Here is a 144,179-nt window from a genome sequence, read left to right as displayed (position 1 = left end):
TTGGGTAATCAAAAAAGAGATAGGACCTAAAATAGCCAAATTTCATACGATTTCACTTGTCCACCATCTTGGATGCAAGGTGAAAACATTTCAGCGCGTTTGAAGCCACTGAGAATGCCCCCTGCAGAGTTGGACGAACATTCTGCGGTGGCGCGGCTGAGTTGACCAGAGGCTATCAGCAGTATTTCCTGTCCAGGTTATTTAGGTTAGTTGTGTGTGTGTGTGTGTGTGTGTGTGTGTGTGTGTGTGTGTGTGTGTGTGCGTGCGTGCGTGCGTGTGCGCGTGTGTGTGTGTGCGCGTGTGTGTGTGCGTGTGTGCGTGTGTGCGTGCGTGCGTGTGGGGGGTGGGGGCGGGTGAGATTAGGGGGATAGATGACAGATTTAGCAACAAGTAAGGTCATCTTGAGTGGGAAGGTATTCGCAGATGGATTAGCATATGAACTATGATTCTCTTTAGGCAGAAAATGAGGATCCACGATGTTCGACCTGGTAGAAGTGTGTTATCAAACCTCACAGCATTGGTTTTTTGACTGACTGTAGCGTCAAAATAAACTCATTCATTTACTTCAACTGAATGTTCATCTTAATTGCTATGGATAGTCACGGAGCCATGATCCAGAGAACAGGGTGTCATTAGATAGAAATAAACTAAGTAATAATAGGATTACTAGAAAAACGGGGTTTAACACACAAGCCAATAAACTTCGCTCATTAACACCAGGGTAAGTCAGTACAAGATTGAAAACTGCCCCATAATTATGTATGACATGCTTGTCGGGTATTGCTACATATATATGTGAAAACAAAGTTATTAAAATGAAGAGCAAAACTGATGAAAGTTTAACAATAAACGTGTATACGTGTTATATCGTCACTGCAAAAATAATGATTGTTTGTCTTTAGTATTAACATTCAAATACGTTATATCTGTATTAGCGATATTGTCTTTGTTCCACCGGTGAGTCAGCGTTAGCCGTACTATCTCGTAGTATAATTGAATTTCTGAAGACATCACGATACAGTTTTTGCGATGCATCACGTCTGCACTAGCGCTTGATAACAGCCTTGTGTTACTCTTGATATTGTTGATTAAACTTTGATACTATGAACAATATAATGTTATGTGAGAGGTTGACTTCAGAACGGTAACATACTAATAGTATATAGGATGACATAAACAGAGCAATGAGAAGTTCGTCCAGATTAGTGTATAGGCAACATTTAATAATTAAAATAATTACATTCAACAACTCCCCTTTTAAGTCCATTTTCCTGACTTATAAGTAAACGCCAGAACAATCGGCCGGAATACAATGTATAGTTCTTGTCCACTTCCATGTGACTATATAGCATACAATAAGCTATCGGGTCCCGTTTAGATCGGTTTGGGTGGCAGCCTAGACAGCCAAAGAATAGTTTCATCTTAGAATCTCCCATATCACTGGGAATCCTCTTCAATTTAAATGGAGTTACTCGTTACGATTCCGAACCTTCACGTGACTGTGTTTATGAACCATTGTCAATAGTGGTGACATTAAATCTAAGAAACAATACGCGAAATCGCCCATGCACAGAACGGAAAATTTGGTCAAGACATTAAGTAATCCGCATGCGCAGAACGATTGATTTCAGTACTTCCGCTAAGCGCTTCGAGTGCAGCGTCAAACGCGGGCCTGTAATCTAACACGCGGGGACTGACCAATGAAATCTGAGAAGTAGAAATACCGGTAGACGCTGTTGCTTGATTGACAATGTCAATCAAGAAAGGGAGGAGCTTAAAGCTATCGTTCTCTCCCAGTAAATTCCGATGTCAAATAACGACGTTATTTGGACGGAAAAACGATGGTTTGAAAACGTCCAAATAACGTCGTTTTTCCGTCCAATGACCATATACGGAAAAAAACGACGTTTTCGTGTTTGCAGTGTCTGAGGCTGTGTAAATCATTTTACAGTCCTCTGCCGCTACTCGACAGCATTTCTCCTCATCCCTGTCATCGGGCAGCGCTATTTCGGGACAATGTGTGTTCCGTTCCTTTGCCATTGCAAACACTCCACTGACGGCTATAACGTATGAAGTATTGCATGATGGTATGAGGAAGTCATCTTGAGTATTTCCATAACACCCGGTCGCAGTCTCTAGAGGCCATGGAATGCCATCTGAAAATATAATATGTTCACAAATTGTTATTAACTGTTTCCTCAATCTATTGAATGAATGGAGGGGTTAAAATTGGCCTTCACTAATCTATGCGTGTTGCAAGTAGCGACTTACTTGATCAGGTGGTCAGGCTCGCTGAATTGGTTGATGCGTGTCAACGTATTGTCTGGTCCAACCTCTCTTACAGACCACCGTCATATAGCTGTAATATTGCTGGGATAATAAATGTCAGATTCGGGTTTAAATGACCTTGAGGCCTGAATACCAACACTCCCAAACCAACGATTCAATATTAAGATGCGCCCATGACGATACTGAACTATCTGGTCAGGTACAATAATAAAAGGAGCCGTCACTATTGGCACCGGCACAAAGTCTAACAATCAGACGAAGGATCCAACCATGATATCTATGACATAGTTTCATGTCTTATGATTTTTACACAGCCATAATTCACCTACCACAATGTGTCCGATATATGTCAATAACGAAACAACAAACTTTCAGTAGAATTACAGCGACATAATCTCATGCAAAGCATGCTTAGTGACACATTAAGAGGAAACTGCCACGACACAAATGATAAACAGCACTGTCGGAAATGTCAACTATCTCTAAAAACGATAGTGTTGTAGCTGTTCAAGAACGTTGAATAAATATTATTTCACGTGAAACCAGTTATCTAAAATTACCATTTGCCCTCTTTTATGTTGAGTAAAGTATTTATAATGTAAAATAAATAAGAGTGTATAACAGGTAATTAACCAGTTTTCTCATTTAAGATCATTCTAACCTGTAGCTGTATTCCACATAGTACAGGAATCTTACGTATTTGTTTGTGTGGATATAACGCATATACCACAAACGTGTCTGTTATTGAATTCACTTATTCTCAACACATTGCATTTAAAGTACGCGACGGTGTATGTATGATAATAGTACGTACATGAAAGAATCCAATGTGAATTCAACTTACCCACATTCTGTACGTATAGAAGAATCACAATCACACCGTAGAACATGTCTGACGAGATTGTAGAGGCTACAGTTGCCAATGCATGACAAGTTGATATGATTATCAAGAAACGAGGTTGTAATGAGTGCCTTGTTCCAGTGGGTGATTGGAGTACCCTTTGTACAGTACATATATCTGGCTGGCACGTCACGAACGTCTCGCTCATAGGTAAGTAATCGTATCGAGGACGTGTAATAAATTTGTCATTATGATACAGTTTACTTGAACAATGACGACTTTGGTCCGAGTGCAACTGACAGTTCAAGGTTAAGCTTTACAACATCGTAAATACGTGTTGCGTTCCACGACTAGTTACATGCATAAAACATAGAACAAACATGGCTGGGCAAGGGACTGAAATAGTTGGTGGTTTGTTTTCACAATTGCAGTGGAAAACGTTGCAGAAAAGGGGCTTTACACCATACGCCATCCATGAAGATTCTAGGGAATTCACAGACACTTTCTAGGCCACCAAAACAAGTTGGGCAGCAGGGTGACAGAGAGGAGCTTGAAGACGAGCCCCGTCCTTGAAGGGCTGTCACATCATCACCAGGAATGATCCAGAGAATCCACGGTATGTTGATGGCCGACGGGCGCATGACTCGGCGTCATATTGCTAGTTCATTAAACATTTCCAAGGAGAGAGACCATTCCGTTATCACAGACACTTTAGTAAAGAAGAAAGAATCAGTTCGTTAGGTTCCAATCTGAAAGCTTGTGACATATGATAAAAAGATCAGGCGCAGTAGGCACAACATGTCAACATTTGGATAATCTGGCTCTGTTTGAAACTGATCCAGAAAGTTCGAGCATCGGTTTGTGAACATTGTCGGAACCCAAGGTCACCACGGCCAGCAAAAGAACAATCAAAATAGTAGAAGCATTTGACATGATCACCATCAAAGAAGGCAACGTCTGTCTCATCTGCTGGAAAGGTTATGGGATGCCATGGGTGTCATCGTGGTGAACAATCTTTCAAAAACCCAGACAATACACGGCGCATAGTAAGCTGCACTTTTGGGGCAATTGTGGAATGAAATTAAGACTATGAGGCGTGAAACGAGAAATGGTCGCTGCAACCTACGAGTGTGGTTTTTAAGTACTTCAGAATCCACCTTATCTGACTTTAATCTTTTCCCAGACATTAAGAAAGCTCCAGACGGAAACCATTTCGACTCGAACGAAGACGTCATAGCGGCTATGGAAAATGTTTTGGACAGCCAAAAGAACGACTAAATTTCCTTCAACACCGTTGGCAAAAGTGTATTTATGTGGAAGTGCATTATGATATATCATTTTAATGTTTCTATGTGATGAACATGCTCTCATCCCACGTACATAGAGTATTTCAATTTTCGTTTTGAACAAAAATGACTTAGCAATGGCCTGAATTACTTTTTGCGGAATTGCTGCCATGACGGCCATATTGACAATCTGATCGACCGAACAGAGTCAGCAACACTTCATCTGTATCTAGGTGACCTGTTAACGATTGAGTTGTGCCTAGGCAAACCAGGTTGATAGTTTGACCCACAATAATTCATTAAACGCCTCTATCATGGTGTGCAGGGGTCCTGTTGTTTCATAAGTTTTCACATAGAATATGTTCGTAATTCTAATATGTGAATCCTATTATCTAAACGCATATTGTCATTGACCGGAACGGAACCGGATGTTTCCAACATCGAAAAGAGGACAAGGGTCACCCATCTAATAACTGTGCAAAACTGCTCCCCTTAGTCACGCAAGGATTCGCTGACCGGGGATTTGTATCAAATATCGAGCATCATATCTGTGATCGTAGGATTTTCCTTATTGAGGACAGTGCTGTCAACGGTGTAAACCCAAATTCACTCATTCACCCACTATTCAAAAATGTTAATGTTACTTTACAATAATCAATAAAAGTCAGTCACAGAAAAGAGAGCATGGTTATCCTACAATACTGCATATATTATCTCTTTTCGGGTATTCCCGATGTGTCTCTTTTATATCGGATTTGTGTTGAGGATCTACGAGGATGAATTCGGTACATCACTTTCAGAGGCTAATGATATGGACACTATATTGTGTATAGCTTGACCCAATTCGTTATAATGGTCATTGTGTTTTAGCACCCTCAGACAAATGTATACCCTCAGTTGTAAGGGTGTATTAGCTGTATGACGTGACGTGCTAACGCAATGAGCTAAGCAGGTAAAACAGGCAATACCAGACATTGTGCCTCCTAGGTTGGTGTCAGTTACACAGGTTACTACTTTATTAGTTTCAGCAATTAGGTCAATATGCCTATGAAGTACATTAATAACAAGATTTGAAGATGCAGGATGTACATTTCAGAATACTAAATGGCAAACGAATATATCGGATTTTCAAATACAAAACGTTCTCTGAATGGTGGCTATAGTGGCATATAGAAAAACTACTTTACATCCTAGATTTGGGGTATGTGACCATGTTGCTTTGCCCAATTGCTTTGCTAGACGTAAACAGTTCACCTTGGCCTGGTCCTTGTCCTTCTGCGTGCTTGTGTACCATGTTTATAATTCAGACAAATACCTTACAATATGAAATACAAACCAGTAGTACTCTGAATGTAGTGACATTTCCAATCAAGACATAAGAATTATTCCAATCGGGTCACGACTCATTGTATGTTTCTATAAAAATATTAATCGGTTTGTAACGTTTCCACCACAAAAAATATGTTTGACTGCCGCGAACCTTGAATTACTTATTATGCAGTTGTTGCGGTTGAGACAATTTCCCAGGTGACAATTGACAATACATATAATCATGTCGTTTCCAGTGAAATCGTTTGGATAATCATATGTCAAGATAGACCGATCATGGTTGTCTCACTGTACAGGTGTCGCTTGACTGAGGCGAAGTCCAGATGGAGGGACCACCCCTTTCCAGTTTGATGGCTTACGTATGTTAAATGGTTTATTCCCTCGGGGTTTTAGTTACATTCTAGGCGGTAACTCAAAACCCACTTCGGCCGTTATTGTATAAAAGATATGTGCACCTTATCATGGTGGTATTGTTATTACTCACGTTTGTGTAAATGCTAGTCTCTAACCTAAAGTAAACGAACACCCTTAATAGAGGCGGTTTCCTACTCTGACGTCCGTTCCTTGTCGCATCACAGTTGTAAAAGGTTGATGTGACATATACTCTGAATTCCCAAAATTGAGGTTCGTATATTATTCATAAGTGATGTGAAATGGGGTTTAAGGTCGCGTCCAAGATCATTGCACTTATATAGAGACGTACATGCACTTGTGTGGTTGTTTGTGTGTGGCTGCTTGTACTAGTTCGAACTGATGCCGATTTATAGTGCTAGCTCACTGAGATACCATGCCGCACTTTAACATGAATACCCCAATCAGGTACGGTATACTGACTCCGAGCCGACCAGTCCTTGTTTTAGCCCCATAATGCAGAGCGCCAGACAGGGTAACAACAAGTACCATCTTTGAAGTTATTTTGGTATGATACAGCTGGGGATCGAACACCGGATGTTCCGCTCTCCGGGTAGACGCTTTACCACCAGGCCACGGAGGCGGTCGATCAACAGTCGTTGTCAAGGTGTGAAGACAGAGGTCGTTGCCTACAAGGGGATTTGAACCGATGTCCGTTACTTAGACTGGCATCCTGGCGAGATATTCTGCATTGAGGCCCCTCTGCGCATTTCGATCAGGTCAGTTGTATATTTAGCGCTGACTAGTTTACTACCAATGAGCTAAGCTCTGACTTTTCGTGTCCAGTGTCAATAAATCCTTAAAATTCAATTTGCTTTATCTTTGCCTATGCGCCTCAATGCAATCGGTCTGTCTGATTGCGTTTTTGCTCAATATCAAGACTGCGTACGCTATAAAGCCACCATTTGTCAACAGCGTCGGCTAATCTGTAGGTGCTGTGTTACTCTTGTGTTACCAGTTAAGCACCGTGGCAGTGTCCTAGTTCGCCTCAGTCGAGATTCTCTGAAATATGCTCCTCACCTGACCGACACTCCATGAAAATCGTGTTCAATATCAAGAAATATAATAGATTTGTAGTTATCATAAGAACAGATCTGCTATGAAGAGTCTATAAAATACATCTCTAACGGTTCCGTATCAGGCATTGTTTGAATACCATACATAATCTCCTGCGGCTTATCTGTAACAGGTTAAGATAGCCATGATCTTATGAAGATCTACGTGTGTATACTGGGCGGAGCCAATAGTAATATAATTACACAAACAATTGGTTATCTCGACATGACTTTGGAAACCACAATTGGATAAAATACTGACTTCGACCTGTGAAACACAAAAATGTATTTTATGTCTGTTCCTTCAGCTGGCAATTTGATGGCTTCAGTTTTCTTGGATTCCAAAGAAATCGTACCAGTGGACTTCTTCCCGATAGGGCAGACCATTAATAGCCAATAGTAAGCTAATCTGCTCATGACTGCATGACAATATCAATGCTAAACGTTGTGGAAAACACACTTTAAGGTGGGTTGCCATTGTTCCACCAGGGCATTGCCCCTGTGCACAATTATGTTGTAGTCACGGCGGCAATGCGTCTTTTTACTGTGGTTCATTTAACACCATCCCCATATACCAGAGTGTGATAGGGGCTACGCAGGTCCTTAGTGCAAGAACGCTCGGCTTCAGCCAACTGACCATTGCCAACTACTTCAGCAATACAACAAGACAGGCCACGAAACGGTAGACCATTTGTAACTGAACCCGTCAACATCGGCGAAATAGACTATTTTTATACATTTGAACCCTCGCGCTAATAGGCTCGACTCCGAATGAAAATGAGTTATCTGATCTACAGTTAGACTACTCAAAATGACAAAACACAGGTTTCCATTCCACCATTATTGTTCCGCTTAGAGGGTGTCGCAAGTCCATGACATTCAAAAAGAGTTTATATTTTCGACTGTTTTAATCGTACTTGTTGATTTAAATTTCAGGCTTAACCTTCTGATAATCGCCAAAAGACAAGTGATTGTATAAATTCATGTAGCCTCTAACTTTGGTTGCTGGCGATCCTTGGCCCGTCTTTTAAGCTTTGTTGTTATGTATAGTGCCAATTTGTTTAAGGTTACATGCTTGATTAAAATACAAGAATACTCTTGTGATCATCTAGTTATTTTACTGTCCTTTGTCGACAGGTTTTATATATTCTAAACGTATTCATTTTAGTAAATAACATGTTTTAAGCACTGTCACCGGGTCGAAAAAACTAGTCGCGGTCCAGTGACCGCACAGCTATCTCGTCCTTGTTAGAGAATTTGTGGCCTGTATGTTTCATACTCTAGTGATGTAATAGCATACTTACATTATGTGTGGATTTGATAAATTAATGTTATCTCATATAAGTTTTCTACCTTATTCATGTGTTAAAAAAATGGTTTTGTGATTATGATGTTCACGTTATAACGGGATTATCTCGTACTTGTAGATAGGTAGTGATTGTGTTTTTTAAGCCACCACAACAGCTGTACATATCTACTTGCACATCTGTAGTCTTACCATTGGATAAGCTTATGTTCCGCGCTTTATTTTGGTACTTTCATCTTGCGCATTGGTTTAGTAGTTAGTTTGCTATTCGGGTTTTTCTTTTGTTAAGAAACACTTGGATGTAACTTTAAGTTTTAGCTCACTCACTCCATCCTACCATGACGACAAGAACGCTTTAAAATCGGTACTGGGTAGTGAAAACTCATACTCTCATCAGATTGGGCTCAGAGTTTTCAAGGTGAGGCGAGGGGAAGCTTGGGGAAATATCATTCTTCTGACATGGTCGTGTGGACTTCCTGTTGTGTTTGTTTCAAATATCATTATCTGAGAAAACAAAGTGTCTGAGTAGCTAGTTGGCAGAGGATCAATACCGTCACCTACCAGCAAGCGCTATCTTGCATGTACGTCGCTATATAAGAGTAATAATCTTGGACGCGACCTTAAACCCCATTTCACCTCGCCTCCTATATCCCCGCACCACTTCGTGGTGGGTGGTAAAAAGCCTAAGCTGTGTGTCTCTCCTCAGCGGTAGTCAAGCTTGTGTTTGTCGAAACGCTCATCCACATTAGCTCGGTTCAAGCATGTCGTGACTAATCCCCCTTACAACTACAGTCACTTAGTCAACTAAACGATTAGTATTGAACGCATTTTAATCAATATGTCTGGACGCTTACAGAAGCCACTTACATATAGCTAATGGCAGATAGAATTTGAACTGCCCCTCCATTTACTGGTCAAACAAGTTCAGGATTTTGACATTTGACATTCATAGTAATTATTAAGCATGTATGGCTGCAACAAGGAACTAAATAGGCAAAATTGACTTGCACAAAGTTGACTAGGCCTCTCCATCATGCTGAAGGCGAGGCAGAACTTTTTATGACCGACCCATGGAAACGCTATTCCCCTATTAAATATGATGTCATTAGTGCCATGATATCTATTACTCACCCGTGGGAAGCGTTATTAAACATCACGTGCAGACAGACGGGACTATTTGGCGCATCAGCTGGTCATTCGATTGGTGGCATCCTGCACCCTGCAACGACTACTCTACTCCTAGATGGATATCTACTCCCGCCCTGTACTACTACTGTTCACTTAACGCCAGACGCACAGACACACTGCGCATGCATCTCAAAACTGTTATTTCCAATGTAAACCAATGCAAGCTCATGCATATGTCGCGAATCTGTCGTGCTCCGACATTGAACGGGTATGGTAGCTAACAGTAATTATAACCAGTGTCATAACAGGTGAATCAAATGCTGACTTGTTGAGTCGACCGTTTCGCGGGCTCCCTTCACATACACGAGAGGCCATATGCCGATATATCGGTGTATGGTCTCTGCCTACACTTAACAGAGTTTGTAGCTTCATTTTCAGTTGGACCGCTTCCGTGGTCTAGTGGTAGAGCATCCGCCCGGAGAGCGGAAGGTCCGAGGTTCGATCCCCAGCCGTGTCATACCAAAAGACGTTAAAAGATGGTACTTGTTGTTACTGCGTCTGGCGCTCGGCATCAAGGGGCTGAAACAAGGACTGGTCGGAGTCAGTATACTGTGTCTGAGTGGGGTATTCATGTTAAATTGGGGCATGGTATATCAGTGGGCTAGCACTATCGGCATCAATCCGAACTAGTACAAGCAGCCACACACACGCACAGGTGCATGAACGTCGCTATATAAGTGCAATAATCTTAGACGCGACGTTAAACCCAATTTCACCTCACCTCACCTTATTTTCAGTTGATGAAGCTGTTTTGAAATTGGTGATGTTTTTGTAGAGAATGCTATAATGAACATGATTTTAGAATCGGTATTATTTCGTTTCTCATATTGGTTCACGAGGACAGATGATGACTTTATTTCCAGGTTGCACCTTGAGAGAACAGCCCATAGTTGAATCATCAACTACGAATGTTGTTTTCATGCGCCACCCTTCTACCAACAATAGTGTATGTTAATTGCTACGCTCGTCTCCTCTAGACGGGAGTTAACTGAGTATAAAAGTGCAGTTTCCATCCTTGCCGAACTATGCTGGAAGTTCATGGCTAGATCGAATATGATATCATTTGCATTTGAAGGCACACGCAATGTAAGACCTATATATATACATATGGTTCACGGACCCCTGCTTATTAATTATAACATTCACCTTAGCAATGTAAAATGTCAATCAAAATCCTCATCATTATATTCCTGTCAGTGAGCTCAATGTACAAGTACAAGAACATATAAAATATATTTACAAAACATTCATGGGAGACAAGTGTGTTGTCAATTTATGAAGTATGGACTACAGCTTCGTACAGTTCAACAAACACACAAGCGCCTAAGAGTTGACTCCCTTTGGCTAATAGGCTTCCTTTGACTAAATATGATAAAAACAACTTAACATATGTGCATTTACTTAAGGACATGACAAATCTATCATGACATAGAATTATTAACAGTTTCGGCTTCATAAGAACATCCTCCAGAAGCAAGGGACTGTTATAGACTAGTTCCCAGCCTTGGTCATCTTGGCTGTAATTTCGTGACTCCATTGTTAGTGGGTGAGTGAGTGGGTATGGTTTTACACCGCCATTAACAATATTCCAGCAATATCACGGAGGTGGCACCAGAAATGGGCTTCTTACACAGTAAGCATGTGAGGAATCGACCCGGGTCTGATCGATAATCAAAATCTATGTTGTATAACGGGTCTTACCTCGCAAAGCGCATCAGATCACGTTTATCAAAAATACACATGTACACATGTTTTGCAAATCCTGCAATCGACCGAAATCTGTACCACAGTCCCAATGTTGTTTAAGAACTGGATGTTGATTCCGTAACGAGAATTTGATTGGACTATTCAGATTCGTTGGTCCAGCCAAATTGTAACTCTGAAATCCGAGTCTAGTTAAGCAAGAATGGAAGCTGGACAGGAAAGGGTCCAGTCCTTTGTTTTAAATGATTGAAAGTGTGGGCAGAACCACATGTTATCCATTTGCAAGAAAAAAAGCACCTGACGTCGACATCCAGCTATAATGAAGGTAAAATATAAAAGAACACCATTTGCTTATTAGGGTCACATTGTCAATGTTTGTTTCAGCGCTATGTCAGATTCATGTCAATTGTCCAGTACTATGAGCAGAAACAGTGTCATTCCATTTTATCAGATTCAGAAACACATTATATGTACATATCATTATATGAAAGCAATTATGCTGAATTTATAAAGGAAAATCGTCAACCCAAACTTGTGCATTTAAGCATGCTGGTAATGGTTTGTGCTGACGAAAATGCAAAGCGTTGTATGCTATATATTGTACGTTGCGGTTTGGTCCCCAGTAGTGGGAATATTTGACATGGCTCGGAAGTTGTTCCATTCAACATGAGACACCAGTCTGCCCAGTGATGGTTGTGGGCAACATTGGCATGCAGGAAGTGCATAAGAGTGTGCTCACAGAATTCTCGACGATAGTGTTCAGTGTTCGTCTTTTCCTTTGTACCTTTGAAATTAACATTACATCTCACCAAAAAGATGTCGTGCTTGTTGTTACCCTGCCTGTCGCTCCCTGTTGAAGCCCCGTGATACCGAGCATTAGACAAGGTAACAACAAATACAATCTTGTAACGTCTTTTTAATGACACGGCCGGGGATCGAACGCCCGATCTTTCGCTCTCCGGACGGACGCTCTACCTACTAGACCACGGAGGTGGTCACCTGATGATGATGAAAAAGAAGAAGAAGATTTTATTATAGTGTCACCCGCTGTACATATAAGGTGAGGTGAGGTGAAATAGGGTTTAACGTCGCGTCCAAGACTATTGCACTTATAAATCGACGTGCATGTACGTGTGTGTGTTTGTGTGGCTGCTTGTACTAGTCCGGACTGATGCTGATTTATAGTGCTAGCTCACTGAGATACCAGGCCGTAGTTTAACATGAATACCCCACTCAGACACAGTATACTGACTCCGAGCCGACCAGTCCTTGTTTTAGCCCCTTAATGCCGAGCGCCAGACAGGGTAACAACAAGTACCATCTTTTAACGTCTTTTGGTATGACGCGGGCGGGGATCGAACCTCGGACCTTCCGCTCTCCGGACGGATGCTCTACCACTAAACCACGGAGTTGGTCACCTGATGATGATGATGATGAAAAAGAAGAATAATATTTTATTGTAGTGTCACCCGCTGTACATATAAAATGAGTGACAATGGCCTATGAGACACTAAAAGACTCATAAAAACAATGTCTTATATATACTCTTCAAAAAAAGAAATTTGACACTGACTTTCGAAATGTAATATAATGCGATTGTTTCAAGATAGGACACAGAAACCATAATTGAAACACTGTTTGAAGATCAATGTACACAATATTCAAAACATTAATCGTGTCACCTAGACAGACACACGAACACGATACAGTTAATGTCACAGGGGTAAAAAAATGTCAGTATCGTTTGTGCCCACCACATGCATCAATCACCGCTTGAAACCGACGACCCATAGATGCAATCAAGTTGTCAATAACACGCTGTTAGATGTGATGCCATTCATTCTGAAGTGCATCAAGAAGCGCCGGAAGTGTTTTTGGCGGTGGATTCCTTCAGCGAACGTGTCGATCCAACTCGTCCCACAGATGCTGAAACGGGGACAAAACTGGTGACAGGGCTGGCCAAGGTAAAGTCTTGATGTTGTTGTGCTGTAAGAAGTCCTGACAAACACGTGCAATATGCGGTCGAGCGTTGTCCTGCTGAAACTGTCCGCCATGAACGTTGAAGTGAGGAAGAACGTAAGGCTGTAGGATCAAGTCTCTGTAACGCACACCTGTCAATGCACCTGCCACATGCACGAGAGGCGTCCTACCACCGTGATGAATTCCGGCCCATACCATGACACTCCCGCCGCCAAATGGGAAAACCTGCTGCACACAATTGGGGGCGTACCGTTCACCCCGACGTCTGTAGATACGTGCGCGCCCATCAGCACGTGTGAGTAGGAAAGGGGACTCGTCAGTAAACAGTACATTTCTCCACCTTGCACGTGCCCATGTAAGCCTCTGTTGGCACCAAAGCAGACAGTCCGCCAGATGACATGGGGTCAATACATGACGTCGAACAGGTCTTCTTGCAAAAAGTCCAGCCTCCCTCAGTCTGTTGCGTACTGTTTGATCTGATATTCTGCGTACTCCAGGGATGTGTGTGGTTGTAGACGTGGCTGTGGTAGTGCGGTATCGGATGTGTCGCAGCCGGATGTATCGATCTTGTGCTTGGGTTGTCACCCTTGGTCTTCCTGACCTTGGTCTGTCGTCAACTCTGTTGGTGTTGTTGTATCGGGTCCACAGTGCGATGATTGTCTGTCTGGATACGCCAAAGTGCCTGGCCACTTCTTGTTGAGTTGCTCCAGCTTATAATCTCCCAATGGCGTTGTTCCGTTGAGCTGCATTCAGTCTTGGCATTCTGCCACCGCCTCTACTGTCGTTATAAGGACTGTATGAACAGCCGTTGATGTGGATTTGTATACCCATTCAGCAGGATCTTGTGCTGCACGTTTTTTTACAGGCGGTTGCGTTTGGATGAAGCTGTAAAATTGATCCCCAAACGTTACGTTTATGTGCTTTGCATGTGTTTTCGCGAATTACAGACACATCATCTTTCTCTTTGACTTATTTGGTTCTCATTTAATGTAATTATTTTAGATATTTGGCAAAAAGTGGTTTTTACAGCTATGTCCAGTTTCTTTTTTTTAAGAGTTAATATACACACCACATTTGATAATTATTATGAAAATAACATTCACAATAACCCCCGTAAAAGCATCCTATTTACACACAGCCACGTCCATTCCCACATCCAGTCCTTCGATCGGAGCAGCTTACACAAATCACTCAAACGCACTCTCTCGTGATCATTCAAACACATTCAAACCCTCATTGACAACCGCTCAATCACATCCGAAAACTCACCACACCGTCACACAGTACCCTCACCCACACCCTATTTCTCAAACGTACCCACACATGTACCAATTCACGCATCCATACCAACTCCCTTATCTGCATTATCAACCACGCCCTCCTTCGCAACCACGTACAAAGACACTAACAAAGAAACGTTAACACTCCAATGTCGCATATACACACTCCCAATTAAACAGCACACATACACATGATACCTTTAAACCCAACAATACGAAACAAACATAACCACAATCTTACAGGCCAGTCACTCATCACAACTCGCAGCACCCCCATACAACAAACCATACAACACAGCAAAACAACAGTGAAAATGATAGGAATTATCACATGTATACAACGCCCAATTTATGTTTTTATATTATGTTTTCTTCTCTGAAACATTGAGAAGATTAATGCAGCAAGTGGTTTAACCAGATCGTCACACTGCAGTAAGAAAATACGGTTTGGTCTGCAGGAGACATGGTAATAAACGAGGGGTTTAGGGAATACTTTCTGCCAAAGATAAAGTCTTAGATCTCTATAACAGTCACACGTTACCACAAAGTGAACTTCATCGTCAACAGTTTGGCCATTACATGATTTACAGACGCGTTCAGTAACAGGGGTTTTCGGGGGTCTAATTCTAAAGGTAAAGTTCCACAGCGAAGATTAGCTAAAGTGCTTCGTCGTGATTTATCCAGAATATGACATACAATGAAGGATTCAGTGTATTTTTAAACAACCTAAACGTTCTAAGTTTATTACCTGTAGTATAGCCAGTGTCATTCCAAAGCTCACGAACCCAGTTTTCCCTATTAAGTTCTATCAATTTAGTGTTCCGCTTACTATGGAATCCATTCTGCTCTTCGGCCAAAATATAATTACGTTCAAGCCACTTTGTGAACCGTGTGTTTAAAATATCAGAATAAACTTTACAGGGTACTGATTAAGGAGATCCAACTGTATCCCAGTGGGTCCCAGGGATCGGCATTTGGTTTCAGGATTGGTGAAATAATAATATGGCGCCAAACATCAGGACAGATATTATATTCAAAACAAAAATTAAAAAGCCTCAGCAAACTATCCACACGGGAACTATTTTTGAGCGCCTCCGCAGGTATAAGATCGGATCCCGCCGCTTTGCCGCATTTAACACGGGCGAGTGCATTTACAACCTCTTCATATACAAGCTGGTGCATTGAAACAACTCACAAGAGATGACATTTTGATCACATTATAAAAGCGTTAAAGCAAGGTAAATTTTCATGTGTTGTTACAATATAATCTACCACTTAGGTAGACTTATAAAAATGTCAAGAAACAGATCAGCATAACTATTTTCTTTAACGTCAATAACCGTCCGCCCACAAACCTCATCGACTCCTTCGATAATTTGTCTTGGTTCCAGTTCTTGAATAATTATTAAGGTCTTCACATATGCACATTAATCCTTCATTTTGGAAAGTACCCACTTACTCCAACACAGTCTCGGAAAATTGTTCTGCGTCGTGTTGTCTACTCGACCCAGGGTGAGGTAAAAGTGAAGTAAGCGTATACTCCGAAACGCTGTGTTCCTCATAAGTAAAGAAGTTCACATCCTTAAATTCTCTTTCCTGTGTGTATCACTTCTAAATACCATTCACAGTGGCAGATGTGTGGAATGAACTGTGAGACTACAATTACAGTTTTCTTTGACATTATTTGAATGAGGTCGAATTACCCCTGAATGTTGTCAACTTTTGTTGAAATAAACTTCCTGTGTTGTGAAAATATAAACCTCTTATACCCTTATAATTTAAATATACCCATCAATTATGCCGACGTCATCCTTCAATGCCTTCCTTAATGGTAGCCTGAGCGCGGCATTTACTTCGTCCCCGTTTACTTGAACCAGGAGTGAAGTCGTAGAGTGTGGTAGATCATGAATAAACGATAGTTGCTATCTATTGAAAGATTGTATATGTTTAGAATAAACTAAACCGCCGGGAACCGGGTTATAATTAGAATAAATTTGACGAGACTCAGTGGTGTTCTCCTGCCAGAACCTGCACCACGTTTAGTTGACACACAAGGGTGTGCATGTTCCCTCTCTCCTGCCAGACCCTGAACCATGTGTAGCTGACACACAAGGGTTTGCATGTTCCCTCTCTCCTGCCAGAACCTGCACCATGTGTAGCTGACACACAAGGTTGTGCATGTTCCCTCTCTCCTGCCAGAACGTGCACCATGTGTAGCTGACACACACGGGTATGCATGTTCTCTCTGACCTGCCAGAACCTGCACCAGACTTAGCTGACACACAAAGGTGTGCATTTTCCCTCTCTCCTCCCAGAACCTAAACCATGTCTAGCTGATACACAAGGGTGTGCATATTCCCGTCTCTCCTGCCAGAACCTGCACCATGTGTGGCTGACATACAAGGGTGTGCATGTTCCCTCTCTCCTGCCAGAACCTAAACCATGTCTAGCTGATACACAAGGGTGTGCATATTCCCGTCTCTCCTGCCAGAACCTGCACCATGTGTAGCTGACACATGAGGATGACGTAGATACCTGTGGCCATTGCGTCGCTGTCGAATCCCGGTGGAGTTTTATACAAGATGTGTGACAAAATATTGTGATACAAAAAGTGGCAGTTTCAGGCACCTAAGCACTGGACGTCCGAACGGTCACCATCAGCTGCACCAAGAACGACAGGTAACACGTCGACACTGGCAGTCTGGTCCACCGTCAATTAGCAAACCCCGAATGATGGGAAATGCTGTTGCTCAAAACCCATTGATAATGCCAGTGGTTCGTTCACAGACACCAAGGTCTCTATACAACAGGGAACCCTACGCCAACCGTTAGCCGGTAGGAAGCCAGCTCACGTCAGCACGTCTATGTTTCATTGTTTTATTCAGAAAACAAACATGTCATTCTACATACTGTATGTGTTCCAATACACGTAGAGATAATTGCAATAATCCTTCGATGGGAATGGACATTTTACGCTAAGTATGGAATGATGACAATGAATAAGTTCTCAGTTCTCAGTTCTCAGTAGGTATTACAGAAATCTATGCTGCACGCATTTCTCACAGTGTCTGGTTGCTTCCCTTATAATTAGGAAGAAGCACACGATTGCTTTGATATACAGAAAAAGAAACCTAACACCCATCGAATCTCTGGCACGTACGTTTGTATCAACTGCCCTTTATATAATAGCAGTGATTTGATGTGACAGCACATTACAAACAAACAAATGGCCTGAAATAATGTTTTGTACTTTTGAAATCGCTTTATTACATTTGTAAAGAAGATCTATTTTTAACTGAGGGAATTGGTCCTTAGAAGGAAATTCACTGACATTGATGACGAAATCAATTTCACCAATTAAAGCAACCGTGTTCATCGTTTATAGATACAAACGAAAATGCTTGAACAATAGCCGCTGAAAAATAGTCACATACCACTACCAGATTATCAGTTCTCTTTTCCCTCAGACAAGGCGTTCATGTCTGCTGATTATAAGCTAGGATGTTTCCATCACACGACGGTCATGTGCTAGCGAGTTCAAGGAGTGAAATTTATTCCCCGAAGATATTGTTAGGAACGTGTGGGTGTTCAGGGTTCCGCTTCGCTTCAGGAAGAAAAGGGAAACCGGTACTTGTTGGTGCTTTTGAATCACCGCCATTCTTTTGTGGGGCTGGCGCTACAGTTTTCCTGAAAGTCAAAGTTAAACAGGGAAGATATTGGTTGCAACTACAACCGTTAAAATATATACTAGTAGTATTATATTTATCATAAACATAAATTTACTCATACCTGAATCACGAGGCTGAAATAACTTAAATACATAGCATCAAAACTAAATTAATTTAATGTAGCCGAAGATGATCTATTGAATTTTCAAATAAAACATTAGTGTGGACTTATTATCGTTGTGTCAGTTGTGTAAAAATCATAGTGTTAATTAATGTTTACACTGTCGAGGTTATAGGGTGGCAAGGCCATAGGGTGAAGACAAAGATGGTTGTTGAAGGGAATTCGTTACCTCCGGGCCACCAGAATCATCGGCACTACTGGAGGTGGGTCCAACTTTTGCCTGATGATTGAAGGAATGAAAATAAGTGCGATTTAACTTTTAGCTATGCAACACTCTAATCATACATTTACTCACACACGCAACTAAACAATCTGTTTGTACCAATCACATATGTCGTACAGTTGTATCATACTCTTATCTTGCAAATGTAAAGGACACAAATAGGTTACATATTTAGGGAAATAAATATGGCATCTCATGAGGAATGATTGGAAACAGTTCCTATGTTGGTCACATTTATTTATTCATGGTTAAAAGTACCTATACGCGATGTAATAGCGGAAAATGTCTCCAGAAGACTGTTAGCATAATTTTGTTAAAATGCATCGCCGTGCTACGCAAACGAATGATGGGAAATAATAATCACGGAGAGGTAATACATGACCGTAGCGCACAAATGGCAAACAGCAGTCAGGGAGGTTTAAGCTTCCATCGAATTGTTAGTAACGATGTCAACACATAAGTCGGTGTGATTTCAATGTTCTTGAATTTGCATATAAGCAACCCAACAGATAGCTCCAAGACAGGCAGATGATTCGGAGGCTCACAGTCTTAACGGTTCACAAGATCAACAAAGATGAACACCGTGTTTAGGGCATGGCGTCATAGCACCAGGTTGTTGCGTCACTGACGGCAATGTTCCCGATGAAACAAAGTCACTGCAAAGTTACATATGTCGGAGTCCCAGATGAGTTGATACAAGCGATGTTCCATTACATAGAATGTCCGATATGGTGGTGACTGGCGTTACCAATAGTTTTTAAGATAAACATCATTTATATATTATCTGGAAATACAGTGGTGTTGATTTCTATAAGGTCTTTTGAATATTTCTATATTTTATATAAGATTACAGAAATATTGTGTTGACTTCAAAGGACTAATGCTAAATAAGTTTCCATACCTTTAAGGCAGCATATTTTCTGTAGAATATGATGAAGCACACACCCATAATGATAGAAACTATACCGAGGATAGAACCCAGACCAATTGTAGCACTCCTATATATGTCTGAAAAACAATTATATAGAATTTAAGATTCATAAAGGAAATCGAATATAAACGTCTGTAATAAATGTGTGTTTCTTTAAGTATGAAATGCTCATGCTATAGTTTGTAACACGACGAAATCTCACATTCTTGTAAAAATCAATGAATCCGTTTGAGAAACCGATTGATAGAATATGCATGCGAGCACGAATATGATGTTCATAATAAATTACTTACATGTAGTTCACAGTTCAAGGTATGATGGCTTTATTGTCAAAGAATCCGGACAGTCCTTTCTCGGACAGGTATCCTTACACGCGAAACACCCTCTCTTCATCTTTTACAATGAGCAAATTGTCTGACTCACATGATTGTGACAAGACGGGATCCCCAGTCACACCAGCAGGTCTGTTAGAGTGATTTGGGTTATCTGCACATTTATCTACAGTTGGTGGGGCAGATGCTGCGTCATTTCCACACGTCATTGTAACAGTTGCAACATTTGTTTCAGCTGAAATGAATAAAGAAAATATCATATATTCATATCAGTCAATGCAGTCCTACGTTAATTTGGGGCCGCAATGTGGCTGAAGTAAATCCGATGCGACGTTACATTTTAACTCACTCACTCATTCACATGTATTACAATGCGTCGCCTCGCACTTTGTTCTCACAACGGAACCTTGATATTTCGATGCAGTACTATAACTCATGAACTGTCCGTTACATGGAACATTACTGTCTTGTTTTAATGCCATCATGTAGATACATCACATCGGCCTTTCATCCCACCTCAAGTAATGTTCAAAAGCGGCGTTAAACTAAACTCACTCACTTAGTTGCATCACGAAAGGCACAACAACAAAAACATGCATACCCTTTATTTCGAACCAATAGCGTCCATTATTGCCACTGTTGTTATTCAAGAAGCTGATTAGCAGAGAATGGGTTTTACTTGTCAAGGCCTCGGTTATCTTAAAGTTGTCTCCGTTGTTGCTAATGCAGACAAATTCCACTGCTGTCACTGTAAAGATCCACATGTATTGCTGTAATGACGAGAGGCGTGTCGCAGGAGGCGACAATGGAGCAGCTTATCTCAGTGCCAGCTGGGATACCACTAGGATAATCCTTGCTTTTGCCTGAGACACTAGCATCTTCCACTCCCTCCAAAGTCAGAGATCCTACAAAAGTGACATGATTTTATATTTGATATCGAATCCATCTGAAAGAAGAGATGGGTACGTGTAGACGATACCGACACACGCAGAAAACGCATACTCAACTTTAACTCGAAATAAAAAAAGATGAGTGTTGTTTTTTTTATCTACGCTAGAAAATAATATTAAACTTAAAATTACAATCCAAAAGTGTAAACGTCAACCGTCTTTTATTCGCCAATGAGAGACAGATTTAGTAAACCCAAACACCAATTCAGTACAACGCTTGTGTTCGTGGGTTTCACCAAAGTGGTAAACGTCTGAGACCTGCATCACTTCGGGCATTTCTCCCACATTAAGCTGACACGCCGTGATATAACTGAAATACTGTCCAAAGCGGCGTGAAGTCCAACTCACTCACTCACTCACTATTGTCACACCGCGAGAGTACACAATATGAAAGTATTTGGCTGACGTAGCTATAATAAGTTAGAGCCTAAGGCGATAGATACTCTCATTCTTTCTTAAAAGTCTTGGAAACAATAATCATTCAGCAAGCTGTCGAAAAAAAGTAGAAATTGTCTGCCACAAAAATTACATAATTTGTCTTTTAGAACAAAATATTTAGGCTCACAGTTTGAATTAAAACATATCTAGTTTTGCAGCTCTTGCCACCAAACATAATGGTTTGGTTTACGTGGCTACATGTATATATTTGATACGAAATACTACATCCAGTTAGTTGGTCGGTTGTGAATATTATGAAGGCTTTTTGGGCATTACGGTAGAAGATCGAGCTTTGGGTGGTACATACTTGGTATACAGTAGTACTCCATCATCATGTAGTTGGATCTCAAGAGGTAGCCAACATCGTTACAACCCTGGGTCAGTTGTGTGGACACCTTCGTGTTACACGTGTAAACCCCCGTGCAATCCTCATAGAAGGACATTTCTGAAGCCAGATACAACAGTTTACAGTCTCTGGTGTTGTAGGTACAACATTTTTCTTCATCTCTGTCTGCGTCTGTGGCAACTTCGGGACAGCCGGTGTCCTCCTTCTTAACCATAGCATAAACACCAGATGCAGCAATAATACTCTGGTTCGCACAAGCAGGGGTAAGGAAATCCCCATGTGTGTTTCCATGGCAACCTGTGCTGACTTGAACTGGAGCCGATAATTCTGCTGGAATGAAGTTATAGATCAATCATTTATACATAATATTATTATGATTAAGATCATCAAAAATTCAAAGGGACAGACAATGTGTTTGATGGCATTTATACCTTCTTTGGGGATATTAATCGACTCACCGAAATGCCATAAACTTTATGCGTTATTCAGTTGGTGAAACTAAAAGGAGATTAAACAAAAACAAATAAAACATATTTATTTGATATTTGTACACTTACGGGTTTTAGCTGAAATGTGCGGTAGAAATGATACTTAAAGCCATAGTGCATATTGACACATTAAAACATGCATTGTTACATGTCCACTCCTTCCAGTATATAGTCTCACGATGTTGTGTTATGTTACGCTAAATTAACGTACCCAATACCCAACACTTCCTTATTGAACACAGCCAATAAGTTGACCAGTCACGATCGTTTTCTACGAAATCTCACAGCCAACAGCCCTTACCAAGAATTGAATGAATTGGCACTGTTGTCATGCGTTCCATGAACCGGGGACAAAACAGAAGCCTTAATCCGTACCAGAACATTGAAACAACGAACAATAGGCTACATGTAACTAATACAATATTAATATTGCCCAAATAAAATTGTCTCTGTGACATCAAATCACAGCGGATATGTGTGAACACGCATACAGAAATTTCTTAACCCCTAAGTGTAGGCCGTCAAAAGCTGTGGTGTGATGGAATAACATTGGGCAACCTTTATTCCTGATGTCCGGGTTTAAATAATGACATGCTGATTTTAGAACATTTGGACAATTTTCTCAATGTTCTTTGTAGTGTATTATTGAAAAGTACGTTCATCTTACACATATTGATTCGATTGTAATAAATCTGCGTGAAAGCAATTTTCTTTCGTCTTCTAAAGATGGACAGGTACAAAAATAATAGAACTCACTGCTAATGTCAGATAGTTAGCATTAGACACACTTGTCGGTTAAAGCTATTTTCTCCATATCCAAGTTTCTAAAGGTAAGTTATGGTTACAAGTTCTAAACTTAAGTAAGACTCGCCAAACGTTTACCTGCATTACGTTCAAGCAATCTTCAAAATTTCGACCAGTAATGTCATTTATTTTTTCATGGACTAAATGGAAGCCAGGGGTTAAATTAGCACTGATTGGTAATACGCAATGAATAAATGGAAATCCATTCCATCTTACTACTTTTATTGTTTTGACATGCACATGCATATGCTCTCTACATCCTAGCATTCATTCACCTGATGAAGATGAGGTGAGTTGATGAAATGGGGTTTAACGTCGCGTCCAAGGTTATTGCACTTTTATAGAGACTCGAAAACACATGTTTGTGCGTGTTTGGCTGCTTGTGCTTGTCCGGACTAATGACTATTTTACAATGTTAGCCTCCTGAGATACCATGCAAAATACCCCACTCAGACACGGTATACTGACTCCGAGCCGACCAGTCCTTGTTTTAGCCCCTTAATGCCGAGCGTCAGACAGGGTAACAACAAGTACCATCTTTTAACGTATTTTGGTATGACGCAGGCGGGGATCGAACCCCGGACATTCCGCTCTCCGTGAAAATGTAAACTTCTAATACCCTTATAATTTATATCATCCCATCAATTATGCCGACGTCATCCTATCAATGCCTTCTTAATGGTAGCCTGACGTTAATGTCGTATTATGAGCGCGGCATTTACTTCGTCCCAGTTTACTTGAACCTTGGGGTGAAGTCGTACAGGGTGGTAGATCATGAATAAACGAGACTTGCTATCCACTGAAAGATTAGTATAAGCATGTACCGCAGGGACCCGGGTTAGAATAGATCCCCAACACTTTATTTCTGGCTGGAAGAGGCGATTAAATTTGACACAGCTCAGTGACTGGGTTGATTACATGGCATTACCCCCTAAGCGTGGTGTGGCTCCATGATTAACCACTGGACTGACTGGTCAAGATTTGACTTTATACAGAATATGATGATATAACTGTAATTTTGCAAACTTCAGCGTAACAACAATCCCTGAGTACGGATAGCCTGCCTGTCCTGGTTGTAGTAGTATCCTTCTCATCTCGATGGCGTGATTGGCACTCATTTGGACGCGGGGATTACAGTTAAAACTTTATCCTATCTTTTATCTATACAATGGCGTCACCGACACTAACATATCAGCACAATATGACAATCATGTGCCACTGTAGGTGCAGTTAAATATTTTACGCTACATGCAGGAAAACGGATTATCATGTTGATAATAACACTACTGATGTTTGATGTCTTGTAACCAGATTGAAGTATTATTTAAATGAACATTATGTTGATTGTAAACTTTTACGGTGTCTTAATTTCTGCATGTTATATGCACTCATTTTTACACAATACTGAGTGAGTGAGTATGGTTTTACGCCGCTTTTAGCAATATTCCAACAATATAACGGCGGGGGACACCAGAAATGGGCCTCACACATTGTACCCATGTCGGGAATCAAACCCGGGTCTTCGGCGTGACGAGCGAACGCTTTAACCACTAGGCTACCCGACCGCCCCTACACAATACTGCATATTTAAACATGTGTTCATTTTCTAAATGGCAGTCCTACCCTTATTTTATTAAATAATCTACAAACATCAGGCCACCAGACGTGCATGTCTTAACAACCCGTCTGTGACGGTCGGGCAGGCGGGTACTTAAACGCTGGTTATACATTATCGAATAACATACTTGGGGTAATTCCGAGAGTAAAAGGTGAAATGTTTTTTTTCCAAATTTGTATTGAGCCTTTTCGTGTCCAAAGTACATATTGAGTGTAGCACATAGAGTTCGAAACGGTTAATAATCGTCATCCTCGAAAAGATTTAGCACTCACGAAACTACTCAATTCAAAATTACGATTGCTAATTGTACATAATGAAGAGTTCTCACTGAAATTGTAAAAGCTGTAATGATATATAACGGCGACATGAATGCAGAAACGAACACCCATAGTAGATAAATAAGTATGTTTAGAATAATAACAGCGTGTGGACTCCACGAGTTCCAGCAGGTATTCAAACGTCTCACTTATATTCTGCATTAATCCGCCTGGAGATGTCGTGTGCATGTTCTTTCTCTCCTGCCAGAAACTGCACCATGTCCAGATGACACACAAGGATGTGCATGTTCCTTCTCTCCTGCCAGAACCTGCATCACGTGTGGCTGACACACAAGGATGTGCATGTTCCTTCTCTCCTGCCAGAACCTGCACCGCGTGCAGCTGACACACAAGGATGTACTTGTTTCCTCTCTCCTGCCAGAACCTGCACCACGTGCAGCTGACACACAAGGATGTGCATGTTCCCTCTCTCCTGCCAGAACCTGCACCACGTAGGGCTGATACACAAGGCCGTGCATGTTCCTTCTTTCCTGCCAGAACGTGAACCACGTGTGGCTGACACACAAGGATGTGCATGTTCCTTCTCTCCTGCCAGAACCTGCACCACGTGTAGCTGATACACAAGGGTGTGCATGTTCCTTCTCTCCTGCCAGAACCTGCTCTATGTTCAGCTGACACACAAAGGTTGTGCATTTTCCCTCTCTCCTGTCAGAACCTGCACCATATGTGGCTGACATATGAGGATGACGTAGAAACCTATGACCATTGACCATCGGAGGAGTTGTTTAGTTCAAGATGTATGACAACATATTGTGGTACAAAAAGAGGCAGTTTCAGGCACCTAAGCAATTGCAATGGACATCTGAACGGTCGTCATTAGATGCACCAAGAAGAAGAGGTAACATGTCGACACTGGATGTGTGGTCAATTAGCAAAACACGAATGATAGGAAATGCTGTTACTCAAAACCCATTGATAATACGAGTGGTTCGTTCACAGACACCCAGGTCTCTATAAAACAGGGAACCCTACACCAGCTCATAGCCAGTAGGAAGCCAGCTCACGTCAGCACTGTCAGTCGAACCACCTGTCAGTAAGCAATGGCCTAGTTTAGAAATGCAATAAGCAAGGCCGTGTTAAACAGTTATAAAGGGACATTCAGTGCCGAATGGTTTTCTTGTACAATTTTACCAAAGCTGGCGTTATCAGGTGAACAGATTAGACTTACAACTTACAACTTAAGAAAAATAGTGTTTCTTTGTTTTATTCAGAAAACAAACATATCATTCTACAAACAGAACGTGTTCCAATACACGTGGACATATGTGCAATAATGCTTCGATTGGAATGGAAATTTACGCTAAGTATAAAACCAAATAGGACTCGAAATGATGACAATGAATAAGTTCTCAGTTTCTCAGCAGTTTCGTCCCCTATATTTTTAGATTATGTATTTAACAATTTGTGGTAGGTATTACATAAATCCATACTGCACACATTTCGCTCAGTGTATGGTTGCTTCCCTTATAATTAGGAAGAAGAACACAATTGCTTTGATATACAGAAAAAGAAACCTAACACCCATCGAATCTCTGGCACGTACGTTTGTATCAACTGCCCTTTATATAATAGCAGTTCATCGTTAAAAGATACAAACGAAAATGCTTGAACAATAGCCGCTGGTCACATACCACTACCAGATTATCAGTTCTCTTTTCCCTCAGACAAGGCGTTCATGTCTGCTGATTATAAGCTAGGATGTTTCCATCACACGACGGTCATGTGCTAGCGAGTTCAAGGAGTGAAATTTATTCCCCGAATAAATTGTTAGGAACGTGTGGGTGTTCAGTGTTCCGCTTCGCTTCAGGAAGAGAAGGGAAACCGGTACTTGTCGGTGCTTTTGAATTACCGCCATTCTTTTCTTGGGTAGCGCTACAGTTTTCCTGAAAGTCAAAGTAACACAGGGAAGATATTGGTTGCAACTACAACCGTTAAAATATATACTAGTTGTATTATATTTATCATAAACATAAATTTACTCATACCTGAATCATGAGGCTGAAATAACTTAAATACATAGCATCAAACCTAAATTAATTTAATGTAGCCGAAGATGATCTATTGAATTTTCAAATAAAACATTAGTGTGGACTTATTATCGTTGTATCAGTTGTGTAAAAATCATAGTGTTAATTAATGTTTACACTGTCGAGGTTATAGGGTGGCAAGGCCATAGGGTGAAGACAAAGATGGTTGTTGCAGAGAATTCGTTACCTCCGGGCCACCAGAATCATCGGCACTACTGGAGGTGGGTCCAACTTTTGCCTGATGATTGAAGGAATGAAAATAAGTGCGATTTAACTTTTAGCTTTGCAACACTCTAATCATACATTTATTCACATACGCAACTAAATCAACGCAGCTAAAAAGACTGTCAATAGTTGCTACTACGTCCACCACGTTCATACACAGTTGGAGCCCGTTCGACAACATTTTCACGAAAGTATTGAGAACTAGTTTGGTGTGATGGGACATTTGTGGTATGTGTAAATGCGTTAAGGTGCGGCAAGGGATCCTACAACAGTTACCGTTCCGTGTCGTCATGGTCACTGTAAGCCATGACTCTACAATCCGCATAGTTTGGAGAGCTGCACTAAGTCAAGGAGTGAGGGGTCTAACGACCGTTGCTCCGAATTAAATACAAAAGCAGTTATGTACCGGCGCCCCCACATTCAAGTATGAGAACAACACAAGGTTTGATAATCACAGTAAACTTCAGTCCATATCTCACTACACAACCAGGGCAGGACAGAGTGGGTGAATGGTAAGATCTAGACTCGACTTGATCGACCGGTTGTAAAACCCGCACGCCCTCCTAACACAAAGAACCTTCTTTTTAAAGTGTTCGACTCTGACCCGCTTTTGTCACGTGTCCTAATACATCATTCATTTAGACAACATGCCAGACCCTGAACACGCAATTGTATCGTGATGGCCACTTACTGAGACTTACTTACCGGTGACTAACCGTTTACTGATTCCCCCAATGATCTTATGAAATCTTTACCGCATTGCTTCTGTCTTCTGTACTTCATAAGTCCTCCTAAAATATATATTCTGTGTATACTGATATATTAACACGCAACCACAGCACCACAGCAAGCCCACAGTAATGTGTTCTGTCTTCCTGTTGATTTATTAAATGGCAGTGATGGCATAAAAGCAATCAAAACACGTCATTCAATTGTTAAATATGCCTAATGTGACATGACAAGGAACAGTTTTCAGTGTCTTTGTACAACGACAACACGTGACTATCGAGCTCTAAAATGTCATAGTTGTATCTATGATATTAAATTAAATATATCGACTTTATTAGGTACAATTAAGTTGCTAAAATTCAACCTGTGCGTTTCTTTCTTTGAAGAGTGTATATATAAGCCGTGTTTATCTCTGCGTCTCTGTCGTTGATGCAGAGTATAAAATGAATCACTGAGCTACGTCCAGAATTTTATTACTTTTTAAATGATTACATAAGGCTAGGTTCTCACTCGGTGCAAGTCAGTTATTGACCAGACAAATTTTAAAGTTAACGTAATGAGAATTTTATGTTTTGCTAACACAGTGACGCATTGGCATTTGGCTCTTTTTCTGTTCTTTATTTGTGTTTAGGACTGTATTAAAGGGTTGTTAGTTTTTGTGAAATTAGATACAAATATATTTTTCTAAAGTCTAATATCAAAGTTAAGTACGCAACTAATCATTGAAAAGTTGACAAAGAAAGTGATTTACTTGAGAAACCTAGATTTGGCGAGAAAACCGGTACATGCAATCCAATCTCTCCCTGTCCTTTTATGTTGATATGTTGTCTATTTAAAGATTAGCGAACTAATGCTTTAAAACTCGAGCTTCGGCATGGGACTTTTAGCATTATCACTTCCTTCCGAGTTGCAAGTAGGTTATTCTAAATAGTACTCATTTGACAAAGAAAAATATAGACATTGTTGATTTACTGATAAAATATTCTAGCTCGGTGAGTCTATTGCTTGAATGACGTCAGATAACAATCCACTCTTGAATCATGGATAATGGATGTTTTCATGTTCAGTTATTTCCACCAAGGGCCTCGTACGAGGGCAAGTTATAAAGAGCAGCAGCACCTGACAATACTGGCTCATTCGTCGTGAACGAGCCAGTAGGCATGCAGCGAACCTTGTACTTTCGGCAACACTTTGCCTGAAATATGTACCACTGTGGAACATTTTAATTTCTCTTGAACGTTACAGACACTATCCCACTGTCACAATCGTGTGTAATAATGTTTTCACGTATCTAGGTTACTCTCTCTACCTCCAATCTACGCTTTTTAAAAGGTTTATGACCTCATCCACAGAAACGCTGCCAAGATGTCCACCTTCTCTGATCATAGCCTTTTTTCTGTCAATACTTGAACCATTAAAGACAAAAACGGTATAAATTTAATACGATCTCTGTATATCGTTTGTAGTGTCTTCAAAGTTGTTCTTAGTATATTATACTGCCCATGCGTTCTAATATTTCGTTTCAGTATGACATAATTACTGCAAACAAAATTACACCTGAACTCTGTCCCGATGGGAGGCTCAATGCAGGTGGGAGTAGTAAGTCATGTTATCAGATACATATCACTTGAATATCACTATGTGTCAGCTGGATATATATGTATTAGTCATAAAAACAGTCCTGGACATTGATTATCAATTGTGCTATCATCCAGGAAGAAGATTCGCTGTTACCAACGACGAGATATACACTGTTACTAGCGAGGACATTTCCCAGAGGTCAGCACCACAATCTCAGTGACATCCGACCTTGAATCACGACATATAACTGACATTTTCCATGTTCTGCCCTCTACAGATATAACGATATGAATGCTTTAGGAATGACTCCAGTGTTCGTGTTGTCAACGGCCAACGTCAAACTCACAACTGTTTAGTGAAGGGTGAATGATGAACAATTTATTTTGTTCATTATTTATAGCAAGTTGATATCGAAAATCCATATCATATTTTTTTTCATAATATAATATTGAACGTTATTCAGATGGCTGCTATTATGTATATAGTGCCCATTGAACGTATCTTTTGAACCTGTGTTTCGAAAACCAATATTTATTCCATCAGATAACCGCAGGTCCAAAATATGAAGGTATTCTCATCGTGTAGTATTGTACATGTATGCGTCTTATATTGCCATATATAATAGATGTCACTATACATGCAACGAAGCTATCCCAATGCGTGAGCTTTACTACGCTGTATGCCAATTCTACCAGCATCACAGCGGGGTATACTAACAAATGCAATAGGCTTCAGTGTTTTTATCCATTTGGTTAACATATGCCATAACCAACCCTCCTTTAGGTTCAATATTGGTTTCTCAAATATATATAGTATCCAGGAGCATAGAACAGTGAACATGAAATCCTTGTAAACAGTAACCGTTAAATACTGTATTTGTGATTTCTTCATAACAGATTACGTGACTTGAGACATGCATCTGTTGTCAAGCTGTCCCACTGCCTGCCCTAACGCTCACCTTCACACGTGGCAATCTTAAGTAGACACTCAATCATTGTTTCAAAAGCCTTGATACTCAAAATTAGATTAACCACTGCATACGAGTATTGATAAAACACTGATACCCCATTTTCGTATCCTTTTAGCTTTAATCAAAGTGTAACTAAACACTTTGCAGTGGCAGCCTGGCTTCTGTAGATACCCTTGCTGTCATGTACCGGCCAAATACCATACCCAGTCTTTAACAAACAAATTAAATTCACAAAGATGTTTGCCTATTACTTCGAGGAGCAGTTCACTTTCACACTTCGAGGTGGCGAGGAAATAACGCAAATGAGTGCTATTAACACCTATGAGACAAGATGAATGGTGATCGTCGTGATCGTGTGTGTTGTTTAATGTTGATGTCAGCAGTATTACCCTATGTCACGGTTGAATGTAAACCAATAGCTCGATACGATAACATGTAATCAGCAAGATATTCGCCCACTCAGAGAACCTATAAGAAACAGCTTCGTAGATGTCTCTGTAAAATGATTCGTTTTAAGCAAAATCACACAACCGTTAGATACTCTGAATATGTTAGCGAATTGGCGTTAAACGTCGTTTTATATGTCATTTTAGTCTTGGCACTGTCAGTTTCTAAAGTCTCGTTTGGAATTCAGGCATTATCACAAGTAAAAGAGTATAGAAACACTGAGGATCATAATCAACTAAAATTCGAAACCAAAACAATGTTCACGTTTTCTCATTCTTTATTTTTTCCAAATTTGAAAATACATGCTTAGCAAGAACATATAACACGGGATATCGGCAGGTAAATTGCTATACACTATTTGTATTACAATGATATTAACACTTTTTCTAGTTTTCGAATATGCTCAATTACAACTGAGTTCACGGGTCCATTTGATCGGAACAGTGTTCACAAGGTGCTAGGGATGTTATACATGATGGTGTACCAGAAAAAAAAAACGCAAGAAGAATGTGTTCGGCTTCTTGAGAAAAGGTAATTCAAAAACGTTCTTGACAAGGAGAATAGAATACATTTCTTGGTTTCCTGGAAAGAAATAATGACCCGTTAAGTATAATAGTAATATAGACTGCCATCTATATATCTAACTTTAACTGTCAGAATACTACAATGTAATTAAATGTGCAGTTGCCATGACCAGAAATAGTGATAGATTTTACAAGATCTGGTCAGCATGTCATATGCTTTTCATGTAATTATAAGAATGATCTACATGCAAAACAAATGCACAGAAATAATGTGTTAGTGAGTTGGGTTTAACACTTCCTTGAACGATTCTTCTCGTTATTTCCAATGTACGTTAGTTTAATGAGTGAGAAAAACCCCAAGTGCCGTAAAGTATAAATGTTGTCACTTTGACACCATGAGTATGGCGCTGACAATGCAAGGCAATGAAATCATATTGAATCTGGGATATGTGGGATCCTGTCACTGAATGGGGCGTAACTCTGCTCAGTAAGTTGTGACGCCTCTCCTGGACCCCCGTGCCTAAATACAGAAATTGATACCTTACAAAAAATAGTGATTACATGAAATACCGTATAAAATCTGGAGACACATTCCAAACATTCCAATTCGATTTTTCAGAGCAGCATTGTAAAGTGCATGATATAACTAAACGTAAACCACATCTAAGGATTGTTGCAGGGGTGTTGTTGAAAAAACGGAAGTGGATAGCAAGCTGTAGGAAATCACTTATACAATATTCTTCGATTGGGTATAAATAAACTCGATCCTCTTTAACCATTTGGATATAAACAAAATATAAACAACCAATATAAACTATGTCAATTATATGCTTGCATGGAAGAATATGATGGACGTTCGCCCCTGTTCGCCCAGTGTAATTACATACTGATCAAGTGAGGATGTCATTATATGAAAACATTCAGGATATCATGCTTATATTTATATTGACAATCTGTTACTGATAGCCTTCGCTGCATGTCCATGCATGTACCTCTATAGTATATATCGATGTAAATGGCTGAAGATGCATGTAGGTGTAGCGATTATTTAAAGGTAATGGGAACTAATTAAAAAGCGATAAGGTTATAGTCAGAGTAGGGTCCCAGTTTATCACGTCCATGACAATTTCCTTTCTACAAGAGCCATTAACTTCCACTTAAAACGTATAATTTTCATCTTTTGATTCCATTTCTGTCAATGTTTTTTTAAGCATTTCCAGATCAAAACCACCCAGGATAATCTTGATGTCAGTATCGCCATCAACATCAGTGTCATAATGGCACATTGTACCATCTTTAGCCAGGTCACGTACTACCTTCTCTGACTCAGGTTGAGTTTTGAGCTTTTCAGCAAGCTTGTTGATGATATCATCCTTCGACTGTACATCCTCGTCCTTTGTTTGTATTCTGCCAACATCTGATTGAATGTTCTCATAAGGAACATCATACGGATTATATGGATCAGACACTCGCCGCGGGACACCTTGATTAGCTCCTCTCCGACGGGCTGCTTGCTGGTTTCTATTGACATTATTCGCCCTGCGAGCTTTCGCTGCACCCACCTGAGAGGCAGAGTCATATGGCTCAATGCTGTAGACATTCCTGTTGTCGTTGTTCAAATAGTTCTTTTTACGGGCAGGCAAAGGAAACTGGTCAGCGGTCGAGACCTTCCTCATTTCTAGAAGTTTTGTTTTTTTTGCTTTTTTTGCTTTTTTTGCTTTTTTATGTCTGCAACATAAAACACAGACAATTACATTTCGACAAAGGTGTTGTGTTTTACTTATTGTGTCAATGGGGATTTTCTCGATAGCTGTTTGTTCATATATCTGATCTATGGACGGCGCTGAGAAGGCTACATTGAACTCTTTGTGTTGTTACATAGGCGTATCGATTAAGATTTTTTCTAATGATGGTTACACATATCGTGTATTTCTGCGGTATGGCTTGGCAATTTAGATCTAGATTATTCTGGGTAGGTGTACAGTGTAATACGTTACTTGTATAGATATGTCAATGAACTCATAAAGTAACTGTTACTCTTGAAATAGGTGATACCATTTGTCGAGTCATTGTAACTTACTTCAGGTAGATGATATGCTTTATCTATTGCCACTAACCTGTGATACATGGTATACGTGCACCAGCATATTGCAGTGAAGACAATGCCCCCCAGCGCAGATGCTGCCAGCTCAATGTCTGAAACATTTGGGTTAACCTGCTATTACATTGTACAGTTCTGTTATATATTTCCATTCTTTTTACGGCATATTTTGAAACGTCATCGGATCAGCGTGAATTGAAATTATGTTTTTAATCTCGTAACACCCCACACAACCCGCTTCTGACAAATGTAAATATCAATTGTCAATGCAATGATTATACAGTTATCATTACATGTTACAAAGACATATTTTCGGTGAATTACGAGCGTATGCCTGTGTTACAATGAGTTCTGGAAAGCGCCATGTCACTTACATGTTAACTACATGATGTTAGTTGATAGCATATTTCCACGATCTAAAGCATGATGCATTCCGAGTCACCAGAGTACTATTCATTACTTGGTAAGTTGCTCATATCCCTGAGGAATATACAAAAGGAATCAGAGAGGGGGCTTACCATACATTATCAATTTTGACGTGGCAAGACTCAGTGACTTGTGTGTATTTTACAAGGCGGTTACTGTACTGTGGCCAATCAGATATGTTTTCTTGTTACCACTTGCTTGTGACGATGATATTGCTTTCATTTATCCCCCATCACAATCAATATCCCCAAATGATGATTCGGAATCCTTATTTTTCTACTTTTCTGTAAAACCACAGTAGAACATATCATCAGAATTTGTCAATTTTAAGACTGTAACCAGCGTTTTAAGCGCAATCTCATTAAAATCATATCCAAGTTCTCGCTGCCGCTAAACAAAAAGCGATAGCGAGAACTAAGATCTGATTTTAATGAGATTGTATAAAGCATAAATATATATGTTACACACAATCTGTTAAACTGCCCACTGCATGTATTGGGCCAGCCGTTTGCACAATGCGTGCACTGTATCCCTTTTATCATCCCCGAAGCATTAGTAAAGGCAATGTGACAACTAGTTATGTTTTTTCATATTATTACAAACATTCTTGTCGTATATTATTTTTCTAATGTTAAACTTGTGCAAATGCGGCACAAATAGTTTTATCTTTGATGTGAGAGAACATTACGTTAATACTATACACTCAAATTGAGAGAGTGTGTTAAAACATATGGCGATGCTTGTTAAAACTAGCATAATAAGTTAAGTATAAGTTCACATGCCGTTATGGATGGCCATGTTGATGACTGAACTGAGCGGTGATGTGATTCAGGGACTCTTTATATGCAGATGACACTGCTTGACATGTGTTTTATTTGGCCTGGGGAATGGCCTGCCATATCCTCCTCAAATCCTGTGCCAAGTCACGGACGTTATCTGGAGGATGTGGAAGACGACGGAGACGGCGCTCCATTTCATCCAACACATGCTCTATTGGGGAGAGATCTGGAGAATTTGCAGGCCATGGCAGTAACATGACATTGTTATGGTGAAGGAAATCCATTGCGACCCTAGCCGCGTGAGGACGAGCGTTCTCCTGTTGAAATGTCAATCCCGGGCCATGACGTTGCAGGAAAGGAATGACCACAGGCCTCAGAATCTGATCTCTGTAGCCAACACCGGTGAGATTGCCCTGAACAACCACCAAAGGGGTTCGGTGCCGTGCTGTTATCCCACCACAAATCATCACAGAGCCACCTCCAAAACGATTCCTCTCCACAATACAGTCGCGTGCATAACGTTCTCCCAAACGCCGGTAGACACGTTGGCGCCCGTCACTGTGGGAAATGTTGAACCTCGATTCATCTGTAAAGACAACATTTCTCCACCATATTCGAGGTTGGCGAACATGATTTCGACACCATCTTAGACTCGATGACGGTGTGTCAGGATGGGACTTATGGCAGGGCGTCGTGGTCGAATCCCGTACTGACGTAAACGATTCCTGACAGTGTTGGGATGGATACGGCGCAGTCCAGGAATTGTCTGGGACGTCGTTACTGCCGTTTGGAACCTGTGTCGGAGATGTGTAACTCGAATCCATCTGTCCTGTCTTGGCGTCGCTACTCGGGGACGTCCTGAACGTGGATGGTCGGCAACGTCATTTGTGTTCTGATAACGCCTCACCAATGCCGATATCGTGTTACGATGGCATTGGAAATGTGTTGCCACCTGTTATTGCCTCATTCCCGCTCGGTTCATTCCAATGGCTTCATGACGCTGTGCAGCTGTCAATCTTGGCATGATTTGCTTGTGATATGCTTGTGTCTGCGCCTGAGAAGTTTTGAATTTTTGAATGACCACAGATCATGCTTTCCAAAGTGACAGCGAATTTTGATTTGCACATGCTGTTTATAGCTGCACAGGATGCACGTGCAGTAACACATTGCACGCCCATAGGCCCCCATCAATGACGTCATATCGCATGGCACGTGCATGAGCGTTTGAATGTCTCCAATAATTGCTGTGTTCAAACCTATATTTCATATATGGACGGTGTGCCCTTATATCTATATTTTCTCCGTGCACAGTTTCTTTATGTGGCTAGTATATGTATGCAGGCGATACAAGAACAATGGTGACGAGAGTCAACTCTTAACCTGCTATCTATCTATACAGGAGATTCAAGCAGAATGGTGACGGGAATCAACTCTAAACCTGCTATCTATGTATGAAGGAGATACAAACACAATGGTGAGCGGAATAAACACTTAACCTGCTATCTATGTATACAGGCGATACAAGCATAATGGTGACGGGAATCAACTCTTTACCTGTTATCTATGTATGCAGGCGATACAAGCACAATGGTGACGAGAGTCAACTCTTAACCTGCTATCTATCTATACAGGAGATTCAAGCAGAATGGTGACGTGAATCAACTCTTAACCTGCTATCTATGTATGTAGGAGATACAAGCACAATGTTGACGGGAATCGACTCTTAACCTGCAATGTATGTATGCAGGAGATACAAGCACAATGCTGACGGGAATCAACTCTTTACCTGTTATCTATGTATGCAGGCGATACAAGCACAATGGTGACGAGAGTCAACTCTTAACCTGCTATCTATCTATACAGGAGATACAAGCACAATGGTGACAAGAATCAACTCTTAACCTGCCATCTATGTATACAGGAGATACAACCACAATGGTGACGAGAATCAATTCTGAACCTGCTGTCTATGTGAAAAGGAACAATGGTGACGGGAATCAACTTTTAACCTGCTATTTATGTATACAGGAGATACAACCACAATGGTGACGAGAATCAACTCTGAACCTGCTGTCTATGTGAAAAGGAACAATGGTGACGGGAATCAACTCTTAACCTGATATCTATGTATACAGGAGATACAAGCACAATGTTGACGGGAATCAACTCTTTACCTGCTATCTGTGTATGCTGGCGTTACAAGCACAATGGTGACGGGAATCAACTCTTAACCTGCTATCTATGTATGAAGGAGATACAAACACAATGTTGACGGGAATCAACTCTTAACCTGCTATCTATGTATGCAGGAGATACAAGCACAATGTTGACGGGAATCGACTCTTAACCTGCAATGTATGTATGCAGGAGATACAAGCACAATGCTGACGGGAATCAACTCTTTACCTGTTATCTATGTATGCAGGCGATACAAGCACAATGGTGACGAGAGTCAACTCTTAACCTGCTATCTATCTATACAGGAGATACAAGCACAATGGTGACAAGAATCAACTCTTAACCTGCCATCTATGTATACAGGAGATACAACCACAATGGTGACGAGAATCAATTCTGAACCTGCTGTCTATGTGAAAAGGAACAATGGTGACGGGAATCAACTCTTAACCTGCTATCTATGTATACAGGAGATACAAACACAATGGTGACGGGAATCAACTCTTAACCTGCTATGTATGTATACAGGCGATACAAGCAAGATGGTGACGGGAATCAACTCTAAACCTGCTATCTATGTATTCAGGAGATACAAACACAATGGTGACGGGAATCAACTCTTAACCTGCTATGTACGTATACAGGCGATACAAGCAAGATGGTGACTGGAATCAACTCTAAACCTGCTGTCTATATAAAAAGGAACAATGGTGACGGGAATCAACTCTTAACCTGTTATCTATGTATACAGGAGATACAAACACAATGTTGACGGGAATCAACTCTGAACCTGCTATCTATGTATACAGGCGATACAAACACAATGGTGACGGGAATCAACTCTGAACCTGCTATCTGTGTATACAAGCGATACAAACACAATGGTGACGGGAATCATCTCTGAACCTGCTATCTGTGTATACAAGCGATACAAACACAATGGTGACGGGAATCAACTCTGAACCTGCTATCTATGTATACAAGCGATACAAACACAATGGTGACGGGAATCAACTCTGAACCTGCTATCTGTGTATACAAGCGATACAAACACAATGGTGACGGGAATCAACTCTGAACCTGCTATCTGTGTATACAAGCGATACAAACACAATGGTGACGGGAATCAACTCTGAACCTGCTATCTGTGTATACAAGCGATACAAACACAATGGTGACGGGAATCAACTCTAAACCTGCTATCTATGTATACAAGCGATACAAACACAATGGTGACGGGAATCAACTCTGAACTTGCTACTTATGTATGCAGGCGATAGAAGCACAATGGTGACGGGAATCAACTCTGAACTTGCTACTTATGTATGCAGGCGATGCAAGCAAATAAACAAATATGGCAAAGTAGATATGAATAGAATACTTACAAAATATCTTCCTGGATAGAGTTGTTTCAGTTCCACAGTTACACAGCTTATCGTTGTTAGACTCCACATTGTTCTTGGTTTTCCCTGGAGTACCCAAAATATATCACAGATCATTATACACCGAACTCTCTTTGGCCGTAGCAGTTCCATAACTTTCCAGCACATTATTAGTTATAATCATAAGCCTTAAGTAAGTTATTTAGTATTGACTTTGTCATGGGCTGTCAATGGTCACAGTTGAAATGTGTACTGAACAACCGGGAAAGTAACTGTTTCACGCCCTGTTCAAAATCAACGAATCAACGTGAAAGTATATATGTAAATGACGAAATGCGAAGAAATTGACGACATTGAATGACCCTTGGAATTATTTTGGAAAAGAATATTTGTTCCAGTTTGTATACTGTAACAAATACTTATCCTCATGTTTCACAAAAGAAAAGTATAGCGTGTTTTGAGGAAAAAATATCCAGATTAACAACAGCGACAGCACAATTCTAGCAATATAAGGGCTGACATAGGGCTGATCCTCGTCAATCCAGTCGCGGTGTCTTGTGAGACTGCCTTTCCGCATCTCTTCATACACTGAGTTGCTGTACTATATATTGATTTTACCAGTAATTGTGGATTGCTGTTTTGTAGCAGCCGTTGTCGTGGTAGCAGGTGTTGTTGTAGGCGTTGTGGAAGAAGTTGGTTTAGGCGGTGTGGTCGGTGTGGTCGGTGCAGTTGTGGTGGTGGTAGTGGTGGTGGTGGTGGTAGTGGTGGTGGTGGTGGTGGTGGGTGTAGTAAAAGTCGTCTCACCATTACAAGTTAAGGTCATATCGGAACCTGAAACATTTAAACGCTTTATCAACAGCACGCCACGAGAGGCGTGTTCAGTGTAACTGCAAAATTTGTAATGCTCTGAACTCTGACGTATATAGCTATAACTTGACAACATTACCTTCTGCATACAGATACAACCACAAATATAAAGCATCTTTGGAATCCACATCTGTAAGTTTCATCGTCACTTGACCAGTTTCTGAAGCGTTGGAATAGATTTCCTTCAGTCCAACAATACCTCCCACGACTGAGTCAAATAAGGTAGGGTCCTTTGTGTTAGTGACACTTATGACCTTGGTGTCACCTATGTTGAGAGAACGCCCACATCCACCAATGCCAGAACAAAGTCGTAGATCAATCACTGCAACTTGCAGTACTTTATTGGCCGGAAACGTAAGCTTGCAGGAGCAGTTAAAGCCTGTAGGTTCAGGAAAGTAGTCTGGATAATGTTTTGATGCAAGAAACAGTCCTTTACCATTTTTTGTCCCTTTCTCACACATTCTTTGAATTGAATGATCTGCATATAAGAAAAAAACATATGGTAAAAACCTATGTCCTGAATAATTTTGGCTTTCCTTCCAACTTAAGTGAGTGAGTGAGTGAGTATGGTTTTACGCCGCTTTTAGCAATATTCCAGCAATATCACGGCAGGGGACACCAGAAATGGGCTTCACACATTGTACCCATGTCGGGAATCGAGGCCGGATCTTCGACGTGACGATCGAAAGCTTTAACCACAAGGCCCTTTCAATTTAAGCTGTCATGGTGTGATATTTCTGTAAGTTAACAACAATTACAAAATGCAAATACAAACAGCATCTGATTATACAACTCAGTGCCATACAATGTCTGATTCGTATTTCAACTTCCGGAATCCGACCAATGAAATCCTCGTTTGAAAAATGGAAGGGAAACTCAGCTATTTCCTCGCTAATTGACAATTGTTACTGTACATCCTAATAGATAATTGTCAAATTTCATTCTTAAGCAAAGAAATGGTGCTGCTATTTTATATATAGCACACTGTCATGAATACATACGAGATCTGTCGAAGTATCTTTGGAGCTCAAAAAGAGGTGACTCGAAAGTAGGTTTTTGTACAAGGCAACATGGTGTGTATGAACAATTATGAACATAACATTAAATAATTTTGAATTAAGGTTACGGCCATAACAAAATGTATGCATTTACAAAATGTCATGTAGATGTATGCGTGTCAGTGGTCAGCGGTTTAACTATTGAATATTTCTTATACAGACTTACATGGTACACACATGTACTCTGTCGTCACATACTGTGTTGTCAGCACTGTTGTCAGTCCTTGTTGATATGGACAGTTTATATTGGGTTTATAGGCATACACAGGGTGCCACGGTGCTCTCTGACCCGTGCAATGGGTCTTCCCCGAACACACATCTCTTATCTTGTCAAAGTCCTTAACACTGGTAAAACTGCAGTCAGTGGGATTCACATCACAACAAACTTTGGGGTATGCATTCTGGCCTGTGCAATTGTTAGCTGATGAAAACGCAGGGTTTTTAAGGGAAAATGTGTTTCTAATTGGTGCAAACCAATCCTTGTCGCACTGCACGTCATAGGTGTCTTGATAACACAGGGTTTCCTTGCAGACTTGGATAGCTGACCCATTCATGTGCACCAGCTTCAACTCTGAAACAAATGTACAAGATATTTTTCAGGAGCTTTGAAGATGGAGGCAAATACCCACCTATAACTTGATGGTTGATGAACCAGGTACTATACAAACATGCTGTTGACAGCATGTGAACATTAATGACAAACACATTCAACATTTTGTCTTTGACAAACATTTTTGCCGTTTGTTTCATTCGTAACAGAAACATAGACAACCATATGTACATAGGAAAAGATCTGGGAGACATCAATACCCCCTTTTATTACGGTAGGGACATGAAGGTTCAGTTCAGCCTGACAGTTCAGGTCACAGATCAGCTTGTTTTGCACACACATTCAATTACATAAATGTTTTAGGCACAATATCAGAAAGAAAATGTGCGCGAGGATGTACCTTGTCAAGTGCTAGTCTGTATCCCAAACCAATATTGACAAAACACGTCGTTGAGTATCAATTACGATATGGGGGCTGCATCACCTGGAACGGGTGTTGGCTCTTTGTGGCTGATCATGTTGGGAGGTAGCCCTTATGGTAAAATATGATTTATCTGATAAACAATACTGCGTCCAAGATGACAACGCGTCTGTGCATCGGACCCGTCTCGCGATCGCGGAGACATTCAGATATGGCCAGCTGAGCAACCCGTTTTGACTCTTATAAAACATACGTGGGCTAAACATTGAAAAAATAAATCTCGGAAAACACATGCCAGGCCTCAACATGTACCCAAAATGAACTTTTTCAGGACGTTCACGATGTACAGACTGAATCTAGGGTAGAAGTTGTTACGTAAGTACATACACAACTGAGTACAGAGGAATTCTTAGCAAGCGTCGACTGACAACATATTGAGGCAGCAGCTGGCGTTTCAATGCCCGAATGAGGAGTTTGAATATGTACACGCCCCTTGATCACCTCCGCCATTTTGAAAAATATAAAATACTTAAATTACCAGTTTAGCATGTCGTGCCGTAGAATGATCGGTTGGTAATCAGCGTGTTTCGTAATGAAGCCAGTATTAAAGGATGTTAGCATAAACTGGCATGCAAGAACTTTAAATAATGCTTGCCCAACCCGAGAAAGATAGGGCTTACCTGAAGATGCTGGCGGCACAAGTGGGACCAGAATCACTGTGAAGAGCAGTGAAACTATCCTCATCTTGATGTATCAAATACAGACTGAAGGTGTTGGCACAATACTACATGTAAAGCGAAGTCAGACAGAAAATATTTAATTTCACCAGACAACCTTTGGAAGACTGTCTCGCTATCTGTTGTGTCATGATAGCATTATATATATCACACACAGTAATTTGTAATCTTGTGCCGCTTGATATGTTATCTAAGGGGTCAAATATTCACAAAATGATTATGCATGAGCATTGCATTTCTAGCAAGGATAAAATATAATATCTCATGGTCATATGCATGTAATGTTGTTATGTGCCAATTATTTACAGCTTCATTGGGTCATAGTTTATACATATATGTAGAATAAGTGGTCACCATGTGTTTGGGGATACATTGTTATCAGTGATATTTATACCAAGCCTGTGATGTGTGTAAAGACTGTTTCGATACACGCCGTGTACGTCCTCGTTCTGCATTTGTACCACTTGTCGGCATGTTTTACGCTGAGGATTGTGTCACGTTTATTATCGCTCTGTTGAATTACAGACATTAGGCAAGGCAAAGAACTAAGGGCATTTGATAAGATAAGGTCACTTGCACATTAGCTTCGGGGTTAAGTTTGATTGTGTGAAAAAAAGTAAATTACTCATCGAATGGCATACTAATGCAGATAGTTTGTTGGAAAGTTAGGTATAATTCGTTAATATAGAAAACATTGTTTAACATTCCTTTCGTGAGTGAGTATTGTTTTACGTCGAAATGACGAGCGGACACTTTAACCACTGGGCTACCCGCTCGCTCCTTTCCGACTTTCAGTTTGTAGCTAAGTATGCCACACCAATCTCTGCAATTCACCACTCAGAAAGACATCGAGTACAACAATGTGGCTCTTATACGCAGTTGGTGATTTCATATCACATTGATGTATGCATTTATCTCGGTATTTAGCTAATGGGGTGTCACTGATAAGCTTATTCTCGTGTCATCGTATCCCTATCCCATGGATCGTAGCACATAATGTCAATCATCAATTTTCATCAGACCGCCATCATATATCTGGAATGAGATATTGCCGAGTGCGGCGTCAAACAACAAATAAACTATGACAATGACATCATCCGTTATCTCTTCACTGACAACATAGCACATTTATTTATTTGTAATTATATTGTCATGTGTGAGCGTCAGTGTCTAATAATTGTAAAAACGTATATATTTGTTTCATGTATATGTTTCTGTTTCGAATTAAAAGCCAGATATAATACAGGTCAAAGACGTTTCACATTTGTAAAATCCTACGAGCATGGGTATGATGCTGACCAATCAAGTATCAGTGGCATGAACCAATTGTCAGCGAATCCTGACACGAAGAGGGGAGGCAATAGTTTGTCAGTCAGTTATATTCAAGCTAAATAACGGCAGTCTGTATACCTCCAATGCCACTTTGTCTTGTAAGGGTCTTCCTTTCCCGGAGTAAGCGCATGTACATGTCCCGGCGCCCTGGATATTCTTTTGTTATATATCCCTGCAGTTAGGGACAGTGTATAGAATGTCTGGAGCACTCATGCTACAGTTAAACTTTATTCACCACATTATTTTTCTAACTTTTTGTGAACTCAAAACATTTCCAAACTTCCATTTTGGAATTGATCGTGACATTGAAAAGTGTCTTGTGGCTTGAGTTTGTCTTCCTTGTTTTTTTAATCTGTTGTCACTGTGGCCTCGGTTCCTGTCACCCCACAAGCAGATGCCTGTACGTGAGATATGGCGACTTTCTGTACGTCGGACATCGGCCTCACTCTGCACTGTAAAACAATAGTCTACAAACTCATACAGTTTCCCATTAAAGTAAAATTAATAAAGTAATACCCGATGTTATAACAATTGCACATATTGGATTACATGCGGTGAGAAATGGATTGAGTTAGCAAAGAGCAACAACAGTCAATGATCATGTCGATTATCGGTTAATGTCTCGGGTTAAAAGATGCACGTTCCCTTTCCTATCTTTGGGCTTGGCTCGCGGAGTAAGCCAGTCTTCTGTCCATCGTTGCCGCAAAATAATTAGATTCGGTATTCAACAGGCAAGAGATATTCGATCGGTGTCTGTCATAAAGTTTACCCTTTTTTCTTAACTTGGATAATATCGAATCGGTTATAGGAGATTCAAAAGTTGATATGGTAGTTAAAGAAAATATTTGGTATTCCATAATAACTAAGCCTCTGATTTACATAAACATCCAGATAGTTTAACATCATTGTTTGATATGTGTTAAGATATTTCGTTAAGCTTGTACATATTACCACATTAGGCCTAAATATCGTATCGCAATATGAATAGTTATAAATTATACTTTGTGTCTCTAAATATGATACTAACTATAAAAACCTGTACTTGTCAAAGGTTTCCCATCATATCGGACCTGCATTTCGAGGTCTTAATGTTCACAAAATATCAGGTAATTCCTCCGGAATAGTCAAGCTGTCGTTAATAGCCCTCTGACAATCCTCTCCTCTTGTCATTTGATATTTGCTCTGTTGTTCCGTGGTACTATAATACGCCTTTTCTTTCGGGTTACGTTCTCTCAAAATACAGTAGGGTAAACTATGAGTGAATTACAAAGGAGTACAGAGGAGTGAGTGAGTATGGTTTTACGCCGCTTTTAGCAATATTCCAGCAAAATAACTGCGGGGGACACCAGAAATGGGTTCACATATTGTACCCATATCGGGAATCGAACACGGGTCTTCGGCATGACGAGCGAACGTTTTAACCACAAGGCTACCCGACCGCCCCAAGAACAGGGAAGGACTATTAACAGAACATGTTGGCGGTATTTTGTAAGGATGCAAAGAACCAAGAAAGACGACAAGGGTGTGTGGTCAACTATAATTAATGATGGATCATGCCCCGACGATTGATCAAACATTAGTATATACGTGTGTCATGGTCCGAATTAATCTCCAAATGGCAATTTGATTTAAACAATATTTATTTCCAAGAAAAAGGAATGGGATTGGTGAACAGGTTCAACCTATTTAAACACCTCTCCCTACAAAGAACATTTAACAATTAATAAGAGTAAGCTGTACATAAAATAATAAATTTAGATTGATTGTGCCTACTGTTGCAATTTTGCAATGATCAAATGGACAGATTGTACAATAGTAAGGTTAGTATCAGTAGATGTTGTAGCATTTCCATATAATACTGAATGCATGTCATATCCCTTTATATAGTAGTACATATTGTTCCGAAGATTGCAGTAGTTGCGACATGAAAGGAAGTAATGTGTAGGATCCTCATAATGATATCCACAGGAGCAGGTAGTAGACTCATGAATATGTCTATGATATGTGTGTGCATTTAAATCACTGCTTCCTTATCTGAGGGGGCAATGGATAATTTGACAATGACAATTTGAGGGAGTCCTTCCGACTCCTCTAGCAACGCATGGCCCATTTGGGCTTACGTAGCGGATAGCCTTTGATTTCTGGGTGCTGTTCTCCCGATCATAGCCCAGATGTGCTAAATGGGAAAAGTTTTCATTGCTGTTCATTTAAGTCTGATGACGTTATGCTACTGGAGATAGTTACGATACATGCACGGTGAGCACGAGCGCTATCGTACATATCGTTCAGACCCACCCCTAAATTCGTCGTGTTGTCTTGCGTTGATGTTGACGTTCCAGACACGTCCATGCCTATACAGAAAGGTCAGAGTGAATCTGGACTCAACTGAAAACATTACACGAGATCATCGGCGATTCGCTTTCGTCAGTACGTTCACTTTCCCCGTGTGATCATGCGACTTTTGTCTTATTGATTTCCGAATATATATATAAAAATGATTTGAACATACACCCCAAGTAGGCGAGCTAATTTGCCCGGACCATGGAAAAACCGTTCTTGTTTGGTCCTGGTGCTAGGGATGTGCGAAAGGTGCAATGTCAAAATCCGAAGACCTTGCATACTATACGTTATTGTTTTATATTTACTTGGCGTGTTTTAGTTCGCCACTTGCTCCCCAGTGATCTTCTCTGGTTTAAGACCGACAGTGCTGTTAAAAAAACACATGTTCGGTTCTGGGTGGGAGGAGAGGCATTTGAAGATGGGATGGAAACTGTAAGATTGTATTCAGATATTCTACATCACAGCCGATACTCCAAAGAATCAAAGGATCGATCCCACGAACACTTTCGTATACGTATTACATTCTTCAGTACTATTGTTGTTATAACATAATGTTTGAAATTATCATGATAACGCCTTCATAAAACCCAATTACAATAACAGGTGAGAGAGCGCGTATGGTTTTACGCAGCTTTTAGCCTTCTGCAAGCAATAGCATGTAAGAACAGATGCAATGATGGCTAGTCTGGGCATTTCCTGGTCATTTCTATTTTTCTGATTTGACCACAATTTGTTACATGTGAGCATAAAAATGAAATCAAACATCATCACTTTTCTGGGTACATGAATACTTATGTGTCTCTTACAATTGATCGTCTAAAGTGTTGGATGTACATCTTTGCCGGAGGTTGTATAGTTTCCCTTTGTTCCATCGCGTACCGGTAAAACATGTTATTTTGATTACAGAAAGACACTGAATGACACACTGCACAAGTATATAATCAACATGCACGTTGGCTATTATCGTGATCTAACAAGCTCGCACAGTCGCATGGAGAACAAATAGAAACCATCACGATAAAACATTTTCTATCACAGCTTGGAAAATACAGGTACTCAGGTTTCAAATCGAAATAACAACTTCTGAATGAAGCAGCTAATTTCTCAGTCATTGGCGGTTGTCATTTTGAATAAGTATGTACTAGTACAGGTGACACATTGCAAAGTTGCAATTACTACAATATTCAAAGCATATTCAGCAGAAAACAATGGAATGGGAGAGTGTATGTCAATTTTGAGCAACAACAGAACTTAAATTTGGCGCTTTGCAATATCCGACGGCGAGGTCTTACATTCTACATCACAATGAACAGTGTGACTTAATGATAGTTACATGCGGGGCAAGTTTATACGTTCCAGACATTTTTAGTTTTCTTCTTTGGGTTTACGAAAAGTGGTGATGTCTGATAACTGATATATCTCCCAAGACAGCGTTTATTTCTGTTAGGCAACACTACAAGCTGACTACACATGCGGGAGGTTAGATAAATTGTCATATGAACTGAACAGCCACGTCAGCGCAACGCTGAAATGGAATCATATCCAGATTCTAATGATACAACAGAGTTTCTCTTTAATTCCAATGCAGATACGTTGGTTCCTGACAGTTTATTCCTTTTTCGAGAATTCCGTTGCAGCTCGTGCATCCTGCAACAGTACAAGGCATTGATATTAAACTCAAAATGAGTTGACCTGTCTAACTGATTCTTATACAGTCAAGTCCCGTTTATCCGACATGGTTGATGCATACGATTATGTCGGATTCACGAGTATGTCGGATAAACGAATTTAAGTAGTATCGACGTTCGTGATAGAAAATCGAACAACTACACGATAGATAACGATACAAACACGTAATAAAAAATAAAAATGAAATGTTCATATTGTTATGTTACATTGTTAGTGGAATATGTTTTCTAATCATGCAACCTCTAAAGCTCGACACAACTGTTACGGACTGTATGACTTATTCAAAATACTTTAAAAAGCATAGTCTGGAATGGCAGTCGCAAGTTTGATACTGGAACCGCAAAGCTTAGGAGAGCTGCTTTCTAAGTGGCTAACGTTGACTTCCTGTTGGTCATTTCATTGGCAGGTCATAGTTAGCGAAAAGCTGTAATGGGATATCCTCGGCGACAGCGAGAACTTGTATCTGATTTCAATGAGATTGAGGTAATCCAAGCATGTGATTAATACTGTTTTCTTTATTTAAAGCATTAATTGTTTATTGTTAAGCAAGTTTATCTCTGGAGCCGTTGTTATATGAGAGATTTTGGTAATTCGTTGCAAATTAAGTGTGTCGGAGTCGGAGTGCGACACTGTCGGATTAGTGGGTCTAAATAGCACTGATTTAATCGGTTCCCATCATTAGTGTCGGATAAAGCCGATTGTCGGATTAACGAGTGTCGGATTAACGAGGCTTGACTGTACTTACGGTCTAACGATAAACCGGACATAATGGAATTTTAGAGTGCAAGTCTCTTGGGTATATACAACTTTTGCAGGTATGGATAGATCGTAACATTGTTAATGTTAATGTCGTATTCAAAACATCGAGGCGCGTAAATAAGGTTTATTTGTCCTTTTATCCTGTCTATCACTTTAAAATCCTGACACGAAAATACAGCGGAGGCGGAGCCTTTGTATACAGAGGCTCCATATAAGGTCTTGTTGGAGGAAATTACTTCCAAAATTGATCCCCACAACAGATATGTGACAAAGGCAATTCATATCACAAACTGAGTTCAATATTCGGTGAGAAAACGATTTGCGAAACTTGCTATTTCTTTAAATGCGTTTATTCTTCGCGTTACGGTACTCATCTCATTTGTTTTGTTTTGGAACCCGCGCCCCTAAAATTGCAAAGTAAATATTTTACGTGAAAATTATAATTCACGTTAAACCAAGGTTACTTGACACGCCACCACTAGCCATACTCTTGACATATGTGAAATCCATTCAATTATTATATTATATACTCTTAAAAAAAGAAACTATACATCAGGATTGCAACTGGGTTTATTTTTCGAGTTTAGATTTCATAAATAGTGTAACTAGTGGTACTTATAGGTTAATTGTTGCTGTACAATATGCATGTAACAAATACAGGCGCAAAGACGTCCGGGGTAGGTGGAAAGTAACGATTATGGCTTCCTCGAGCTGCTATCACCTCTTGGCAGCGAAGTCCGAATAACACTCCGGGGGATGTTCTGCCAATCCTGCTCAAGCGCCACAAACAATTCCTGAAGTGTCTGTGGCGGTGGTTGACGTTGACGGACCCAACGATCCAGCATGTCCCATAAATGTTCAATAAGGGACAAGTCTGGCGAGCGGACAGGCCAGGGTAGCGCAGGCACGTTGTTCTGACGCAGAAACTCTGTGACAGTTTCGAACAGTCTGATCCGATATTAGACGTAGTCTGGGTACTTGTGAGGCTGCTGACAGGTATTGTCACGACAGTTCAGAAATTTGCATGATGCAGTTTTATGGCATTGCAGCTGCGTTTTGGCGAATTGCTCCGTTGCGACGTCACAACATTACGTTTCGGCAATCTGCATGCTTACTCGAAAATTTAATGAAATTTAACGATTACTTAAGAAAACAAATTCTGCCATGCAAAAGCGATCAGGTCCAGGATCATCAAAGTTATGCATGTATAGTTTCTTTTTTTTGGAAGAGTATATATATCCCAACGACTAATGAAACGAATAGGTATATTCTGTACCCGGCTGGTGGTTATACCCAATTAACCTGCAGGCTAAGTAAACCACGCCTCCTTTTGTATGGAATCCAAGAAGGGACACTGTCGCGTTGTCGCATTGTTGCCTTTACATAAACAAGTAAAAAGTGTCAAAATTAACAAAAGAGCGACAGTGCGACAACGCGACATTTTGACCATTTTTCGAGTTGAATAATATTATTTTTATTTTACCAAAGAGCGACAATGCGACATATTTTGACCTTGAAAAATGTCACATTGTCGCATTGTCGCCCTTTTGTTAAGTAAAAACAATATGATTCAAAGCGCGACAATGTGTCAACGCGACATTGCGACAAATGGCCAACATGTCGCAGTGCTGCATTGGTTTTGTTTTGACACTTTATACTTGCTGTTGTAAGGGCAATTATTCCATAGTTTGGGTTCTTACAAATAGAGACCACACAAATCGTATTTTAAATTACGCGCAACAGCGGTAACTTGATGTTTTTACACTTTGTTCCTAGGCAATCGTATTGTACATTATACTGCCTACATAATGGTGTACGAAAAATCTATTGCTGTTTTTCATGATACGTTCACTTTAACGCTGCAACTAACGTGTCAGACAGAACTGCTATTCTATGGCTGCACGACTCTCAGCTTGGTACGCTGTGATTTCAGCATGGTTATCAGAGATGTAAGTAGGATAATGCATCGCATTAACGTATATGTTTGTAAACCTTATTAAAGTCGCATTCAATGTACAAGCAACAGACATATTTTATAATTCTTAATGCTGTTGAAATCATTTGTTACTCTCGTACAAGGAAATGGACCTACACACAATTCGTAAATTAATATTGCAGCTCATTATTGATTGAGGATCCACGATCTTACAATGGGCAATAAATACTCTCTCACAAGATATATAATACCTTTTGTTGTAGCACAAGCACATTGCTGTAGTGATCACCATCAGAAGGAGGAGGGCTGCTCCCGTCAAGCTTGTGATTACCTCCAGTACTGGAACGGAAGGAATTGTCTTAGGCGTTTAGCTCCCATGTAGTTTACTATATTCATCCCCGTCAACACATGAAACACAACTGCCGATAACATTCAATATTCTTTGTAAGTATACTTACTAAAGGCAACCTTGTCATCAGTGTTGTCTGATTTACCTGGAAGGAAACGGCAAATGATTTACTATGTATGTTCTTATGTTTGATGATACTATTCAGTATGATTCAGCAATACAAACCTTGCACATTATCTTTGCGATAGGGAAATGATACAAAGTTAATTATAATTCATGCAATAAGTGTTTGGGGTAAACATATATTAATGACACTGAAGACGAAATACATGTGTTGTACAATGGTACGTTCTATAGTCAGTACGAATCTGTCATTCCAAAAACTATACAATCATTATAATTATTTTTTTCGATACAGTATGAACGGTCTTCCCACAAATGTCAAAATCATTCTTCATTCATTCTCTGGGATGTTAAACAAGGGCATAATAGCAAGCACAACGGCAATCCAATCTTTGTTTCATTTTCCCATCATATGTTATGTATATTACCTACTTGTATCCGGTGTTGTTTCATCAACAGGTGGTGGCTTGGATGTCACTGTAGTTGACGACAATCTTTGCCAAGATTTTGTTGAGGTTGATGCACCGAACATTAAAGCTGTTAGCATGTGTTGGCTTGCTGAAGTGTGAGTAGAGATGTTGGAGGGCTTGCCGTTGTCAGTGAAGGAAGATGAAGATGTGGTTGTCGAGTGCTGTATTCCACCCTGTGTTGATAGCATAGGCGTTGTTGCGGATGGGGATGTTTCCTGTCCGGTTTCCGAGGAAACGGATGTGGCTTTGGAGGACTGCATCCTTCCAATCGTTGACACAGTTGGGGAAGATGAGCCTTTTCCTTCTGTGTCTACTGGTGAGAATGATATGATGTTTGTAGACCTTAATCTTCCACTCGTTGTCGTTGTCGATATCTGGGCAGTTTCAGGGCCTCCCGCGATCGACACTGTCAGTGGATGTAAAGATGGTTTTGTTGTTTTTATGAGACGAAATAGTGTAACGTTTGCAGACGATTGGGGATACTATTCAGTATGATTCAGCAATATATACCTTGCACATTATCTTTGCGATAGGGAAATGATACAAAGTTAATTATAATACATGCAATAAGTGTTTGGGGTTAACATATATTAATGACACTGAAGACGAAATACATGTGTTGTGCAATGGTACGTTCTATAGTCAGTACGAATCTGTCATTCCAAAAACTATACAATCATTATAATTATTTTTTTCGATACAGTATGAACGGTCTCCCCACAAATGTCAAAATCATTCTTCATTCATTCTCTGGGATGTTAAACAAGGGCATAATAGCAAGCACAACGGCAATCCAATCTTTGTTTCATTTTCCCATCATATGTTATGTATATTACCTACTTGTATCCGGTGTTGTTTCATCAACAGGTGGTGGCTTGGATGTCACTGTAGTTGACGACAATCTTTGCCAAGATTTTGTTGAGGTTGATGCACCGAACATTAAAGCTGTTAGCATGTGTTGGCTTGCTGAAGTGTGAGTAGAGATGTTGGAGGGCTTGCCGTTGTCAGTGAAGGAAGATGAAGATGTGGTTGTCGAGTGCTGTATTCCACCCTGTGTTGATAGCATAGGCGTTGTTGCGGATGGGGATGTTTCCTGTCCGGTTTCCGAGGAAACGGATGTGGCTTTGGAGGACTGCATCCTTCCAATCGTTGACACAGTTGGGGAAGATGAGCCTTTTCCTTCTGTGTCTACTGGTGAGAATGATATGATGTTTGTAGACCTTAATCTTCCACTCGTTGTCGTTGTCGATATCTGGGCAGTTTCAGGGCCTCCCGCGATCGACACTGTCAGTGGATGTAAAGATGGTTTTGTTGTTTTTATGAGACGAAATAGTGTAACGTTTGCAGACGATTGGGGATACTATTCAGTATGATTCAGCAATATATACCTTGCACATTATCTTTGCGATAGGGAAATGATACAAAGTTAATTATAATACATGCAATAAGTGTTTGGGGTTAACATATATTAATGACACTGAAGACGAAATACATGTGTTGTGCAATGGTACGTTCTATAGTCAGTACGAATCTGTCATTCCAAAAACTATACAATCATTATAATTATTTTTTTCGATACAGTATGAACGGTCTTCCCACAAATGTCAAAATCATTCTTCATTCATTCTCTGGGATGTTAAACAAGGGCATAATAGCAAGCACAACGGCAATCCAATCTTTGTTTCATTTTCCCATCGTATGTTATGTATATTACCTACTTGTATCCGGTGTTGTTTCATCAACAGGTGGTGGCTTGGATGTCACTGTAGTTGACGACAATCTTTGCCAAGATTTTGTTGAGGTTGATGCACCGAACATTAAAGCTGTTAGCATGTGTTGGCTTGCTGAAGTGTGAGTAGAGATGTTGGAGGGCTTGCCGTTGTCAGTGAAGGAAGATGAAGATGTGGTTGTCGAGTGCTGTATTCCACCCTGTGTTGATGGCATAGGCGTTGTTGCGGATGGGGATGTTTCCTGTCCGGTTTCCGAGGAAACGGATGTGGCTTTGGAGGACTGCATCCTTCCAATCGTTGACACAGTTGGGGAAGATGAGCCTTTTCCTTCTGTGTCTACTGGTGAGAATGATATGATGTTTGTAGACCTTAATCTTCCACTCGTTGTCGTTGTCGATATCTGGGCAGTTTCAGGGCCTCCCGCGATCGACACTGTCAGTGGATGTAAAGATGGTTTTGTTGTTTTTATGAGACGAAATAGTGTAACGTTTGCAGACGATTGGGGATACTATTCAGTATGATTCAGCAATATATACCTTGCACATTATCTTTGCGATAGGGAAATGATACAAAGTTAATTATAATACATGCAATAAGTGTTTGGGGTTAACATATATTAATGACACTGAAGACGAAATACATGTGTTGTGCAATGGTACGTTCTATAGTCAGTACGAATCTGTCATTCCAAAAACTATACAATCATTATAATTATTTTTTTCGATACAGTATGAACGGTCTCCCCACAAATGTCAAAATCATTCTTCATTCATTCTCTGGGATGTTAAACAAGGGCATAATAGCAAGCACAACGGCAATCCAATCTTTGTTTCATTTTCCCATCATATGTTATGTATATTACCTACTTGTATCCGGTGTTGTTTCATCAACAGGTGGTGGCTTGGATGTCACTGTAGTTGACGACAATCTTTGCCAAGATTTTGTTGAGGTTGATGCACCGAACATTAAAGCTGTTAACATGGGTTGGGTTGCTGAAGTGTGAGTAGAGATGTTGGAGGGCTTGCCGTTGTCAGTGATGGAAGATGAAGATGTGGTTGTCGAGTGCCGTATTCCACCCTGTGTTGATGGCATAGGCGTTGTTGCGGATGGGGATGTTTCCTGTCCGGTTTCCGAGGAAACGGATGTGGCTTTGGAGGACTGCATCCTTCCAATCGTTGACACAGTTGGGGAAGATGAGCCTTTTCCTTCTATGTCTACTGGTGAGAATGATGTGATGTTTGTAAACCTTAATCTTCCACTCGTTGACGTTGTCGATGTATGGGCAGTTTCAGGGCCTCCCGCGATCGACACTGTCAGTGGATGTTAAGATGGTTTTGTTGTTTTTATGAGACGAAATAGTGTAACGTTTGCAGACGATTGGTGATACTTTTCAGTATGATTCAGCAATATATACCTTGCACATTATCTTTGCGATAGGGAAATGATACAAAGTTAATTATAATACATGCAATAAGTGTTTGGGGTAAACATATATTAATGACACTGAAGACGAAATACATGTGTTGTGCAATGGTACGTTCTATAGTCAGTACGAATCTGTCATTCCAAAAACTATACAATCATTATAATTATTTTTTTCGATACAGTATGAACGGTCTTCCCACAAATGTCAAAATCATTCTTCATTCATTCTCTGGGATGTTAAACAAGGGCATAATAGCAAGCACAACGGCAATCCAATCTTTGTTTTATTTTCCCATCATATGTTATGTATATTACCTACTTGTATCCGGTGTTGTTTCATCAACAGGTGGTGGCTTGGATGTCACTGTAGTTGACGACAATCTTTGCCAAGATTTTGTTGAGGTTGATGCACCGAACATTAAAGCTGTTAACATGGGTTGGGTTGCTGAAGTGTGAGTAGAGATGTTGGAGGGCTTGCCGTTGTCAGTGAAGGAAGATGAAGATGTGGTTGTCGAGTGCCGTATTCCACCCTGTGTTGATGGCATAGGCGTTGTTGCGGATGGGGATGTTTCCTGTCCGGTTTCCGAGGAAACGGATGTGGCTTTGGAGGACTGCATCCTTCCAATCGTTGACACAGTTGGGGAAGATGAGCCTTTTCCTTCTATGTCTACTGGTGAGAATGATGTGATGTTTGTAAACCTTAATCTTCCACTCGTTGACGTTGTCGATATCTGGGCAGTTTCAGGGCCTCCCGCGATCGACACTGTCAGTGGATGTAAAGATGGTTTTGTTGTTTTTATGAGACGAAATAGTGTAACGTTTGCAGACGATTGGGGATACTATTCAGTATGATTCAGCAATATATACCTTGCACATTATCTTTGCGATAGGGAAATGATACAAAGTTAATTATAATACATGCAATAAGTGTTTGGGGTTAACATATATTAATGACACTGAAGACGAAATACATGTGTTGTGCAATGGTACGTTCTATAGTCAGTACGAATCTGTCATTCCAAAAACTATACAATCATTATAATTATTTTTTTCGATACAGTATGAACGGTCTTCCCACAAATGTCAAAATCATTCTTCATTCATTCTCTGGGATGTTAAACAAGGGCATAATAGCAAGCACAACGGCAATCCAATCTTTGTTTCATTTTCCCATCATATGTTATGTATATTACCTACTTGTATCCGGTGTTGTTTCATCAACAGGTGGTGGCTTGGATGTCACTGTAGTTGACGACAATCTTTGCCAAGATTTTGTTGAGGTTGATGCACCGAACATTAAAGCTGTTAGCATGTGTTGGCTTGCTGAAGTGTGAGTAGAGATGTTGGAGGGCTTGCCGTTGTCAGTGAAGGAAGATGAAGATGTGGTTGTCGAGTGCTGTATTCCACCCTGTGTTGATGGCATAGGCGTTGTTGCGGATGGGGATGTTTCCTGTCCGGTTTCCGAGGAAACGGATGTGGCTTTGGAGGACTGCATCCTTCCAATCGTTGACACAGTTGGGGAAGATGAGCCTTTTCCTTCTGTGTCTACTGGTGAGAATGATATGATGTTTGTAGACCTTAATCTTCCACTCGTTGTCGTTGTCGATATCTGGGCAGTTTCAGGGCCTCCCGCGATCGACACTGTCAGTGGATGTAAAGATGGTTTTGTTGTTTTTATGAGACGAAATAGTGTAACGTTTGCAGACGATTGGGGATACTATTCAGTATGATTCAGCAATATATACCTTGCACATTATCTTTGCGATAGGGAAATGATACAAAGTTAATTATAATACATGCAATAAGTGTTTGGGGTTAACATATATTAATGACACTGAAGACGAAATACATGTGTTGTGCAATGGTACGTTCTATAGTCAGTACGAATCTGTCATTCCAAAAACTATACAATCATTATAATTATTTTTTTCGATACAGTATGAACGGTCTCCCCACAAATGTCAAAATCATTCTTCATTCATTCTCTGGGATGTTAAACAAGGGCATAATAGCAAGCACAACGGCAATCCAATCTTTGTTTCATTTTCCCATCATATGTTATGTATATTACCTACTTGTATCCGGTGTTGTTTCATCAACAGGTGGTGGCTTGGATGTCACTGTAGTTGACGACAATCTTTGCCAAGATTTTGTTGAGGTTGATGCACCGAACATTAAAGCTGTTAACATGGGTTGGGTTGCTGAAGTGTGAGTAGAGATGTTGGAGGGCTTGCCGTTGTCAGTGATGGAAGATGATGTGGTTGTCGAGTGCCGTATTCCACCCTGTGTTGATGGCATAGGCGTTGTTGCGGATGGGGATGTTTCCTGTCCGGTTTCCGAGGAAACGGATGTGGCTTTGGAGGACTGCATCCTTCCAATCGTTGACACAGTTGGGGAAGATGAGCCTTTTCCTTCTATGTCTACTGGTGAGAATGATGTGATGTTTGTAAACCTTAATCTTCCACTCGTTGACGTTGTCGATGTATGGGCAGTTTCAGGGCCTCCCGCGATCGACACTGTCAGTGGATGTTAAGATGGTTTTGTTGTTTTTATGAGACGAAATAGTGTAACGTTTGCAGACGATTGGTGATACTGTTCAGTATGATTCAGCAATATATACCTTGCACATTATCTTTGCGATAGGGAAATGATACAAAGTTAATTATAATACATGCAATAAGTGTTTGGGGTAAACATATATTAATGACACTGAAGACGAAATACATGTGTTGTGCAATGGTACGTTCTATAGTCAGTACGAATCTGTCATTCCAAAAACTATACAATCATTATAACTATTTTTTTCGATACAGTATGAACGGTCTTCCCACAAATGTCAAAATCATTCTTCATTCATTCTCTGGGATGTTAAACAAGGGCATAATAGCAAGCACAACGGCAATCCAATCTTTGTTTTATTTTCCCATAATATGTTATGTATATTACCTACTTGTATCCGGTGTTGTTTCATCAACAGGTGGTGGCTTGGATGTCACTGTAGTTGACGACAATCTTTGCCAAGATTTTGTTGAGGTTGATGCACCGAACATTAAAGCTGTTAACATGGGTTGGGTTGCTGAAGTGTGAGTAGAGATGTTGGAGGGCTTGCCGTTGTCAGTGAAGGAAGATGAAGATGTGGTTGTCGAGTGCCGTATTCCACCCTGTGTTGATGGCATAGGCGTTGTTGCGGATGGGGATGTTTCCTGTCCGGTTTCCGAGGAAACGGATGTGGCTTTGGAGGACTGCATCCTTCCAATCGTTGACACAGTTGGGGAAGATGAGCCTTTTCCTTCTATGTCTACTGGTGAGAATGATGTGATGTTTGTAAACCTTAATCTTCCACTCGTTGACGTTGTCGATATCTGGGCAGTTTCAGGGCCTCCCGCGATCGACACTGTCAGTGGATGTAAAGATGGTTTTGTTGTTTTTATGAGACGAAATAGTGTAACGTTTGCAGACGATTGGTGATACTATTCAGTATGATTCAGCAATATATACCTTGCACATTATCTTTGCGATAGGGAAATGATACAAAGTTAATTATAATTCATGCAATAAGTGTTTGGGGTAAACATATATTAATGACACTGAAGACGAAATACATGTGTTGTGCAATGGTACGTTCTATAGTCAGTACGAATCTGTCATTCCAAAAACTATACAATCATTATAACTATTTTTTTCGATACAGTATGAACGGTCTTCCCACAAATGTCAAAATCATTCTTCATTCATTCTCTGGGATGTTAAACAAGGGCATAATAGCAAGCACAACGGCAATCCAATCTTTGTTTCATTTTCCCATCATATGTTATGTATATTACCTACTTGTATCCGGTGTTGTTTCATCAACAGGTGGTGGCTTGGATGTCACTGTAGTTGACGACAATCTTTGCCAAGATTTTGTTGAGGTTGATGCACCGAACATTAAAGCTGTTAGCATGTGTTGGCTTGCTGAAGTGTGAGTAGAGATGTTGGAGGGCTTGCCGTTGTCAGTGATGGAAGATGAAGATGTGGTTGTCGAGTGCTGTATTCCACCCTGTGTTGATGGCATAGGCGTTGTTGCGGATGGGGATGTTTCCTGTCCGGTTTCCGAGGAAACGGATGTGGCTTTGGAGGACTGCATCCTTCCAATCGTTGACACAGTTGGGGAAGATGAGCCTTTTCCTTCTATGTCTACTGGTGAGAATGATATGATGTTTGTAGACCTTAATCTTCCACTCGTTGACGTTGTCGATATCTGGGCAGTTTCAGGGCCTCCCGCGATCGACACTGTCAGTGGATGTAAAGATGGTTTTGTTGTTTTTATGAGACGAAATAGTGTAATGTTTGAAGACGATAACGCTTTAAACGAAGATAAAGATTGCCCTTGAGTGGGACGAGTCGAGTATGATGTGTGTCTGGAAGACTGTAGTCGTCCTCCTGTGGTCGAATGTGTCAGGGAAGGGGAAACTGTTTCTGTTGTTGAATGTGATTGCGAAGACGTTGGTGGAAGTGAAGATGGCATGTTTGTAGATAATGAGGTTGATGTTGTACTTGAAGCCTGTATTCTACCAAACGTTGTGAGTAAAGGTGAGGAAGACCTGGTCAATTTAAAGCCAGTAGATGAATGAGACATGGAGTTGGTTTTGCTCAAATGTATTTTCGTGCTTCCTCCAGACCCTGAGATTGAATGTGGAATCGTTAACCCAGTAGCTATAGCGGAGATGGACACAGTCGATGATTTTGAAATCCCACTGCTATTTGTTGCCCTGATAGTAGCAGGATAATCTGATGTCGATTTTGAGTAAGACGTAGTCGTGTAATTAGGTGAACTCTTTTGAGTCGTCAGGCGGCTTCTTGTGGACTGTGTTGCTGAGGCTGTTGTGTAATCATCTGGTGGTATCTTCTTCCCACAAGCAACTGTCAGGTTACCTCCATCAGAAGCTACAAAAGACGCAGGTGAGGGATCATGCCTCTGACTTATATTTCATGAATGTAGTTGAGAAGAAAAAAAGATTTGTCAGGTTTTGGTAGTCAAACTAAATGTAAAACCTACGGTAAACCTTATCAACATAAACAATAACAGTTGGTTTACATGTGAATAAAAACAATTTCATATTGAGAATTCATAACAATAAGATTAATCATGCCTACCTGTAACAACCATCCACAAAAACTGGCGATCACTGCCGTCAGCAATAACTGTCATGGTCAGATTAATATCTACCCTGCTGGTGTTGCTGCTATACAGCACGTTATTGCAACCATTCACAATCTCTGTTTTGGCACAATTAATATTTGTACTCCCAGACATTGAACTAGCGAAGGAGACGGTACACGCTCCCGAGGAAACAATGTTGTCTACGAGAGTGACGATGATGGATGACCGGGGATTTGTTTTGTAGGCAGCACAGTTAGCATCTCGGACACTTCCATCCTTCTGATCGCTTATCAGGTAAACCTTTCTTCCATTAAGCACCTCATCGGAATTGAAATGGATTTCTTCTTTTACTGAAAAAGAAGAAAGAATGAAATAAATAGTGATGAAAAGGTTGTTAATGAAACATGCAGTAGTCCGGCGCCAAGGAAATATTCTCACAGTTCAATTGCCCACACCTGCACTTTAAAAAAACCGACAGTGACACAAATGCACAGGACTGCTCTATGCCATGGCTGTGTTCAGGCTAACCATATAAATCACGGATGTTCAGCGCAGGAGCTGCTGTCCCATGCAAACCAAACGGTTTTTCTTTCTTAAGAAGCAGCAGAATATCTGTTTGTGTGCAGCAGATTTAAAATTAACGTAGATTTTGGCTTCACAATATCAGTGGATGTGCTATCGTAATACTGGTCCATGGATTACTTGATTGTCTTGTTTGTTCACGGGAGTACTGCTGTGTGACGTCACGCAACAAACACTTACTTTGTTATGAAACTCATTGTGAGTGGCGGTGCTACCGGAAGGGCAGGGCATGCTTTCTCTATTCGCTAACACTTGGTGTCATCGCTGATTTTCCGTGATCAATTCATATAATTTTCAGTTATTTTACGCCTAATGGATTGTGGTTCGGCGGATAATCGGAACTGGTTATTATCAGGCTCTGGTGTTTTTTTATCGATGTGATAATGTGCACAATAATGTTCCTAACAAAGACAAACACATTTATTTGTAAAAGAGCGACGACGCACAGTTCAATTTTCACAGTACATTTTCTTTCAATTTGTCGCGTACCATAGATACGTGCGTTTCATAAGAAATATTACTTAATTTCTACTTGCCATGTACACAGTCATATTCCAGAGACACATAGTCCCCTGAATGCAGTTCCTTGCTCGTCAACCGCTTCCCGGAATCACAGCGATGTCCACGACTACAGTACCTTGCCATGTGAGACAGGGGACTTGACAACCGCATTTTCTGTCCTGGAATACACACCTCCTCGATGACGGTATCCCCGCCGTGGAACTTGCAACAGTCACGGACAATATGATAGTCCCGTTGTCCGCTTAGTCTTGTGCGACATGTGCTATTTGGGGACAATTGTCCAAGCAGGAACTTCTTCGGTGCAAGATTCCCACTATTTCCACAAAGAGGGGAATCAATGATTAACTCGGAATTGTAGCAGGCCGTATGGTTTAGTCCGTGTAGAAGATATAAACCTGTAAGACAAAGACGATGGTGATTGCTGACTGTGTTCCATACACATGCTTATGACATGGTGGGAATCGTACACTGGACTCTGCTTGTAGCAGAACTTTCTAATGATTATGACAAGGGTTTTGTCACTTTGCACCAATACTTATATATTAGCGAGTAATTATTACATCAAAATAGTTTTATCCGGCCGATTCTGTGGGAGAAAAGACCCCCAATAACCCGTTCTTATACAGTATTTACTGAAACCAAAACGCGTAAAACGTGTCCAGATCAAGGAGTACAATTGTACCTGATGGCGTGGATCGCTGTTCAAGCTATCATCCACTGTAGTTTTTCGATTTGTTCAGATGACCTGATATTGATACTAACGGGGAAGATGGGGGACACGGGTGGCCCTGTCGTCTAAGGCGTCGCGATTCGATGTGCAGAGTTGCGTCTCTTGGGCACGCCAGAAACCTATGATTGTTGGTTTGAATCCCGGTTCGCCCCGATTATCTTTCTAGGTTTGTTAGCACCATACCCGTGCTCGTGGGTTTCACCGAAGTGGTAAACGTCTGAGACCTGCATCATATCACTTCGGGCTTTCCTCCCACATTAAACTGACACGCCACGATAAAACTGGAATACTGTTAAAAGCGACGTGAAAAACCCAACTCACTCGCTCACTCAGATTTTATGGATCAAGTTCTCATGTTGCAGTTTAATGGCTTGTGTCGGCTCACTATGGATAACAAAATGGAAAATATCTCACTTACATTGTAATAATGACAAAATGAAGAATAATGGAGACATGTCCCGGGTTGATAATGGCGCCTGTAGACAAGATAAAGTAAAATTAATTCATTGCATACTCTGATGTCAATATAAGTTAAAATAAGGCTGAAAAAGCATAGACTTGTTAACAGAAAGACTGCTTCAGTGGGAGTAGATATGAACATGAATATACGTGTCAGTTTGTTGACATTCCACGTATCTATTTATAACCGTATAGCCCGGTTCATGGTGTAAGATATCGGTGACTTATAAACGTGTTAAATGCTCGTATAAGCTAACCTCCACTTTCCCCCGATGTATATGTCTATATAATTATTCTTGAAAGAGTAGACTAGTATCAGATATTAATGAATTTCATTATATTGTGTTTCTCACCTTCACACACATGCAGATTGCTTGCTTGCAGGACTAATGCAGCAGTTGAAATACATCACAGCAGCTGCTTCATCCCACCCACGCCTGATAGCTTATCGAAGGTGTGATAAAAACATATTCAAGTGACAAGCTATGTATTATTCATAGAAATAGAGTAACAATTATCATGTTTGAAGCGAACACATGGCACATCTAAAAATGAGCAGAAATGTTTGTTTCATATGATTTTTACAAGATTTAATATCCGATTGCTAGGCTAATGGTTACTTGTATCTGTTGGTGATATGGTAGCGTCTACAAGGGCATAAGGGGAGGACTCTATTCTATGCGTACAATTTGAGTCGTCCATGCTTCTTCCCTCTTTCCTTCACTCTCACTCGCTCAGTCACTCTCACTCGTAGATATTGTCAATATTCCAAATAATTCAAATACCATCGAAGGTAAAACCGTTCATAAACGTTCAATTGAAATAAGTTGAAAAATGCTTACATAGTATGTGTAGAAAGTTACCTTGACGCATATGTTCCGCAAGACTCCGTAACTCTGCATAATACCAATCTATCGGTTATATATACCGAACCGCAAAAGAAACGTCACCCAAAGTAACATTGCATGAAAAGTTGTCATTTAAATATCTGGGTAATGTTCGTCAAAATTTCTAAAATTTAACATTACCTTGTCCGGAAAAATGAAATTGGATGATAAAAAAACAAAGGAGATGACAATAAAACCGATTGCCCAAACGCAACACGGCAACGGCCATGCTAACCCGATGCACGTGGGTTCCTTGGAAATTGAAATGCACATGTTTTCCCTCATTTCTTGCCCTATAAAAATCCATCCAGATCGGATAACATTCATTCGTTTATGTGCCAAGATTGACAAGAAATCAGCGACACCAAGCACTTGGACGATTGCAAGCAGGACAAACCGTCCGGCAAGTAGCCAATGCATTTCAAGTCCACGTAAGGACCATATACAGGCTACCAGGTACCAGACCACCATCACTACTGATGAGCGTATTGAGCGTATACCACGTATTGGAAGACCAAAGGTCACCACCCGACGTCAGGATCGTCAGATAGTGCAACAGCATCTTCAAGATCGCTTTGTTACTGCTGCAGGAACTGCTCGACAGACCATTGGGACACACCCGCGACACATCAGTGCGTTCACCGTGCGTCGACGATTGACTCCACTGTCACAGGCCCCATTGACACCACACTATCGCCGGGACCGTCTACAGTGGGCAACACAGCACCAACATTGGCGGCACCAGCAGTCAGACAAGAGCCGTTACTGCATCTCAACAGCAGATTGCAGAGACGCCATGGGGAACGTTTTTCGGATGCTTGTGTTGTTGAGGGAGACTCGTGGGGTGGTCCGAGCATCATGGTGTGGGGTGGTATTGGTCTTGCACAGAGGAACGTCCCTGTGTTCTTCCAGAACATCGGTCCAGGGAGAGGCAATGGTGTCACAGCAGCTCGGTACATTGATCAAGTCTGGAGACCATACGCCATACCTCATTTTGCACGTCGCCGCAACCACGAGTTTCAGCATGATAACGTCCACACTGCGTGTGGGCTCGGGCGTTATCCTGAACCGTCTCATCCATTCCATGTATCGACGTTGCACGGCAGTCATCACTGCACATGGCGGACACACGGAATACTGGCTTGTGACGCCATTTTCTCAGAGACTAGTGTTGCGTTTCACTTTAAAACTATTTGACACTTTAATTTCAACCTTGATGATCAGTTTTGCTAAGTTTCATCCTTTTAATATGTCTCAAAGTATGTTTACAGTGTTTGGACAAATAAGGTTTCTCACATATCTTTCCATGGTAATGTTTCTTTTACGGTTCAGTATACAGTTGTCGTTTATGGAAACCGTTTATGCTTTAGAGACCCTAGAACCTGTCTGTTGCTTTCCTCCGGGTTTGAGGACGTCAATCATCATAATAATACCCACGATCATCTCCCCTCCGTCACTCTATTGCCTAAAATAGTCATATCAGTTTACAACGTCATCACAATGTTCCCACAGTGCGCATCGATTCCCTTTCATCTTAAGTTTTCCACACCGTCATCTTTTTTGTCATTTTTTCTGCTATGCGTCAAATTAAATTTAAACAAGCGATTGAACGAACGAGGTGAGTATTTGTAACTGAAATGCTGCGTAAACGGCGTTAGATACACCTCACACGTTAATGAGGATTTTCCACAAAGATGACTCACACCTGTACTTTCAAAAACTACTGTACACAAGATAGTAATTAAGTAATAAATATCCCCATGACATCACAAGAATAAACAAGTTCATATCTACAAACCAACCTTGACTTCAGGAATATTTCCGTTGGATGTATTGTATTCTGTAATCATTGTGTATATATGAAGATAGGGGTTGATGTAAACCAATTGTAGTACTTGCCAATGCCAGCATATGATATGGGGGGAGATGTCTTCGAAAACACATATTTTTAATGTTTCTAAAGTGCCGTGAACAATTGATTACAACCCACTATACAGAGTCTGCCAAGTCATACATAGTTTCATGATATGCTGAGCCCATGTAATAAAATACCCGTCTCTGTACTTTCAGTTTGCACGTGCAGTCGTGTCATGAATATGAAACCCTTGAGGCTTTGACTTTTATCGCGACCTATCAGACATACAGATGGCCTCATATCTATCAACAACGCCAACATGAAAACCCATCTTTACTTCATCTGCCCACCAGAGATGGAAATGAAAGATAAAACTGAGAAACCATTTTCAGTGTCCCATCTACATAGAAACTTAAAAAGATAGAACCCTCATTCTGTATGAAGCTGTATGACAAAAGTGATGGTTTCGATTTTCAAATTGTGCGAGCAGAATACCATCGGCTACTGCTGATGGCGTCTACATTTCTCAATTGCTGAGGTACTTGAGAGGAAGTACATTACATTCAAATTTCAAGGACAGATTAATTTTACTTACTATTCTTTTTAATCAAGATTTAATGATAGACATTCAGAAAACTTTACTATTCATAACATGTCGCTTGTCAACTCTGTTTGTTTTAAAACTTTCTATTTATGTGGCATTTTCATTTCACTGCTGTGTACATTACCCACAAATTATTATACTTTAAGAGAGGAGTAAATAGCAGCTTGGCCAGTACCTTGAATTCTTTTGTCAAATATGGGTTTTTCCAGCACCAAAATTATGGAGATTACGGTATAATTGTTTTGAAAAGTATACTCGAGTGAAAGGTTTTCTTTTGAAAAATGAATTTTTGTTTTCCTTTTATTGAGAAGCCAGTTTGCGATAATGGACCAGATAAGGAAAAATCTTATCTGTGAAAGCCAAGTCAACAGCCACGTCAACAGCCACGTCAACATCCAATCCAAGTTTTACGTGTAGCTGGCGCTTATGACAAACATAGGGAACTAGGGGCAAAGTCTGCCCATGTACCTCCACGGGGAACTATTGAAACACCTATATGTTTTCAATGACCAATGGATATTTTCAAATAACCAGACCAAGATGCACGTTTGACGATTGGTCAGGAGTGGGAACGAGAATTTGCTCAGTTGTCATTATCTGTGAAGTTTAACTAATGGTCACGTCTGTCTTACCAGACATCACCGCTATCTAACTTTTTAACACTGCAGCACTAGTACGTGCCAGAAAGATTGTACATTTTTTTGATACCGTATCTAAGTACTCAGAAAAACAAACTTCTGAACACCTGCTGTGTATCTGTGGAGAGTGGGGGCCTAGGTTTGTCCTAACAATGATTATTTAAATATCGAAGGTCGATGTGATGTGTACCAATTTAAATAATTTAAGGAATTGTAATATATTGAACACATTTGTGCACACGTACAACAAGCTCATGACCTCTGGCCATATTAATTCCGACAGGCAGTGTAAGTATGTGCATTGACCGAGAGGAAGTCGCATAATTAATGACTACCATCGTTCTCGTTAACGTTCTTTTTCAAGGATGGGGTAGCCTAGTGGTTAAAGCGTTCGCACGTCATGCCGAAGACCTGGGTCCAATTGTACATGGGTACAATATGTGAAGACCATTTCTTGTGACCCCTGCCATGATAGTGCTGGAATATTGCTGAAAGCGGCGTAAAACCATACTCAGTCAGTCTAGTTCAAGGGACGCTAAAATGGCGTTCACCATAACAGCAATAATTTCAAAGTGTATCTAAACAACGTTCTAGATAACCAAAGAGCTATAAAAGGCATCCGCGTTAATGAGTTTAATAAATGCTTCACCTTTCGTGTGGACAAAGATGTAGATAGATAATCTTTATGAACATGTCGAGTGGGTCATGTGGTCGCCGTGCCCCACCAGTACGTGCACCGCTGTACGCTGGGAGGGGACTTTGGCCTGCTGCTATCATCAGGTGTCGGGCCACCTGGCAGAAGGAATGCTCTCGCCTCCCGCGCACCTGATGTGTACACTTTGTAGATATTTTTTTCTGTTCCCATATCTGTATGATAGCGCACCCTTAGGTCTGGTATCAAGTGTTCTAAAATATCCAGCGACTTTCCGGGAAACCGGCGTTCTCCTCACACTGATATTCTGTGTTGATGGTATGTGTTCAAATACATTAGTTCAAAAGTCCGTTGTCTAGTGGTAGAGCGTCCGCTCACAGGGTGGAAGGTCCGTGGTTCGATCACAGGCCGCGTGATACCAATAGACGTGAAAAGATGGTACTTGATGTACACTGTTGTCCGAGTGGGCTATTCGTGTTAAACTGCGGCATGGTGTCTCAGTGGGCTAGCACTATAAATCGGCATCAGTTCAGAGGGTTAGGGGTGCAGAATCGAAACACACACGTCTGTAGGTCAGTATTGTGGGGTGGGGTGCAGTCCCCTTGTCCCGTGTCACCACGGGTACTGATTCAGAATCTTAACGAGAGACAAATCAAACGACAAAAGTAAAAACAAATAACCTGAGCATATGCATATAGAACTAAACTGATTAAAATATCGGTTGTGCAGAAAATACTCTGTATAAAAGTAGGGGTTGGCCTGTGGGTGGAGGGGATAAAAGGAATTGTGTGTGTGTTTAGTTTCATGTGTTTTGGGCACATGGTGAATAAAATTGGTGTTCGACCTTATCAGTGCTTTCAAGATAAGAATGAATATGTCACGTATGAAGTATTTTCCACATGCGTGAATCCCCAAATTTCCTCTGACAACGTGTGCTTCCCTTGGGATTGTATGGGAGTACGTTAGACTAACGCTTGATCTCTGACTATATAACATTTTGATAGAAACCAGCAATTACTAATATGGCTCGTGGACTGTGAGACAGACGCATGTGCATGTATGTATGTACACTGGCAATCTTCATTAGTTTTACAGGACGTGTGTTTAGATATTGATGTGCTTGTGATAAGGTTATATAGGAACGGTAGTATTTTTTTTTATAATTCAGTAGCAACTATTATGCATCCAAAACGAATATCTATACATCAACTATCTAATACCTGATTTGTTTTTTTTCAGATTCAATTTAAAGATTGCTCGGACGCTGAGGGAATAATATCTGATCCCATTTACAGTATATAACCGTTACAAAATATGTAGAATAAAAGAGGGTTTGTATTTAATAAAAGTATACACGAAATATTTAGTGGGTTGCTATCGTCCTCAAGATATTATTGTAATTGAAAATATTCATGCAAAGTAAACATCATTCTGTTTAGACTAACATTTAGTCTATGAAATGTTACATTACACAATACCCTTCTCGACTCTAAAAAAATAATTTCCCCTAGCCTTGCTTTTGTATACGTTTTTCGATTGTTTTATTTTCATAAAATAAATATATTCCACAGTCGTGGTGCAGGACTAACATATGTTATGTAAGTCTATGTACCTGCACGGATGTATGGGGAGTCCAAACTGTATTTGAACTCTATTGATTGAATGCTGGTTCCCCGCACCCTCCCCATCAGCGGTCGGCCCTGCCGTGATATTGCTGGAATATTGCTAGAAGTGTCCTTGTAACCAACTGCTCCAGGAACCGCTGTCAAAAGATTTCAAGTATTTATAAATTTTCTAATCTAAGGGAAATAACTCGTATTATTCTATTTTGAATGAACCACCCCTTCAATTATGCATTACGTAGTGGGATTGGTGTTAATTGCTACTAATTCATTCCCGTAGATGGGGTATTGCGTCCAAGAAGACAACAACTGATATTAAGTAATGTGAACAGTAGGGACATGCTATCTCACGGAGGATCCCACGATATTGCTGAGTTACCCGCACGGTGGAGGGCATTCAACGCCTGATGATTCAAGGTTGAATGGGCATTCAACGTGTGCGCACTGGCCTGATGATTCAAAGGTTAAATGGTCAGTTAGGCTGGAATCAATGATTTGTGTTTAGTGTAATCAATCGTGCTGTGTAGCTTTTGAGTGAGTTGGTGAGTGAGTGAGTATAGTTTAACGCCGCGTTGAACAGTATGTGAGGACATCCCTAATTAATCCAGATCTTAGACATTTACCACTTTGTCGAAATCCCTGAAGTTCCGAATTGATTCTGACAACCCAAGGGTCATAATCAGGGCAAATCCTGGGTTATAAATTTTAAAGGAATATTGACAAAATAAATAATAGATTAAAATTTCACATGTTAGTGTGGTGTTTTCGTTTGTCGGTTTTGTTTGAAATGTATATATATTATGCAGTTTCCTACGATAAAACTTCCTTTCTAGGTACATGACGAGTTTTGAGGGCACCATACCGAATATTCCAGACGCTTATCAGTAAGACAAGGTATATCTGATCTTGGTCACTCGTTCTCTCTGCCAACCAAGATGTCGCCTATAACCGCAGTCTTAGCAGTTTGCTTGGTCTTTCCATCAGGTAAATAAATTCTCAACACATATTTTAAATGTTGAAAGGGATCCAAAGTTTCTCCACAAGCTATCCAACACAAACTAATAATTTATCTTGACAGCCGTTACACGTAAAAAAAACTGTGGTGAAATGTGTTTCCTCGCGTATTTCAGTAGCGGCCGACTGTCTGAATGGCTGGACACGGTTTGACAACTCATGCTACAGAGTGTACCGAAACGGTACCGAATGGCCGCTGGCAGTGGTATGTCCGTGATACATGGATGAGACGGAGTAGGAGGGGGGGGGGGGGGGGGGGGGGGGGAGAGAGAGAGTTGAATGAGGTTACGTAACCTTCAGGGGTGAGAAAATATATCAAATGTGTGTGTGACAATGACACTACCAAGGGCCGCGATAACGGGAAGCCGATGTTAGCGTGTCTGTTTGATTAGAAACCCGAATTGTAGGTATTCTGAGCGCGTATATATAAGATAAAACATATAAATTTTACAGAATATTTGTGAGTGGTATATGTTTCTTTTAGTTGCTCATGATAACTTTTCGTGAAGGAACGAGATAGAATGACCTCAGTGTCATATGTCATCTAAACAGAGCCAGCAAATCTTATTTTATATAACGTACATGCATAAATTATGAACAGAGTAATAAAGTAGTTAAGTAGACACAACTTATGGATAACAACTTCTTTAATACTGTAAATGCGACGTTTCGGTATAGATCAAGCTTGACAACGGTATAAGGAGCTCTACCGAAACGTCGCCTTTACAGTATTGTGTCTACTTTGTCATCCGTCAACTTCTAAGTAATGCCTATCAAACAATTCAGTGAAATAGTATGTTATGTATGTATATTGGAACTGTATAAAAGTTAATGGGATTGAGAGTACTTTAACATTATTCAAAGACTAATCTAACAAATCAGCAAGACTCAAACAATAAACATAAATCTTGTGTTCTACTTTAGTCATACGTAGTTCCCAACATTGTGGTCACACTTGTACAACTGGCCGAGGCGACATTGTGGTCACACTTGTACAACTGGCCGAGGCGACATTGTGGTCACACTTGTACAACTGGCCGAGGCGACATTGTGGTCACACTTGTACAACTGGCCGAGGCGACATTGTGGTCACACTTGTACAACTGGCCGAGGCGACATTGTGGTCACACTTGTACAACTGGCCGAGGCGACATTGTGGTCACACTTGTACAACTGGCCGAGGCAACATTGTGGTCACACTTGTACAACTGGCCGAGGCGACATTGTGGTCACACTTGTACAACTGGCCGAGGCGATTGATGTCGAGAGGTGTGTTGGTAGAAGTGTAGAATGTGTATATATGTCGACGCGTGGAACAAAGTACAATGTTACATATGTATATTAGGTTTTGATCGTTTTTTACCTAGTTTGACTGTGAGAAGAAGAGTGGCTACCTCGCGCAGTTTGACACTGCAAGCAAGATACAAAACGCCCATGCACTGATGAGAGAACTCAATGGCAAAGGTCAGTTGCTGGAATAAATGCACAAATGCCGTCTATGTATCCCTGAAAGTAACATGTACATATCTTATGCGACAATAAATGTGGGTCTGCCTCATGTATCTTTTGGAATCAAGATGTCAAAACAAAGTCGTGCTGACGTAGACCAAAACATCCAAGTGATTTTGATTATATTTATCTACATTAATGCAGGTTAGGCCTGAAGAGTTGGTGTTTGAACAGTATTCCAGTTATTTCACGGCGTGTGGGAGAAAAGCCACTTTGGTGAAACCCATGAACACGGGTACGGTGATGACAAATCTCGAAACATAATCGGGACCCGAACCCACGACCAAAGGTTTCTGGCGTGCCCAAGGGACGTAACTCTGCGTGGCGAGGTGCGGCGCCTTTGACGACAGGGACACCTGTGTCCCTTTATGTAGAAAGACATTGCATCGGAATGTAATCGCATCATATGTGTGTTTCAGTGGATGATAAAATATGGATCGGAGCGTCGGACGTTCGACACGAGAATGTTTGGGTCTGGGAGAACAGTCGGCAGAACGTGACTATATTTGACTGGGGTGGAAAGGAACCCAACCAGGGCAGCAGCTCAACCCAGCAAGATTGTGTGATGATGTATGGCAAATATGACTTCAAATGGGCTGATGATATCTGCACGTCTCATTTCCAGTATCTCTGCGAGAGACCGTAAGTAACAATGACGTAACGTTTGATTACTTCTTTCAACGCCATATCAAGAATGTTATGAATATTTTGAATATTGCGACATCTGTAAATAAATAAACACAAAGTGTGGCAATACGTAATTGCTGCTGGGAGTTGCACATACGTTCTCCAAAACAGAAAGAATTGATCGATCTGATGTGTGCAAACATGTGTGACGTCACTCCAATGTATGCTGTCCCGTTATTATTTTCTAGTTTAAACATATTATGATTTCATGAAAAGCATATTGAAAAAAAGGTATGTTTAAACTATCGCCCGTTATCTCAACCATAGAGATCATGGAGGTATGGTAATTCCAACACCCCAGTACCAAGGCCTCAGTCCCTTAAAGACTTACTGTATTACATTTATAGGTGTCGCTCCAATCCAACTCAATTTCTCCGTTTCAGACTTTCTGCAAGTCTCTGATCGTGAAACTCTGGATGCAAATAGGTTAATAAAGAATCAAACATAAATTATTGCCTGTTGTTAATCAAGAGAAATATACAAGTTTGTTTTGAAATAGTGTATTGATGATGACCAACGGAGTTAAACAACTGATTAGAACCCTTGGGTTGGCAGCTACATGGAAAATAGGAGGCATGTGATTTGGTGAGTTATCTCCCTTGCCCACTTGAGGCATGTAAGCATAAGATCATATGTAACATGACGTCAGGACGTTGCTGTGGAATTAGAGCTATCCCGCAGAGAGGCAAGCAACACGTGACTCATCAAGACGACGCCGGTCTTACTCCAGATCAGGGTCCACATATCAGGAACTTCCACCAATTGTTTGTTTCTACTGACGAGTTAGAACACCACAAGGGACCCCAAACGGACACAGTGTGAAGCAGTCGTTTACATTCACAAATTGAGACTCATTAAAAGGAAAATTGCTTTAACAATCGACAACATTTTGTGTGCTGCATCTCTGGTTGTATTTGGTGGGTTTTGATAACGCTGCTATTTGATTCTAAACATGCTTTTATTATATGTATGTCGGCAACATGTATATCTGATAGAAAGACAAGGAGCATGTTATTGTAGTGTACTACGTATTGTCTTTTCCCAATATTTTTTTTATACAAGTTGGGAAAATATATAATTTTAAGATCAAATCGGTTATCGTAACAAACTATCCGACAGAGATAAACGTCTATATAACGTTCGTTCTGTCTTATTACTAATCAAGGATATAAGTCTTTATTATTGCTTTCATCCGATACTTATGAAAACTTTGGTAACTACTGCCACGGCGTCCACGGCGTTCACAGTGTCTAAGTTAGATAATACCCATGGCATTTTTGTTTTATTATCCTAACACGTGCCGAGGCAAAGGTAGCGAGTTACCAGTATACCCCGGCTCTGTTCAATGCGCTGAATGACGGACAGTCTGCAAACTGACACCACACTGTCATGGGCATTATCTAACACGTGCCGAGGCAAAGGTAGCGAGTTACCAGTATATCCCGGCTCTGTTCAATGCGCTGAATGACAGACAGTCTGCAAACTGACACCACACTGTCATGGGAATGCGTGCCTCACAGGAATCACGGACACACGCACTGGGTTTAGTCTCAACCTGTAATGAAACATAATAACTCGGCGGTCCTTTATGTTTGTAGCACAAATGTCCCATATCATTTCAATCTTGCACTACTAGCAACTGTTGAATTCCTACACGCATAAACATAGCTGTTGAGCGCTTTCTGCAATGGCGACTCGAGTGTGAAAACCTACAGAGGTAACCATCTAGTATATAATGTCTTTTCACAGCTGACACGTATTCGCAGGTTCTGAAAATCAGGAAGTCTTGACATTCCTCCTCAAGCCCCACCGGCTATCTGACCCATGGTCCGTACGGCATACTTCTGAAAATGAACGGACGTACCGCCACATTTCTGGCCATGTTCATCTTCTTTCAGGGTAAGTATACATAGGCCTGTATAATACCGTTCCTCAAAATGTGACACGAATACAAGCAAAATCTTGTGTAAATACAGTAACTGCAGGATGTTGCGAGCTCGAGGGATATATGCAGAGTGGCTGAAAAGTCATGGGCCTGAATACGAATGGTATATAGTATTTCTTCATCAGTGTGCATGTCTAAGTACAATAATTACGCAACTAACATGCTGCATTTGAACCAAATACATCACCAGACTGAATATCTCTGCAGTCATAAAAAGGACTAGGTATTCTATGTTGAACAAAACTGAGAAGGGAAGATGGGAAGTGAAGGGCCAGGAAGACATCATCTTCCCGAGGCAAGGGAGTTGACTGACTAGAAAAGTCAAGTTTCCACACTTGCCGAACTAGGCCGGAATATCTGGGTTCGATAGTAGCGTCATCAGTGGCTATTACGAGTTATGTCCCTTATATGTCCCTCCTATTGACCAGTTAGATTCCACCTCCCATATCATTTGGTTTTGTTTCAAACGAAATGACGATCCATCCGATACATAATCAAGATTTATTTTGTAATAAAACGGGCCTTACTTAGCAAAGTGCATCAAATCACGTGACCACCTTGATTAAAAACATGAGAAGATTTGGAAAATATCTGACGACGCTCAGTTGGCGAAGCACATGCTTTACAAATCCTGCAGTCGACCGAAATCTGCACGGCAGTTTACCAACCGGATGTGGATTTCGTTGCGCGATTTCGACTGGACTATGCATCGACTCGTTAGTCCAGCCAAAATATAACTCCATAATTGCAGCCTAGTTCGGCAAGGGTGGAAACTGGACTTTAAAACTCAGTTAACTCCCTTGCGTCGGGAAGATGGGAAGACATTCACCTGCCACCATTAACGAAAATGTTGCTAAAATACGTGATATGATTATGAATGACAGTTGACTCACGATAAGTCTGTTCCATCAGCTGACAAAGTTATGGCTTCTTTTTATCTGGGCTCTCAAAGGAATCCTACCTCCCTAAAGGTCAGATCATTAATGGCAAATATCCTGTTAAGCTGCTTTTCCAACTGCGGGAGAATATCAAGGCTTGAAGAAATGAATATCTGACAAGCAACATGCAAATAATCATGACGTATTTTCAGCTGTGGATGACGTTTTACACCACCAAGAGTAGGTCGTCATACCAGTTGGATCCAGGCATTTATCAGTGTCGTTGGCAGACCTCGGATGGGATTATAAAGAATAATATATATATATTGTGATCTGACATAATTAGCAAGCAACTCTATCAACACAGTCCATCACAGATAGGCTCAGAAATGTTCAGCTACCTCTCGTCATCATGCTGACCCTCATTGGTATTACCGAAATACTGTTCAAAGCGACGTTAAACCAGACGCTATGCGTTTAACACCGCACCCAGTAATGATCATCCAATGATTGATGTTGCGTGCATCGACTCACATCATCGGGTCACCTAACGTGACCACCTGATCCATTAAACTGCCTGGTACGTCCAGTATAGCTATAGAATGCTGTGGACCAACTCTATTCCACTGCCAAACTTATTTACTTGACAGAGTATGTTGCTGTTTATGTACTCTGTGGAAGTGTCTATTGATCCAGTGTATTACTCCACAACTATAGGCGGTAACAGTATTGTATGTTTAGTTTAGTTGACAAACTGATAAGTACTATTGATAACATGTGCAAAACTGATATGTTCTCATATCAATCGGGTTTGGGTAATTTATACGTATTTCGTTTTACCCAGATCGTGTAATATACCTTAAACACGCTCATTCAGTGATAACTAAAGTAAAATATATTTTTTTATTTTTTTAATTTTCAGAATCCTTCACAAATGAATTAGTGGGTTGCTATGGTGATGGGTCAGATGAATTGGATTTCTTTACACCTTCATGCGATAGTCCTAAAGTTATTGTAATCGAAAATATTTACGCATTTGCAAAGAAAGCAAATCTTGGGTGTGCCTTGGCAGCATTTGGAGCTGATTATGATCGTGGGAAGTGTTGCACGTACGATGCAAACGACTACAAGTCTCTTTATAAGGGAATATCTCTCTCTGAATACCTATCTGCGTGTGTAGGGAAGTCAAGGTGCATGAGGCCAGTGACTCGCCAGCGAGTAAACATGACGTATGTGGACGCTGGTTACATGGCCTTCACGACATACATGATCATGGATTTCTCCTGTGTCCTGGGTAAGACTACTCATAACGTAAATTTTACTTTGTTTCATGATTTAGTCTGTCATTGCTGATACATCTGTCATTGCTGGAATTCGCTAACTGTGCCACGAATAATCCACGATTATTAGGAGCCATATGGTGATGCTAACACCTTACATGCAGCGTGTGCAGTATGCATGTGCCAAATAAGGAATAACAAAAGTAGCTTAGCACTCGCAATTTTCTGAAGTTTGGATGGAATGTGTAGTAGTACAGACGTAAACTAAAGACGAAATCACATGTTAATAACATGGATTATTTTTACTAATTTCCGACTGTTTTTCAGAAACGTATATACTGGATCCTACGTCTAACCAGACAGCAAGTTATACGACAGTATTTATTCAAAGCGAAGAGAACACGACTTCCAGTAACAATGTTTCATGTAGAGTAGCAGCACCCTGTGACACATCAATCATCATAGAAACAATCCATATCTATTCCAACGGGTCACACACCAATCTGGAAATAACTGATGGGGACAACTCTCAGACATTGCTATGTCCCGGGAATAACTTCACTGGAGTCACCTACACCAGCGAGACGTCCTCCGTCCAGATAACACTATCTAACATGACTAAGGGAACATGGTTATGGGCACAAATCAAAGGTGATTTCAGTCATAGCGTCAAGGCATGTAATATATTTTTCTACTTCAGTCAACTGTAATTTTGTTGTATCACCTGGGGCAATATGTTGGTGGGTTTTTTTTCATTATTGTCTGGAACAGATTTTCTCCATTAAAACCTACCTGCCCCAAAACATTTTTTTACACCACCCTCCCTAGAATATCTTCCTTCTATATTTAGAAATAGCTATTATACACGAAATACCCATGTATACCTGTGAAGTACACAATGATTCGTCATAGATCTCTAATATTAATTATTTAATTAATTCTCTTTTTATTGTATTCAAGGTTCAAACGGTGACGTGATCAATATGAGTTGCAATTCCGAAGAAGCTTCGTCTGGTGAAGCATGCCCAGCTGGCACTACTCGCTCTGGTTCCTATGAGGAAGACGTTGCTGGTTCCATCTATTCTAATAATGTTAACTCTGTCTGTGAAAACGATAAACGAGTAACCACCGTCGACCCCAGGTCCACAGGGACATCAGCAGAACCACCCCAGGGTACAAGCACTCCTGGTTCTACAGGATCAAATACCCCCACAGAACCACCCCAGGGCACAAGCACTCCTGGATCTACAGGATCAAATACCCCCACCGAACCACTCCAGGGTACAAGCACTCCTTGACCTACAGGACTATCCCCAGATATATCAACAAAACACCCTAACGACATGCAATTTCTGGGTTATACAGAAATATTAAATTCAAATACAGGAGTCCCTGAGATAAAAAGGTCGACCCTGACTAATGGTACTCATGTTTGGTAATATTCTATTATTTTCGTCTTATTGAAAAACAATAATGACATGTACATTCAAAACGATCCTACATTTCTTCTTCAGATTCTTGGCAGATACCAGTGGCAGTAGTACTGGTCGTATTGGTTCTTGCTGTCATAGCTGGATACGTTATTAAGAGGAAGTTCAGAAAAACACAGGTATTTCCTAGACTATTTGGGACCATACTGCGTTTCATGAATATTTATGAATGGTATATGATACTTTTCAACAATGTTTCAACAAACATTTAGAGACGCCCTTTGCATTTTGTAAAATACCTAAGCATCCTTTTGTTTACTTAATGTGTCGCTTATTCCGAGATTATTGACATGTGTTGCAGGTGGAGGTTCTTCCCCTGATGAGTACAGAAGTACCCCCAGTAGCCCCTGCAACAACTGCACTAGTCCGTCGCCCCAGGCGCCTTGAGCCGCTGGATGATTACCCTTCTCATGACTCTCCGGCGGCTCCTTCTGTGGACACAGTACCTAAAATGTGGCACACTGTCCGTTCAGCATACACTGTTAACAAAGCAGCGACGCAGTTGTCCAAAAAAGGCGCAGTAAAGACAGACGTTTGGTATCTCGAACCTCGAGGGAAATAGTGTAACTCTGCAGTGACGACAAAGGAAAGACAATCATGAAGGCAACATGCCTGCAAGCATTTGTCGTGTGACAGCGCTACGTGTACATATGGACTTATTGGTGTCAGGGCAACTGTTGTTTGGTGCTGGTTTCCGCCTACAGATGTTCCGGTTCAACCCTATCTATGGTCATTACTTGATGGAATATGTTTCTCGTTTATCTGTCCCTGGCGGTTCAGGATCGTGAGTGCAGTGACATTTATTACAGGACTAGTTATTAACTGCTGCTGCCACGTATGTGACCCACTGTTTTGTCTTTTCTGAATGTAAACCTAAAACTGTGTGTTTGTTAACTATTCATGTGTGTAGTTAATTACTGATTAGACAATTTAGCTGTTAAAGAACCGATTTCTGGGTTAACCGATGCGTTTCAATTTAGAAAAGACCTTGTAACATACAATCATGAGCTACAAACAAATCGTGTTTTTAGAAAGTTAACCTTTCTGACGAGTTATCTTCTAATAGCATCAAGTGCAGAGTGAGTTGTTACAATGGATGTATTTCAAACAACATGAAGTATCATGATGACTTTTGCACTGGGTTAAGGAATCCGTTTCTCGTTGAGAAACATTGGCTTTCGCTCTAATCACAATAACACCCCATTCATCCGATCAGAAGATCAAAGAAATAGTAGGATCTGTATTTCATATTAAACCAATGACACTCTCTATAAAAATCAACTGTTACAACGCATCGTTTATGGAATCATCTACTAGCTCAACGACACATATTAGAGTTCCAATTTGCTATTCCGTAATGGTGAAGAGTTTTGGCAATGTACGTGCAGCTGCGAATTGGTCCTCGAATATTTCACATTTTCTGATTTACTTCCCAGCACCTTAAACTATGTTGCTTCCAAATAATATCTGATGCAAGGCAGGAATTCTTTGATGTGGTTAATACAACATGGTAAAACATGTCTTTTCTTGATGTCTTTTTGGCGCCAAGATGTAGTCATGAAAGGACCCCAGCTACATGCTTCGGTTTGATTTGACACGGGTCTGTACAACTAATGCAATACTCAAATATGAAGATTATTCTAAGATAAATTTGGAAAATACTTTTATTTGGTCGACCAGAAGCATCAAATCGCAATAAACCCCTTCTGATTGAAACAGCCGATTTTGACGGCCGCATCACCGTGAAAGTAATATTTTTAGAATAGTACTTATGTCATTGTCGGTAGTGGTTGACGGAAGAGGGCGTGCAGGTGATTTGAAGCGATTTAATGTTGATAAACGGTGGGCACCTTGCTTTCACATAAATGTGCGCGCCGCTGCCCCCTTTACAGCAAACAGTTTATTGTCCAAATATCAACTCCCCATTCACACGTCTGACGTGTGATCACGATACCCACGAATGTGAACAATGAGTATATGACGTTTTATGTGGCTGTAACCAATATCCTTATTGCACCTCGAAAATATCGCACTCATCAACATTCTATTTACTGTAAAGTGGAGGTACCACCAGACCGGGACTTCAAAACTAGATTTATCACATACTTTCATCACACAAATAGATATTGTATCCGAACCCCTTTTTCACGAGACGATTAGGACAACACTTGACCGGGGGAGAGAAAAATAGAAGTCCCACACCGATAGTCGCACTGTTCCGACCAGTAGTTGTTTTTCACATGCTGCAGTTCATAAAAACCTGGATTGTCAACAACACTATGTGAACACCACAAATATACTATATAAGCGTACAAAGTAGACACAATATTTAATTAATGGCTAGGAACTTCTTTAGTTACTGTAAACGCGACTTTTCAATGTAGATCCTTATACTGTTGTTAAGTACGCCCTGCTTGACAATGGTCTAAGGATCTATACCCAAACGTCGCTTTACAGTAATGAAAGAAGTTGCCATACATTAAATTGTGTCCATTTTGTCATCCGCCTACTTCTAAGTAATGCCTATCAAACAATATATAAATGTTAACAGAAAACACACACACACACACACACACACACACACACACACACACACACACACACACACACACATTTAATCGATTTTTACATGTGGTCACTGGCAGTGAAAAGACCATCAAACATCTACCAAAGTGCTCTATCAATAAACTTGAGGAAATATACTCGGGTGACTGCCAAAGTAACAGTTTGTTTGGACATTATGTCACAGGTTTGTTTTGAACGGATTCAATCACTGACTTCCAGACAGCCGTCATACAGCTGGACTATTGTGTTAAACAAAAAACAAACAAAATCCTATTGACTGTATTGCTTTTCATTCGTCATGAGTTTGGAGCTGATACTCAATCTAATAATATTCAGCAATATTTCAGCCATATCGTGACGAGAGAAAAATTATACATTAATAATGCATAAATATAGACTATATAAAACATGTCGACAAAGGACAGTTACATAACTTGACTATCACAGACATAGATTTAAAACTAGTACGTAACCATATATATTACCTTTGGAAAAATACACAATGCCATATTATTTGAATGACACCTCAATGGTTGCGATAAACTTTAAAATTATTTTCGTTCCAATTACCAATGAAATTATCAATAATCCGAGTCTGATAGAACTGTGTATGCTGCGTCACTCGCCAACGGAACACCATTGAAGTATTGCAGGGAAGTGTTCAATAAAGTAACTAACTTTTTGTGAGGAAAACATCGATATTCGTTTTCCCAGCTATCAGAAACTCATTATACACTAATAGTTAAGGGTATTGCTAAAACGATTGATTGCTGACTAATATGACTTTAATATTTCTGGACTAATAATTGTATACATCTCGAAAGAGACCCCATTACACACAGTATATCAATAAGCACATACGTACTGGACTGATGCTGACAGGTGCATACTCATGCGTGTCATCCGATACCGTGTGCGCCCTGATTAAGATTCTAAGTGTCCGTGGTTTTTACCAAGTGGTGAACGTCTGACATCTGGAAAACACTTCCATATTAAGCTGCCTAACATACGGTTAAAAGAGGTGTTCATCATATCTCACTCACTCACTCACACGCATCATCTCTGTAGGGTCCAGGAAAGAAAAGGGGTTATATTCCACATTATAGAACTGATTATGAGGCGAACAAACATATCTCTGTCCGAGACACTAATGTCACTATAGGAGAGGCCATTGCTTACAAATGAACATGTCTCAGATTATGTGTGATCGAGTGAATGTATTGCCTTTTAACAATACTTCATAGCGTGTGGGCTTGGTTCGGGTTGAAAGCCCAATGTGATCACGGATATGGCACACATTTAGAGACACAATCATGGTGAACCGACCTTCAAACGTGTACCTATACCTGTAAAACAACCTAATAAATACATTCAATTCTAACCCAACGGCAGAACATAATATCTGCTTCTGAGCTCTGAGGTTCTGGGAGTCAGATTAAAATTAATGATAACCATGCTTGTAAATTCAAGACAAGTCTGCAAACAAAGAGAGAGTTTATAATCAACACGCGATGTCGTGCCACAGACACCCAGTCAGGCTGGAGACAGGGAGACACCAAAGCAATCTTCGGGCTGTTTTGGGACAGGGTCTTCAGATTTTGATTTTCTGGAACCGGATTGCCAACCAGGGGAGATAATTGCTCTTAAAGATTTCTATGCTGGCTCTAAAAATAAATCTATCAACTGCCCCAGCGAATCAACAGACTTAAACAGGAACCACACAAAGTGTTGCACACACGCAAAAGACGACTGTCAGTTTGAATTGGACGGACAAGGAAAAGGCCTGGGGTTTTACACCAACTGTACTGGAAAGAACTGACTGTATGCTTAGAGTTGACAGGGTCACTGCAGGGTGGCCATGTGACTTCCTTGCTCGCTTGACACCAACTAATTACATGCTTGTGAACTACTACTGCATACCTGGTGAGTTGATAATAGACACAAACAGTGTTACCTTTTGATCACCTTTTCAAACGCCTTGCACATGTCTCTGTTTGTAACTGGGGTACAATTCAACTGTTGTCGTGGTCGGCCTATGGTAAGATACGTAGGGTTGAATTGAAAAGGTAAAGTTAATAAATTTAATCTCATCAAGAACACTATACTGAAAATATGGGATACTGATTCAGTGGGTTTAGTGGGGAGTATCTCCGTTATATCACGGCGTGTCAGCTTTATGCAGGAGGACAATCCAAAGACGTTGTCAATAGAAACCCATGAGCACAGGTATGGTGCCGACAAACCAGGAACCATTATCAGGCCGAATCTTGTATTCGAAGACCCCGTCATAGGAATCAAACCACTTAGGCGACAGGGGCACCTGTGACCACAACATTAAGAGAAAGCCATTGTCAAAAGGTCGAAAAGCAATGGTCAATGTAGACTGCATATGGTCAACGTACACAAAGTTCTACTGAAGTATAAGTTAATCCAGCGCTTAGCACATGGGTCACATTGTCTTAAAACTTTAATCATTTGGTAAAAATATGTTCGAGAATGAAGGACGCGTATTACTTGTCAACCGATATAGTCATGCATGTTTATGTTGCATGGAGTTGCCCTGTGTATTTGGTTTTAAATAACGTAATGTCAACCAATGCCAATATAGTAATACATATTCTTTATGGACATAATTTAAAATATAATTTGACTTATTCTACTGAATTTTTGTTTGCGACAGAAAGTATCCACCAGAGTATTTCCGACAGCATTGTCTTCCAAGGCTCTACATTGTATCTATACAACGATAACTACCCGGACGCAGTTCAGTTGGAGGGCAACAATACCTGCAGTGTGTCAGCGCCTTGTGGGTCAGAGGTCACAGTAACTGCCCTTGACATTCGTTTCCAGTACAATGCTGATGGTTCCTGTGCCCAATATCTCTTCTGGAGGATGGGAATGCAACAAAAGTCATTGATTGTACTTTCAATAACGACTTTGTTGTCAAATCCATATTTTCATCCAAGGGAAGCTTTCTTAAATTAACTTTTATTAACAACTTACATGTACGAGGAGGTCATTTCTTGAGTCAGCTTAACTGTGAGCATATATGGGCGTTTGCATTTTCCGTTCTTAAACTGATGTTAGTCCACGGTTGTTTCATATTGTCACGATATGGCTGAAATACTGCCGATGTGACTGTAAATTTTAACTCACTCACTCACTCACTGTTTCATATTGGACAGGCATGTACACACACAATTAAGCTATGTCCTGCATAAGCTGCTACATTTACCATGTAAGTCCTACATATATTTCTAAACACAATTCATAATTTGAGTAAAAGCATATATACTAACTTTGTATTCTGTCAGGATTAATACGTTATACCACAATGCTATGAATTGGAAGAACGATGTCAACACTGGTACGTAACCATATGCCCTCATTCTTACAGTTAATTATATTGGTGGGAGCACGGATGTCCCGGTCGTCTAAGGCACAGCAATTCGTTGTGCAGGAGTTGCGTCCCTTGGGCACGCCCGAAACCTTTGATCGTGGGTTCGAACCCCGATTTGTCCCGATTATGTTTCTAGGTTTATCAGCAGCATACCCGTGCTCACGGGTTTCACAAAATTTGTAAACGTCAGAGTCCTGCATCGCTATGGGCTTTCCTCTCACACCAAGGTGACACGCCGTGATGTAACTGGAATACTGTTCAATGTTCAGCTCATCCAACCTACGTTATCCAACAGCTACAAGCCCCGGAGTTGACGTCGAAGTGTCCTGTGGTGCATCGGCTGCATCGCTACCGCAGACCGTATGCGTGTCCAACCACGACAACGCAGGCAACTCCAACAACAACGGGTTACATGTTGATATCTAGGTCACTGATGCCCTCAGCATCAGCTTATGCATCAAGAAACACTCAAAGAGGTATTTACTCTTTAATGTGTAGTTTGTGCAGACAAAACATATATAATTTTGATAATCGGTTAATTTCATTTTAGTGCAGCTATTACGCCACGAGTTGCTTCGCTGGCTTATGTACATAGCCCTTGTTAGTTAGCCTAGAAACGGGTTGCTGGTGAATTTGTCGTCAAGATGTTTAAACGTTGCACAAAATATAACAAAAATTATGTTTTGATTCTATTTCGATGACATTTGGGCAGAGACAAGTTCAGAGAATGAAGAACGTTGGACCATTATTTATTCACAACAGTTTGTAACGGGCGTTGCACGTCATTGAGGACAGTTATCGCTAGACAGATGTATAAATGAATGTGTTGAAAGCATCTCCCTATTCCAGCAGTGATCACACACAATCTAGGTAAGCCTCCTGTGTAACTATGAAGCTATTTAGTACACATATGCATGAAGCTTTTGTACTTAAGACTCAAGTATGCAGCCCGACACGATTGCTGTGATTGCTGTTGTGGGAATTTGCTTCCTTGGGATAATCTTCTTGGTTGTTCTCTACTGCGTCAAAAAGAAAAAGCTGACGAAGGTAACTTAGAACCTTCACAGATGTGTTGACAGCTATGATGAGTTACATTCAGTGTCCTTTGTCCTGACTAACTCTTGTTCGACAAAGAATGGCCTTCATCTACGGCACATATTTGTTGATCGAAATCTATATTCACGTACAGTGACAAAGTCCAGTGATTAATAGCTTGCTCGTCAGGTTAATCCCATGCTACCATGCGAAGTCGATCTTGTAGTATTTCTTAAAAAAGGAAACATTTGACAAGATCATATTCACTTATATAACAATTTATCAAACACTGAAATCAGTGATGCCATAGCCTCACGAACGCTCTCCAGACATTTGCGTTTCCTGAAATAACACTGATGCTTGATTTGTATCAGAAAACGTCGCTGTTTATTTTGTTGTTGTTTGAAATGTGATACCTGTTCCTTTTCTTGTGAGATTCGTCTGTGAATACCAACGGAATAAACATTTTTGTTATACTGTATACAATTTTTACATTGCAGTTTGTATTTCTTAAAGGAGCAACGTCCCTGTGGTTCGTCAGAGATACGTCAGAACCCAAACCAACCTGCAGTATTTCGGACTATTGTGTGTTTCTGCTCAGACAGAACCACAAGCACAACATGGGCCACCCGAACCCGAGATCCTTCTCAGATATCCAGAGATGAAGCACAGCATGATGCTTCTAAAACTGCTGGTCCTGTCAATCATGTGAACTTCGACGCAATGGTTGTTCCACAACGGAGGTCGGAATTACCTCCCCTTCGTGAGATTGCAAACATCCCCCCAGTTCGCGTGTCTGAGAACAGGATAACACCCAGGTTTGATGCCCTCCTGGGAAGTCAGATTTCCCCTGACACAAGGACGTCGGCTGCTCCACCGAAGCTTCCCCAAATTATACCCAGAGCTTCCTGGTGATGGAGGCTCAAGCTGCCAGACTGAATTGACAGAGGGTACAGTCCAATACACGTCTTCTTTATCACGACCGTTTGTTTTAAACTGAAGTGCAGTAACTGGATTTCTGTGTTTTGCAAAATATGACACCAACAGTCATCATTAGTATGCCGATTCCCGATGAGGCAAACTCATATAGCCCACTTTGATTAAATGTTAACGCAGTTTAACGAATACATTTGCTCTGTTCTCTGTGCTAGTATATAACATTTCATCCATGGCGAGAGAGATTCTTTATTTCTTCCAGATGTTATTCCGAAGATTACAATGAAAATATATTCAATAACACGCGGCTATGACAATACAGAAAGGCATAGCATCTTTACAATTCCGCACAGCTTATGAAATTCAAATGTCAATACGAAGACAGATATCCACTTAAAGATATATATCAAGAGATGCTTTAACCCTGTACATTGTGAGACCATTCTCCGTTTTGTTTAAACACGTTATTGAAAAATCATGTCACAGGTTTCATATTGACAATATTTACGCTACAAACATGTAATGTTTGTCATGCATGTGAGTGTACAAATGCAATCACAGCCATTAGTGCTACGCTGTGATTGTTTCATAGTTTGATACCTACATGTATGTCAGAAACGTTTGCGTTCTTTGAGGCAAATCAAAGACATAAATAAAATAGGGTTATAAAATTGCTGAATTGCACGCACGTACGCAAGCACACGTGTACACAGATACACTAATGATTCCACTCATTTCTTATAAACAGCTAGTTATGCACTAATTAGTTATTTACTAACTTCTGTCCTCAACCCTTAACAGAACAATTAATGATCAAAATGGTTATTCAAGTTGTGATTCTAGTAAAGTAGATAGGCGAAAAGTGTAGGTATCTTGTTGTGAGCGATATTGGTGTTTACATGATATCAGCTGTGGCTTCACACTATTACCGTGCAATGCCTGCAATGGTATGACAAGGAATACCATACTATCAACTGACACAGGGACAACCTACTGATTAAGACGTTCGTGAGAATTTCAGAGCACGGGTAGTTTTATCAAAGCTAATCGGTGAGTCTAAATATATCAGGGTCAATCTTCCATTTAATCTTATTCACAAAACATGACATCTGACGCAGAAGGCTTAGTAATCGCCTTGGTTTGGGTATAGGTACTTACGTACTTAGATTCATGTGTCATAAACAAATTTAGTTGCCAAAAACTGCTGCTTTTGGATCGAATAATCCTTTGAGTAGGTAGTAATGAGTTTTGTCTGTGTCGCAACAATATCACAGCTATACCGCGATAGCGTGTGAATATTCGAAACTGTAGCAGACGAACCAGTGATTGAACCAGCATGACGATCACTGTCATCGTCGTACGACATAATAAACGTTTTAAAACGTTTAATCCCACCTCTCTAAGTAATATTTTTAAAATTCTGATATAAAATCTGTCTGGTTAACGTATCAGTGCCCTTTACTACGTCATAGTCCAGCTGGACACGCTTTGGTTGCTAAAGGCTGTACCGAAATGGTAGGATTTTAACTCCACGTACACTCAGACAGTATAATGACAGTAGACTTCAAGACTTCAAAAAGGGGAACACAAGTGGTGCCCACGTGGATGCCTACTTCTTGCTTCAATGTCTTACCCCCATTTTTTCTTCAGAAGAGATTTGTGTCAAAAGAAAAAGTTTGGAAGGAGCCATGTTAATCCATTTCACGATGTCACTGCTTTCTTCCATTATTAACGTGTCAACTCCCAATAAGCTCAATTGTAAAATAAAACGTGTATAAACTAATCATTTTCCCCTCGCCTGTGTTGGTTGAGAGAGAAATTCCAAGAGCATTTGCAATACAGTCACATGACCACCTGATCAGGTAATGACCGCACCACCTGTGTTCTCACAACCCCCAGGTGTCACCTCTGTGTGTCAGGCAGCTATGGCGTCCATTGTGTTATCATTCATCTGTGTTTCAGTCGTTATAGGACCTGGTAAGTTGTATGTAGCTAATTCACAATAAGGTAATATAAACAAAGGAAACGTTACAAATGTAATCGCAGATATTGTGTTACGCTGCACACATATGGAACACCTTAATTCCTTTAACGTCGATATGAGGCTCGCAAAATATGTTAAAGGTCTGAAAGTTATAAGATTAATGTATCCTCCCAGTTTGATAATCTTGCTAACATTTACATACAAATTCTGAAAAAAAACATTAATTCAATAAAACAAAACTAATCTTCAAATTCTGTGTATTGGTTTGCATCAACACATCTTTATGTGACTCTGTGCTAACTTTCAATAGCTTGATTTGCCGCTGATGTGTGCATTAAATGCAAGTATGTCCCATCATGCTTAATTCAACACATCAGTTTGGTCCGAGTGTATCAATGGCTGGACACGGTATGATGACTCTTGCTACAGACTCTTTAGAGATTCCAAAAAGATTTGGCCGGAAGCAGTGGTATGTACAACCATTATCAGCCTGAAATACAATGTGCATCTGTTGAAGTGTGTATTATGATTTTGCATTTAAAGTGAAGTCTCATTTATGGCTCGTACAATCATGTGGACAAAGACAAACTGTATACATAAAATTGCAATTTATATATCATTGTTTGCGGTTTTATAATTATAAATCCATACATTAATGAAATGCACACGCCATTCCATGTACAAACATTTATTTCTGTTGCACGAAAGTTTGCATGTGAAAAAGAGGACGCTTATCTGGCGTCAATAGAGACACAGCGTGAAAGCACAAACGTCCATGCACTGGTTGCGGAGCTGAACCTCGCAGGTAGAGTTAGTCCATCGTTACTTGTATATCTAACTATCTGACAGTTGCAAGTAGCTTATTTACATGTCCTCCATATGCAGGGCTTCAACGGAGAGAAACAATCAAGTGTATTTTTCTCAAAAGCTGCCATCGGAACATTTAGATATGTATTTTTTACTAAAACTTCATAATTTGGATTTTTACGTCTTTTTAAACTCGGATTCAGTATGTTTGAATGTAATATAGACAATTCATTATTTCATAATTTGGATTCTTACTTCTTTTTAAACACGGATTCAGTATGTTTGAATGTAATATAGACAATTCATTACTTCATAATGTGGATTTTTACGTCTTTTTAAACTCGGATTCAGTATGTTTGAATGTAATATAGACAATTCATTATTTCATAATTTGGATTCTTACTTCTTTTTAAACACGGATTCAGTATGTTTGAATGTAATATAGACAATTCATTACTTCATAATTTGGATTCTTACGTCTGTTTAAAATCAGAGTCATTATGTTTGAATACCCTATAGATACCGACAACGTGTGGATCGGCCTGTCAGATGTCCGAGAGGAGAATGTGTGGGTTTGGGAGGTTGACAGGAAGAACGCCACGTTCTTCAACTGGGGGCGAACTGAACCTAACCAAACAGGAACAACTCAACAAGACTGTGTCATTCTGTACGGGAAACGCGGACATACATGGGCCGATGATAGATGTGAAATTAAGTACTACTACCTGTGTGAAAGACCGTACGTATCATCATCATTAGTAAGAACGTACCATGCGGTACAAGGCAAGTGTAAGAGCTCCTGATTACCTGAAATATGAGATTAGTGAATGAATAAAACTTAAGGGATTAGGTCCAAAACCCAAAAAAAACCATTTCAACAAGTACTGAATTAAAGTTTATATTATGAAATTACAATTATGATATTCGTCTCAATATCACTCATGTTCACTTTACGTTTCAGATTACAAGCAAGTGTGTCGGGATAATGTTTGAATTCCGTCACCAGCGACACCCGTGTATAATATCATGCATTGTTACAAGTCGTTCAGGAAATAAACTTTGACTGACACCAACATGTTGTTTTACTTGTCTAGTTGCGGGAGAAACTCCGTACCACACAATTGATATGTCTAAGTTTATTGCATTGGACACTTATATAGTGAAACATTTGGGGCATGTATGTTCATACACGTTTATCCTCCAACTCTCATGTGTGCATGAAATTACACTTAAAGCGTAAATAATCCCACTCCATACACGTGATTGAATAAAAACACAAAAAACAGTTTATGGAATAAAAACCTATCCTTGAGCCTGTGAAAAACATTTCTCAATATGTCCATGAAATCTGTATGGACTCGGACAAGTGCATTGTATATAACCAGATCAATAAACTATTTTATATCCACGATTGAGTAAATATTGGAAGATCAACGAGCAAAAACAACATACAAGGACTTAAAACGTAAGGCGTGTGTACTAAAGAAATAGAAAGATTCTGACAAATATTACATTTGGTGAATTAAATTTAGAACGCAATGTTGCAACTGAACACAAAATGAAATGTAACCCTTCAATGTTTAGTTCCCTTATTCTTGTCATCACTAGGAGTTGCGACTTATCTACAATACGAACAACACTCATCGTCATCATAACCCCTTTACATCACGATCAATGGTCAAGCCAATAGCCAAACGGGTGAATGAGACAAGCTGGTCGTCTCCTTTGGATACCGTTTTATTACGAGTGTATTTCAGACCTATCAAACTCGCGAGATACGTTTCTGAATACACTCGTTGTAACAAAACAGTATATGACGGGGACAACATTGAAAGAAGACCTTGTTCGTATAAGGAGGGCATGTGATTACAACATTCGGAGTTGATTTTATATTTCGACCATATATATTTAATCTACGCAAAAATCAATCTTCAAACTCGGTTCAGCGTAGGTGAGGGGGGCTCGCGAGATGATCGACTCCCCCGAGTCAGCAGATGGTGTATCTTCAATGGAACTGGTTGTAATCACCATCACCGTCTGTTCACTCGCGGAGCACGAACGGTTCACTACACGAGATTGCATCGGTTGAGACGACATATCTAACAACTGTAAACTTGGTACAACACGAAGTTCAAGTTCGTAAGTGGACGCAACGATGAATATTGTGATGATCGTTATAACCCCATGACGCTTGCTGGGTACAAGACTTTTTGGCTAGAAGCAGGCATCCCCATTGGCACCAACTGTGATCCCTTTCTTGCTGATTTGTTTCTTCAAGAATATTTCAAACCTATTTGTTGTGTCTAGTTGTGTCTATCGGGACAGAGTAGTCATTGCAAAGATAAGTTGGACAGTGCTACCGACGACCCATTCAAATGACCAACCGAATAGAGGCGGAGATGGACATACTGCGTATACACTTCCGAAATTGCTTCATACCTGGTAAAGGATGTATCAAAGCACTGTACGTTCAGAAAACAACACGCCAATGAACGATGTTAAGGACTGAGGACAGTTTGTGCGCCTCGGGTCCAATTTGAAAAGGCACCAGATGTTTTAGCAATGGCATGCAGTCACTTTGATGGAAGTGTGATTATTCCATCTAGAGGCTGGTACACATGTGATGGCCTTGATATGTACCACCAATATAGGTCAGGGGTGAGGGGTGAAATACATCACGCCCTCAACCAGGTCACAAAACATTTTATGTTCATCGTGAAAATGAATAGAATGTTTGATGGTGTTCATGATCAGTAAATAAATAGTTTGTTGGATATAGCTGGGGCAAAAATAGATTTTTCTCAAAATACACCACCACCCTCCCTACATATTAAGATGATGTTCCCGCAGGTGTTTTTTAAAACAAATATTTGACTCTAATGCATCTAAATGCTTTATACAAATATATGTAGTTGCAATTAGGTTAAATGTACAACGTCATCAAACTCATCGACCTCCACACCATGCGATACAGCTAGGAAAGAGCATGTTCACTAGTTTCACACCATGCGATACAGCTAGGAAAGAGCATATTCACTAGTTTCACACCATGCGATACAGCTAGGAAAGAGCATGTTCACTAGTTTCAGACCATGCGATACAGCTAGGAAAGAGCATGTTCACTAGTTTCACACCATGCGATACAGCTAGTTTCACGAACATGAGGTATCATACACCTCGTGCGATGTCTTTTTTTCTTTCCTACGAGATATGATTGAGTCTGAAAATATACATATGGTTTTGGCCTATTAATTGTCACTCAACAACCCTTTCCAGGTTAGAGATATGGTGATAGTAGTGCCTTAAGGGTGTTACTATCTCTTACTGCATGAGTCTTAAAGTTGGTAGCCGGAGATATAATTCTGGAAGAAGCCAATTATTATAATTTATAATCAATTTAACATCACAATTATTCAAAAAAGGCCAATGTTTAAGTTAAGACTATGAATACTTTACTCTGGTGAACTATAAATAAAATTTATTGATGTAGATGCCAGTCCAGTAGCTTATGCAAAACGGTGGAATAAATCAATCGGAATCTTTTTGGGAAATGTACCTCTGGAAACAGGCGGCGAGATAGTCGGTCACGTGAAAATATAGGCCCGGCTCATTCACATAAATCTGATTATATCGTTGTTGGGGACATTATTCCAACGGAAGAGCAGATATGAGTGTCCTTGTTTCAGCACTTTGTGTGATTATAATATCTGTAACAGGTAGGTTACACTGGCAAATGTGCATGGAACTGTATTATTTGTGTCGTAGTGAAGCATTTATCTTTATTTGATCTTTATATATTTAATGTAATATTGTCCAACAGTATCTGGCGAATGTCCAAATGGTTGGGTGAGGTATGACAACTCCTGCTACCGACTGTTCCGAAAACACCCTCAAGCATGGCCAGAGGCTGTGGTACGTACATGACATAAGTACATATGTTAATTGAATATACTTCTGACCTATACTTGTGTATTAATTCGTCACCTTCCTCAGTAAATGTGTAGTGTCCACGCCACTAAATGTTATTGCATATGACATTAACGTATGCTTTACAACCAAGAGTAGGCGCTTCCTTATAATCATGACTTACAATGTCGAAGTACATGTTTTCATGATTAAGCTGTCACCCTCTCTACCAGTGCTCAGTCTGTTCCATGGTCACTCTTCCGTTTTTAGTTTATGTGCGAAGAACAAGGAGGATATCTTGCGTCTATTGAGACAAAACGTGAAAATGGCTATCTGCAAGAACTGATCACCGAATTTAATGTTTTAAGTAAGTATCTAAAACAAGACAAAGTTTCACCGATATTTATGTTTGAGCTCCACTTCTCTATTACAGCTTTAAGTGTATAAATTGGAATGCGCAATGTACAATTTTCGACCTTTAATTTAATTTCCTGTAAATGTACATGTACTTTCTTCTAATGGATTTACTAATTATGTACGCTAGTGTAGCTTCGTGTGCTTGACTTCCTAACTTAGTAGTTCTTCATTAACTATCAAACGAAACACAAGGAAAATGTATGTGTATGTCTTCATACGTTTCCTCATCATTATTATCTGGCTTACGTACAAACTTAGATCACAGTCGTGTATGGCAACAAAGATACATTGATGAATGATATAATTCAAACTTTTAATGCTACACCTCCGTTGTTTCAAGCCACTGAAGACGTGTGGATCGGACTTGCTGACGTGAGGCATGAGGGTGTGTTTGTGTGGGAGTCCACCCGAGAAAATGCCACTTTCCTTGACTGGGCTCATGGTGAGCCTAACCAACCGCAGACGAGACAAGAGGACTGTGTCAAGTTGTATGGCAAGGGAGCACACAAGTATGCCGACGCTGAATGTTCACTGAAATATCACTATCTGTGTGAAAGACCGTACGTAATTTATACGCTTTTTGCTTATTGCATATCATCGTTGATGATATCAAGAGTAAAACTATCACATTCGTTTTCAACTCATCTTCCTGAGGCAAGGGTGTTAAGGTACTATAAAAGTCCAATTTCCAACCTTACCGAACTAGGCTTGAATTCCGGAGTTACATCTTGACAAGGGTGGCAAGGGTGGAAAGTGGACTTTTACAGTGAGTTAACTCCCTTGCCTCGGGAAGATGTTTTCAACCCTGCTAGTAAAATTATGTGAAAACATGTAAACATGTAATATCATAAGTATAACCGATAACCTATCGAGAACATCAAACAGTTTTTCCGGTGTACTTTTGTTCCACTGAGGCATCAGTTGTACATTAGTTAATCATGTATGTATTGAATGTTATATTCACACAGAGACATTTACTGCGTCATTTTCAACGTTGCAGAGTCAGTGAAGACAAAGTTGACATTTCTTTATTTTTGCAATGCGGTTTTTCGGGGCAGGTGCTAGAACTTCGCATTGAACGAATACAGAAAACTAAATTCATAAGATCCTTACTGTACTTCATTAGTGTGATGATTTATTTGCAATACGAAATTTATAACTTAACACAGACAAATCCTTAAAGGCTGAGATATTTTTTTATAAGTTATAATGCTCTCGTTTAATTTGTTTGTTTTTTCAGATTGAATGAAAATCTACCAGTCATCGGGTGAAAATATCCTCAAAATCGAAACATCATTTCGTTATGTAAATACAGAAGGTTAATAAACATATTTGATCATAATCATTTCCAACTGGATCAGGTATCTTACGGTGATATAATATTTATATGTATATATGTTACATTATTCTGTCCTATTAACACATAAGGTGCGAAAATGAAGCACTTATAGTGAGCAATGATCATACACAAGTAACCAATAGCAAATGCTACGGGTATAAAATAAGGGAACTGATGAAATTAGAGTGACTATATCCTGCCGATAAATGTCTGTGAAATGTTAGTTTCGAGCGTGTAGATCTTTACCGGGTGTGTCCACCATGTTGGGCGATACATGCATGACACCTCGATGGCACACTGTGATTAACTTGCGTATGGTTGCCCTTGGTATTGCCCGCCATTCCGCCTGAGTAGCTACCCCAACCTGGGCCACGTGGCTGAGTCCCCAAAGAAGCTTTATTTGAGGACATCTCAGTGGGCCAGTCCAATGTCCGGGTGCCTTATCGTCGGAGATAATCGATGACGACCTGAGAACGATGTGAAAAGACATTGCCATCCTGCAGTTCAAAATTTCTGCCGATAATTCCAGCGAATGGAACAACGACAGGACGAAAACTTTCAACATATCGCCGGCCAGTCAAATGTTCATTCTCAGTAACCGCATACGTTCGCCTGTCATGTGTGATGCCGCCCTATAACCATGACTCTACCCCCTTAAATCCGATCAAGATCAGGAATTATTGTCCCGGCATACAGTTCGCCGCTTGGTCGCCAACAACATTTTCTGCCATCTTTGCATCGGAAACAAAACCTTGATTCTACTGTAAAATGATGTACCGCCGTTGGCGCACAGCCCGTCCCTTGTGGTGCCTAGCAACCCCAATCTTTGTCGCCTCTGGTAAGCTAGGAGGGTCAAACCCTTGACAGGCCGGCAGCATAGAGCCGGATTTAACGGTAGATTTAAATTTGCCTTCCCGTAATTGTACGTAATTCTCAGTTGATACCAGGAACAGATTTGAGTCTATTACGTAGTGCAATTAAGGTACTCAGAAGATCTCGGGCAATTTGGGACATTATACGTTCCGTTTCAAGAGTGTATTTAGTGTAAGGGCGAATACGGACCTAAACGGATTGCACTCTTTTCTAAGGATAAACACAGTATGTCTGCGTGGCAGTTTACATTTATCTTGACCTCGACAGCCTTCCATTTGTCTATGACTTTTACTGTCATTACGAAACCATGCATTTGCGGTTTCTGTAAGAATGTTCCTTCGTGCTGACTCGTCAGAAATATAACACATTCCTACAATACATACATACTCATAGTTCTGTTCCTTGGAAGTAATTATCGCAACTGTAATCGGTTTGCATATATATTGAAATGGATCGACGCAGTGCACCGAAACCGGTTTGTTTCTCACTTACGTCAGTCTCGGTGACTTGGCTCATTGCGTGTCATCGTTTATTTACAGGCTGTTGTGATACAGCTGAAATATGAATGACTGCTGCGTAAAACAACAAACAGTTTATAGATAATTACCTATTACCAATGAGTGATAAGTTAAGTGATGGCGTCCATTTGTCCATTGCTAATCACTTTTCAGCGACAATTGTCTGTTTGCTTCTGCTGTTAAGTTTCCACTTTTGTTACCTTATTACCTTTTTTGGTCTTACAGGTACACATATATGTTCTCTGCCTCATATCATTGATTCACCTGATGAAGGAGTAAGTATATAGCCGAAATGTTGTGTTCCTCATATTGAAGAAGTCGACATCAATATATTCTCTTCCTTTTGAGTATCACTTCTAAAAGCCGTTCAAAGACTTAACAAACAGTTGTGATCGCTATTCTCCCGAGTGTTAGTGAAAGATCACCATCCGTGCACCAGTAAAGTGTGTATGCTATTACAGATACCTGTTGTGTATTACGTGATCAAATATATCATATGTGAGTCAGTATTACACACCGGTAAAACTTCTCTGAACTCCTTTCAGTCTTCTACGCTGATATTTGACACTGTGGTTTTGAGACTAACACCACTATGAAAATATATAATAAATAAAACATTTGGCTTGTCTCCTGAACAAAAATATGTCATGACCTGAAAAAGAGTTGTACTAATCATGAACATGTACGTGTGTGTGAATTATGTCAGGTCACATATTGGAAAATCTTAGAACATTTACTTAACCAAAGAAATATACCCGCCACATAGACACAGCGTGTTATAGGAACAAAGCAGCCGGGTGAAAATAATCCATGATTCGTCAATCTGAAAATTATAAAATGACTCTAGTTCACACGTTTCTATGCATTGACATAACAGAAAGTGGACATTAAAATATTAAAATATAAAGCAAGATACTCCGACATTTTATGCCTGCATGTACACAGTGCCATAATAAAGGGTTTTGTATATATGCAGTAATTATGCTGACATCAACAGACGTCTGAAAGGTCGGGTTAGAAGGTAATTTCATCAAGGGCGGAACTCTAAGTGTCTAATTTTGTAAGCATATCGAGATAATACGCAAATCTGATACGTATGACGGTCACCTATCGACCTCTGAAACCTTTGACTGAAGGACTTCAACCTTTGCGAAGGTGGCACTGCTTTATCAGCGGGGCAGTCCAGAGAAAGACACCATGGTATCGTCACATGGCAAGATCGTGAACTGTCACTTCTATATGACAGCACTGGCTTTTTGTGTCTCGCGTATTGTGTTAATGCAACAGGTCCCAAATGATGTCAATGCATGATTAGTCAGAACCCAGCTGCATCACTTGGGAGAGAATTTTATCGTGAGCTTAAAGATGGTGGAATGTTATATGGGTTACCTTGCCCTTGGCCTTCTTGAGTGTGGTTTGTGTAATGAACATGGAGGTTTTATTTCACTGCCATACGTGTTTGCAATCTTAGAGGGGCACTTCATGATTTGCTGCCCATTTCCAGTCTACGTCTTGACGCTATAATTACTGCTTCTGTTTAATGAGGACACTCATTAATTGCTTCATGGATGTACATAATAAGGTTTAAGCGAGCGCACACAAAGTGACGTTTGAGGGTCGCGAATGGAGTGTACTGGGACTGAAAATGTCCCGAATCTGGCTCCGGCTAAATCCCACAAAAACAGGTTCAACATTTCATCGTTATGATTTATTAAAATTGTCCTTCACTGGGATGGCCTAATTACTACATATACGTTACGAAAACATGTTTAAAGGTCATATTACAAATCATAACAACCTCGTAAACTCATTAGGGGTATAAGTAAGTCATCGAACCTGGGAATTGTACTCTCAGTAACAGGAGGCGACGAGAGATATTTGGTCACGTGGATGGTAGAGACCTGGCCTATTCATATAAATTGGATTGCATCTTCATTGGGTTTAATATGCCAACGAAAAGGGCAGTTGTGAATATGATTGCCCTAACGTTATTCCTGACTGTGATTATCTCACTTACCACAGGTAGGTTATCTTTGAGTATGCATGACATCGAAAAGCGTGACTGTGCACATCATTTAGAAGATACATGTTCAAATTCCGGGTGATACTATTTTTACTATTAACTGTTGTAATAACGAGCAGGAAAAAACACAATCTTACTTAACATTGCAATACCTTTCCTAAAATATAAGCAACACTGGCAGCGACGTGTATTATGATGTCGTTTTAAACATTGGCTTATGTTTAACAGTATCAGGCGAATGTCCAAATGGTTGGATTAGATTTGACAAATCTTGCTATCGGCTGTTCAGACAAAGTCCTCAGTCATGGCCAGAGGCAGTGGTAAGTTTCCTCCCACCCATTTGAAGCGGTTGATCGATGTAATTAAAAACTGACAGCATATTGTTTTAAGAATCAACATTTTGTCGTTTTCCAAAACAATCGTTTCATTGTTTGTTTCTTTGTTTAACGCCGCACGCAGCAATATGCCAGCTATATGACGGCATTCTTAATATATTCGAGTCTGGACCAGACAATCCAGCGATTTACATCATGAGCTTATATCGACGCAATTTGGATACGGTGACATGCATCAACCAGGTCAGCGAGCCTGACCATCCGATCCCGTTAATCACCTATTATGACAAGCATGGGTTGCTGAAGACCTTCACGGGTCTCTCAGTCACTGTAATGTAACGGGGAGATGATGGTGGATGTAACGGTAACTGCATATTTATCCCCAGTGGTATCAAAATGTATTGAAATTCATGTGATGGCTGCTGTTCATCCAACATGTCAATTGTTTCGTCCATATGTCACTTACAACATGTCATAATTATTCTGTTGACCTGACTGATGTTATTGTCTTCAGTTTGCGTGCGAACAACATGATGCGTATCTGGCTTCAATTGAGACCAAAGTTGAAAATGGCCATCTACAGGAATTGATAGCAGAATCCAATGTTCTTAGTAAGTATTATAACACTGACCACAAATGAATTCTACCAGTTTGTGTGTGTGTGTGTGTGTGTGTGTGTGTGTGTGTGTGTGTGTGTGTGTGTGTGTGTGTGTGTGTGTGTGTGTGTGTGTGTGTGTGTGTGTGGTTTGAATGAAGTATTGTAGTTACTGTAAATCCATATGTGTGCTATTTGTAAATAATACACCATACATTGGAAAGTATACGCCCTTTGTTACCAGAGACTGACAACGTGTGGATCGGACTCTCTGATGTGCGAGAAGAAGGAGTGTTTGTGTGGGAATCAACCCGACAAACTGCCACTTTCCTCCCCTGGGGTAAACACGAGCCAAACCAACCAGCAGATTTACAAGAAGATTGTGTCATGTTGTTTGGCAGGCAAGAACACACGTTTGCCGATGCTGCCTGTGAAATAAAGTACTCCTATCTGTGTGAAAGACCGTACGTAACCTCCACTGTAAACTCTCTCATTATTATTTAGGGATCTGGGGCAGGAACTATAAAACAATGATAGAAAGTCTTTATATTAAACGGGCCTTCATATTCACGCGTGGTTTCTACCAGTTTGTTTTGTTTTCTTGTTCTCTTAGCAAATCTGAATAGCCCTACGACACTGACATTTGCAAGATTCGTCAAGCAGTTGTGCTTTCAAAATGTTCTTTTTAACACTGCAACACCCTTAAGCTTAGAAAGATATTGACCGAGGGTTCTGATAAAACTAATAAAAACATTTCCAATCATGCTTGATACTTAATCATATAGTTTCATGTTTATATATGGTTAATCCTTATTTTAGAAATGTAGTATCGTCTCAAATGATCAAACACCAACCATTGCAGTTAGATTTACATTATATGTATCTTAAATCCATCTTGTAGGAATATATTCCCTCTGTCGTTTTGTTTTGCAGTTTGAATGGGGTTTTACCTGTTGTCGGATGAAGACTCTTTCGATTGAAACAACATGTCATTGTGTATATGATCATGAAAACGGCAATTAAACTCGTATATTTTCATGTGTTCGCTCTTAATGGATTGGAAGACACGTGACTTAAACAATATCAACATGTTCGTCCATGTGTCCCTTGTGTTCCACAGTGTACGTGACGATATATTGTGGTACAGTCGGCAAAAATAATAGAATTTTTTTTTTTTCAAACATATCTTTTATTCATTGATTTGAAATGTCTTAAGTGTCGTACATGTATAGTCTCCCAAGTGCTTTAGTCTCCCAGGTGCTTTAGTCTACCAGGGTGCTTTAGTCTCCCAGGGGGCTTTAGTCTCCCAGGTGCTTTAGTCTCCCAGGTGCTTTAGTCTCCCAGGGTGCTTTAGTCTTCCAGGGTGCTTTAGTCTCCCAGGGTGCTTTAGTCTCCCAGGTGCTTTAGTCTCCCAGGTGCTTTATGATCAGCAGAATCTTCCTCGGCTTGACTTTACTATTTTGTTCTTGAAACGACAGTAAAACATTTGGTCCATCCAATATAAAACCTAAAAGGTCAAATACACGTAAGCTAGTGCATTGAAAGGGGCGGGGTGAGTGTACATGGGGCAACATTGACGGGAAAACAAGTTTTCCTGTTATTATGGTTTGCAAAGAAATCTAAATGTTCCCAACGAATTAAGCATTAACTGGTGATTACATGTTAATTAAGATAACACAGAAATCTTAGGTTTTCGGAATCGTGGAAAACTTACAAGCCCTGAAAATAGATAATTGGGAATAAAAACATGTAAACATATCGACGTAATATAATTATCAAGGGTTGCTGTTTACAAATAGGTTGTGTTGGTGTGAGGGAATTAATATTCTTGTTGATAAAGCTACTAAAACTTTAGTTTCTGTAAAACAGGTACACTACACGTTAAAGAAAATTTCTGTTATATTTAAAATAGTTGATGCGCCTATTAAACCAATATTACTGTATACGTGTGGAGTGTGTGGGACATTAAATATATCGAGCGGTTTATACAGTTATACAGTTGTGAAAGTATACAAAATGCCTGGGTTATCATGAGTCAAATGTTGCTGTTCTTGGATGTGGCAGTTGCGGTTTATTTGTTGACTGTCACAAATGATTTCTGAGATATTGCGTGAAAGTGTTATCAGCATCTAATAACATATGTCCAAAGTGTTATATGGTAGGATATATTGTTAAACACTATTTCTGATGATTGTTAATGGCAGGATGTAGTTAGCTATTGTGACTAAGCTAAGATTTTATTTTGTGACATGCCTATGCTTTTGTCATAGTTTTTTTTTAATACTAGCTTAATGTTTTAATATTCGACAGGCAATGGTTGTGGCCATAGCAGAGACCATGTTTTCGGAACACGGATGTTGATTTTGTTAAACGTTCTGTGATTGAAATCGCAAGGGAGGAAACTAAACTTTGCCACAGTGGACACTCTTGCCTCGGGTAGAAGTCATTAATGATAAACTTCGGAAGAAGATATGGTATTGCTCTTTGTAATCAAGTACATTACGTGTGCTTGGAATACTTGAAGATGAGTATGGTATGCCCAGAGATCATTGCCTTAAGATCACAATATATACCCTCCTGTCACAATAAAATGAAAAGGATATTGAATATGTTGTGAATAAAGCATCCAGCACGATGTTTACAGCATGTAATATAGGAGGAAGATATGTGGATTTTCCAGAACTAATACGAATTAATATGAGTCTAATGTCAACGTCACACGCAGAAGTTCATGTGTTCATGTGTGCAGGACGTTCATTGGTGAGTTGAGGTGAAATGGGGTTTAACGTCGCGTTCAAAATGTTTGCACTTATATAGTGAGGTGTATGCACGTGTGTGTGTTTGCTTGTACTAGTTCGTACTGATGCCGATTATATAGTGTCAGATCACTGCGATAGCCTAGCACCAGGCACCTGAACAACAATTACCATCTATGATGTCTTTCGGAATAATGCGAACGGGGATCGAACCCTCGACCTTCCACTCTCCGGGCTGATGCTCTATCCACTACACCACGAATGCGGTCGACAAACTGACAGTGTCACCTGAGATGTCATGAACATGGCTCCGTCCATTGCACAGTATGGTACATGTCATATCCAATTTTGTCCAGTAATTGATCTGCGTTGTTTACGCGTATTAGATCAGATATGGTCATCCTGGCATCAAATGGTTCATAGTGTGATGAAACACGGGCAAAGGACAAGTCAAATGTCTCGGAAAGCGTAGTGTGATTATGAAATGGATAACTGAGAGGGGGTTTCAAATTTCTTAATCAAATTAGCGTTGTTTGCATCTATTACACAAGGCTAAGGGCATGTGCTATGTGTGGTATGAGTGTACTAATGCAGGAATACAAAGATTTACAGTTCATAACTACCCTTATGTAATATGTTGAATAGGTTTAGATGTGGTATATAAAGATTAAAACTAAACGAAGGCAGTTGTTTGGTTATTGGTGTATCACAACGTTAATGCCCATTTTGTAGACGTGATACAGAAGATGAATACCATTTCTAGATTTACATCTTAATTGTGTGATATAAAGATTGGAAAAGTGACCACATGTATTTTACCCAAAGCCAAATATCTACAAAATTATATATCGCATGTCTACAACAAACAATATACTGAGACATTTCGGTAAATATATACTAGTATATGGCCGTATGCAAATGAACATGAGAACCTTTTGTAAAACATGATATTCTTAACCACTTTGTATAGTAATGCAATATTTTTAATGTATATAAGATTGTATATGACAAGTGGCCAACATCTTGTATAAAACACCTGACTTGACTTGGCATGATGAAATCATCCACTTTTCTTTTTTTTAAGTTCTTCAAACTGAAACAAACATCAGCGAACAATCTCACAAGTTGTCAACTCATATGTACTATACCAAGGTTAACGTTGCAATAATTCACTATATATTTAGATACTACCATTATGTTGTATGTGGGATAGGAGGAATAAAACCTCAACAAAAGATCCTAATGTTTAATACATGCTGATCAGTCTCCTGTCCCAATGGCTAGCAGTCTTTATTCAAGTTTGGATATTCTTTTGTTAAATCTCCAGAATGACAGCCTACTTTTGTTGCATGTCCTAGGTCCACTGCTCATCGTTAACTCATATAACCATACCGGGAAAAGAGTTCTTGCACATACACCATATGAGTTTGGTGCACATGTAAGGGTAAAATAGACAACTGAAAAGTCCAGTTTTGTCATGACCCAATGACCCCTGACGGATAAAAGAACTGTTTTTTCGGTCCCGGACATTTGCTGTATATGTATTATATGAAATTGACTGACATAACGAACACGCCAAGAACGAAGTAATGGATATAGAGAAATCGCGGCTGTTTACAAGTGATTAACTGGATTAAGTTCCGACACTACTCAATTAGCAATAGTAAAACAATGATTTCTATAGCCGTTGAAAAGGATATATTCTGCCTGTAAAATGTGACGACTAGAGTGAGAAAATTCCGCATGTCAGACAGTCGAAACTGCTTAAAACAAACTACGGTTATAACAAACTAAAATTAGTGGAGTTCGTTGTAACCGTTTACTGTATAATTCTTACATATATTTATCTAATCTTTACCTCCTATACTTAAGATTTGTAAATCGTGATATATACTTTCACATGACTATGCTTGTGTTTATCAAACGACCGATGGTGTGATTTTGCCTCTGAGGGAGTCACACAATAGTATTGGATAACAAAGGCATGACAAAGATCATAAGGATTTATTTTGTAACATTTATTTATATGATTTATATATTATGCCCGGCTGTTACAATATAAGATTACAATGACAACATAATACTCCTTCTGTCACACTTGTCCTTTGTGTCGGATCCACGTCATGTCTGTGTCTTATCTATGAAGACGCGACACACCTTTTCTACTAAAAACATTCTCCTAAGAGAACGGGGTCGAGCAAGAAGTAGCTTCTCGAAATGATCTTGAATTTTTTCTTGTCATTAAGTATAATTTCCTCTTTTACATTCGCAGGTGAGAACTTGTCGCTGTCATGCTGTCTCGTTATCCCATTCTCATTATTATTATGGGTGTCATTGCCTTTGTAATGCGTTTGGATATTGCATTTGGGAGATAAGTGTTTTTAGGTTTCTTTATATTTTTGTTATTGAATTCCATTTACTGTAGATTAATCGTTTAGTTGTGAACAAAACTGAAGTTATTTTGCAGTGTGTCCAGACGGATGGACGAAATACGACCAGTCATGCTATACTCTGTACCAGGGTTATACGTCGTGGTTGCACGCCGGGGTGAGTTAAGATGCATGTCAGCGTAAAAGACAATTAGTGAGATAATATATTGTGTTGTAAAATTTAAAATTCAGTTTTATATGTTGACACAAACATCTACAAATGTTACGTATTCATCAAATATGTCAAGCTTTACACTATTCATGGGTCCAATGCCGCCATTCACTGTTAAGAGTTGCGTCAAATAGGCGTGTCGGATCGTGCGCTCAGATCCGACATTGGCTCTGATTGTGATTCTTTTTGGCGTTGTTGTTATATTTTTGTACAGGATGCACAGCAGTCAACCATCACCCCATCTCCACTTAAGATGTCCCGATTACCGAGGAACCCGATTACCTTTAAATCTGAAACCTTGAAACATATCTGTCTGACATATTCGTCTAAAGATATTCAAACAAGCACAAATTACATTTCAGAGTTTCTGTCGTGAATTCGGTGGTCATCTTGCAACGTTAAACACAACTAGCAAAGCGTCTAATGTCCAAGCCTTCTTAACGTATGTTAACCGTGAGTATTTCGCCGATTGAACCTTACCTGTATATAGATAGATAGATAGATAGATAGATAGATAGATAGATAGATAGATAGATAGATAGATAGATAGATAGATAGATATGTTCATCTACCCATGCGTCATTGATATAGAAAACAATCTAAATGAAAAGATACAAACAACGCTACAATGTCTTTCCAGATAACGCCACGGTGTGGGTCGGTGCTAGCGACCTCAGGTCAGAGGGCTTGTGGGTGTGGGACATTGACCAGGCCAGTTTCACCAACACAAACTGGGCACCCGGCGAACCAAACCAAGGAGTGGGCGGTGTCACTACTGATCAAGACTGCCTTGCACTCGTGGCCCGCGACAACTATAAGTGGCATGATATTCCATGCGAAAGAAAATATGACTACTTGTGCGAGAGGAGGTATGACTAAGGGCATTACATATATTCATAGTACTTGGACTTTTCAAATGTATCGCGTATTCGATTGATGTCCTTTCCATAACTGTCCAGAACATATTAGGGGGTATAGAGTTAGCTAACATGCCCGAGCTCCATTTCCTTTAAATACAATGCTTTGATTGGATAACCGTGACCTCGCTCATGAAAGTTCACATACGTAAGGTCACACTGGAATCTTTTTTCATTCATAAAACATAGCGTAACCTCTTCGCGGTTAACAATTTCATTAACCAAACAATCACATCATAGGCTTTGTAGTCTAGATTAGTTACACATGCACGCACGCACGCACGCACGCACGCACGCACGCACGCACGCATGCACCAAACTTCACACATTACACAATCGAGTTATGTCCATTTCCCATGTACCTACACATCACATGTCAAATGCGCCCGGGTCTGATTCCTACTAGCCTGTTGTATTCTCTATGACTTGTATATATCGAATAGATTAGGATCGCGGTTACACGTACAATAGTTTAAAGATACATTAGTATTTGATAAACAAATGCGATTCAGTATCATTTACTTTCACTTCTTCCAGATCTACAGCGACACTCTGATCAAAACGACTATAAACTGAACTGTAAACTTTTACTAATAAAAGAATAAATGATATGTAGTTTCTTCATTTTGTATTATGTTCATAAGAACTTCGTAGGACGTATTTGGAGTTTTCTATACGTATGTAATTCTCCCGCATTTTGTGTGCATTTTACGCAATAACAATGATGTCTTTTGCTACTCGTTTATTGAACAACTTTAAGCCGAAATTCAGTGATTCGTAATACAACATTGATTTTCGCTGTGACAGCTTGTTCCGTATTCGAAAAGCAGCGATGTTAAGCAGTGATGTCATGCTCATGGGTATCGGCGTTTATTAACTATCACGGTGTTCACTGCCCTGACGAAATGCATACACTCTACTTCCATGAAGGTACTTCCGAAATGTTACAGAGGTTCAAAACAATTGTTTCTGGGCATCCCCGACACGCATGATGTAACACGCGAACCGGTATCAGTTCCGCAGCGAAAGTCACGCTGTGACATAAATAAGAATCTATGTTCAAGATTAATGTTTGTTTGGGTTTTTGTTTTGTTGTTTTTCGTTGTTTGACACGTCACAGGGGTACGCTGACACGCCACAGGGATACGGTGATACGCCGTTGCGGTACGCTGACACGTCGTAGTGATACGCTAACAGTCATACAATGACACGTCGTAGGGGTACGATGACACTCCGTGGTGGTACGGTGAAACGCCGTAGGGGTACCATAACACGTCGTGGGGTAAGGTGACACGTCGTAGTGGTACGGTGATACGCCGTAGGGGTACGATAACACGTCTTAGGGGTACGGTGACACGTCGTAGTGGTACGGTGACACGCTGTAGGGGTTGAAAGACACGTTGTAGGAGTACGTTGACACGTCGAAGGAGTACAGTGACACGCCGTAAGGGTACGGTAACACGTCGTAGGGGTACGTGGACACGTCGAAGGAGTACAGTGACACGCCGTAAGGGTACGGTAACACGTCGAAGGGGTACGTGGACACGTCGAAGGAGTACAGTGACATGCCGTAAGGGTACGGTAACACGTCGTAGGGGTACGTGGACACGTCGAAGGGGTACGTGGACACGTCGAAAGGGTACCGTAACACGTCGTAGGGGTACGTGGACACGTCAAAGGAGTACAGTGACACGCCGGGGTAGGGTGAAACGCCTTATTGATACGCTGACACGCCATAGTGGTACGCTGAAACGTGGTAGGGGTACAGTCTCACGCCGCAGGTGTACAGTGACACCCAATACGGGTACAATGACACGCAATTGGGATACGGTGACATGTAATAAACCCTTTCACCTAGTCTGAACACTTGGTCCAGTTACACCCCTCTTAGGAGTTTGCTGGAGGCTGCGTAGGTTGCTTGGAAACTATTCTATCACGTGGTCACAAGTGGTTTGAGCCCAATGTGTATCTGAGCACATGTGAAGTTTCCTTTCAAAATAGTTTAAAAGATGATGACATGATGAACAGAGAAAGAACCGTAGACACCGATCTACACACGTGACCTAAAATTCCATAATATTCGAAAATGTATTTCAACAAAATACTTTTGTATATCTATGAAGTAAGCAGTGGTTTAAACTTCATTCATGCATGCATGTGTCAATCTACGTTGTATGTATTATCCGAGCTACGGTGACGGAGAGATATCTCTTGTTCTCTCTGAATAGAAAAAAATTATAAAAAAACTCAAACGTAAACAAAATAGTCAATACCCTTAGCAAATAAGATATTTTACATTACAAAAATCACAAAAACTCAAGTGCAATGATTTAATTGTGATTGTTATATTTCCTACAATCAATATTTGAATATATATGGTATTTAAGTTTGAATATAAGTAGCACGTTGCTATATAATTATTAACAAGTAATGAAGCATTACTTGCATGGAGTTTCAATTGTGTAATGCAATCCAATCAGTGCTTGACAAACTGTTTACATACATACGAGTAATGATATCCCATCCTTAAGTAATAAGGAGACTTTTGAGTAACATCAAACCAAAACGTGTGGTGGTCTCTTTTTTAATGCCGACAGGAATATGTACAGGTCCTTTCCCTTGTCAGTGGAGAAGATATGGATTCCATGATGAAGCAAGCACAAAAAGGTAAACGAGAACGCGCTTTATTGACCTAGGTCCAAATGTCGACTCCATTTTCTATATGGGAAATATTATCTTATCTTCATAAATATGGTGGCACACCTTAATCTCTGCCTTCGAGTTTTGTATGAAGGTATAGATCTGACTACAGAACGTGTTGAGAGTTCAACTTTCTAGCGACAATGATTTTGAACAGTTGCTTAAAATCATTCCTTCTGCTATATTTGTCATCAACAGGTTTGTACTGTCTTCTGTTATATTTGTCATCAACAGGTTTGTACTGTCTTCAGTTAATTATATTCGTCATCATCAGGTTTGTACTGTCTTCAGTTATATTTGTCATCAACAGGTTTGTACTGTCTTCTGTTATATTTGTCATCAACAGGTTTGTACTGTCTTCAGTTAATTATATTTGTCATCGTCAGGTTTGTACTGTCTTCAGTTAATTATATTTGTCATCGTCAGGTTTGTACTGTCTTCAGTTAATTATATTTGTCATCAACAGGTTTGTACTGTCTTCAGTTATATTTGTCATCAACAGGTTTGTACTGTCTTCAGTTATATTTGTCATCAATAGGTTTGTACTGTCTTCTGTTATATTTACCATTAAATGTCCATTGTACTGACTTTATCTTGTATTTTCCTGTTAATTATATTGTGTACAAGCATGTCGACAGAGAAAGTGGGTCTGGTTGTCTAAGGCACCAGCATTCGCGGTGAACAGTTGTGCACTTCAGGCATACTTGGATCGTATGATCGTGGTTCGAGATTCGCCCGGATTATGATTCTTGTCAGAACAACAACCCTGCTAAACGTCCGTCCGTCTGCCTCCCACACTAAGCTTACATGCAGTGATGAAAGTTGCAGTACATATTGCTCAGTTGTTCAAGCGGCGTTTATCACAACTCACCTACTAACCTCATATTTATTTTGCCGTAATAAAAATACTTATATATATGGTACCTTTCCGCTTTGAGCCTATAACGACAGGATATCAATAAAGACTGATCATGTTAAACATCTGAAATACTACAACTGATATGTATCCTATTTCAATCTGTTACATTACTTTACAACCCGTGTGTGGATTAATGCTGCGTTGAACAGTGGTCACATACTTACTTGCTCAACACTTTATTGAATTTGTATTGGTGAATTGTTTTACTTCTAGTCACCTCTATTTGCCCCAACGGATGGACAAAGTATGACCAGTCATGTTACGCTCTTTACAAGATGAAGGCATCATGGATAGATGCAGGGGTAAGTTTGGTTTTTCATTGCTTCATACGTGTGTTTCTTTGTTTATATGAAGGCGTTCTTAACCATATTGTCGGTCAAACGGCTTTCATTGTGTAAGAAAATATCCAGACCAAAGGAATTTCATTGTGTACACAAAATATCCGGACCAAAGAGGTTTCATTGTGTAAGAAAATAGCTGGAGCATAGGGGTTTCATTGCATGTGAAAAAATCCAAACTAAACAGGTTACGTTGTGAATAAAATTATCAGGACTAAACTTATAACGTTGTTTATAAACATATCCGGACTAAACAGGTTACGATGTGTATAAAATTATCCGAAACTAAACGGGTTTCATTACATATGAAAGTATCCGGACTGAAGAGGTTTCATTGTATAACTTATATTCAGAATAAGGGGTTTCATGGTATATCAATATATATATATATTGATATACAGAGGTACGCAGAGGTACATGTATGTATGTAGGTCAGGATGATTATGCATAATGTCCAGAAAAGGAACGGATGGCTAATATCAGATCGTTTTGGTGAACAAGGTTCACGCCCTAGGACGATAAAACATGAATGACATAATGGATCATACAATTCGAAATTTTGTTTAGGTTGGTATATACCTCCATTATTGTCTCTTGCGGTATTCAAAATGCAACATCACAGTCACCCATTATGGAACAGTGTGACGGTACTATATAGCACAGTTGGTTGTACAATTGTTAGTAAGTAGAGTAAGTCGCTGTTGTACAGCTACACACTGGTCAAATAGTTGACTGAAGTACACATATATTAAACTTGCAGTCTTTTCTTGTAGGGACCCGTAGGGATCCGGGGTTAGAGTCGTTTTCCTAACATATACTGGCGACATATGCAGGCTCGGTGGCTTGGTTTATTACCTGGCATCGTACCTGGCGCCGTTGGAAGTTGTTCATAATATCAATCACTGGTTTGACTTGATTGAGTACAGATCGCCGGCATACAGCTGGAAAATAGTTTTACCATGACGTGAAACAACAGTACAAACAAAATATTCTTGTGTATAGAACAACGTGGCTGAATACTTCCATCTGATTTCAGAGTTACTGCCGTGAATTTGGGGGACACCTTGCAACACTTAACACAACAAGCAAAGTGACCAACATAAAATCGTTTCTGAATTATGTAAATCGTAAGCCAAATACCGCTTTATAAAAATTGATTCTTTTACCTTATTGACATCAGTAATTGTATATTGACGTAATGTCATGATCGACGTTTGAATAATGAGTAGTTTATCACAAATATTGAAATAAATGTGAATTATAACATTGTATCATATCGGCAAGTACAGTTTGTGCAGACATTAAATCTGCCATTCATATATATCATGAATTTCCTTTTTGTTCCTTTTAGAGAATGCGAACGTTTGGGTCGGCGGTAACGACTTAAGATCAGAAGGGATGTGGGTGTGGGACGTTGACCAGGCCAGCTTCACACACACTGACTGGCACCCTGGTCAACCGAATGGAGGCAGTGAACATTGTCTTGAGCTTTATCAACCCACCCATTTCACGTGGCACGACTCGACCTGCTCCAACAAATATGACTACATATGTGAACGAAGGTATATGTTCACACACAATAAAGCAATACTCCTCACAACTTACACAAAACATGTACACAGAACATATATTCGAGAATTAATCAGTGAAATGATTTTTATGTCAAATTAAACTTTCAAACGGTAAAATTACTTTAACAAAATATAATGACACAAAACCGTGTTTCTTCCAGGTCCGAAGCCTCCAGTTAATATAGTTTGATGTCCCTGCGTCAACAGGTGCTACATCATCAGCACCAAACTCCCAGCGTTTATATCATCGATACCTGTATCGTGTATATAGCCAATAAATGGGATCTGAGTCTCAGAATACTTCTTTATTTTTATGTCACGTTTGTACGCACCATTTTATACTATATTGGAATGATATACTCAACAACAAAAGTTCCCGTGACACCAATATTTTAGTGTATTTTTCAAACAAGTTAAGTTTGGTTTTTAATATTGTAGTACATGTATGGAATCAAGTCACAAAAACGCAACTGCTACAGAAAAGCATGTATTCCATGCAAAAGTTGACTTTATGTAAGCCCCATGCATTTCACTACACAAGAATTGGTGTAAAAACATATGCGTTAACGGGATTCCATGTGCATTGTTTAGCATCGTGCTGACAACAACCACTCAGAAAAACAACAAAATTACGCAATTATTCAACATTACGAAATGCCACGCCTGTCCGAAAATGAGCGTCTGCGAGCCATTGGTATGCTTGAATCATGATCGAGTCAACGTGATGTTAAGAACATTTAACGTCCACAGAAACACAATTTGGTGTTTATGGTAACGTTAGCAACAGACGAATGCAGTCAGAGACCATCCTCGGAGTGGCAGGCCACGCGTAACCAATAATCGACAAGAAAACTGGAAGATCAACACATCTACGTAATCGATTCCAGCCAGCAACAGTGACTGCAAGAAGCATCCTTGGCCCTCGACGAATATCTTCACAAACCGTACGTCGTCGCCACAGATGTGCAGGGATTGTCGCAAGAAGACCCGGCAGACGTCCCATTTTGACAGGAAACCACCGTCAAGCACGTCTACAGTGGGGTTTTTTTGTCAGTGGGGACAAGTTCTATTCACTGGCGAGTCTCGTTTTCACATCAGCCATGGCCACAGCGATGGACGGATTCGAGTGTACCGACGTCGAGGTGAACGTTACTTCAATCATTGTGTCATGGAAGAAGATCGGTTCAGGGGCGGCAGCGTTATGGTATGGGATGGGGGTGGAAGCTATGGTTCCATCGTGGGATCTTCATTAGTTCCCTGTAGAGTAAGGGCGTTTGTAAGAATATGAATACTAGTATATAAGGAATAACACATACAAACATAACAGTCTGCGAAATACAATTAAGTGGTGTTTATTTCCATTTTGTGTGGTAAGTTTCCCACAATTTCTACAATGCTTTTCAGGTATTTGTAACAATCCAAAATGCACATATATCCACCAATATATATCTGCGCTGTTTCGCTACCAACTCACACCTGTTGAACTTCTCTTGATTGTCGACGTCATATAGCGTCCCTTTTACCTAATACAGTATATGTCCAACATAACTGTTGAATGGTCTATCGTATGGATATGAATGGTAGAGTCGACAAACTCCGCAATGATGACGCTCTTGACACTATTAATATCATTATCGAACAAGAATAAATGATGCATGGGCGGGAAACACTGATCAAATTACAAAAAAATTCAGTTTGGTATTGATGGTACAGGTAACACCGGACCGAAACCAATCATTATCTACAGGTGCAACTCTAGGCATAGTCACAGTGTTTCCATCCTCATTAACGGCAGCAGATTACAATAGACATTGGCAACAATGCGTCGATATCTGAGCATTGAAAATCGTGTCAGAGCTTTTAGGATGTTCCAAATGGTTAATGGTCAACGTCAGTTACAGAACGTTTTAACGTCACGCAGACTCCAAAACCACTGGAACCTTTGTCGACCTACACGGAGGGAGGATAAGTACCTTGTTATCCTGGTCCTGAGTAACAGGTTTCTGACCTCACATCATTCATATGGTGATCATTTTCATGACACAAACGTTCACATTATGTTAAAAGCCATCATGAGAAGCAGTTGCCTTCTGGCAGCCTCCATTCTCAACGTTCAACAAAATCATCTATCGCTGACACCATGTCACAGGTAAGATCGTTTCCTTTGGTGCCGACATCAGCGTTGGAATCAGTTCTCTTGTGAGATAAGAGCAGGATCAGTAGATATGGTAGTAGTTCCATGCTGGTCCTGGTGGCATAACAGTTATTTCATTTACACATTCTTGTTGGCAATATCACCGCACAGCGCTACATTAATGATACTTGTATATAATATTAGTCTGAAATGTGTTACCATTAATTTCACGAGACCTATGCGTCGTTATATAGATCTTTCAGGATGGGTTTGTCCCCAACGTGGAACTGTGGTCATTGTCTTTATTCGGCAACAAGGCGTATGCAGTATGTGTTGGCCTGCTTGTTGTCTTGACGTTAGCCCGATCGAATATCTCTGAGATGAAGTTATAATTAGTCGCCCTGTTCACAGAAGCAAACCTGCTGCAACGTTTCATCCGGGAAAGCAAGGTCACACCACAGGCTGTTATTACGATACCCGGTAATGATATCGAGGTGAGGGCCCACCGACAGGATCAGAAACAGTGTTGGTTTACACAGATACTGACTACCTACAATGCCCGAAGTATTGTCAGCTGTTAGTTTTAACATAATGTTACAGGGTACCCTTGATCTGCTCGGATTACTGGCTTCCCTTTGGTTTGATAGCTTTTCATCAATAATGAACTTATTCAACCCTATTCATTCATTTTCAGAGAATATACCTTTACAACTTTCAGAAGTTGTTTTGCCTGTCCCTTATAATGGGAGTCATCCTTCTATACAGTAGACAGAAACCCCCGTGGTAAATACAAGAAATGGAAACGTAACATGGACACACGGAAATTCATGCCTCACAGATGTTCTTGAATTCAACATTTACAAACAGCTCCTGTATTACGTTTGGTACTTAAACTTGCTGCACACTTCATTCAACATTCAGGATCATTTAACTTACTCTCTATTCCTCAGTAAACCGTAAGCGTTGTGAAGCTTGCGCTATATGTCATGATCATCTTCCCATCTTGTTGCTTAAGTGATAATCGCTTGTCGATGTAACCAGCTAAAAGAGCTATGTTAACCATGATGCCACATCCATCCTCGCTCAGCGTCTTCGGCCCAGACAAGGCATAGTCAATAGAGGTTATCACGCGAGTGTGTTTAGGGATGGTAAATATCCTGTATTAGGAATAAACATTGTATTTAGCGAGCCTTGGACTTGTTGGACATATGTGGGGCATGAATTTCCTTGTGTCCATGATACGTTTTCATTTCTTGTAATTATAAAATACGCCACCACGGGGGTTTCTGTCTAATACAGGAAAGTTACCATCCCCAAACACACAAGCGTAAAAACCTCTTTATCATATAATGTCATTCTTTAATTCTGTGCGTGAAAATCGCTTTCCCTTTCTCACAAACATTACCGAAACATTGCGAGTTTTCCTGGAATGAGCGCATTAATATTTATTACGTGACAGGGTAAGTGATATGTCAGTCGGACAGTGACAGTAGCCAATATAGTTCCAATTGAAATCTGTTTCTTATACAGTGGCGAAGCAACATATACGCAAAACAACAACTGTTGTTACTTGCCTTTCGCGGCAATCCATCGGTCCGTCCGCCAGAGTAACTGCCCTTTGTCAAAGGGAAGCTACTCTAACCCTAGTCTATGAGACGTGACGGCCACGGTCAGACGTTGTTGACAGTCTGTCCTGTCATAACGTTAAGAAGTGCTGTCGGATGTACACACAGCGACAAAACGAAAAAGGGTAACAATTCAAACATATTTCGGCCAAATCCAACTATTTTTATATGTGGAAAAGGTTCCAAGCCGCAGAGGTCTACAAGAACAGATATGTAACGTGATCCCATGTTTGTTTAAAAACATTGAAAGTAGTCCCTACTTGATCTTTGAAATTTGCATCTCTATCCGCATATGACCGCAACGGATATCGTTTTTATCCGTTGGCTTTATCCGACCGAGAAACCCACCCATTATATGATTAAGAGAGTCCATCTTACCAATCTCTTTCTTTTAGGTCATGTTTGTCTTCTGTTAAACGAAGCCTCACACTAACACAATTGCCTGCAATCAAATGCTTGAAAATGCGTGTGTTAGATATTTATATCTTATCATATTCGCAGATAAGTAGAAAAACATTCACAGTGTACATAGGTAGAGATAACCTCGTTCTACTCCGTGTACATTGCTACAATACCTTCAGTATGCACCGCCTGCTCGCTTTCTGTGTCTGCGTTACACTCTCCAGTTTCACCGTGGAAGTGACAGGTATGACTGAATAACGACTTTCGTTCTAAGTATTAGGATGTTCGCTTTCGAAATCATGTATGTCGGAGAGTAATATGTGTACTCTTATAACTGGCATTTGTTGTTGTCATACTACAGGTGTGTGTCCAAATGGATGGACCAAATATGACAATTCCTGTTACTCGTTATTTACCAACAAACATTCATGGCAATATGCAAAGGTGAGTAAGAATTTTCAACGTAAAAGGTAAAGAGACACACAAAGAGGTATTATAATTGGTTGCATAGATGTGCACATATCAAAGTTGTTTTTAATAGCATTAAATGTGTATGTGTTTATATATTATGCAGGCGTTTTGCATCGAGTTCGGTTCTCAGCTCGCAACACTCAACACAAAGACCAAGAATGACAAGGCGAAGGAATTTCTCAACTACCTAAGACGTACATTTCTCTCTATATTGTTCATGATTAAGTAAAACGGATATGTTTTAACCAGAAAAGCATCTATTCATTATTGATGTATGACATATAGTAACAATATTATTTTTAAAAAGTGCTCGGTTACTTGTATTATTTACTGCATTAATTTCGACGATCTGTTCTACAAGCACGATAAAGGTACATTACTACGTAATATGTTCACCTTAGTTTCTTTAAGATTATGTGAGGTCTTTTCTCCAGATAAATCCATTTAATACATTTTTTCTCCTACGTAGTGAACGAAAGTGTGTGGATTGGGGCCAACGACTTACACAAAGAAGGTGCATGGGTCTGGGACAGCGATCAGAAAGCAGTTACCTTCAAAGATTGGGCACCAACAGAGCCAAACCAAACATCTGATCACGAGCAAGATTGTGTAGTCATGTATTCTTATCATGGATTCCAGTGGGCAGATTCCGGTTGTGCAGTCAAGCACAATTACCTTTGTGAAAAACAGTAAGTGCGTAAATGTGAGCCATAAAGCCATGTCTAGAATCCAGTTTGTCGGAACATGTGCATGATGTGATTGCAATTATCCAAGTTGGGACGCTACGATTGCAAGGTTTTAAGCTATTGCGAACAGTACATTTTATTGATCCGCGATTTAATGTAACATTTTGCAATGTCAGTGTTAATTGGCTGAATGTTCAGTTAGTAGTAGTTTTCTTTCCTTTCAGGTCAGTTCCACAGTAAAGTCATTACATACGGAACGCAGGACCTGAACGTATTGAAAGGAAATTTTTGCCACCCTTGATAGATGTATTTACGTTAAAAGAATAAATTAGATTCAGTTTTCAATGTTTTTTTTTTTCATTATTGATATTATGTGTGTTTTAGGTTTGTCGTTCGTTATAGGATGTAATGAGTTTGGGCATACTTCGATTTTTGACCCAGCTACTGCCTTTGGCCTTCAGACAACCCTCTCTCTGTGTATAGTATTGCTCCACTTCCGACATCTCTCCTGAAACGCATGGCTTTATGAAGCTACAATTGTATGTATGTGATACCATGTGACGTATTTTGTCCAATATGTCTCACAGATTTCTCATCCAACTTTAAACAGTTTTCATATAGAAAATGTAAACTTCGCCAATAACTGCACATATGATTACGAAATGTGATGAGTAATTATGTGGTGTGACTATTAATAATAATGATAATAACGATAATAATAATAATAATAATAATAATAATAATACATGCAGTGTGATACTCTATATACCGCTGTGGCTTCCAATGGAGCTACGGTAACTATGATGAACAGTTATGCATGTATAATTCCGCCTGTTTGATGGAGACTTCTATAATTCGCATCCTTTTTCACTTCTTTGACTTCTCTTACCTGCGTACAATATTCAGAAATATTCATGTTAGTTTCATCGCTTTGGTTTCACAATGGATTACAGCTACTACATCAAGGTTATATTTTGTGCACCGATACACAATTTACCAGTTTGTTAAATATTAGTATATCATATTACACCGCCTTCATTTGATATGTACACTTTTACAAAAAGTTGGGGATCGTGACATGTAAATGTTAATACCAAGTATTAGAAATAAGACAAGTGTTGAAGAAAAAAACATCCTATACATGAACACCAAAACACATCCCATAGTTTGCACGTGCGTAGTGCCATTCCTTTCAAAGAAGGTCGATTAATTTCTGTTGACCATAACATCTGTGGCTATATTTCTAATCCCACTATTTCATTTGTGATTTTTTTTATTTCATTCATTGTTTGTGCACGAACCAGCGAACCGGTGCCTGCAAAGCGCGGAGCATCTACGGTCTATTGACATGCTGAAAACTGGCAGAAGTCAGCGTGCGTGGCCAATACGTTCAATGTTTCAAAGTTTGTGATAAACAGACTATAGACCAGGTACCAACAAACCCAAAATCTTGACGACCGACCCCGTTCAGTGCTTCCCAGGTCAACGACAAGAGTGCAAGATCGATTGATCGAAAACGAGCTCAAACGGCGAATCAAATTGCTACAAACATGCATCAGGCGACTGGAGTACGAGTTACGCGTCAGACGATTAGAAATCGTCTTCATGTAGCTCATGTTCGACGGCCACGAGGGGTGCCACCCCCTTTCAAATCGCCATATTGCCAAAATACGCCAATGGTGTAAACAGCGTCGAATCTGGGGTAATCGTCGCTGGTCGTGTTTTCAGATGATAGGCGTGGTCGTGTCTGGCGACGTCGAAACGAACGTCAAGCCATGTCAACCTGAGACCTCATGACAGATCTGGCGGTGAGGGGTGGAATCACTATGACTAAGCGAACGCCACTCCATATTGTGCAAGGAATGGTCAATGGACACTATCGGGACAACATAGTGACACCCATTGTTGTCCCGTTTGCAAGGCGCGTTGGTCGACGTTTTGTCTTTCAGGACAACAACGCCCGTTCTCGCCGTGCATGAATCGCCAATGCTCGGGATTGCCTAAAAGTCGGGCCGGGCCGGGCCAAGACGGGCCAAAGTGTTACTGGCTAATTACTTCATTATCGGCGATCATACCTACATATAATTGATGAAACATACACACATGACATTAATGAACAATCACCAAACAAAAAAGTGCACCATAAATAAGTAATTCGGAGTAAATCGCTTGAAAACCAGAAAGTGGAGCTGTGTGTAAGCGTCGCTGATCTTGGTAACATGTAAAAGAGCAATCGTTAAACGAAATAAGATTTGAAACGTATCAAATTACTTCTAGCTATCGTGATACAAATTTCCATCTGTCGGCATAGCGTTTATATTTATAGGAACGTACTAAATATCAGTAAATACTACTTTATAATGTCACTGATCGTCGTATTTAAAGCAGACACGTTGGTTAAAGTAGACCTCTTCTGCCTATACTCTCAACAGTCACACAAGTGTTCGGTCCGACTTGGCCCGGGCTGTCAAAATCAAATTAAACCTCACAGATGTATCATCAAATGGATCCACATCTTTCGATTAGTATTATATCTACCTAAATACCACTTTATAGTGTCTCAGATCGCTGTACTTAAAGAAAACAAGGGGCTCAAAGTGAAGCCCTTTTCCCTCTACATTCTCAACATAGTCTCTATCAGAAGTGTTTTGCATGTGTTGGGTCCGACTTGGCCCGGGCCGTCAAAATCACCTTTAAACACACAGATGTATCTTCAAATGTGTTTACATCTATAGATTAGTGTTATATCTACCTATATATCACTTTATAATGTCAAGGTACATCGTATTTAAAGAAAACAAGGGCCTCAAAGTGAAGCATTTTTAATCTATTTTCTTAAGAAAATCCAAGTCAGAAGTGTTCGGTCCGACTTGGCTTGGGCTGTCAAAATCAACTTAAACCTCACTGATGTATCATCAAATGGATCCACATCTTTCGATTAGTATTATATCTACCTAAATACCACTTTATAGTGTCTCAGATCGCTGTACTTAAAGAAAACAAGGGGCTCAAAGTGAAGCCCTTTTCCCTCTACATTCTCAACATAGTCTCTATCAGAAGTGTTTTGCATGTGTTGGGTCCGACTTGGCCCGGGCCGTCAAAATCACCTTTAAACACACAGATGTATCTTCAAATGTGTTTACATCTATAGATTAGTGTTATATCTACCTATATACCACTTTATAATGTCAAGGTACATCGTATTTAAAGAAAACAAGGGCCTCAAAGTGAAGCATTTTTAATCTATTTTCTTAAGAAAATCCAAGTCAGAAGTGTTCGGTCCGACTTGGCTTGGGCTGTCAAAATCAACTTAAACCTCACTGATGTATCATCAAATGGATCCACATCTTTCGATTAGTATTATATCTACCTAAATACCACTTTATAGTGTCTCAGATCGCTGTACTTAAAGAAAACAAGGGGCTCAAAGTGAAGCCCTTTTCCCTCTACATTCTCAACATAGTCTCTATCAGAAGTGTTTTGCTTGTGTTGGGTCCGACTTAGCCCGGGCCGTCAAAATCAACTTTAAACATACAGATGTTTCGTCACATGTGTTTACATCTATAGATTAGAGTTATATCTACCTATATACCACTTTATAATGTCACGGTACATCGTATTTAAAGTCGGACCCAACACAAGTCAAACACTTCTGATAGAGACTATGTTGAGAATGTAGAGTGAAAAAGGCTTCACTTTGAGGTCTGTGTTTTCTTAAACTACTGAAATATGAGACAATAAAGTGGTATATAATTAGATATAATACTAGTCTTGAGATATAAAGAATGTTAGGAACTTTAGAAGTGCTTGGACAGTTATTAACATGTGTCGTGTCAGTCCTTTGACATTCGCGAATATCCACTTCCAGGAAACATCCTGTGTTGTTTTTACACGAATTAGTAAAGGCTAATTACCTTAACACGTTAATTAATGAAATGTTATTTTCGAGTATCCCCTCCATTTTCAAGAGTATAAGTCGCGTTCTAACTGCATCATAGACAAACTATTTTAAAGTAGATACTATGCCATACACTAAACAGCCGATTGAATCAGTTAGTCGTATGTGTAACAATGTATTTTTTCATTTGTTGTGGTTCTTGTGTGGTAACTTAGAAAGATTAACACCGTCTCACAACTCATTCTTAACGTGATGACAAAGTCCTTCTTAAGAGATCAAAACTCCTAACAATAATGCTTCCATGTGGCATCGGATGCTTCCGTAATATGTAGACTACGATGAAGATACTATGTCAATATTTCTGTTGCTGTATTTAAGTCTCCGTGTAGGTTATTTTTTGATTGTGTGAAAATATCAAATGACATTCATTGGGATATGACCTCGATTGGCGAAAGGTGTACCATGCCACCACTATACATGTACACAATGTACATGTATACCATTTCCAATTATAGTATATGATTTCTTGGTTTCGTGATAAACGATTAATGTTACTTTTGTTTTTCGTAAGCGTGATATCCAAAAGTTTGATAGTCTAACTTTAGCCAGGTTATCCGTCAACATATACATTGGTCAGCACTTTCTTTATTGTTCCTCGGAAAGTAATCACTTTGCCCGCACACAACACAACTACGATGAAAACTGCTTTTAAAATGTGTTTAGATTCGACTTACCAGAGCAAGTAGCACGGAGAATGTTCTTTTGTCTTCTGAACCATATCGGGGGCACGGGTGGCCCAGTCGTCTAAGGAGCCGCGATTCCCAGTGCAGAGTTGCGTCCCTTGGGCACGCCAGAAACCTATGATTGTGGGTTCGAATCCCGATTCGCCCCGATTGTGTTTCTAGGTTTGTCAGCACCATACCCGTGTTCGTGGGTTTCACCGAAGTTGTAAACGTCTAAGACCTGCATCACTTCGAGCTTTCCTCCCACATTAAGCTGACACGCCGTGATATAACTGTAATACTGTTAAAAGCGGCGTTAAATCCAACTCATTATCTCACTCACTCTGAACCATATCTATAAAATGGAACTTCAATTGGCACAAATGTAGCAGAATAAAATCTTAATACGTTTAATTGATGACTATGAATACACAAACCATGACAGCACACATATACAGCGATAAATAAAGGTTAATATTTTAAGTTTAAATATATTATTAAAATTATTATTTATTATAATTTTGTTGTGGTGATTGTCACAAAAAGCTACCTGATATATAAACTTTTCTAAAAATCAGTGTACAAATATATTCTCGAGCTCAGCTTATGGTAACAATCTATAAGATGTTAGCATTGATATTCATTATACTGATAAGATATTAATATTTTCATAACATCAATGTCCAATTCATCAAAATATGAAATTGTACATGCCTTCCATTGCCGTATAATGTGTGTTGACGTTGGCATGAACAATCCGAAGAACATACATTTATTTTGTGCGTCTGTGTCATAAACAGCGTGTCGCGAAATTTCCAGATGTCTATGTATTTAAAACTCTCGCAAGGTTCAGAGAACCTCTGAGATCAAGGTAATCGTCTTAACTCGACAGCATAGAAAGGTCAACATATAGGTCGCCATGTGTTTTATTCCCTGATCTTTACTCTGGAGTTTTGAAGTACAAAGCCACTGATGCTATGCACTGAACGCCTCAATACAAAAGCATTTTCCATATCCTACAGTTAAGTACATTTAACATCACTGAAAAAGGCAGAATGTTATACACTAGGGTAGACAACACGTTAGATCGTTCGATCGTCGAGCCAGAGAACCGGGTTCGACAACCTAGTTACACAATGAATTGAGCCCAAGGACGCTTTGAAATGTACTCCTACACGGAAATCTACTGAAATTCATGACAAATATTACTCAAGTTCAAGATAAATCACTTATATTCATGACCGGGTAAGAATAATGGATACAAAATACATCGTTTTTTATATATACTAGTAACCCTTCATATAACCATATATATATATATATATATATATATATATATATATATATATATATAATAGCATCGCATTTTACTGCTTACTACTGTGATAGTGTTCCATACAAATTCCACGAACCCAGTAGACAATCCCTATGTGTAACTATGTTTAACGTTCACCTGATGATTTCCACGTGGAAATGGGCCTGCTGGCACAACCACATTATCAGCGGAATACAGCCGTTTTTGAGTTGAAGACGAGTTGGCATTGAACAACACGTGATCTACCAATGACACCAGCATGTGAAAGAAGTGACAGTGTTTAGGGTGGGGTTTACTTAATTGTGTGTTCTAAAATTCATTTTATCATGTATGAGAAGCTGTTCTAGGGGGTTATCGACAGCTATAGTAGAATATGTGCTTTGGGTGACAAGCTAGATAAACGACGTCTGCAATTTTGATATACAAACACCTATTTCCACCGACAATCAGTTCAGGTTAATCGTTATTCACCCTCGTAATGCAGTTCAGATTTGCAGGTATAACATTGGAAGGTACTAGGAATATTTTCAATTGATTTATGACATGATCATCATGATCAGTGCAAAATATCTCCGAGCTACTAGAAATGGGAATTTATTTCTTTGTTGGAGGTTGGATTATCCAGCGGTCGATGGAACAGAACAGACATAACGCAGTGTTGCGTCTGTGCAAGGAGTACTATACACGAATGTTAGATGAGCAAAACTGAAGTACCTGGTGCCCCAGGAAATATATCCTGGCCAAACTACTTAGCTGTAACCAGATCAGTTAATTTTGTAAGGTTCACACGAAATGTGGCCGGGAGTACAGGAACGGAGTTCGTCCGTCCGTCCGTCCGTCCTTCCGCTTCTCAATGTTGTCAAGTTTTCTCAAAAACTATTCAAGTTAGAGAAATGAACTTTTAACACTGATGTAACTGATTACGATCTCAAATGAGTTCGAAACTTGGTGTCGTACATAGTGATGGCCCTTGCTCCATGCTTTTGAACTTAGTGCATACTGTGTGAAATTACAAGAATGAAAGTTTGCATGCTTATATAAGGTATAAATTCGCAAACTGGCGCCGTACATTATTGTTTTGCAGAGTCAGTTTGCTTTTCAACTTAGTGCATAGTGTTTGCAATGTGGACAAAAAAAAATCAGAAACTACTGACGTTACATGAATGAAACTTTGCAAGCTTATCTAAGAGATACTTGTCAAGACTTGGGTTCGACAATTGGTCCAGCCAAGTATTGTTTTACAGAGTTATGGCCAGAGTTATGGCCATTGACTGAGACTGAGTTAATTTCTGGTGACAAGTGGCTATCTCTTCCTAAGGCTTTTATAGGACGTTCTCTCACAGTTTATGGTTTCACGGCTGCATGGATCATGCAGGTTGTCAGCGGCTTGGCTGATTGCATTGTATAGTACCCAGACGGCATGGGAGAGTGCGCATATCAACCACTGGCTTGTCGGACCCACAATACAATAGTTGCAGGCTATCAGAATGTAGCTGCATTGCTGCTGAGTGCGCGTCAGACAATTAACCAAACAAACAAATTGTTTCATATGATATTACGATTGATACAGTCAACGATCGAGAGTCTGTGGATCTGGGACAGCGATCAATAGCCAGCCATCTATACAGCCTGGGCATCAGGAGAGCCTAACAAGACACCTATTCATGAGCAAGACTTTGTTATCATGTATTTCAGTCAGGCATATAAATGGGCAGACTTAGAATGTTCTGACAAACGCCTCTACATTTGCGAAAGATAGTAAGTACCTACCAATAAGCTTCTGACCCTGAAAGTTAAAATGTTTGCGAGCTAATGTCTGGACCTAATGTATGAGGGTACATGTTTCATGTGTGAAAGCTATGCTAATAATCCAGAAATATGGTCCATCATTAATTATATTTTGGAACGAAATACTTATACTTTTGAAATATAGCATATAAAAGATGGACCATATTTCTGTATTATTATTATTATTATTATTATTATTATTATTATTATTATTATTCATGAACTGTCTAAAGCGACACCAATTGGGATGAGAAAGGAACTTAAGTTTTTAATATAGGTTCCATTTTATCAACTTTACCTGTAACTGTTAGTACATACAAGAAGTTTGGTTTGTTTCAGGTCTGTCCGCCAATGAGTAGATGTTCGTGTTTGTTGATGCGTGTTTAGTCAGTCATTGCCGCAGAGTATCAACAGCAGTTCAACATTTACCAAAGGTATGTTCATGTATCATGTCCTTGTTATAATATATAAAGTGTAACATTTCACCGGACAATACTTCTGGCAAAAATTTGATCATGACCATCTTTCACAAATCTATCTGAGCCATGAACCGGACAGCACTGTCTGTCATTGGTGGCTATTTATCCACGAAAAAGGGTTAGCAAGAACCAGAAATCATTTTAAACCTTCAAAGATAGTTGTAAAATAGAATCATCAATTATTCATATATTTTATTAGAAGAGAATATGTCCAATCAGTCCCTAAAGTCCGTTGGATGTTTTGAACGGTGGTGCAGGAAGATCGTTGTCCCTGCCATACACGGCGCACGACCTCAAAGGACATGGACTCTCCCACCATAGGTAACGGACATCGGCAGGTTGGAGGTTGTTGTTGCAGCCTGATGTCGACAACGTAACTGACGCTATGTCGTGACTTACTATAGGAGCAGCTATCCATACGTCAAGGGATTGACAGGTCTTGTGCCCAGAACAGCATACCTTTGGCAATAGAACACGTGTAGCACAACCGACCCTAGGATTACTTTTCAGGATCGTGGACGCATAACACTGAATGAACTAGTCATGCGGGTGATAGCTTTCATGAATCTCAGTGAATTTAATATAAAATAAAAATTATTTTGTGAATGAGTAAATATTTGTAGTTCATTATACATAATTCTTGATAAGAAATGTGTACAACATACCTCGTAACCGTGGCTGTTCCTGACTTCAATCGGCGTCTTCCCATTACTGAACTCAATAGTGAGTGTCTCGGCCGCATTGTCAACTTTATATGAAGATGGGAAGGGTCCTTCATAATCTAGTCCTGTCTTGTGATAGGCTACTGCTAGGGCTGGTAGAATCAGACGGGAAGCCACGTCCTGCTTGAAGCGAGGGTGCACTCTATAAAATATGACAAATTCCACAAAAGACACAGGCCATATAATGTAGTTATTGTTAATCAAAATGCTCTTTATATCAATGTGCTTGAAAACATAGAAGTGAAGGGGTAGGGACCAAGACCACGGTGCGATTGACCACAGTCACACAAAACGGTAAGCCATGTCCCACGCTGTGATGGTGGTTAAATACTGCTTAAAGGAAAACTAGTACCTGTCCAGTTGGCAGTTCAATTTGATTCACGTTATTCAGAACCCTAAATGTCTGTCTGCAAGCTCAAATTTGATGAAGCATATCAATCAATTAGTTGACTTTCAGACAATGTCACAGTTGCACCCGTCTAGACATTGACCAAAAATATATACAAGATCCTTGAGTATCGTTCTCACTTAACATATACTATACCCATTCATGAGGTTTTCATTATAGTATTTACCAATCTATGCTAAGCTATGCTAAGCTATGCTCGATGGAGAGTTACATAACTGACAATCATATGATGATAATCTTATTTTGAGTTTGGAAATTCGAACTTACGGCCCCCAAGGGGATGAAAAGTCAGGTAAGTCCAAGGATACAGCCATGAAGACATTCTTCATTTTCGGGTTAGGAACATATCCATAGTTAGCTGTCTGAGCCCAGCGGGTGTCCGGCCAACCGCCGCGATAGTTGCTGTCATTTCGGAAGGCAGCGAGCTGTCGACATGCACACAAAATCACTCTTCATGCTGAGAGTGCATATTCCACACAATATCACATATATCTTCACATAAATAAACTATTTATAAATTAACACGGAATATCCTGGATCTACTCGATACAGCGTTGCAGTTGCTGTTTGAGGACTGTGTGTATATTTACATTACCTGTACATATCCAAACGGAAGGTCGGCGTCAGTTTCCCCCATTGACTGTTGGTGCCAGTTTTTTCTCCAGTCTTCAATCATCGTTGGGAAACTGCAGGCGTATCTACTCGCATGGCCGGCGTCATTTTCTCCTGGAATCAAAATAACAATTCATATACCATATTTAATGTTATCGCAATATTATAGACTTAGCGTCAAATCCGAGAAACCAAGAGGTCCTCACCTTGATACCAAAGAACACCATATATCGACAGGGGGAGAAGTGGGCTGATCATGGCATTCCACAATTCGAAGTTCTTTGGAGACCTGCAATAATCAGTTAATGATCTCGTACGGATTTAAAGTTGGAATCTGGTTAAAACGTTTCAGACCATATCTAAATGAAAGTCAAACCATACTCTCGTTTTCCCTGGCTGCTACACTTGGCGACTGCTTCTGGAGAGGACCACCAGTCGATGCTAGTGCCCCACCAGTCCGACTCCACTAATCCAATAGGGTAGTTCAGGTGAGGGTACATGCGTTCTCCAAACATGAAACATATTGCTGAAAATCCGTTCAGGTCCTCTGCAAAGAAATTTGTAAGAATGTCTTCTTTGAGAGGCATTTAGAAGTTGGAGTACTAAGTAAGGATAAGATATATGGATGAAAAACTTCTTTATTACAATTAGGAACGACGTTTCGGTGTCGGTTCTAACACCGTTATCAAGCAAGTGATGTACACAGTATGGTTGACAAGTATATATACAGGATATATGTGTGAGTTGGTTTCCGGTAAACAGTGTTCTGGAGTTTGTTGTTGTGGCCTTTCTTTACAATTACATCAAGGATGGGTAGTTGACGTTTGGCTTCTTCCTCCATGGTGAACTGCATTCGTGGGTTTTGGGAGTTCAGGTGGTCCAGTAGGACTCTGGGGTCATTGTTGGGATATAGGATGACAAAGATGTCATCTACTTTGCGGAACCAGCAGAGGGGGATGTGGGGGATGTGTCCAAGGCTTTTTCTTCTAGGTGGGTCATAAATATCTCAGTGATCAAGTGTGATAGTGGGGATTCCATGGGGGGCCGTTGGTTTTTGGATAGAAGTTATCTCTCCAGGTGAAGTGTGTTGAGCTGATACAGGAGTGTATGAGCCGGATGATGCTGTCAGTTGTCTAGGTGTCTAGGGATGGGTAGATTTCATTGATGTGGGTTCTGATGATATCAGTGGCCTCGTCTCAGGGTGCATTAGTGAACAGGTCGACAACGTCATAGCTGATTAAGGTGCCTGGTTGGGGGAAGTTGTGGATCTTCTTGCAGAATTCAGACGAAACTGCCACAAAGGATTTGGTAGACTTCCCAAGAGGCGGGCTAGGTACTGGGCCGTGTTTTAGTGGACAGTGTCTCAGGAGCAGACAAGAAGACGGGCTTTCCGAATTTTCCTTTCGTAATGAGTGAGGTTTGGTTTCTGGGGTTGGTCTTTGTTCGGGATGTTGGCAATCTGGTGTCGTAGGAAGTTGATGTTACCTCCTGGGGCCAGTTGTTGTAAGCCCTTCTCGATGTTGGCTATGAATGCATCGTTGAAAGTCCTGATGCTGGTTGGTGAGAACTTCAGCCCTTTGGCCAGGACTGCAGTGTGTTGCTGGTTGAAATTCTTGCTGCTTAAGTTGATGACAGTCTTGCTGTTTTTCAATGGCAAAATTTTCAATGGCTTCACGCTTTTGTTTATATTACAGGCTTCCCCGGCCAATATGTTTTACCCTTCTGTGTTCATAACAGGTTTCTCCAGTCCAGTGTAACTCCATCTAAACCTACTCAACTGTATAAACACTGCTTCCTATCCTGTATATATACTTGTCAACCATACTCTGTACATCATGTTCTTCATAACGGTGTTAGAACCTACACCGAAACGTTGATCCATATTGTAAAAAAGAAGTTGTTCATCCATATATCTTATCCTTACTTACTTCTAAGAATGCCGTTCTCCCTATTCAAACGTACATGGTACTGGTCCGACTGAGATTCTTGGTTAGAATAGGTGCAATTAATGCGTGTCGTAAGATTAGACTCATTCAATACGAGAGCGGCGTTAAACAACAAACTAAAACATTACAGAGGTACATTGTAACCCACATACTACTGGGCATGCATCCATGTGCTCAGAAATGCTACATTGTAATACCATATTCAGATCTCCATATGTCGAATTCATTGAAAGCAGAAATAAAAGTATGACACAACCGTTGTGGATGTCTAAATCAAGTATACATTTTCTTCGCCCTGTTTTGAGTGTACATTAAGGAGGAAATAATGTTGTCCATGTATTTTAAATATGTCACATATTGCGACTGAGATGAGACATGATTACATTCATGTTAAGATACGGACCTAACAATAGCGAGACAACCCCACGACAGTCTAATAGGACACATGACACGGAAACTGATACAATTACAAAGCACGCCTATTGGGACACGGAACAGAGGCGTACCAGAGATGTGAAAGAATTATCTCCCTGTGTACATCACTTTATGTTAATGACACCAACAAGGGTGGAATTTTGGTAATGCACAATTATTTTGAAGAGATCTGATCTATGTACTTGAATTCGGCGTTGTCCAAGGTATCTTGACCTTCTGTATATCCACGAGTGGTGTTGATGATGTCACATGCTCCGTCTTGAATAGGCGTATGTCAGTGAACGTTAAGCCACTCTGTATTTCATTTGTAGTATTCATAACCTACAAAAATATGATACTTCGTATATGGTCCAATCATTACAGAATTACTATCTAACTTCGTCGGATTTGGATTAACAAGCAAGCGGTATCCAGCAACTGATAATGGGTATTATTCCATATCCCAGAAACAGAATATGAGGTAATATTACCAAAGCTTCAAAATGCATTCCTCAGCACATGGTAGGATACACCTGCAAAGACTACAGTATTGCAAAACAGACGGGACACTACGAGCAGGCATTCTGTAACCAGGATATGGAACATGTTATATATAATACTTAAAATATGTGCATGAATATGTACAAGTACAGTTACGTTATGGGTCATATCACCGAATACCTGATACATGTTAAATTCCATGTTACTCTGTCCGGAACAGACCCAGACATCACCAAACAACACATCATGGAGACTTTTGCTTCCTTCGCTCGATGTGACAGTCACGGTAAAGGGGCCTTTCTGGGTAACCGCTGATAGCTTGACCTTCCAGAATCCTTTCCCGTCCGATGCCTTTGTTACCTTGCCGGTTCCTTGGGCAACACCGTTACCAACTGTTACTGTTACAGTATCGCCTATCCTAGTTGCTCGTCCAGTAATGATGGCATGTTTGGGACCTCGCTGGAGAACCATATGGTCGCCATAGTAAGAAGAGAATGTAATATCCCCATTCACAACTGAAAAGTAAGCATGTTAACCAATCAATATTCCTCCACGTTTAGTTTTGTATCCTGCACAGGCATTGTACATCATGTACCAGCAATATGGAGAATCGAACCAACGCCGCCGTAATGGTCACATTTGAGTCTGTTTAGGTACGTTGCACTTATAAACTAAACTCACCAGACAGAATTAGAAACAAAAGTAATAATCCATTAAGAGTCCTCATTGTAACGTCCAAAACGAGAGACCTATTTCACCAAGGTGTGACTTATCTCAGTTAAAGCACATGTCGTTTTCCCTGATGCAAAACTGGAAATATGATAGCAACATAATTGGAAGAAAAATCAAGTACACTGTGCATGTTAGTGTCATAGCGTGCTATTAATTCAAAAGGCTAAACTATCATGTGGCCATTTATATATTTATCAGTACGCACAGTCCGATGTTTGTGTTTGTTGTTTAACGTCGCATTCTGCAACATTCCAACTATATGACGATTATATACTATGTCCTTGTATTTGTAAGATTGTTCATATTGATCATTTTATCCTGCTCTTGATTCAGATTGGGATTGTAAGAGAGATAGGGAAAAGTCAGCCTTACCTACAGTTCACTGTACTCAACCAAGGCAAATTTAAACATATTTGTATATGTTATTAATTGATTTCAGGAACACGATTAGACGATTTGATGAATCTCTGTTCATTGATTGTCGAAAATGATACTCTTCGTCAGTTATGTTGCTTCTTATTGGGAAGTCCTGATTGGACTGGGTGTCATATGCTCCTTGATGACTGTGGGGGCCGTTTGAATGCGGTGACATGGTGTAGTCATCAGAACCTTGTGCCTTGTCTGATCGTTGGTCATTGATCATGGTATCAACCACTGGTGCGCCGAGTCCAGATTCCATTATTTGCGGGTACAGGTCAAAACACGTAACGGCCATGGATGTCAAAGTCAAAACGGCCAATGAAAAATGTCAAGACGACAAGTGTCAAAGTCAAAACGGCCAATGAAAAATGTCAAAACGACAAGTGAAAACTTAAAACGGACAGTTAAAAGGCAAAATTCAAGCATAGTGTCTATAACATTGTATTTAATGACATAACATAATATTCATATTTCCACCACAGTGACCACCACACTGGTCTATACATTGCTTTTCGTTGGCCCATACATTTTCGCGCATATTTTCAGCAGTTGAGAGGGTCTGATATCTCCTTCTTTATATTGGTTCCAGGGGGTGAAGATTTCATTTTTTAGTCGAGGTCTTCTTCACAGTTCACACAACGGGCTTCATATTGGTGTGTGGGGAGTATCTCAATGCGCTTTCATAGATTTTGTAACCACTTCATCTTCATTGTAGTCGTCTCTAACTACACCCGTTACCCGGGTTAGAATTGGTCTTCAGCAACCCATGCTTGCCGTAAGAGGCGACTATGCTTGTCGTAAGAAGCGACAAACGGGATCGGGTGGTCAGAGTCGCTGACAGGATGCAAGTCATCGTATCCCAATTGCGTAGATCGATGCTAGTGATGTCAATCACTGAATTATCTGGTCCAGACTCGATTATTTACAGACCGCCGTCATATAGCTGGAATATTGCTGAGTGCGGTGTTAAACAACAAACAAACAAATACTACACCTGCCTGGCCAATTTTACCCCTATACCAGTCAGGTATTCATCGTTGCATACATTACAACTGACCGAGTGTTCTGTGAAATAGACCTGGCAGGGGGGTACGTATTGTTTCTAGATAACTTGCATGTTCAGCTATGTTCAATATGGCAGTCAAATTGGCGTATGCAGGATATGGTATGATACGTTTTCAGCTCACACTGTCCATTGTTTAATTCATTTTTTTTCAAAAACGTTATTACTGATAGTTGAAACACATTTGAGAGCAGGTGGAGTTAGTTTTCTGATGGCATCAGTCATTTTATTGCATGTATGCATCATATATTCATTGTAAATTCAACATGAGAGTAAATCCGTCGTATTTCTTGAACGGTGGTGCAAGGCAGATCGTTGTCCCTGCCATACACTGCGCATGACCTTGGAGGACACGGGGTCTCCTACCATAGATAACGGACACCTACGGGGTGGCTGTTACCGCACCCCGACGTTGACAACGTAACTGACGCCGTATGGTGACTCACGATAGGAGCTTCTTCCCAATGATCATAGGACTGACAGCTCTTGTGGCCGGAACAGCAAACCTTTCACATGAGAAATATTTTTTTATTATGTAGATCATACAAGTCTGCAATCTGTTGGAAAGTCATATATAAATTGTCAGGTAACGAGCGCATGGATAAACACGAGACCAACATATATTATGAACAAAAAAGGGAGAGACCATACATATTGTTGGGAATGTTGTTATTTTAGTAAAGACTAAGCACACAATTTCATTAATATATCCCAAAAAATATTCAGGATCTTTAACCCTTTATTGTACATGAGTAGCCTTCTGAGTTAGGCATGCTAATATTCTATTGTATTAACTATCTTCAGGGTTGATTTGTATTGCAAAAAATACTTAATTTACTCGGCAGTCAAATGTGCTTAATTGATATGTCTTATCTGAGGTCATCAGTGAGTCATTGTATGTTGTTCTCGAAATCAACTTCACATGTACACAGCGTACCTCATAACCGTGGTTGTTCCTGACTTCAATCGGCGTCTTCCAATTGTTGAACTCAATAGTGAGTGTCTCAGCCGCATTGTCAACTGTATCTTAAGACGGGAAGGGTCCTTCATAATCTAGTTCTGTCTTGTGATAGGCTACTGTTAGGTCTGGTAGAATCAGACGGGAGGCAATGTCCTGCTTGAAGCGAGGATGCACACTGCCAAGTTCAACAAATACCAGTTGTTAGCAAACAGTGGAATCTTGACGTCATCTACATGTGCTACCATACCACATCTTCAAGGTTCTTCAATGCATCTAATATGGCAGTCTGTACATCATTAACACGCCATCTCACAAACACTATCTGTATTTAGTATTTATTTATAATACTTTTCTGTATAGGAAACACTGGACCGGGCAAAAGTGGAGCAGTTTCAGGCCTGTATCGTATGCCTAAACGGACATTGAACATTCTGCGCGCATGTACACGAATAGGAGTATCCTGTGTATCTCCTGCCGAAGATGTGTTATAGACAAATGCAAGATCTCCTTCCTTCCATATGCTTAAATATCCTAAATGAAGCAAAACCAAAGATTGACACAATACCATCGCCACAATTCTATTGCAGGAATATGTCAAGAAGGCCATGAACAGGCCGTGTATGAGACACGCCACCGCGGGAACTGGTTGATAGACTCCCAACACATTCGTGATCTCATTCCTGAAATGGACCCGTGACAATCCGGGGTAGCATAGGTCTTCAGCAACCCATGCTTGGCGTAAAAGGCGACTTTGCTTGCCGTAAAAGGCGACTAACGGGATCGCGTGGTCAGGCTCGCTGACTTGGTTGATGCATGTCATTGTATCCAAATTGCGTGGATCGATGCTCATAACGTCAATCACTGGATTGTCCAGACTTGATTATTTACAGACCGCCGTTATACTGCTGAGTGCGGCGTTAAAAAACAAACAAACAAACAAACAAACATAACTGAAATGCGACGGATCTCCGATTAAATCGTGCTTAATCCAATGAGGAAATCTTGTATTCGTGTTCGACATCCTCTCCAACGAAATATCCTGATGCCTCGTGCACAACTAAAGTGAATTAATCGACATCCTGTTAAGTCATTGCTGGGGTGAAGGAGAGTCCTGTTTAGTGGTGAGCTACGAAGGGCAGATGGTAGGGAAAAGGATGTAACAAACACCCAACCTGTCGTTGGGCCTCTGTTGTACATCGTGGCGAGAACTGTTGAGATATGACCTGGATGTGTAGTCGGTGCACACATTGGCGTTACGGTTTAGTTACACATGATTGCATTCAATTATCTTAGTCGGCCTTCCGATGTCATGTTTCGTTTTTTAAGAGTAAATATGCTGATGTTTAGAAATAATTTTGTTCTCTCAAGTTGGTTTGTTCAGACATTTAGACAGGTTTGATTAAACATGTTCTCTTCAATTATCAATCCGGATGTATGAACTCACGGGGTATAAGGCGATTCGAAGTCCGGCAGATCCACAGCTGTAGCCATAAAGACATTCTTCTGTTTAGGATTCGGAGCATACCCATAGTTCGCCGTCTGAGCCCAGCGGAGATCCGGTATATCACCTCGGAAATGACTGTTATTTCTATATCCAACAAGCTGTCAGGGAATTGTCACACTGTCTCATTCAGCGAAAGAATAACGCAACTGTTTATCAAAACACTTCCGAATTAGTTAGTGAACATATACCTGAGCTATTAAGAGTGAGGGTATTTGTAGCTGAGGTCTTGATAAGTCTTACCTGGACAAACCCAAATGGAAATTGGCTATCAGTTTCCCCCATGGACTCCTGATGCCAGTGTTTTCTCCAGTCTTCAATCATTATTGGAAAGGTGCATGCGTATCTACTGGCGGAACCAATGTCATTTTCACCTTGACAACAAGAATCAGCTGGCAGTAATGTAGATATTTATTAGCATATGGGTACAATTATATTTGATCATATAAGTATGCTTGAATCAGTGCTTACCTTGATACCAAAGAACACCATATATCGAGAGTGGAAGGAGGGGACTTATGATTGCGTTCCACAGTTCGCAGTTCTTTAGAGGCCATCTGCAACAATGGACATGGTTGAGTTGAACGTCCGGTAGATTCATTATCGTTTACAACCAACATAAATCCAGATGCAACAAACATTACCCTCGTTTCCCCTGACTGCTGCACTTGGACACCACTTCTGGTGAGGACCCCAATGATGGCAGTGCCGCCAACATCAGCTTCCACTTATCCAACAGGGTAGTTCAGGTGAGGGTACATGCGCTCTCCAAACATGAAACATATTGCTGAAAACCCACTCAGGGCTTCTGAAAAGAAAAGGAAATCTGATAATACACCTCAATCAAAATAATTCACCTGGGGAATGTTTAACTTGATCAGTAAAGCTACCTGCCTTCGTTTATTATTATTCTCATACGACAATATAGACTTCAACTGAAATAATGTCTATTTCTGCCAACTTATTTTTTTAAATGTTATTTTGACCTTGCTGATTATGGTTCGTTGCCAATATTTTTCGAAATACAACTCGGACATGTTAATAGAAATAAGAAATAACTACAATGAAAGTATGCTTCAATACTTGACACTGAAGCTCTTTCAAGTGAAGTAAGCATAAATTGTTATTCGTTGCTATTTATTATATATGCTATAATTCAGACATGTTGCAAAATACACACATGTACTAATAACATTCTGTAACGTTTCAGTCAAGATAGTAAGGAAGGACGTGTAATATACTCAACAACAAAAGTTCCTGTGACACCACTATGTTAGTGCATTTTTCAAACAAGTAAAGTTTGGTTTTCAATATTGTAGTACATGTATGGAAGTCACAAAAACGCAACTGCTACAGAAGAGCATACATTCCATGCAAAAGTTGACTTTTATTCAAACCCCATGCATTTCACTACACAAGAATGGGTATAAAAACATATGCGTTAACGGTATTCCATGTGCATTTTTTAGCATCGAGCTGACAACAACCACTCAGAAAAACAACAAAATTACGCAATTATTCAACATTGCGAAATGCCACGCCTGTCCGAAAATGAGCGTCTGCGAGCCAGGATCGAGTCAACGTGATGTTGCAAGACAATTTAACGTCGACAGAAACACAATTTGGTGTTTATGGCAACGTTGGCAACAGGAGAATGCAGTCAGAGACCATCCTCGGAGTGGCAGGCCACGCGTAACCAATAATCGACAAGACAACTGGATTCGAACAACACATCTACGAAATTGATTCCAGCCAGCAACAGTGACTGTAAGAACCATTCCTGGCCTTCGACGAATATCTTCACAAACCGTACGTCGTCGCCTCAGATGTGCAGGGATTGTCACCAGAAGACCCGCCAGATGTCCCATTTTGACAGGAAAGCACGTCTACAGTGGTGCAGACAACGTCTACGCTGGACGGCTACGCAGTGGGGACAAGTTCTATTCACTGACGAGTCTCGTTTTCACCTCAGCCACAGCGATGGACGGATTCGAGAGTACTGACGTCGAGTTGAACGTTACGTCAATCATTGTGTCATGGAAGAAGATCGGTTCGGGGGCGGCAGAGTTATGGTATGGGGTGGGATTACAGCAAGACAGAGGATCCGTTTGATAGTGGTAGAGGGAAATCTCAATGGACAGCGCTACCGCGACGAGATCATCAGCCCTGTTGTTCTACCGTTTTCAACATGACAACGCCCGGCCTCATATTGCTCGACTTGTTCAGGAATCTCTTCAACAAAACAAAAGGGAATGTCTCCCCTGGCCGGCTCGCTCCCCTGATCTCTCACCAATCAAGCACATGTGGGATGAGATGATTCGGCGCCTTCGACGTCAACCACGTGTTCCACAGACTCTCCAGGAACTTCGAAACATGCTCCAGCAGATATGGACAGATATCCCACAGGACTTTGTGTGACGCCTGGTCCATTCCATGAGGCGAAGATGTGTTGCTTGCATCGCAGCCAGAGGTGGACACACACGCTATTGATTTGTCAATTGACATTTTGGCATGTTCATGTTTGGGTTTTTTATATGAAATCACGCATTTTCTTAAGTCAGTATGGCAAATTAAACCATTTGAACACTTACGGGAGTCTTTTATTTGTTGCAAACCGAAATTGTTTCAGATGTGGTAAAAAACAAAACTTTGCATTAAATGTTATTCAATGTCGCAGGAACTTTTGTTGTTCAGTATATCATTAGGCGTATAGGTATGCTTTAAATGGGAAAGGAAAACATCTGTTTTATATAATGTTTGTACTTGTGTTCGGCGTTGTCCATGGTATTGTGACCCTTTGCAAGTCCATCAGAGGTGTTGACGATGTCACGTGAGCAGCCTTGAAAATCCTAATTTCAAGAAACGATAAGGCCCCCTGTATTTCCACTGACGAATTCAAAACCTACAACACATATGCAGTGCACATATGCAACTATGTTGACACTTTATGGTTTGGAATGTAAAGGCATATATTAGGTATTTACATAGATACCATTTAAACTAATAAAAGTGACAAAACCTTTTCCATAATCATAAGAATTCACTGCTTAAAGCATCGTCCTTTCTACGATGTCGACAATATCATTAGCACGTGTTTACGAATCACTTTCAACTGGTCATGATACCAGTTTTTCGCGAAAGGGTGAGCTTATTCTGGCACCACCGACGGTATCCGTCACAAACACATGCAAAGGCAAAGTAATTGATTCATCTAAAACATATGGTAGAAGCCAGCATAGGGAATTGCAGCGGACATTGTTTTGGTTACCGATGCGTGAAATATGTAAATGTCCCTCACATGTCAACCATAAAACCTTTTGACAGCTTTTCTGATGCCATGAATGTTGTAACTTGTCCAAACAAGTGTTAGTTGTTTTACTGTCCTTCGTCGACAGAATTTTATACAGTTTACATATATGTTATTAAAGTCAAATTTTGTCTCGTCACGATATGGCTGCAATATTGCTGATGTGACGTTAAATATTAACTCACTCACTCACCAAAACAAGTTGTTGAGCATGAATCATATGACGCTCTTTGAAATCTTCATAGAGAGAGCATTCTAGACTGTATCTAAAAAAATTGTGAAATATAGAAACCTAAGGCTGAAGCTGTCGTAGTATTATTCGACATAAATGGAGACTTGACTGGAAAGTGGTCATTGCTACAACTGGTCAATACACACGAGAGTAGGTACTCATCGGTCCCCCACATGAGCTGATAGGAAAAACGTATGCATAACAAAGTCTTCTATTAGTTACGAATAAGGACCTAGCAACTCTATCACCTGATGCATGTTAAACTCCATGTTACTCTGTCCGAACAGACCCAGACATCACCAAACAACACATCATGGAGACTTTTGCTTCCTTCGCTCGATGCTACAGTCACAGTAAAGGGGCCTTTCTGGGTAACCGCTGACCTTCCAGAATCCTTTCCCGTCCGATGCCTTTGTTACCTTGCCGGTTCCTTGGGCAACACCGTTACCAACTGTTACTGTTACAGTATCGCCTATCCTAGTTGCTCGTCCAGTAATGATGGCATGTTTGGGACCTCGCTGGAGAACCATATGGTTGCCATAGTAAGAAGAGAATGTTATATCTCCATTACAAACTAAAAATATACATTATTGTGTTGTCTTGTAGAGTTGCTGATTGTATACAATCTCTGTAAAAGAAATTGTTGTCAGATAAGTATCAACGACAGGAAGTATTTTAAGCCAGTACTTGTATCATCTAGACAATGAAACCATGGGCCCATATTGACTTGAACTAATATTTGTTTCATATTTTATATGTGAACTTACCTGATAGAACTACGAATATACAGAATAACCCAACACGAGTCCACATGTTGACACTCAAAGTGGCAACAGACATATGAGATTATAAAGCCATGGCCCAGCGGCCTGTTTATAATGATCTAGGGCAGATGTAGCATTCTTGATACTCCTACTCGGTCAAGGTTCTAGTGGGTGTTCAATGTCATGATGATTGACACGTACGTAGGTATCTGGAGAACAGGGGAAATGTGTAACTGATTGACAGTAAAGCATAGCACCACAGTTACAGAGAGTGTTTGTTTCGTAATAATAGGTTGATTTGGTGCTTTTTAGTATGTCCAGCTTGTAACATCAGATCAATGAAATCTTTCAGAGAAAGACTAAAATGGTTGTTCACGTTACATTAATGATTGTACAATACCGAGGGCGCGCCCCTGATCATGATTACTTTTATACATCATGTAGATCCAGTTACATATTCGTGTATACGATATTATTTCTCCGATAAAATACTGTATTTATTGGTTGAAATAAAAACCTATTTTCACCGAGGGGAAGATCACTTTTGACCCGGACTACTGTATAAAGAAATACTTCCCCAAATTGAAAATGGCTTTATCCCTTTTGTTTCTTGTTTGTTGTTGATTTCATCAAGGAACTTCCCGACATCCATGATGTTACATCGCGGTTTGAAGAGAAGCCTTGCCGATGATTAAAACTATTTTGTCCACGTTACAACTTACCTTTGTCTGACAGTACCGAATGGTTATAAGCGGCTGATAAGCTGTTTAAAATGTCGGTCCTTGTTTTGAGACAAGATTTCCTTCCCGCTCTCAACCATCGTAATCCTCAATTGTTATAATTTCAAATGGCATTAAATAGTATTCAAAAAAGAAATATATTTGTTTTTATTATGGTTGTATAAAATGTCGTTTTGTCTTTTTCGTAGGCCTTGTTGAACTATTCCCTCTATCAAGTGCGAATTCCAAGGGCTTGGTAACAAATGGATTTCCGATACGTTACGCTATTCGTGAAAATATCAATTCTAACGACTCCACGTGAGGCGATAAACAGCGTATTTGAACACCATATCATTAAATATGCCATTGCTTATAATATTCAGGTTGTTTTTGCGTGATTCTGCTTCTCATACTGATTACACGAGCCGACTTGTGTGTTTACGTTCCGATGACACATTGATCAGACGGCTTGGATTATAACACAGATACAACGAAATGGGGGATGATCATATGTAATTATACCTTCAGCTTGCAAATTGGTAACATACAACAAAGAAAAATATGGCTGAGGGTGAAAATGGCACAGTTTATTAAATGCGAGTTGGTGGCGACACCCAAGGAGGGAGGGGTCCTAACTGCCTGAGCACCATGGTGATGGGCACATCAGACTGAGGAAAGCTAACTTAAGAGGGTAACCATGCATAAGCAGCTACCTTTTAAACCATTAACCTAGGTGTCCATTACATAACGTAGGGATTGGTCTTATCAGGGTAACCATCAATAAGCCCCAACCCTAACTAGCACATTAAACCAGGGGTTCAAACTGCAAGGGTAACCATAGCAATGAACTCCCCATACTGAATAATACATGCCCAAGAGGGTAACCATACTGGGCCTTATTTGTAATCTAACTAACCTAAAGTCCCTCCCTCCGAGTATGCCGCCTTTACATAACTGTACCGAAATAAATATGAATATAACATACAGAAATAAAATCCTGGATACATTACCACTAGTGAAGAAAAACGCGGTCACACATATCTGCATTCGCAGAGCTCCTACTTGTCCATCTTGTATATTGCAACAGTCCGCACACAGCTTGAGTTCAAGATTCAGTCACTGGTGCGGTGTAGTTGCCTAGTTGACACCGAATGAATATACACATGATTTCACACAATCTGTCTAGAACACACCAAGTAGTACAGTTCATTTGTGCCAACTGAGATGTCAAAAAGATGGTCAGCTGTGGAGCACTGCAACATAAAAGCAAAAACCGGCGAGCAAGTATAATTGATACTAGAAATAGCATGTGCAATAATGAAAACATCACATTAACATGTCTAACATTAGTAATAAATGAAGAAAGTATGTATTAAAATATTACATCATAATAGTAAATGAGCCAAAGGGAGGGCTGGGTGGAAATTTGAAACGTGTTGCTTGGTCGGCTGTTGGTTCGGAAAGGCCGAAACTATCAAAACTGGCATGCTCGCAGAATTGCGATTGCGCCACTTACATAATTACCTCCCTTTGACCGCAGACTTGATAGTGAATGATGGAACAGCAAATAGTTATGTTTGCTGCAAAGCTATAAATGAATTTTATTTTATACATGTATAATAAATATAATTACATCACACACCCGTGAGAATTCCCCGTAAGAATACAGGTCCCATCCAACCACTTCTCGTCAGAAGAGGCGACCAAATGAAGTATCTTGTCATCTCGGTGACTTGGTCGACAGTTTGGCTTTATATCCAATTGCGTGGATCGATGCTCATGATGTTGATCACTGGATTAACAGACCGCCATCATATGGCTTGAATATTGCTAAGAGCGGCGTTAAACAGCACTCCATTATTCTGTTCACAGCTTATTTCCTGATATAAATATAAGTAAAATTAAATGATCGTTTGTTATATCTGCTGTCAGCTGACAGCATTAACGATAAAATTACCGAAACAATTGCGAAACAATACATATGAAGAACTAAAACCCTTCTGAATTACAGTGTGAGACAAAATTAAAAATATTTGTGTAATTCCCATGACACCATTCTTATAATGCGAGATGTATTTCTGCAGTGTAGCCCTGAGCATACCGATTGACATCCAGCTACCTTCCATGAAGGGATCAACAATGAACACCTTGGAGATGAGAAACTTCAATCATGCACCAGGTTTATTTACATTTATTAACAGTAATGAGTTATAATAGCAGGGTACACATTCTGAATCGCGGTTTCATTTAAATCCATCGGTCTCCTAAAATGTTTGCGCGGGCAGTTCGTTGTCACGACCATACTGCGCTCTTCGTATCGCTCACGTTCTCTCCAGCCACTCATACTGAACCCTAGACTTGTTGCGGACACTCACGGCCGTTGATGACCTCACCGTTGCCGTCTGGTGACTCACTATTGGTGCAGGTTTCTAGTGGTCGTAACTGTGATACAGTTTCTCACGATCAGAATAGTAACCTGAAATGGACACACTATAATATTAATAAATGTTAATTGAATTATTCATTTTCACAAGCATTTATTTTATAATTCCTTTGATTATGTTATTAGGAGGTATGTTATTTTGTACGTCATATTTTCCGATGCTTACATCAAGTCTATTAGCACATGTAAGTTCTTTGCTCATACCGCATAGCCGTCATTGTTCCTGACTTCCATTGGTGTCTTGCCGTCGTTTAATACAAGGGTTCTTGGTAGTCCAGTCCTATCTTGTGATAATTCTGGCCTAGAGTTGGCAGTGAAACGACCGTGAACACTAAAATAGATAGAAAAATGATTAATGTAAGTTTCCTAACGTTCAGACAATGGCATTGAAGTCCTGTGTAGGAAAAGTATTAAAACGTTACATTAGAGCAAGTTTTGACAGTCGATCTCGATATGTTTTAAAGCGTGTTTCAAGTATCCCCACGGCCCAAGGTTCATGTCAACAAGCCATAGATACATTCTTCATGCCGGGACATAGCCATAATGATGTGTCTGGGCACAGTGCACATCTGGCCACCCCCATCTCATGCTGGGGTCATCACGGAACGCCGCCAGCTACAACTGAAGAACATAACATATTGCACTTGAAAAAAGGGGAAGGATCCGTCCGTTTACTTGGGGGAGGAGTTATTGGCCATCTCGTGGACGGTCAGGCCTATACCTACCTGTAGGTTAGAGACAAACTCCCGAATGCCTACATCAAGGGAAAACGTCGGGCAGAGTATAAATGTAGAGAGGGCGTGGTTTGATTAACGTGGAGGCTCTTCCTGATAGAATCGTATAGTGCACTTTTGCACTCATTGCAAACAAGGCATTCCACACATTTCTTAAAGGTTTTCTGCTCAGGACCAGTCACTCCTCGTTCGAAACCGTCAAAGTGTGGTTTTGTATCAAAATGTAAATAAGAAATGTACAATGTCATTATGCTATGAATTTAATGAGACTGTCCAACACATTGTCAATGGATGCCCAGCTTTGGCACAAACGAAGTGGCATGATCCTTTTACTACCGTATTCGCCATGTTTTTGGTTTTGACAGAGAGGTCCATCCATGGTTCGACCCAGAATATGTAGAGGGCATCATGGAAAATGATCAACATAAAATTCTTTGGAACAGGCCCGTATACAGCCTTAGACGTATACAATCCAACAAACCTTACCATTTCCTTTTTGATATATCCAATGAAATCATTTATATCTGTATTTTCGAAATGTCACGCTTGCATCCCAAGTACCAAGTTGTCCGACTCATTGTTCGCGGTGCCTTAGGTTTTGTACCTCCCAATCTGTTGACTGGCGTTGCGAGAGTACCAGGTTTGCTGCTAGGAATACAGCCCTTCTGACAATCTGGGTAATCCAGAAGGCTGCAATGGCGGGAGTCCTCACATTCTCCGAAAGGTTCTCGGTGGCCAGGATTAGGCAGCGCTTCCTGGGAGAAGTCCCATTCGCTGTCTGGGCTGCTTGTAGAAGGGGCAAGGGCCCTGAGCTGATGATGAGCCTAACCAGCCTGACTGTGCCAGGATCACCCAAATACTCTTTGCTGCATTTATTTTTTTAAATCTGTATAATAATAATAATAATAATGATAATAATAATAGGTCATACATACTCACACGCAAAAAAACGCAAGTCGTGTATGCAGTGTACATGTTATTTATTTTCAACAGTAAAGACAAGAAATACTAATAGGGCAAGATTGACAAAAATTTGACTGAAGACAGTTTAATGGATTAAAAGGCCTTAAGGGCTTACACAGTTTCGGGTCAATACTCAAAATGTCAGTCAATACCTGGTGTGACCACCATTAGCATTGATCACTGCCACACATCTCCTGTACATTTAGTGGATCAGACGATTTGTGAAGGCCCTAGGGATCCTCCTGCACACATCCAGAGCAGCTGTGCGTAGTTCATCGGCAGTTGTAGGGACTGGGCGCACATTGTGCAGACACCTTTGAACCTCATCCCGCAAGTGTTCGATGGGGTTCATTTCAGGGTTGAGAGCTGGCCACGGTAGAACCCGGATGTTGTGTTGTTGCAGAAAGGCCATGGTAGCTCTGGCAACATGGGAACGAGCGTTGTCCTGCTGGAAAATGTGTTGTTGTAGTGTGCAAAAAATGGAACAACGTGGAGTCTGATCACTTGGTCGATATACCGCTGAGCAGTGACGCCGTGTCCCCGACCTTGACCAACATTCAGAAAGCACATGGGTCCAAGTCCAATCCCTGCCCATACCATGACGCTAGGTCCACCCCATGGATCCCTTTCCACAACGTTTCTGTCAGCGAAACGATCACCTCGACGCCGCCGAATTCTGACTCCGTCTGCATGGGAGACACACAAGCGACTATCATCAGAGAAGATGACACGCCTCCACTCACGATGACGCCAATTGCGATGACCCTGGATAACAGGACGACGTGCTGGTCGGCGACATCTGAGGTTGTTGGAACGGAGACGTAGGATCACAGCGTCCCGGCTCATGTGTCAATTATGTGTTCCTATGGTCTGTCGAGCACTTTCACTTGCAGTTAGGAACGGATGTCGCTGGTGTTGACGGGTAATCTGCCGATCTTGTCGAGGTGTGGTGACCCTAGGACGACCGCTCCGAGGAAGGTCATCTGTGGTCTGTGTAGCATTGTATCGATGCAGGAGACGGTAAATTGTGGTTATGTTAACGTTGAAATGACGGGCAACATCTTGGACAGACTCTCCAGCTTCCAAACGTCCGATAGCCTGGTTTCTCTGGATTTGAGTTAGCATTGTTGACCAAGGAAGGTTAGGTCCAAGAATCGGCCACAGTTTTATACCCACTACAGTTCGTGACAGTTCGTGCATTTTCGATTTCGCGATAAAGGGGGCATGATACCAACAATTCATTAAAATGGTGCGTTTTGGCTACACATTTTTTATGTTGCGTTTTTACTCGGGGCTTCCAAAATGCAACCAAAAATATTGATAACACCAACAGGCTTCACTACATGCTAAAATTCGTATCAATTTATGGTTACGTGTTTGTTACCTATTTGCTTAAAACCACTTGCGTTTCTTTTGCGTGTGAGTATATATTACGCATATTTCCATACCACACAGGGAATGGTCGAAGTCTGCATCTGTCGCCCCAATGTAAAGTGTTTTCACTCGATCGTAGAAGGGAAAGCGCACACCATTCACCGTAGCTGGTGTCGTTTTCACCTTGAACGTGTATTTAGACATGTTGACAAATAGCATGCATCTCTTCACAGACAAAACGTTTAGCCAAGTTCATCGGAGGATAATGATGATCTACTTAAAGAGTATTTGATTGTTTAGTGTACGTTTAAACAGTTTATATTCAGCTTAACCATGATTCCACAGTGCACCGTATTTAGGCAAGAGAAGAAGTGGGCTGATCAAAGCATTCCAAAGGTCATAACTATTGGTTGGCCAATGCCCGCTGCAAACACAATATGAAACCAAATGTAGGTGTTATGCATGAATAACGGACAGGAAATAGTCATAGATTTATTTTTCTTTTCTGTATGAAACAATCATAAACATGAATACAAACTGAAACAAAAACATTTCAGACGTTCCTTTAAGCATCCATAATTCGATTAGTTGAATTACCATCACTCCTTGACGTCTTCTAAAACATCATCATGCATCCAGAAACATCATTTGATCTACAGTTCCGTACAAATGCTAATACTTCAACCCTCTCGGGCACACACCAATAGTAATGTTCCACTCTGCTCATAAGTCTAATTCAAAGTTATTGTGTGTATCCATATTGTCAAACAGTTCATATGCATGTCCTACAGAGCTTTCTTTGATTCCTAGTTTGACATCACCTCCGGCGAGGACCACCAGTCAGCGCTGTCGCCGCCCCAGTCTGCTTCCACAACAGGTGCAGGTACAGGCGCTCCCCAAACATGAAATACATTGCTGAGAAAGCCTTTGGGGCATCTGAAAATAACAAAGTATATTTTATATCATTCTTGTACACTATAATGTGACATTTTCAGCAATCATGTTTAACAATGATAGTTCAATATATGACACATCCCACTGCCAGGCCAATTACAGCAGAAATGTATCTGTCATTAGTGGAATAATCAGCAACATAATGGCTCGGTTTCGACTAGGTGTAACAGAAATGATATTGAACAAAGACACCACCAAAAATATATCTATCATTTTTTGCAATAGCTGGTCTCATTATGTGTCCTTCCCATCACCACGCATTAAGCCTTGTCTGTGGTTATTCGTGTCCAGGGCACTTTGATCAAAAGGTTTGTTGCTTTCGCTTGCAACAATGTAGTTTATGAGTACTCGTATTCAATTCTGAATGGATTTAACTATGTTGATTAGTTGTGTTATATAAGGAGTCATATGTGATAACAGAGTGTAGATGATGAATAGCATGGACTATGGACTCCACTCCAAGAACATTAGGCTACTCATGGAAGATCACAACATGAAACAACTGTCCCTTTGTTGATCTGGCGCTAATTATAAGGTGATCGTAACTTTAGGATCATTAGACTTAGGACTGCCGTAGCGCTACGATCGCTTTGTTGAATGGGGTTTATTTTGTGCAGAAGTGAAATGCTAGTGTGTGGCAATGAAAGTAAGTGATTTTGTGGCAAGAATATTTCCGAAGTAATCAAGGTTCTGAACACTGCATTTTGACAGTCAT

The 144,179-nt window shown here is 40.2% G+C and overlaps 10 protein-coding genes, 2 long non-coding RNA genes and 3 pseudogenes across 12 annotated transcripts in view; 8 read left to right on the top strand and 7 right to left on the bottom strand.

Annotated features, from left to right (window-relative positions):
• Window positions 1-17,947: 17,947 nt before the first annotated feature.
• Window positions 17,948-22,368, bottom strand: LOC139473573 (uncharacterized; annotated as a pseudogene).
• Window positions 22,369-26,275: 3,907 nt separating this feature from the next.
• LOC139475997 (uncharacterized) lies at window positions 26,276-28,119 on the bottom strand. The gene is made up of 3 exons (XR_011654040.1): window positions 27,944-28,119; window positions 27,201-27,251; window positions 26,276-26,869 (listed from the first exon to the last, which is right to left on the bottom strand). It is a non-coding gene; the product is annotated as an uncharacterized lncRNA (long non-coding RNA).
• A 3,105-nt stretch (window positions 28,120-31,224) lies between these two features.
• Window positions 31,225-42,121, bottom strand: LOC139475782 (uncharacterized). The gene is made up of 7 exons (XM_071258989.1): window positions 41,932-42,121; window positions 40,447-40,851; window positions 39,302-39,700; window positions 38,974-39,186; window positions 38,359-38,442; window positions 33,607-33,685; window positions 31,225-33,217 (listed from the first exon to the last, which is right to left on the bottom strand). The coding sequence occupies exons 1-7, from the start codon at window positions 41,993-41,995 to the stop codon at window positions 32,647-32,649; spliced, it is 1,815 nt and encodes a 604-aa protein (XP_071115090.1). The 5' UTR covers window positions 41,996-42,121; the 3' UTR covers window positions 31,225-32,646.
• A 2,896-nt stretch (window positions 42,122-45,017) lies between these two features.
• On the bottom strand, window positions 45,018-62,004 carry LOC139474909 (serine-rich adhesin for platelets-like). Its single transcript, XM_071258102.1, has 16 exons — window positions 61,931-62,004; window positions 61,537-61,594; window positions 60,403-60,783; window positions 59,278-59,634; window positions 57,970-59,067; window positions 57,092-57,535; window positions 56,217-56,564; window positions 55,339-55,782; window positions 54,461-54,904; window positions 53,583-54,026; window positions 52,705-53,148; window positions 51,827-52,270; window positions 50,949-51,392; window positions 50,503-50,538; window positions 50,296-50,383; window positions 45,018-47,307 (listed from the first exon to the last, which is right to left on the bottom strand). The coding sequence occupies exons 1-16, from the start codon at window positions 61,940-61,942 to the stop codon at window positions 47,175-47,177; spliced, it is 5,619 nt and encodes a 1,872-aa protein (XP_071114203.1). The 5' UTR covers window positions 61,943-62,004; the 3' UTR covers window positions 45,018-47,174.
• A 6,716-nt stretch (window positions 62,005-68,720) lies between these two features.
• On the top strand, window positions 68,721-71,494 carry LOC139474916 (lectin BRA-3-like). Its single transcript, XM_071258109.1, has 5 exons — window positions 68,721-68,819; window positions 68,966-69,054; window positions 70,217-70,313; window positions 70,778-71,000; window positions 71,429-71,494. Exons 1-5 carry the CDS (start codon window positions 68,771-68,773, stop codon window positions 71,445-71,447), a joined length of 477 nt encoding a protein of 158 aa, XP_071114210.1. The 5' UTR covers window positions 68,721-68,770; the 3' UTR covers window positions 71,448-71,494.
• Window positions 71,495-72,895: 1,401 nt separating this feature from the next.
• Window positions 72,896-77,476, top strand: LOC139475792 (mucin-22-like; annotated as a pseudogene).
• An 8,966-nt stretch (window positions 77,477-86,442) lies between these two features.
• Window positions 86,443-88,418, top strand: LOC139475113 (C-type lectin mannose-binding isoform-like). Its single transcript, XM_071258363.1, has 5 exons — window positions 86,443-86,551; window positions 86,936-87,027; window positions 87,267-87,363; window positions 87,885-88,104; window positions 88,327-88,418. Exons 1-5 carry the CDS (start codon window positions 86,500-86,502, stop codon window positions 88,349-88,351), a joined length of 486 nt encoding a protein of 161 aa, XP_071114464.1. The 5' UTR covers window positions 86,443-86,499; the 3' UTR covers window positions 88,352-88,418.
• A 2,613-nt stretch (window positions 88,419-91,031) lies between these two features.
• LOC139475832 (perlucin-like protein) lies at window positions 91,032-93,004 on the top strand. Its single transcript, XM_071259032.1, has 5 exons — window positions 91,032-91,081; window positions 91,186-91,277; window positions 91,542-91,638; window positions 92,029-92,248; window positions 92,929-93,004. The coding sequence occupies exons 1-5, from the start codon at window positions 91,033-91,035 to the stop codon at window positions 92,957-92,959; spliced, it is 489 nt and encodes a 162-aa protein (XP_071115133.1). The 5' UTR covers window position 91,032; the 3' UTR covers window positions 92,960-93,004.
• A 3,387-nt stretch (window positions 93,005-96,391) lies between these two features.
• On the top strand, window positions 96,392-98,335 carry LOC139475876 (C-type lectin mannose-binding isoform-like). The gene is made up of 5 exons (XM_071259087.1): window positions 96,392-96,440; window positions 96,670-96,761; window positions 97,291-97,387; window positions 97,616-97,835; window positions 98,305-98,335. The coding sequence occupies exons 1-5, from the start codon at window positions 96,392-96,394 to the stop codon at window positions 98,333-98,335; spliced, it is 489 nt and encodes a 162-aa protein (XP_071115188.1).
• Window positions 98,336-102,312: 3,977 nt separating this feature from the next.
• Window positions 102,313-104,201, top strand: LOC139476008 (perlucin-like). The gene is made up of 5 exons (XM_071259239.1): window positions 102,313-102,399; window positions 102,595-102,674; window positions 103,091-103,181; window positions 103,369-103,597; window positions 104,183-104,201. Exons 1-5 carry the CDS (start codon window positions 102,345-102,347, stop codon window positions 104,199-104,201), a joined length of 474 nt encoding a protein of 157 aa, XP_071115340.1. The 5' UTR covers window positions 102,313-102,344.
• A 2,221-nt stretch (window positions 104,202-106,422) lies between these two features.
• LOC139475084 (perlucin-like) lies at window positions 106,423-109,457 on the top strand. Its single transcript, XM_071258328.1, has 5 exons — window positions 106,423-106,543; window positions 107,478-107,566; window positions 108,639-108,729; window positions 108,954-109,164; window positions 109,335-109,457. Exons 1-5 carry the CDS (start codon window positions 106,489-106,491, stop codon window positions 109,351-109,353), a joined length of 465 nt encoding a protein of 154 aa, XP_071114429.1. The 5' UTR covers window positions 106,423-106,488; the 3' UTR covers window positions 109,354-109,457.
• A 4,014-nt stretch (window positions 109,458-113,471) lies between these two features.
• On the top strand, window positions 113,472-114,836 carry LOC139474644 (C-type lectin BML-2-like). Its single transcript, XM_071257739.1, has 5 exons — window positions 113,472-113,578; window positions 113,696-113,778; window positions 113,909-113,999; window positions 114,275-114,494; window positions 114,716-114,836. The coding sequence occupies exons 1-5, from the start codon at window positions 113,515-113,517 to the stop codon at window positions 114,729-114,731; spliced, it is 474 nt and encodes a 157-aa protein (XP_071113840.1). The 5' UTR covers window positions 113,472-113,514; the 3' UTR covers window positions 114,732-114,836.
• Window positions 114,837-122,880: 8,044 nt separating this feature from the next.
• Window positions 122,881-128,112, bottom strand: LOC139474291 (sialate O-acetylesterase-like). Its single transcript, XM_071257243.1, has 9 exons — window positions 127,979-128,112; window positions 127,478-127,812; window positions 127,000-127,138; window positions 124,818-124,983; window positions 124,643-124,725; window positions 124,420-124,550; window positions 124,092-124,249; window positions 123,359-123,557; window positions 122,881-123,152 (listed from the first exon to the last, which is right to left on the bottom strand). Exons 1-9 carry the CDS (start codon window positions 128,022-128,024, stop codon window positions 122,916-122,918), a joined length of 1,494 nt encoding a protein of 497 aa, XP_071113344.1. The 5' UTR covers window positions 128,025-128,112; the 3' UTR covers window positions 122,881-122,915.
• Window positions 128,113-129,762: 1,650 nt separating this feature from the next.
• LOC139475366 (sialate O-acetylesterase-like) lies at window positions 129,763-136,326 on the bottom strand (annotated as a pseudogene).
• A 2,892-nt stretch (window positions 136,327-139,218) lies between these two features.
• LOC139475829 (uncharacterized) overlaps window positions 139,219-144,179 on the bottom strand; it is a 6,715-nt gene continuing 1,754 nt past the window's right edge. Inside the window, exons 2-4 of the long non-coding RNA XR_011654025.1 lie at window positions 143,108-143,446; window positions 139,644-139,770; window positions 139,219-139,472 (exon numbers count right to left, since the gene is read on the bottom strand). This is a non-coding gene — a long non-coding RNA (uncharacterized lncRNA). The remainder of the gene's footprint in view (window positions 139,473-139,643; window positions 139,771-143,107; window positions 143,447-144,179) is intronic.

This window comes from Haliotis cracherodii, unplaced genomic scaffold (genome assembly GCF_022045235.1).
Source record: "Haliotis cracherodii isolate W230 unplaced genomic scaffold, xgHalCrac1.p SCAF_3, whole genome shotgun sequence".
NCBI lineage: Eukaryota > Metazoa > Mollusca > Gastropoda > Lepetellida > Haliotidae > Haliotis > Haliotis cracherodii.
Note: the sequence above shows the minus strand (reverse complement) of the source record. Positions and strands in the feature narration are given on the sequence as shown.

Excerpts from the sequence above, each read along its gene's own strand:
- LOC139475832 (XM_071259032.1), top strand. The coding sequence starts at position 91,033 with ATGAGTGTCCTTGTTTCAGCACTTTGTGTGATTATAATATCTGTAACA. Across the intron at positions 91,278-91,541 it reads AAGCATGGCCAGAGGCTGTG|TTTATGTGCGAAGAACAAGG; the intron begins GTACGTACATGA and ends TTCCGTTTTTAG. Across the intron at positions 92,249-92,928 it reads CACTATCTGTGTGAAAGACC|ATTGAATGAAAATCTACCAG; the intron begins GTACGTAATTTA and ends TTGTTTTTTCAG.
- LOC139475782 (XM_071258989.1), bottom strand. The coding sequence starts at position 41,995 with ATGAGGATAGTTTCACTGCTCTTCACAGTGATTCTGGTCCCACTTGTG. Across the intron at positions 39,187-39,301 it reads GTTGTATCTGTATGCAGAAG|GTTCCGATATGACCTTAACT; the intron begins GTAATGTTGTCA and ends TAAATGTTTCAG. Across the intron at positions 38,443-38,973 it reads ACAGCAATCCACAATTACTG|GGAAAACCAAGAACAATGTG; the intron begins GTAAAATCAATA and ends TGGGTACTCCAG.
- LOC139474291 (XM_071257243.1), bottom strand. The coding sequence starts at position 128,024 with ATGAGGACTCTTAATGGATTATTACTTTTGTTTCTAATTCTGTCTG. Across the intron at positions 124,984-126,999 it reads TTGGACAACGCCGAATTCAA|AGGACCTGAACGGATTTTCA; the intron begins GTACATAGATCA and ends ATTTCTTTGCAG. Across the intron at positions 123,558-124,091 it reads TTTTCATCCCCTTGGGGGCC|AGTGCACCCTCGCTTCAAGC; the intron begins GTAAGTTCGAAT and ends CATATTTTATAG.
- LOC139474644 (XM_071257739.1), top strand. The coding sequence starts at position 113,515 with ATGCACCGCCTGCTCGCTTTCTGTGTCTGCGTTACACTCTCCAGTTTC. Across the intron at positions 113,579-113,695 it reads TTTCACCGTGGAAGTGACAG|GTGTGTGTCCAAATGGATGG; the intron begins GTATGACTGAAT and ends GTCATACTACAG. Across the intron at positions 114,000-114,274 it reads ATTTCTCAACTACCTAAGAC|TGAACGAAAGTGTGTGGATT; the intron begins GTACATTTCTCT and ends TCTCCTACGTAG.
- LOC139475876 (XM_071259087.1), top strand. The coding sequence starts at position 96,392 with ATGATTGCCCTAACGTTATTCCTGACTGTGATTATCTCACTTACCACA. Across the intron at positions 96,441-96,669 it reads GATTATCTCACTTACCACAG|TATCAGGCGAATGTCCAAAT; the intron begins GTAGGTTATCTT and ends TATGTTTAACAG. Across the intron at positions 97,388-97,615 it reads AGCAGAATCCAATGTTCTTA|AGACTGACAACGTGTGGATC; the intron begins GTAAGTATTATA and ends CTTTGTTACCAG.
- LOC139476008 (XM_071259239.1), top strand. The coding sequence starts at position 102,345 with ATGATCTTGAATTTTTTCTTGTCATTAAGTATAATTTCCTCTTTTACA. Across the intron at positions 102,675-103,090 it reads CGTCGTGGTTGCACGCCGGG|AGTTTCTGTCGTGAATTCGG; the intron begins GTGAGTTAAGAT and ends ATTACATTTCAG. Across the intron at positions 103,182-103,368 it reads CTTCTTAACGTATGTTAACC|ATAACGCCACGGTGTGGGTC; the intron begins GTGAGTATTTCG and ends ATGTCTTTCCAG.
- LOC139475084 (XM_071258328.1), top strand. The coding sequence starts at position 106,489 with ATGATTTTGAACAGTTGCTTAAAATCATTCCTTCTGCTATATTTGTCA. Across the intron at positions 106,544-107,477 it reads GCTATATTTGTCATCAACAG|TCACCTCTATTTGCCCCAAC; the intron begins GTTTGTACTGTC and ends TTTTACTTCTAG. Across the intron at positions 107,567-108,638 it reads CATCATGGATAGATGCAGGG|AGTTACTGCCGTGAATTTGG; the intron begins GTAAGTTTGGTT and ends ATCTGATTTCAG.
- LOC139474909 (XM_071258102.1), bottom strand. Across the intron at positions 59,635-60,402 it reads GGAATATGACTGTGTACATG|TAAAAGAAGAAATCCATTTC; the intron begins GCAAGTAGAAAT and ends CTTCTTTTTCAG. Across the intron at positions 54,027-54,460 it reads TGAAACAACACCGGATACAA|TGTCGATCGCGGGAGGCCCT; the intron begins GTAGGTAATATA and ends ATCCACTGACAG.
- LOC139475113 (XM_071258363.1), top strand. The coding sequence starts at position 86,500 with ATGGCGTCCATTGTGTTATCATTCATCTGTGTTTCAGTCGTTATAGGA. Across the intron at positions 86,552-86,935 it reads TTCAGTCGTTATAGGACCTG|TTTGGTCCGAGTGTATCAAT; the intron begins GTAAGTTGTATG and ends TCAACACATCAG. Across the intron at positions 88,105-88,326 it reads TACTACCTGTGTGAAAGACC|ATTACAAGCAAGTGTGTCGG; the intron begins GTACGTATCATC and ends TTTACGTTTCAG.
- LOC139474916 (XM_071258109.1), top strand. The coding sequence starts at position 68,771 with ATGTCGCCTATAACCGCAGTCTTAGCAGTTTGCTTGGTCTTTCCATCA. Across the intron at positions 68,820-68,965 it reads TTGCTTGGTCTTTCCATCAG|TAGCGGCCGACTGTCTGAAT; the intron begins GTAAATAAATTC and ends CGCGTATTTCAG. Across the intron at positions 69,055-70,216 it reads CCGAATGGCCGCTGGCAGTG|TTTGACTGTGAGAAGAAGAG; the intron begins GTATGTCCGTGA and ends TTTTTTACCTAG.